We start from the raw sequence: 137,942 nt of genomic DNA, 5'->3' as shown, positions 1-137,942 counted from the left end.
GTGGCAGGTGTACAGCAGAGTGGTTCGATCATACTTTGCCAAGTGTTGTCCCGATGTTTCCAGTGCCCACCTCGTAGGACACATAATTATGACAATATTATTAACTATGTTTCCTGTGCTGTACTTCACATCCCCACAGCTACTTTATAACGACCCGTCTGTACGACTCAGTCTTTTCACCTTTTGGACTTAAAAAAAAAAGAAAGATTATCTTGGATTTTCCTGACGGGCCCAATCTAATCACACAGCTCTGAAAAGCAGAGGACTCTCTAGCTGCAGGCAGAAGGGAGGAGAAAAACGAGAAGCCCACCTTTGCTGGCAGTGATGATGATGATGATGAGGAGGATGATGATGGAGTGAGGGAGCATAGACCTCCCTCCTACCCTACAGCTGGATTCTCCCAGCAACCAGAATGAACCAACCTGCCGACAACTTTTTTTTAAAAGTATTTTTTATTGATTTCAGAGAGGAAGGGAGATGGAGAGAGAAATAGAAATATCCAGTGATGAGAATCATTGATCGGCTGCCCCCTGCACGCCCCCTACTGGGGATTGAGCCAGCAACCCAGGCATGTGCCGTTGGCCAGAATGGAACCCAGAACTCTTCAGTCTGCAGGCTGATGCTCTACCCACTGAGCCACACCGCTGGGGCCCAACCTGCTGACAACTTGATCTCACACACAGGGAAATGAAAACAAATCTGTTGTTTTAAGCCACCCAGTCTGTGGAACTGCTTTAAGCATAACGCAGTAGAAACTGAAACGGTGGGTTTCCTTTTACAGGTCCTCTGACTCAGTACATTTCTCTCGCCTCCTTAATCCCAAACTTCATCTTGTAACCACTGCATCTGGATCTCAGGTCAATAAAAGCACTTTCTGCTGAGATAATTGCAATCCCTATCAGCAAGCCCAGCCCGTCCAGAGTGGAAACAAATATTTGGGTTCTCCGTGCCATAATAACCAGCATGTTCTCCCTAGAGACACCCCTGCCAGCTCTGCAGGAACTGTTTAACTCCATTCAGAAAATCTCTCCCCTTAAGGGGCCAGTGTTCGGCTTCACTCCCACTGCAGCAAACGATGCTGTGTTCCCAGCTGAGCCTGCGCCTTCCTGTGTCACTGCTGCTTACGACACGGGCTCTGCCCTGGAGGGCCCACTGACCCTTTAAATTCTGTGGCCAGTACTGGTTTCCTCATAGCCAGACATGGGGGAGTCTGCACTATGGCAAACACTTCCTGCTCCACTGTAATTCTCCAGGTCAAGTAGAAGAGTCTGTGATCATTAAAAAAAAAAAAAAAAAAAAAAAAAGGAAAAGGCCATCTGGATCTCCAGTACAGACCCCCAGCTGGACTGGGGGCACGTTTTCATTGCCTGGATTTAGTTATCTAGGATCTTGGCTTTGGGACCTGTGAAGGGAAGCCTTCAAGACGGTCCCCAGTGCCAAAACCAGTTTGGCTCAGTGGATAGAGCGTCGGCCTGCGGACTGAAAGGTCCCAGGTTCGATTCCAGTCAAGGGCATGTGACTTGGTTGCGGGCACATCCCCAATTAGGGGGTGTGCAGGAGGCAGCTGATTGATGTTTCTCTCTCATCGATGTTTCTAACTCTCTATCCCTCTCTCTTCCTCTCTGTGAAAAATCAATAGAATATATTTTTTTAAAAAGAGGGTCCCCAGTGATACTCCACTTCCAAGTATTCACATCTTTGTGTCAATCCCCGCCTCTTGAACTTGGGCTAGACTTGTTCATTTGCTTTTATTTATTTATTTATTTATTTATTTATTTATTTATTTATTATTGATATTTTACAAAGAGAAGGAAGGGAGAGGGATAGAGAGCTAGAAACGTCGATGAGAGAGAAACATCGACCAGCTGCCTCTTGCACACCCCCTACCGGGGATGTGCCCGCAACCAAGGTACATGCCCTTGACCGGAATCGAACCTGGCAACCCTTCAGTCTGCAAACCGACGCTCTACCACTGAGCCAAACCGGTTTCGGCTGTTCCTTTGCTTTCAAGGAATGTCACACAACAGAAGTGATGAGACAGCGCTCCCAAGATTAGGTTTAGAAGACGGTGGTTTCCTACCTCCCAGCTTCCTGGCTTCCTCTGCGTGGGGGCGGCTATGTGTGCGGAGGCTGCGGGATGTCCAGGAAAGCTCTTTCCATCTTGATGAGGGGGTGATGCCCTGGTGTCCCCCTCTTTCTGCTGTGACAGCTGGAGGTTGCCACCACTTTTTCAATCAGAAGACAACGAGTCTGGGGCTAAAGAAAGCATGGAAATGGTGGAATTAAAAAGAAAAAAAAAATGGCATTACAGAGCAGGTGAAAGGATGCCTGCAGCTGCCCAGTTCTAGATGGATTGTTACGTAAGAAATGTATTTAAGCTTAGAAGAACGAAGAGGACCATGGCTATTGTCTTAGATCGCTGTCTTTCTGGGATCACTCAGGCTGATGGAAGCCAGCGGGTGTGTCATGAGGCATCCCTGCGGAGGGAGTGAATATAGAACTGGATACTTTAATCCCAGTCAAGCCTTGAGCTGGGCAAAACCTCAGCTGTGGTCTCATCAATCACATTAAGCCATGTGTAACCAGCTCAGCCATTCCCAGATTCCTGACACACGGAAATCATGAGACAAATGGTTTTTTTTGTTCGTTTGTTTGTTTTTAACTGCTAAGTTTTAGGGGTCATTTCTTATGCTACAGGATATAGCTAATATAGGGCCCATTACATAGACTAATAAAGAGTTTATTTCTGAAAGTTGGTATAGTGCAGTTGGCCACCAGAGCCTGTCCAAAGTCTGAAACCCTACTGTAGAGCCAATATCTAACATCTGAAGCCAAAAGAGAAGGAGGTGCCAGGTGGCCCAGACAGGGGCTGACTTTGCACCTTCCTGGAGACCCAAGAGCCAGCATACACTGGTGGACAGCATTAAATCATGCCAGATCACAACTGAACACATCCGTAAGTGACACATTCAGTGGGCAGACTCAGTGAGCACCAAAGTCCCACTGAAGCAAGTCCTGCTCCATAAGGGTGTCTCCTGCACAGCAGCTCTCCCACCGTAGTCACAGCTGGTCCTCACAGCCAATCGGCCTGGAGGTCAGTTCCTCCCAGTGACTCCAGCAGCAATGAAGTCTCAACTACAACAAGGCTGTGCACACAGCCCACAAAGGGGTGCACCTAGAGTGCCTAGCTCAGGTGACTGGAGAGACTAAGCCACAAGGCCCTAAAAGACACCTACTACACAAAGCAACTCTACCAACTCCAGGAGACATAGTAGCTCTACCCAATGCATAGAAACAAAGAGACCCCCCCGCCCCCCCCAAAAATGTCAGAAATGAAAGAAATGGAAGAAAGGAAACTACTGGATACAGAATTCAAAACCATAGTTACAAGGTTATTCAAGAATTTTCATGAGCCGAAATCGGTTTCGTTCAGTGGATAGAGTGTCAGCCTGCGGACGGAAGGGTCCCGGGTTCGATTCCAGTCAAGGGCATGTGCCTTGGTTGAGGGCACATCCCAGTGGGGGGTGTGCAAGGGGCAGCTGATCGATGTTTCTTTCTTTCTTTTTAAAAAATGTATTTTATTGATTTTTTACAGAGAGGAAGGGAGAGGGATAGAGAGTTAGAAAGATTAATGAGCGAGAAACACTGATCAGCTGCCTCCTGCACACCTCCTACTGGGGATGTACCCGCAACCAAGGTACATGCCCTTGACCGGAATCGAACCTCGGACCCTTGAGTCCGCAGGTTGACGCTCTATCTACTGAGCCACACCGATTTTGGCCAATTTAGTTTTGAGGAAAGTAAGTTTGGGGAGATTGAAAGTTACCCAGAATGGCCATTGGTTCTCTAAATTACTTTTGGTTAAGTCGATCTCTTTAGTAAGAAATGCACATGAAGAGATGCCGGGGACCAGGGATCGAACCTACAACTCAGGTCTGTGCCCTTTTCTGGAAATCCATCCCATGACCTTTTGGTGTGGTGGCGGACACGCTAACCATTTAGCCACACAGCTGGGTGAGGGGTGTGGTTTTAAACGTAAGTCCATTGGAGGTAAGTGAGAGTTCAAGGTGGTGGCGTTCCTCGTTGGCGAAGTGAGGAAGCCCCCCTTCCTCCCGGCGGAGTGGGAAGCAGTATCCACTCACAAGGGCAGTACCCCGTCTCTTCCTGGCGGGGCTCCTACCTGACAATTCTTCTTGTTTGGGTTTGCAATTGACATGGGTTGAGGGACTGAGGGCTCTCCCTTCTGGCCTCCCAACTCCATTACCATGAGGTTTCCCTTTATTAGTTCTCACACGTTTGAATCATGTTAAGTGCACAGCTCATTGGCAGTAAGTACCTTCACGTTACTGTGCAGCCATCCTCACCACCCATCCACAGACCTGTCCGTCTACAAGCTGAAGTTCTGTCCCCATTGAACACTCACTTCCCGGCCTCCTCCCCCACCCCTGGCACCCACAATTCTACTTTCTTTCTTTCTTTTTTTTGTTCTTTTCTTTTCTTTTTTTTTTTTTTTAATATATTTTATTGATTTTTTAAAATATATTTTATTGATTTTTCACAGAGAGGAAGAGAGAGGGATAGAGAGCCAGAAACATCGATGAGAGAGAATCATCGATCAGCTGCCTCTTGCACACCCCCCACTGGGGATGTGCCCACAACCAAGGTACATGCCCTTGACCAGAATTGAACCCGGGACCCTTCAGTCTGCAGGCTGACGCTCTATCCACTGAGCCAAACCGGTCCCGGCTTTTATTGATTTTTTACAGAGAGGAAGAGAGAGGGATAGAGAGTTAGTTGGAAACATTGATGAGAGAGAATCATCGATCAGCTGCCTCTTGCATACCCCCTACTGGGGATGTGCCCGCAACCAAGATACATGCCCTTGACCGGAATTGAACCCGGGACCTTTCAGTCCGCAGACCGATGCTCTATCCACTGAGCCAAACCAGTTTTGGCTCACAATTCTACTTTCTGTCCTGATGCATCTGACCCCTTTGGAGAGCTCGTGTAAGTGGAATCATACAGTATTTGCTCTTTCGTGACTGGTACATTATACTTATCATAAAGTTCTCAAGTTCCATCAAGGTGTCAGGATGTCTTTCCTTTGTAAGGCTGAATAATATCCCTCTATATGAATATACACATTTTTTTGTATATTTTATTGATTTTTTTACAGAGAGGAAGAGAGAGGGATAGAGAGTTAGAAACATCGATGAGAGAGAATCATCGATCAGCTGCCTCTTGCACAGCCCCTACTGGGGATGTGCCTGCAACCAAGGTACATGGCCTTGACCGGAATCGAACCCGGGACCTTTCAGTCCCCAGGCCGACGCTCTATCCATTGAGCCAAACCGGTTTCAGCTGAATATACACATTTTGTTTATCCATTCATCTGTCAGTGGACTCCTGGGTGGCTTTCCCCTCTTGGCTATTCTGAGTAATGCCATTATGAAGATAGGTGTGCAGAAATCTTTTCAATATTTGCTTTAAATTATTTTGGGTACAAGCCCAGCAATGTATTGCTGGAACACAAGACAGTCTGTGTCTAATTTTTTTAAAAAATATCTTTTTATTTTTTAAATTTGTTTTTATTGATTTGGTTTTATTATTTAAAAAGTTAGAGGCCAAAACCAGTTTGGCTCAGTGGATAGAGTGTTGGCCTTCAGACTGAAAGGTCTCCAGTTCAATTCCAGTCCAGGGCAAGTACCAGGGTTCATTCACGCTCTAGCATGCATCCGTGCGTCAATTCTCCCTCTGAAGGCCGGAGAGTCTGAGCCCATGGCTCACGCTCCGAGCAGGGCACGCTCTCCCGCTGCTGGGCTCCTGGCCCCAAGCCCCCGGCCCGGAGGGAAGCCCCCATTACAGCTGCGGGCAGCCCTGTGCATGCCCCTCCCCTCCTCTGCCCCCGCTGCCTCCTCTGACCCGGACCACAGGGCCTGGGGCCTCAGGATTTAGCTCGTCTTGAGAACAAATGTTTGAGTAAGGACGGAATTCAGCAAACACCCTCGCCTTGGTGCAGACGGCGGTGGGTGGCCCGGTGGCGGGGCTGGGATCAGATGGTAACGTGTGACCAGGCCCCTGAGGACACAGAACTGCTGTTTGCTTTCTAGGGTTGACCCTTCTCCCCAATTGACGCAATCTGAGGGCTCCCTGCAGGCCCCGCACACCTCAGCGTTTTCACTTTGCCCAGTAAGGGCCAATCTGGATGCCTCTTTCCCTACATCAAACATGGGCCTCCACCAGCACCCGGCGCCAGGGCCCTCAGAGCCGCAGTCACCTGGGATGCCTTCCATCAGGGGCAGTACTTTCACACCGCCCAGAACACACACCTTGCCTTTGTTTGTTCGTTAATCCTCACCCAAGGAGATTTTCTCCCATTGATTTATTTTCAGAGGGTAGAAGGGGGGAAGAGGAGAGAGAGAGGGAAAAACAGCGATGTGAGGGAGACACATCTCCAGCACGCACCCTGACCAGGACCAGGGATTGAACCTGCAACCCAGGTACATGCCCTTGATTGATAATTGAACCTGTGACCCTTTGGTGTACAGGCCAATGCTCTAACCACTGAGCCCCCCAGCCAGAGCCACATACCTATTTTCATGGACAGGTAAAAGTGAGGGAGCTAATGTAAAAGTGAGGGAGCTACCGAAACCGGTTTGGCTTAGTGGACAGAGCATCAGCCTGCGGACTGAAAGGTCCCAGGTTTGATTCCGGTCAAGGGCATGTACCTTGGTTGCAGGCACATCCCCAGTAGGGGGTGTGCAGGAGGCAGCTGATTGATGTTTCTGATTCTCTATCCTTCTCCCTTCCTCTCTGTAAAAAAAAAAAAAAAAAAAAAAAAAAAAAAAAAAAATCAATTAAAAAAAAAATATATATATATATATATATATTAAAGTGAGGGAGCTGCCCTCGCTAGTTTGGCTCAGTGCGTAGAACATAGGACTCTGAACTGAAGGGTCCCAGGTTCGATTCCGGTCTGGGGCACGTATCTCGGTCGTGTTTCTCTCACATCAATATTTCTGTCTTTCCCTCTCTCTTCCACTCTCTCTAAAAATCAATGGGAACATATCCTCAAGTGAGGATTTAAAAAAACAAAAGTGACGGAGCTGTTCAGATTTCGCTAGTGAACAACAAGGCCAGAATTCAAAGCCTGATCCACCGGGCTCTGAGTCCCGGCTCCTCCTCCTCTCCCTGGGTCTGGGGATGAGGAGGGGAGGGAAGAGAAGGTGCAGGGTATCAGCGCTGGCTTCATGCTGCCAGATTAATTCTGTTCTGGGAGCAATAGGGAGCTATGCAGGGTGTGTGAGGCCTGGCGGGGGGGTGGGGGGGGGTGAGGAAGGCTGATAGAGGCCAGAACACTGAAAGGGAGCAGAGAGGCTGATTCAGTCTGAATGAACAGGACCTAGGGGCCAACGGGTGCCCGGAGTGGACAAGAGGGAGGCTTGTCCAGGTGTTAGGCTGCATTCACACCTCCCCACTCATTCCTAACACCTTTGAGTCCACGACTCCACACCAGTGTACATATCTCTCCCATGATTGTGTTGATTTTTTTAAAATCCTCACCCGAGGATATGTTTCCATTGATTTTAGAGAGAGAGGGAGGGAGTGGGAGAAACATCAATGTTCAAGCCCCCTCCCCCATGTACCCCGAGGGGAGATCAAACCACAGCTGAGTCCGTGCCCTGATCAAACCCAGGGCAATACTCCAGCCAGCTGAGCACACCAGGGCCGTGTTGATGTTTTTCTTCATTTCATAATTCCTGGGAACTGTAGGGGGCTGCAGACTTTTGTAACAAGCCTTCCAGAACAATCTGGCTCTTCAAACTTCATATTGTGTGATTAAAAAGTAACAAGAAAAGCCACATTTAAAAAATTTAAAGATAAATAAGATTTATAATTACTAACCAGGAAACATTTCTTTGATTTACTCTTCCTCCCCCACTCATTAATTTATTAAAGATTAAAAAGATGATTAGTGCCGAAACCTGTTTGACTCAGTGGATAGAGCGTCGGTCTGCGGACTGAAAGGTCCCAGGTTCAATTCCGGTCAAGGGCATGTACCTTGGTTGCAGGCACATCCCCAGTAGGGCGTGTGCAGGAGGCAGCTGATCCATGTTTCTCTCTCATGGATGTTTCTAACTCTATCCCTCTCTCTTTCTCTCTGTAAAAAAGCATCAATAAAATATATTTTTTAAAAAAAGAGGATTAGTGTGGGCTTAGAGAAAGAGTGTATGAAATGGGAATATATTAAAGTTACAAGTATAAATCGGTTCACTCTTCCTGGAGGCAAATCTGGCATCAAACCTCACGAGTGGATACTCTCATTGTCCACGTTGGTGTTTCTCTCTTCCTCTCTCCCCCTCCCTTAGACACTCTCAAAAATTCGATGGAAAAATTGGGTGAGGATTAACAACAACAAAAATAAACGGAAAAAATATCCTCCAGTGAGGGTTAACAACAAAGAAGAAGGTAAGGAGGCTGCGCAGAGCCCAGGGTTGGCCAGCGTCTCCTGGAGGAGGAGCCGTCTGGGAGGGGGTCTGCCAGCTGCTGAGTTGAAGTCACCTGGCTGAGCTCAGGCAGAAGTTCTGACAGACCCTCCCCCATGCCCTGCGGAGTCAGCTCAGCTGCGGGGTGAGGACCTGCCAGGGAAGGGCCAGGAGCCTGGGCGCATGCAATGTGAGCTCAGCTCCGCTTTAAAGCACAACATACCAGCGGCCGGCAGGGCTTTATTCCAAGGAGGCCGGGAACGTTTAACATCAGAAAGCCTCCTCTACCCTAACCGGTTTGGCTCAGTGGGTAGAGCTTCGGCCTGCGGACTGAAGGGTCCCCAGTTCGATTCCGGTCTAGGGCATGTACCTTGGTTGCGGGCACATCCGCAGTGGGAGGTGTGTAGGAGGCAGCTGATAGATGTTTCTCTCTCATCAATGTTTCTAACTCTCTCTCCCCCTACCTTTCTCTCTGTAAAAAATCAATAATATATATATTGAAGACATGAAGACATAAAGGAGAAAAACGCCTAATGATGATCTCACTGTGCTAGAAAAACATCAAACAGCATTCAGCAACCATTCCTGATTTTTAAGTTCTTAGTAAAAGGGGAATAGGAAGAAATTAGTCTGATCAAAGATTGGGATTAAAAAGAAACCGTCTGCTTTTCCGCCCGCTCCCCCCTCCCCCGAGCGCCACTCCGACTGCACCGCGCTCGGCCGAGCTCGGTCCTCCTGCTCAAGGCAGCGCCGCCCCCTCCTCCCAGCCGCGATCGTGATCATCTACCGGGACCTCATCAGCCATGATGAGATGTTCTCCGACATCTACAAGATCCGGGAGATCGCAGACGGGCTGTGCCTGGAGGCAGAGGGGAAGATGGTCAGTAGGACGGAGGGTAACATGGATGACTCGCTTCTTGGTGGTAATGCCTCCGCTGAAGGCCCTGAGGGCGCAGGGACCGAAAGCACAGTCATCACTGGTGTTGACATTGTTATGAACCATCACTTGCAGGAAACCAGCTTCACAAAGGAAGCCTACAAGAAGTGCATCAAAGATTACATGAAATCAATCAAAGGGAAGCTCGAAGAACAGAGACCAGAAAGAGTAAAGCCTTTAATGACAGGGGCTGCAGAACAAACCAAGCACATCCTTGCCAATTCCAAAAACTCCCAGTTCTTTATTGGTGAACACGTGAATCCGGATGGCATGGTGGCTCTGCTGGACGACCGTGAGGAGGGGGGACCCCATATGTGACTTTCTTTAAGGATGGTTTAGAAATGGAGAAATGTTAACAAATTGGCCAGTTTGGCTCTATCACCTGTCACCGTAACTGGCTGCTGCTTTTCATCTACACCAAGCCTAGGACCGATGGGACTGATGCATCTTGAGCTCTTCGTTTATTTTGAATATATATTTTTTTATTGATTTTTTTTTACAGAGAGGAGGAGAGAGTGATAGAGAGCTAGAAACGTCGATGAGAGAGAAACATCGATCAGCTGCCTCTTGCACACCCCCCACCGGGGATGTGCCCGCAACCAATGTACATGCCCTTGACCGGAATCGAACCTGGGACCTTTCAGTCCGCAGACCGAGGCTCTACCACTGAGCCAAACCAGCTTCGGCTCTTCGTTTATTTTGACCTTGATTCATTTGGAGCGGAGGCATTGTTTTTAAGAAAGAAACATGTCATGTAGGTTGTCTAAAAATAAAATGCATTTAAATTCATTTGAGAGAATGCTTCTTAGTTTAATACATTTTAAAATCTATCCTGTGTAGTGTCCTGGAGAAGCTAGAGCCTGGTTGTAGGCCACGACTATAAAGCGTATAGACTGCTTCAGATAACTTCTACAGTGGAAACTGCTTCTGAGGCTGGAGGAAAAAAACCAAGAATCGAGAGTCTTAATTCTGAGTTACAGTAAAGGGAAAGACCATGCTCACAGCAGAGCCAACATTGAAGTGGATTTCTTAGACATTTCATCACCCACAAACAGAAGTAGTTCACTGGAAGAGATTACCTAAAGAATAAAGAGACCATTACAGCCGGAAGCAAAGAATTGTCTGAGCTTATTTATCATGTCAAGTTAGAACCAAGTTCTGTAGAAATCTAGGTTTCTGGAATTGTGTTGTAAGATTTCATGAAATGGGGTTGGCAAATTTTGTGTGACTTTAAGATGGCCATGTTTGTAAATGGGAAAAGTCAGTATAGCTTATAGGATACTAGAGGCCCATGCACCTCCTGGTGACAGGTCATTCTGGCCACTGGCTTTTTATTATATAGGTGAGGTCTAATTTGGTGTTCAGCTTTATCAGGACATTGCCATAATCACTTGTTTATAGATTTTCTCTGGGCATTGCAAGAGCAAAGATGGATGACAGACCTATGTGGCATAAAATAGACGTGTGAGCTGGGACCGGTTTGGCTCAGTGGATAGAGCGTCGACCTGCGGACTGAAAGGTCCGGGGTTCGATTCCAGTAGAGGGCATGTACCTTGGTTGCGGGCACATCCCCACTTGGGGTGTGCAAGAGGCAGCTGATCGATGATTCTCTCTCATTGATGTTTCTAACTCTCTATCCATCTCTCTTTCTCTCTGTGAAAAATCAATAAAATATATTAAAATAAATAAAATAAACGTGTGAATATTGGCAGGAAAAAAAAAAAGAAAAAGAAAAGAAAAAGAAACCGTCTGCCTTGTATTGGCTGTTGAAACAACAGATAACATATTCCAGAAAGGGGCAAGGGTGCCCACAATCACAGCTAATATTAAATATTAATATTCAAGTGTGGGCCGATGTAATAAGAAAAAGAATCGAGCCCTAGCTGGTTTGACTCAGTGGACAGTGTTGGACTGTGGACTGGAAGGTCCCGGGTTTGATTTCAGTGAAGGGCACGTGCTCGTGTTTCGGGCTCAATCCCCCTGGTAGGGGAATGATTCTCTCATCGTTGATGTTTCTCTCTCTCTTCCTGTCCCTTCCTCTCTGAAGTCAATTAAAAAAATATTTTTAAAAAATTAGAAAAACAAACCAAAAAGAATTGAGACCAGATGATACTATCATCAATAGAAAATCAAAAAGACAAAACAAACAAAATGGATAGAACTGGTTTAGAGGTGGAAGGCAAGACCAAAATAGGTGTCACAGGGAAATTTTTTTAAAAAATATATATTTTTATTGATTTTTTACAGAGAGGAAGAGAGAGGGATAGAGAGTTAGAAACATCGATGAGAGAGCATCATCGATCAGCTGCCTCTTGCACACCCCCTACAGGGGATGTGCCCGCAACCAAGGTACATGCCCTTGACCGGAATCGAACCTGGGACCTTTTAATCTGCAGGCCAACGCTCTATCCACTGAGCCAAACCGGTTTCGGCTACAGAGGATTTTAAAATATATATATATTTTATTGATTTTGTACAGAGAGGAAGGGAGAGAGATAGAAGTTAGAAACATCGATGAGAGAGAGTCATCGACCAGCTGCCTCTTACACACCCCCTACTGGGGATATGCCCACAACCAAGGTACATGCCCTTGACCGGAATCGAACCTGGGACTTTTCAGTCCCCAAACCAACGTTCTATCCATTGAGCCAAACTGGTTTCGGCCCTACAGAGGATTTTTAAGGCAGTGACACTATTCCGTATGATAGTATAATGGTGGACATTATGCATTTGTCAAAATTCACAGAATGTACAGCACAGTGAATTCCAATGTAAGCTGTGGACTTCAGTTAATAATAATGTATCTTTATTTATTCATCAATGGTGACACATGTATCACCCTAATGAAAGATGTTAGTAATAGGGGAAACTGGGAGGGGGGAGATAGGGATCTAGGGGAACTCTCTGAGCATTCTGCTCAATCTTTCTGTAACCCCAAAACTGCTCTAAAAGTGTATATTAATTATAAATAAACCCAAATGATTATGAAAAGTGCTTGCTACCGAGTCAATGCTCAATAAACATAGATGCCAAGTAAACCACTTGGCTCATAGTATATGATCAAGGAATGTCAACCATTTCTTAATATTCTTCGGATTATAAAAATGAATCACTGTATCCCTAGATGGTTTGGCTCAGTGGATAGAGTATCAGCCTGCGAACTGAGGGGTCCCAGGTTTGATTCCAGTCAAGGGCACATGCCCAGGTTGCGGGTTCAATCCCTGGTAGGGAGTATACAGGAGGCAGCTGGTGGACATTCTGCTCTCACATAGATCTCTCTCTCTCTCTCTCTCTCTCTCTCTCTCTCTCTCGCTCTCTCTCTCTCTTCCCCTCTTCTTTCTTCTCTCTCTAAAAATCAATAAAAATATTTTTTTAAACCTTATTGATTATTTACTTCTGGAATTTTTCATGTAATGTTTTCAGACCCCTGTTGACCTTAGAAAGTGAAGCTGTAGAGGAGCGGGGGCAATGTATAATATTAGTTTGCTGTCACTGCCATAGCTTAAAACCAATAAGAATGTATCTTCTCACAGTTCTGGAGGCAGACGTTCAAAATAAGGAGCTGGCAGTGCCAGGCTCCCTCTGAAGGCTCCAGGGGAGGGGTCTTCCTTGCCTCTTTCATTTCTAGGGGCCCTTCCTGGAGTTCTTCTTCTTCTTCTTTTTTAAAAAAATATATATTTTATTGATTTCTTTTTTTTTTGCAGAGAGGAAGAGAGAGGGATTGAGAACTAGAAACATCGGTGAGAGAGAAACATCGACCAGCTGCCTCCTGCACACCTCATACCGGGGATGTGCCCGCAACCAAGGTACATGCTCTTGACCGGAATCGAACCCGGGACCCTTCAGTCCGCAGGCTGACGCTCTATCCACTGAGCCAAACCGGTTTCGGTGGTCCTGGAGTTCTAAGGCTGTCAGGATCCCTCCAACCTCTGCCTCCACGTCCACATGACTTTCTCTCTTTGTGTCTAAGTCTCTGGGTCTCTCTTCTTCCCCTCCTTTTTTTTTTTTTTTTTTTTTAATCCTCACTTGAGGATATTTTCCCCATTGGTGTTTAGAATGAGTAGAAGGCAGAGGGCGAGAAAGAGAGAAACACCAATGTGAGAGGGACACATCAATTGATTGCTTCCTGCAAACCCTGGACCAGGGCTGGAGCCTGCAACGGAGGTACGTGCCCTTGACCAGAAACGAACCTGGGACCCTCAGTCCACAGGCCAATACTCTATCCACTGAGCCACACTGGCGAGGGCTCTCCTCCTCTTCTCATAAGGACACAGTCATTGTATTCAGGGCCCATTTGAATCCAGTATGCCCTCACCTTAAGTCAGTTTACACACACCTGCCAAGAACTTGTTTTAAAATAAACTCACTTCCTGAGGAAAAGCTGGTGTCCAATTCTCATCAGTGGGGCAGGGGCTCTATTGGGCCTGGCAGCCTCGAAGCCAGGTGAGCAGGGGCCATGGAGCCACGGCAGGTGTGTGGGCAGAGGCAAGTGCAGCCAGCTTTTTTTTTTTTTTTTTAATCAATCTTTATTGTTCTTATTATTACAAAGGTTCCTCATTTCTTCCCCCCTCCACCAGGTTCCCACCCCACCCTCTGCCCTTTCCCCACCCCCCATTGTCCTCATCCATAGGTGCACAGTTTATGTTCAGTCTCTTCCCGCATCCCCCTCTCCCCTTTTCTCCGAGAATTGTCAGTCCCCTCCCCTCCTGTATCTCTGATTCTATTATAATCAACAGTTAATATTGTTCATCAGGTTTTTTAATTTCCTTTTTTCAAAAAATTAATAAACTTTTATATTTTTAAGAATAAATTTTAAAATCTAATAATTTTAAACCTTGTTTTTTCTGCCCTGGGAACTGAGAAGCAAACTTGTTTACATGCAAACTTGCCCTTAGGCTATCAAAAGGCGCAGCCATGAACACATTGTTTAAAGATAGCTGCTGGTGCAGAAACCGGTTTGGCTCAGTGGTGGAGCTTCGGTCTGTGGACTAAAAGGTCCCAGGTTCAATTCCGGTCAGGGGCATGTACGTTGATTGTGGGCACATCCCCGGTAGGGGGTGTGCAAGAGGCAGCTGGTCGATGTTTCTTTCTCATCGACATTTCTAGCTTTCTATCTCTCCCTCCTCTGTAAAATATCAATAAAAAATAAAAAAATAAAAAAAAAAGATAGCTGCTGGCTGGAATTGGATCACCCGTTCTGGGGGATTTCTCCATTAAAATTAAGGTGTTAGCTTTAAAACCTCTTTTTGGCAAGAGACCTTAAACTTTCAGAACTTTAAATTTTTCAGGTATTAAATCCATTACTTAGCATTTTCTCAAATCAATAATATTTCCACATGCCCAAGGATACACTTCACACAAAAGACACTTCCAAATAGATCAACCAACCTCATCCAGACCCCACACAAGGCACTCACAGATCAACACCCCAGCGCTACAACAACTCAACACATCCAGATCTAAGCCTTCATCACTTGATTCAGCAGACCCTCAGGTTCCCCCAAAAGTTTCCAGCCATGTCCGAGAGGCAGCCCTGGGGTGTGGGCAGGCGAGGAGCGAGCTGTTCTGGCCCGGCTGCTCCGGGCTTGGCCTCTGTTGCTCCGGGCCGCTCCACAACCAGCTGCTCCCGGTCTGGCCGCTGCCGCTCCGGGCCTGGCTGCTGCCGCTCCGGGCCTGGCTGCTGCCGCTCCGGGCCTGGCTGCTCCCGCTCCGGGCCTGGCTGCTCCCGACCTTGCGTGCAGCCAGCTTTTATGATCAGAGACCCTAGGGGCTGGTGCAGAGACATTGAGGATGCAAACCAGGTGCAAAGGGCAGCAAGGAGGGAGTGCTCCCAGAAGGAGTCAGGAGGGGAGATGCTGGAAACCAAGACCAACAGTAATTGATAGAAATGTGAGGAGTCCACCAGAAGGCTGAGTTTGGACTCCTTTGATAGTCACAGGGTGAATTTAATTTCATTTTATTACCTACTGCTGACTCAATGGCTTAAAGCAGTGGTCCACAAACTGCGGCTCAAGAGCCACATGCGGCTCTTTGGCCCCTTGAGTGTGGCTCTTCCACAAAATGCCACGGCCTGGGCGAGTCTATTTTGAAGAAGTGGCATTAGAAGACGTTTAAGTTGAAAAAATTTGGCTCTCCAAAGAAATGTCAATCGTTGTGCTGTTGATATTTGGCTCTGGTGACTCATGAGTTTGCCAACCAGTGGCCTAAAGCAAACTCCCCACAGCCTGATAATCTTATTAAACATTGCCATTGATATGTCTGTTTGCATTCCTAAAAGGCAATTGTGTATTCTATTATAGTAAGTAAAAGCGGCTGGGAAAGGAGACTCTGTGGAACTTGACTGCTACCGTGAAGCTTTCCCCTGGCCTCCCCCCATCATTTCAAAATTAATTTTCTTATCTTGTGTCTCAATTTGCATGTCAGCTCTTTCTCCAAGCCTCTGATCCCGAAAGCCATGCTGGCCGTGGCTTCTCACAGGGAGACAAGCTGTGGGTCAGGGAGGGCAGTACATTGTGCCATGACGTGGAGTGGTCACCTCTCTCTGGTAGTTTAAAGATTCAGGCTTATTCACTTGCAGGCTTGGGCAAGAGACACAGAGATCCGAACTCAGACTTGGAGATCGGAGGCCAGAATAGTTTTTCAGAGACATCAAGCCTGAGTCCGTTCACTTGGTGTGTGTGGATGAAGTCTCCAGCCAAGGGCCAGGGATGGGTACTCGCCTGGTCGATCGGACCCTGTACACTCGTGATGTGTTCTGAATGGAGCCCCAGCATCATGCCGCACCCAGGCCTGACCCTGCCTGCCTGGACTTGCTAGGGGATCTCAGGCAAACTCACTGAGTTTCAGTTTCGTTCTCTGCAAAGTGGACTCACAGTTCTTAATGAATGAGACGAGGAAAGTGTCCAGACACAGGAGGAAAGCTGAAACATGATCCTCCCTCCTCCTCCCATCCTGCTCCCCAGATCAGAGGCCATGTACATCTGACCCTTCCAGGGAGGAAAACAAGGAAGAGGTGAAGGAGGAAAAGCTGGTGTCCACCTCTCAATGTATCTCTGGTTTGTCCTGTGGCCTTGGCCACATCCCTGCCCCTCTCCAGTTCTCAGATCCCCTGCCTGTGAAATGAGGTAAGGGGGGGGGAGGGGGGAAAGGGGGCGGCAAGAACCTCCAAAATCCTTGCTAAGGTTCAGACACCTCGCAGAAAGCTGGGGTCTTTCTTAGACCCTAAGGTTGGACCGGAAGTTTCCCATGTTCTCCAGAGGGGATTCCAACGTCTTTTTATTGTAGGTATGGAAAATTCCAGCCTCGCTTTGAGGGTGCTTGCAGGGGTACAGCGTCTAAGGCTAACTGCTGTCTGGAGGTGGGGCTTCCCCATGAGTTTCCATTCCAGGCGGCCAGCCCTGGGCTGGTTCAGAGGTCTGTCTCCCGCAGGTCACGGCCACCCTCACGCCCTCTGCCGGGGTTCCACGAGCCAGAGCTGGCTCCGTTCACCTCCTTCTGCCCCAGGAAGAGCAGCTGGTCCTCGGTCGTGGGCAGGAAGCCAGGAGGCCTCTTGGCCCTGGGAGGCAGTTCCTCGGCCCCCTGCGGAGAGGAGAAAAGAAAGATCCCTTCAGTGATTCCTTCTTCTGTGTTAGCTCATCTCCCAGGGACGCTGAGGGCCTGGGAGGATGGGTCCTGGGCCAGACATTGGGCAGGGCTGCACAGTGTCCTCTTGTCCAGCGCCTCAGCCACTTCCCTCGGTCTCCAAAGTCTCCATCCACTTCTCTTCCCCATGCCCATGGCATCTACAGTCCAGGCCATCAGTGCTTGCATGCATGCTTGCCTCCATTCTCTCTCTGACTCTCTGCCTGTTACCCTTCAAGAAAATAAATATTTCCCCACAGCAGCTGGAGGGAGCTTTAAAACATTTCAGCCAATAGATGCCTCCCCAATGCCCCTCTTCAAACCTATTCCAGCCTCAGGGCCTTCACACTTGCTGTTCCCTCCATGGAGACCGCCCTTCCTCCGCTGACTTCTTTTCTCCTCTTCCTGGGCTCTATCAATGTCCCCTCTGCAGGACTGACCTTCACCAAGCTGTCATCCTGGGTAGCCACTTCTTTCTTGGGAGCCACGGATGCTGTCTGCGATGTGAGGTCCCACCACAGCAAACCAGGATGCAGGGCACTGCGCTTGGTTGGGCCTGGGGGTCAGAGAGAACGGGGGTCATTAAGTGAGGGGTGGCCAAAACGAGACTGGGGAGGGAAGGGAGAGCTCAGATGGACTCCAATCCAAGATCTGGTAGTAACCCACGGGGCGACCCTGGCAAGCCTCTGCCCCCAGCCAGGCTTCAGTTTTCTCATGTACACATCAGTGGGTGGCCAGGAGGGGCCAGTGTGTGTGGTTCTGTACACAGCACAGAGACAGACTCAATAAACGCCTGGTAAATGTAAAGTCTACGCTCAGAAAGCTGGAACGGGGGATCTGGGGGAGATAATAGATCAACCGAAGGACTTGTATACATGCATATAAGTACAACCAATGGACACAAAACTCTGGGGAGGAAGGGTATGTATGGGAGGGGGGGGAGGTTAAAATATGTACTCAGATAATAATTTAATAAAAAAAAGAAAGAAAGCTGGAACGGGTGCTGTTGTGACTATTGATTTCTCTTTATCTCTTTTCACTTCTTTGTGGGGTTCAGAATTCCCTGTGGAATGCGTAGCGGCCAAAGTCCAGAGGAGAAGGTGTTTCAGCACCACGGACAGCACCTCGCTGCCTTACCCCACATTCTCCGGCAAGAACTTAACCTTTGGGGCTGTGCGGGCGTCTCCGTTTCTGCCTTTGCAAAATAGGACAAGCCCTGCAAGGTGCAGGGTGGTCCTGAGGATGACACAGCATAAAGGCGCAGATGTGTCCAGTATATAGTGACCGCTTGGCCAATGGGGGCTTCCCTCCTCTTCTTCCTGCCCAGTGGGTCCTGGAGGCAGAGGGATGGCCAGGGGGACCTCTGAGGAAGCCAGAAGCCCTGCTTACCGGTCAGGTAGCTGACGAGGGCTCCACACAGCACGGTGCTCAGTGTGCCCAGGGCACCATAATACAGATAGGAAATGGCGTAGAAGCTGTCAGCCAAGCTGGGTCGACCGGGGTCCATTCTGGGGGTGGGAGAGACGAGCCTGAGTCCAGAAGCCACTCTCAGTCCTTTCCCTTCCTTCCATCTTCACTGCCACAGCCCAGCCCAGCCCTCCATTACTGGTCACCCAGATGTGTGCAGTAGCCAAAGACTTCTCTCCCACTCTCCTGCCCTCACCTCAAGCCTTTTCCCTCACACAGCCAGAGGGGGTGTTACCAACATGGAACTCAGGTAACCTCTTGCCTCTGCTCATTGCCCTCTGTGGCTCCCTGCTGTCCTCAGAATAAAACCACACTAAACTCTTAGAAGAAAACATAGGCGTGAGTCTTTATGACTTTGGGTTTGGCAATCGTTACTTGGGTATAACACCAAAACCACAAGCAACTGAAGAAAACATAGATAAACTGGACTTGATAAAAATTAAAAATTCTTGTGCATCAAAGAACATTGTCAAGAGAAGAAAAGACAACCCACAGACTGGGGCTGAGTGCACGCTGCGGTGTGCAGATGATGTGTTATTGAGTTGTGCTCTTGAGACTTGTGTGGTTTTATTAACCAATGTCACCTCAATAAATTCAATTAAAAAACCTAACACACACACACACACAATCCACAGAATGGGAGAAGATATTTGCAAACCACAATTTAATAAGGATCTAGTATCCAGAATATATAAAGATATAGAGAATACTTAAATTACAACTCAACAATAAAAAAACCCAATTTGAAAATGAACAAAGAGTTTAAATAGACATTTCTCCGAAGAAGACATACTTATGGCCAACAAGCACATGAAAAGATGATCAGCATCATTTGTCATTAGAGAAATGCAAATCCAAGCCACAATGAGATACCACCTCACACCCACAGGATGGCTAGAATTTTTAAAAAGGAAAATGACGCCCTAACTGGTTTGGCTCAGTGGATAGAGCATTGGCCTGTGGACTGAAAGGTCCCAAGTTTGATTCCAGCCAATAGCATGTGCCTTGGTTGTGGGCACATCCCTAGTAGGGAATGTGCAGGAGACAGCTGATCAACGTTTCTGACTCTCTATCCCTCTCCCTTCCTCTCTGTAAAAAAATCAATAGATATATTAAATAAATTAATTAATTAAATTAAATTAAAAAAAGGAAAATGATGAGTGTTGGTGGAGAAATGGAAACTCATGCTTGTGGGGGTGTGAAATGGTGCAACTGCTGTAGAAGACAGTCTGGTGGCTCCTCAAAAAGCTAAACATAGACTCACCAGGTGACCCAGCAATCCCACACCCAGGTATAGACCAAGAGAAATGAAACATATGTCCACACCAAAACGTGTACATGAATGTTCACAGCAGCACTGGTCACATTCACCAAAAAGTAGAAACAACCAAAGTATCCATCAATGGATGCACGGACAAACAAAATTCGGTGGACCCACACAATAAGTGTGACTCAGCCACTAAGAGGGATGAAGCAATGGCAAGCGCTACCACATGGATGAACCTGGCACACATCATGCTAGGGAGAGAGGTCAAACGGAGGAGGCCACACACTGAATGAATCCCTTCATATGAAATGTCCAGAAGAGACAAATACATAGTGACAGAAAGTGCATTAGTAGTTGCCAGGGGCTGGGGAATAGGAAGTGACTGCTAATTGGCACATGGCTTCTTTTTGAAATGATGAAAAATTTCTTGAGTTAGTGGTGGTGGTTGTATAATTGTGCAAATATACTAAAACCCACTTTAAATGACTAATTTTTAAAATATATTTTTATTGATTTCAGAGAGGAAGGGGGAGGGAGAGAGAGAAACCTCAATGATGAGAGAGAATCATTGATTGGCTGCCTCCTGCACGCCCCTATTGGGGATGGAGCCTGCAACCTGGGCATGTGCCTGACTGGGAAGCCAAGAACCCAACTGTGACCTCCTGGCTGGTTCATAGGTTGACTCTCAACCACAGAGCCACACGGGCTGGGCTTACATGATTAATTTTATGGTCTGTAAATGATGTCACTACGAAAAAAATCAGACCACCAAAGCCCTAGCTGGTTTGGCTCAGAGAATAGAGCATCAGCCTGTGGACTGAAGGGTCTCAGGTTTAATTCCAGTCGAGGGCACATGCCCAGGTTGTGGGCAGTGTGGGGGCTGTGCAGGAGGCAGCCAACCAATGATTCTCTCTCATCGTTGATGTTTCTATCTCTCTCTCCCTCTATCTTCCTCTCTGAATTCAACAAAAATATATATACTAAAAAAATAAAAGAAAATATGGAAGACACTTGTTAATTTAAAAAAAAAAAAAATCCGCTGAAACCGGTTTGGCTTAGTGGTAGAGCATCGGTCTGCGGACTGAAAGGTCCCAGGTTCCGTTCCGGTCAAGGGCATGTACGTTGGTTGTGGGCATATCCCCCGTAGGGGGTGTGCAAGAGGCAGCTGGTTGATGTTTCTCTCTCATCAACATTTCTGGCTCTCTATCTCTCTTCCTTCCTCTCTGTAAAAAATCAATAAAATATATTTAAAAATAAATAAATAAATCGGACCAAAGTCCTCCGGCTGGACCTCGTGTCCTATTCTTTCTTCCCACTTTAAATCCACTGCAGCCTCACCTTAGCCAGTGCACTGATTTGAACCTGGGACCCCTCGGTCCCTCAGCTGGGAACGCCCTTTCCTCACCTCTGACCACGCCCGTCCTCCTCCTCATTGGGACTCAGGTTAGGGTCCCCTCCTGACCACAGGGTCTCACCTGGTGGCCCCCCCGGAGGCGTTGGCGATGAGGAGCGGGCCCAGGAGGCCAGAGGCGTTGGCGGAGGGGCCCGCACAGTCCGCCGCGGAGGACGGCAGCACCCCCATGCTCTTCGCTGTGGGCGGGTACAGCGTGGCGCCCACGGCCACCCACAGGGAGACGACCAGGCCGGCCAGCAGCCCGGAGAGGACGCCCTGGGGGCGGAGCGAGTCAGCCTGGGAGCGGCTGGCCCCGCCCCGGCCCCGCCCCAGCACCGGCCACGCCCCCGGCGGCAGCACTCACCGGCGTGTTGCTCGCTGGGAGGAAGATCCCCAGGGAGAAGGCTCCGAGGAGGGGGCCGCTGAGGACGCCCATGACAGTGAAGGAGCCCTGCGGAGCGGGGGGGGGGGGGGGGGGGGAGTGTGTGGCTGAGGGCAGAACCACACACCTCCCCAGTCTCAGTTTACCCGCTGGGAATCCCCCTGCGGGCCTGAGCTTCTGCTGTGCCTCAGTTTCCCCAGGGAGGGGAAGCCCGTTTCTGTCTCCCCTGGGTTGGAGGCAAAGATGCCCATTCTCTCCCCTAAGGGATGCGGATGCGATAGATCCCACATCCAGTCTCTGCCTGCCCCAGGCCACCTCTTCCCCTCCCCGCACCGCCTCCCCTTCCCCCACCGCCTCCCAGGTGGCTGGTGGCAGACGGAACCCAGAGAGAGAGGGACCGCCCTGACCTCCGGGGCGAGGGCTCACCTGGAGGACCCCGCCCCCCAGCAGCGAAGACAGAGCCGCCACGGAGATGCAGGCCGAGCCGTAAATGAGCGCTGCAGCGAGGGGGGCACCGTCAGCGAGGAGAGGCTCCCTGGCCCCCCACCCCGACCCCCCAACTCACAGAGCCCCTTGGAGACGAAGACGAGCTTGCGGGGGGCCAGGCCGGGCAGCCGCGGCTTGATGAGGTCCTCCACCGTGACCGCGGCCATGGCGTTGATGCTGGTGGATGCGGTGCTGGGGCCGGCGGGGAGGGAGAGGGTGCGGTCAGCCCATACCCAGAGGCTGGCCACACCATCTCACCTGCCAGGACCCCACCTAGCCGCGGCAGAGGCATGGGTGATAGACTCCCCAGAGTGGAGAAGATGCCTACCCCACCCCCACTCCACAGACTTGAGATCCCCCCGCCCCCTCCACCCACACACACACACACACACACACACACACACTCACACACACATGAGCAGGGATCCCCATAACCAGGGACACGGATGACACACGCTCTTGTTACAGAGGAGTAATGGGGTGCAGAGAACTGCCACCTGGGACTCTGGTCACCCTGTGGCCAGAAGTTATGGGAGAGGTAAGACCACCAGGATGTGAGTCCCCTGAGGGCAGGAGAGGGGACTGAGAGGTCGCGGCGGTGCCCCCAGGATGTAAAACAGCAGCTTTACAACAGAGTAGCTCTCCACAGACATTTGTCTGGGGAAGAAGGGCGGAGAGAAGGAAGAAAGGGGGGCCAGATGTGGCTGCCCGGGACTGAGGGGAAGACCCCACTCTGCCAGACCCACCTGGTCTGCCTGCTGGGAACCAAGCAGGAGCTGTAAATGGCAGACGGGGTCCAGAGCGTTCTATCCCGAAGGGGGGCGGCTGGCAGGGACAGGGCTCTGAGCGGCTCGGACATGGCGGGGCGAGCAAGCAGGGCCACTCACCTGAGGGTGCCGCTGTAGGCACAGGCCAGGAAGAGGCCGGGGACGCCAGGCATGTCCTTGAAGATGTCCAGCACGAGCAGGGGCATGTACTGGGGGGAGGTGGGGGTCAGCCTCCAGGACAGGAGGACCCAGAGGCTGGGGCTTCTGTCTGCCCTCACCCTGCATGGCCCCAGCGCCCAGTGCAGGCTGGGCTCACAGTGGGCACTCAGTGTGTGTTTGTTGATGGATGCACCTGTGATTGCCACTGAGCCCCGCCACGCACAGAGCCCTGGGATCTCGGGGAGGCAGGGCCCCGTGTCATCGCTTTATGGACGAGGACAGTGAGGCTGAAGGTTGCAGTCGGGCAGTCAGGATTCTGACCCCAGAGGATGGCAGATGCAATAGCCTTGCAGCCTCTGTCCACCCTGTACCCTGTGGCTTAGCTGCCCTTGACTTGCCTACGGACCTTAGACAGTTGCCTCTGCCCCCTCCAGCCTCAGTTTGCTCATCTGTAAAGTGGGCACCGTGACATCCTCGGCCTTGTCACATATGGAAGATGTGAGGGGACACTCACTGCTTGTGAAGGGAGGGAACAGCGTGAGGCACAGGGTCGGCGGGTGGGACACGGGAGCTGGTCATCATTGTTAACATCAACACCATCACTGCCTTGGACCACAGTCCCATCTTCTCCCTGATGCCCCTCAGGGAGGCTGACTCTGGATCTGGATGTGCCCCTCTCCTGCTCACATCCACCATGGCTCCTCATTGCCCCCCAGGTCCTCCTCTGAGCCAAGCTCTCTCCTGCTTCTGCACCTTTGCTCAGGCTGCTAGGAAAGCTCTCCCACCGTCACCCCCAGAGATTCATCCACATGGAGATTCAGAGTGGGGGCGGGGTCCGGAGTGGCCTGGGAGCCCGGACCACACTCACCTGGTCGGGGGCAGAAATACGCCCTGTGAGGAGGGGGTCGCAGTCCATGTAGAGTGTGAACATGACGATGCCACAAGCAGCAGCGCTGCACACAATCAGGAACAGGCCCACCTGGTTGATGAGCAGGGCCCTGGGGGGAGGGGTGCCTCAGGCTGGGGATGCGGGGATGGGGGGGCGGATGTGCATCCTAGAGATCCCCATCCCATCCCCCCTCCCCCAAACACTTACAGCTTGGCCTGCTTCTCTGTGCGGCAGCCCACATAGCGCTGCACCTGTGCTTGGTTCACGCCGTACATGGAGAGCCACACCAGCGTGCCGCCCACCGTAAGAGTCCAGAATGTGTACCGGCTCCGGGGGTCTGGGTCAAAGCTGGAGGAGGGCAGGGCAAGCCATCCATGTGGGGATACCACGTTGAATTCCCTTTTCCCAGGGCCCCAGATGGCTATTACCCTTCAGGGCCTTAAGGGGACATTTGGGATGGGTTTTGAAGTGTGAGTAGGAGTTTGCCTGATTGAAAATTCATGTATTTGTTTACTGAGTCATCTGTGCTTGTGTTCCAAAACCATTCTTCCTGTGCCCAGCTGGGACCTCAGAGAGCCTTCAGTTCCCAGTCTGTTTGGAGGTGGGGGTAGGGGAGTACAGAGAAGGGGTGCTGGGTGCTGTCTTTGGGGATCCTGGGGAGGGGATCAGGGTAGTCTTCCTGGAGCAGTAGGCACTGGCTGGCTTCTCCCAGGGGAGAGGGATGCCTGCTCCATCTATTTACATTAGCCCCCTCACATTTTCACTCACTCCAACAGGTTGATCCGGGAGTGGTTCTGGGCAAGCTTGAACACCTGCCTGGGCCCGCCCCCAAGCATGATCCCACGAACCAGGACAACCCAGAAGCCAGCCAGCATCACCACAACCTGGAACACATCAGTCCAGATCACAGCCTTCATGCCGCCCTGCAGGATGTGACAGAGAGGGAGAGAGGGGGTCAGACAGAGACCTGTCTGGGGCCTGCAAGACAGGACAGAGGGAGGCAAAGAGGGAGCAGATAGGAGACCTGGCTGGGGCCAGTCTGGCCTGGCCTCCAGCAGTAGCTAGGACCAATGCCCCTTTCTGCCTCAGTTTCCAATCTGTAAAGTAGGGTTAATAACAGTACTCTCCTGCCCTGGCTGGTGTGGCTCAGTAGGTTGGAGTGCCGTCCCACACAAGGAAAAGTGGCGAGTTTGATTCCCAATTGGGGCAGGGGTTGGATCTTCTGTCGGGGTGTGTTCGAGAGGCAACTGATGGATGTTTCTCTCTCTCTCTCCTCCCCTTTCCTCTCTCTAGAATCAATTAAAACAAATAACAGCACTCTCCTTATGGTGATGTAAGAATAAAATTAGTTAATATGAGAAAAATATTTGGAATGGCACACAGAAGTGGTCAGTGAGTGAGTGATGGCTGCTATTATTATTATTATTATTATTATTACCATTATTATTACTTGCCGTGATTACCCTCCCAGCTTCCATGCTTTTACATTCCCATGGCAGCCCCTGCATTTTCCTGTGGAGAAGCCCCTTTTCCCTCATAGCCTGGTCAGGTGAGGTCAAGCCTGCTCCCAGCTCCAAGAATAGCCAATTAGAATATCCAAACCCCAAAAGAGGAAGGAATTAAGCAAAAAAACAAAACAAAACAAACAAAAAAAACACCCAAAAACCTCATGGACACAGACAACAACATGGCGATGACGGAAGAGGAAGGAGTCGGGGAGGGGGAAGAGGGCATGGGGGGGGGTGAGTGGTGATGGAAGGAGACTTGGGCCGGTGAACACACAGTACGGCATACAGAGGATGCATTATAGACGTGTACACCTGAAACCTATACACTTTCATTAACCAATGTCACCTCAATAAATTCCATTTAAAAAAGGAAGATCCCAGCCCGCAAACCTCTGCTCATTCTGCGCACAAGACCAGAGTCAGCCAAACAGAGCCCTCCTGGCCTTTAGCCAGCCCATCCTGAGATAGGAACTCACTTCCTGCCAAAGGGAGGGATGCCCGGAGCTGATGGAACCCTAGAGGTGGCAGAGGTACACAGAGGACCCTGTTGTAGCCCCTGGATCCAGCCAGGCCTGAAGCTGCCTTATCCCTGCACCCTAACCAACAGGCCTTTCACATAGTCTTTCATTGTAGAGATGAGGAAGCAGGCCCAGCTGACACCGGGTTTTCTCAGGAGGAAGGAATAGAAGGGAGGATAGACAGCCAGCCCAGGGTCTCCCCTCTCCAGCGGGCCTGAAGCTCCCCAGTGGGGTCCGAGGGGGCGGGGGTCACTCACCACAGTGGTGTACAGTGTGCAGATAATTCCAGTGGACAGGAGTGACCCCCAGATGTCCAGCCCGGTCACTGTTCAAGGAAATCCCCCCATTAGGCCACCAAGTGGGGTGCCAATCTGGACTCCAGTGTCTTGGGCTCTCCTCTCTCCAGGAGTCTTCCCTCCCAAGTGGCCCTGGGACAGCCCCTGCCGCCGCCTCTGGTAGACCCTGTAAGCCTTGGCAGCACCCCAGACAGCCTCCCCTGACCTCCCAGGGCCAGACCTTGGTTCAGGATGAGTGCAGGGGCGTAGATCACGATGCCCGTGTATAGCACCTGCAGGGGGGAGCGGGAGGTAGGGTGGCGGTTGTGGTGCCTGGGGATGAATCCAGAGATGGGAGAAGGAGAGTGTTTGGGGCAGAGAGGAGGCAGGTGGGCGGGGCCATGCAAGTGGGGGCTGGGTCAGGTCCGGTCAGGTCTGGCAGAAGCGGGAGGCCAGTAGACCTGAGTGAAGTGGGCAGAGCGTGGGCAGAGCCTTGTGGGTGGAGGTTGGGGCCCACGGGGAGAGGTGGTGAAGGATGGAGGAGGGCTGTGGGCGGGGCGGACGCAGGCGGGACCCTGCGGGAGAGGGCGGGGCCCAGGCCGCTCACTGTGGCCATCAGGTACTGCAGGGTCCCACAGAGCCGCACAGCTCGGCTGAAACGAAGCTCCAGGTACTGCAAGAAGGAGCCAGTGCTCTGGTCACCTGCACAGGTCCTACCTCGGGGCGCGGGACCTCTGGGGTCCTGCCCCCGTCCCCGTGGCTCCTGCCCTCTCTCCAGAGGACAGCTTTGGTCTCGGCACTCTTGCCCGTGGGAACCTTGACCAAAGACACACATTCCCACCAGCCCTCACACACCTGTGCACACCCACCACCTCCATGCCTGTGCCCATGGCATGTGTGTACACGTCCCCTCACCACACACACACTCGTGGCCAACAGTTACTAGCCTCGATTTTAATCACTTCGCCCACCGCCTAAGGAAGGTCCTGCAATTAGCCGGGTTGGACACAGGGGAACTCTGAGCTCAGAGTGGGAGACAGAGGGGAAGACAGGTTTGGAATCTCCAGCCCGCCCTCCGACGGCACTCAGGCGTGTGCATGCTGGAACATGCCGGGGGCAGGTGTGTGCCTGTCCACAGGTGAGTGCAAACAGGGCCCCACCCCCTGCGGGCTTCCACCGAAGAAGAGACCAGAACACTGCTCTTCCTCCTTCCTGCCCCTGGCCCACTGCCTGGGGCCTCTTCCCGGAACCCTGCCCACCGGGGTGCCTACATGGCGGGGGCGGGCACAGAGCGCCCAGGAGCCCCTCTGTGTGCCTGCACAGCAGCCCAAAGCCCCAGGGCTCCCCCGCGGCACCCCCGCGCTCCCGGCCAGCGGCCGGCTCCGGCCTCTGCCCAGTCAGTACCTGGTAGGTGCTGGTGAGGCCCAGGCGGTAGAAGACCGGCAGGTAGAAGGCGGCCGTCAGCAGGGAGTTGAGCACCTGGCCCAGGCACATCCAGAGGAACTTGAGGCCGTAGCGGTAGGCCTCGGCGGGCACGCCCAGCACCTGCACGGCCGACATGAAGCTGGCGGCCAGCGAGAGGCCCACGGGGAGGGCGGTCAGGCGCCGGCCCCCGGTGAAGAAGTCCTCGGCGCTGCGCTGCCCGCCCCGCGCCAGCCCCACCCACAGCCCGATGCCCATGGACACGAGGAGCATGAGCGCGAACACCGCGTAGTCCCAGGCCCCGAACGTGGCCCGCGCCCCGGCCCCGACGGCGGCCATGGGGGTGTGCAGGTGCGGGACCGGGCGCCACCCCGCCCGCCCGGAGGTCGGCGGCGGCCGGGCAGGGACGGGTGGCGGCGGGAGGCTGCTCGGCCTCCTCCGCGGGGCGCACGCCGGTTCCCTTCGGGTCCTGGTGGTCCGCTGCCTCCCGGGCTCTCCTCCGTCTACGCGGGTGCCTCCGCCGTCTGCCTGCCTGCCTGTCTGTCTGTCTGCCTGCCTGTCTGCCCGTCCGTCTGTCCGTCCCCCCACCTGCCCGCCTGCCCGCCCGCCCGTCTGCCTGCCTGCCTGTCTGTCCTTCTGCCTGCCTGTCCGTTTGTCTGCCTGCCTGCCTGTCCTTCTGTCTGTCTGTCCTCCGTCCGCCCGCCCGCCCGCCTGCCTGCCTGCCTGCCTGCCGTCTGTCGGTCCACCTCGCCTCCCCCTCCGTCGGGTTGCGGCCAAGGCTCCGTCCTGCTCCCGCTCGGCGCGGACGGCAGGAGGTCCCGGCGAGGCTGGAAGGGGCGGCCCTGGGCCCGCGGGCTGCGGATTTATGGGGCTCCCGCCCAGGTCAGCCAAACTCCGCCCCCAGACCTGCCCGCACCCTTTCCTCCCTGGACGGGCCGGTCACATGAGTGTCTGCAGGGGAGCGGGCTGGCTGAAGGGGCTCTGAGCTCCCCGGAGCGCATTCTCCACGGGACTGGGGTTCACCTTCCAGGCTGGGGGTCCCCTAAGGAGAGCTGGACTCCCCTAAACCCCTTCTCCAACTGGACTCTCCTTTTAGAGCCCAGCAGGAGCGCATCGCTGAGCCCCACCCTGGGGCTGAGCCGCAGGGAACACTCTGGGTAAGGAGACTGGACGTCCCGATTTTTAAAAAAATATATTTTATTGATTTTTTCCAGAGTGGAAGAGAGAGGGATAGAGAGCTAGAAACATCGATGAGAGAGAAACATCGACCAGCTGCCTCCTGCACACCTCCTACCAGGGATGTGCCCGCAACCAAGGTACATGCCCTTGACAGGAATCGAACCTGGGACCTTTCAGCCCGCAGGCCGGCGCTCTATCCACTGAGCCAAACCGGTCTCGGCACGTTCCGATTTTGAACAATTTGTCCCGCAGCGTTTAAAAGAAGTCCCGATTTTTTTTTTTTTAATCGGGACTTTTTTTAAAAACGCCGCGCGGAACACGGGACAAATTGCTAAAAATCGGGACGTCTGCTCACCTTACCTTCGGGGCCAGGTCCTTGGTGCATATGCACCGGGGGAGGTGGCCTCTCGGGACCGCTTCCCCATCTGTACGGAGGGAGGAAGGAGGCCCTGCCTCGGGGAGCCCGCGTGACACCAACCTGGCGCAGACCAAGAGCCTTTTCATTCCTTTCTTAACCTATTCTCTGGCTCCTTGTCAAACACGCACAGAGCATCTGCCTGTGTCGGGCACACCGCACCATGGAGGTCGTGCGGGGGGCTGTCAGTGGCCGTGACCCCGAATGAGTGGTGACGTCAGGCGTGTGCCCATCACACAGCTGAGTGGTGACGTCAGGCGTGTGCCCACCACACAGCTGAGTGGTGACGTCAGGCGTGTGCCCACCACACAGCTGAGTGGTGACGTCAGGCGTGTGCCCACCACACAGCTGAGTGGTGACGTCAGGCGTGTGCCCACCACACAGCTGAGGACACGGAGACGGGAAGTCCCTTGCCTGGGGTCATGCCATCAGGTACCCAGACACTGTCATTTTGGGGCCCTTCGCTGGGGGACCCAGAAAGGACTTTGGGCTCTGGTGGCTCTGATTCGCCCTCGAAAAGCTGGGTACCTTCCTCCGTGAGGGGGCGGGACCTAAAAATCCGCAGGTGGAATGCTAGCACCCCCCAAACCCCCCCCCGCGCCCCCCCCCCCCCCCCCCCGCCACAACCGCACTCCTCACCGGCCTCTGTCGCCCCCTGGTGGCCCCCTCTGGCCTACATGCGCCGTCCCAGCTGAGTCCAGTGTGTGTGTGTGTGTGTGTGTGTGTGTGTGTGTGTGTGTGGTGGTAATTCACGAGTGTTCCCCAGGACTCGCTTCTCATTATATATGTGATGTGTAGGCCCCTCTCTTCTCATTATATATGTGATGTGTAGGCCCCTGCTCCGACACCGCAACTGTCAAGTGGCCATCTGTGGCTCGCTGGCTCGCCCCCTCCGCTCTAGGGGGAAGGATGTGGGGGACACCAGCTCCTCTCCTTCCACCTCCATTAGCTTTCCAGGCCCAGGTGTGACATCTTCCTGGAAAACCTGCTGGGGAAAGGGGGAATCCGGCAGGGATCTCTTCCCGAAAAGTCATGCAAACCAATTACAACATATGCAAACCTGTCTCCCCAGGGAGATTCCTGGAAGGGGTACCATTTGGTGTCAGCATGAGTCTTCCACTACCCTACCCTGGAGGGGGGGTGGGGACCCAACCACAGCCTGACACCTGGGCGAAGGCCTGTTCACACAGCACCTGCTGTGCACAAGGCCCTGCACCGAGCGCTGGGGACCAGGTGGGCCCACTGGGCACACAGGATCAGGACACTGACCCAGCCAGCAGGTGAATGCCCATCTCAGAAGCGATTGGGTGACAAGAATGATGGCCTGGGGCAGCCATTATGCGGGGCCTGTGGGTGGGGCACGTTCTGGGTGGAGAGTGGAGACTTATAGGCAGAGAATGAGCCGGGCTGGGGGAAGGGCCAGCGGGGGGAAGGAGCCGGGCAGGGAGGGCCACTCGGGGATCTTGAGTCTTGGTAGGGGATGTGGATTTTTATTTCATTTATCAGGGCACACATTGATTCCTGTGTGCCCTGACTGGGGATTGAACCGGAAGCCTTGGCTTATTGGGACGATGCTCTAACCAGCTGAGCTATGCAGCCAGAGCCCAGGGGCATCCAGCTGAAGTTCGGGATCTAGTCTTGAGAAACTTAGGATCCTGATTCTCAAGTCTCTGGGTCTCCTGGGGCCCCCACTCTTCCTGCCTTGGTACCTACCCGTGGCACCTAACTCAGGAGCTGGGTGCAGGGCGGGTCAGGGAGGAGGGGTCCTGTCTCTCTCCTCCAGGGCTCCCAGCCTTACCCAGGCATGACACCTGGCACCTGGCCATGCCCAGGAATGGGTCCGGGATGCCTCAGCACCTGGGGCAGTGGAAAGGGTGGACTGTCGGCCTCTGAGCGGACCAATGGTGTCAGCAATCCAAGGACCATCCTGCCTCACGGGCCCCATTTCCTCCCAATTCCGGCCTTTGCTCCGGGTGGTTCCGGCACAACACCCTTGGTTCAGTGGCCTTCACCTCCAGCCAGTTCCACAGCTGCTCTTCGCAGGGTTTGAGGGGAATTGGCAGGTGGGCGGTTACACGGCAGTAAGAGGATGAACAAATGGCAGGGTGGGTGGATGAGCAGGTTGAAGATAGGAGCTGGGCTTACCATCCTCAGCTCAAGGCCCCTCAATAATGGAATTGGCCCCACACCTTGGCTAGTGGGGGCAAAGCCCTCCCAACTGGTTCCCAGGCCATAACATGGATGATGCCTCGGTGGGATCCCAAGGTGATGAGGTGCCCAGTGGGCCTTTGTGGGATGCTGAACTTCCACATTCCTGGCAGTACATCCTCGATGCTCAACTTCTAGCTTATCTGAAGCCTCCCATCCCAGAACTGAGGGATCACCATTACATCACTTAACGGGACCGAGGGCTCAGAGTAGGCAGTGACTTGCTCCAGGCACTGGGCCCACCTCCAGGCCACATGAGGAGTGACCTAGCAGCCACAGAGCATCAGGAACCCAAGCTCTTCCCACCTTGTTGCTGGTGTGGCTTATGTCCAAGGATGGCTGTTGGAGTGGGCATTGTGGCAATATGCCAATTGTAAGGGTACTTCCTGTTAGTGACACATCACTGCTGCTATCACATGGCCACTCCTAACTGCAAGGGAGGCTGGGAAACTTTCTGGATGGCATCTAGATATGGAGAACCTGTTACTGAGGGGGTGGAGGAACATTTGGGGAAACTAGTTTTTGCTGGAAACCACAATAGGTGAATGAAACCCACAAGGCAAACGTGTTGGCAACATGGGAGCTTTTTCTTCCAAGGTTTTACAGATCTGTAACTAGCAGCCCAATGAGCCAAGATCATACAAATGAATTTGCGTGTGTGTGTGTGTGTGGGAGGTGGGGAGATATACCTGCTTTATAAAAAGCCAACCCTAAAATGATTGTTAGTCATCAGTTTACTAACCCACCAGTGCTGGCAAAGTTGGGAAAAATCAGGATTCCCTTTTTAAAATATGTATTTGAATTCAGAGATCAAAACACCAATGAATCAATTGGCTGCTTCCTGCATGTCCCCTACTGGGGCCCACAACCCTGCCCTCACCAGGAATTGAACAGTTCAACCACTGAGCAACACTGGCCAGGCCAAGATCCCTTAATGCCGTTGGATATAGATGCATTTATGGAGGGTATCTGGCAATGCCCAAATCAAGCACCTGGCCCAGCAATTTAAGTTATCCCATGTGCTGCAGACACACACAGGTAGAATATTCATTGGTCATCTGCCCTTTTCTAGATTCCCACAAACAGCTCTGCTGGGAGCAGTGACATGTGGTTCCAGCCCCAGTCTGGTGGGGGTTGGAAGCAAAGTCACTTGAATGGACATATGGCTCAGAAACAGTAGAGGCGGGCCTGGCGATGATCTGGAGAGCAGCCCAGGTAGAGGGCTCAACATTGTTGACTCGGCAGGTAAAGCACCTGAGGAACTCAGAAACCCGGACCCCTCAGGCCGGTCTTACCCAAGAAGGGGGGCTATGCACAGGCTGCGCCTGGGACCTGGCCTCTCCATAGGTGGGTTTAAACACTACCCCTCCTCTGTGGGACAGCAGCTGTTCCTGCCAGGACTGGCATTCTGCCTCTGTGCCCTTGAGCTCCCTCCTGACCCATGGGTCCTGCCCAGCCGGTGCCTTCGGTGCTTGCACCCTGCATTGCGGAGCAAACGTGGTAGGTGGCCTGGATACCAGTGCTCAGAGGAGACACATTAAGGACAGGCTCCCAAGGCCTGTGTCTAACTCCTCGAGTGCTCAGTCAGGGTGGGATTAGCTTCATGCCTGCATTTTTTCCAGGCTTAAGTGGTTTCCTGGAGACAAATGCCCTCAAACACCCTGGAAGAATCTTGGAATGAAGAACCAGGTTCTGGGCCAGGAGGGGAGGTCCCGGGTAGAACCAGCCTAATTATCCCGATCCCCCCACCTCACCGACAGAATGGGGGAAATGGGGGCCTGTGGTAGGTTTGGAGGCCAAGCCTGTGCTCTACAACGCACGCGCCTCAAAGCTCACAGCGAGGGCTGCCTGATGGGGCTGAAAACTCGGCCCTCACACCAGGACTCCACCCGTGACAGCTCCTCGCTGCACAAAGGCTCAAGGAACTGAGCGGGCAGGAGATTGGGGGCGAGACCCTCCCTATTCCTGGGACTCCCAGCACCCCTTCTGAGGGTCCTGTCTGGGCCCCACTTGCGCAAGAATGCCCCTCTCAGAGCAGAGAACTCATGGCTAGCTCTGCTGTGCATTTTGAGTTTTGCAGGGCGTGCAAAGAAAACCAAGTGAGAGTGAGCAGCCCGGCTTTCCCGTAGAGTTTATTTGGGCAGACCAAGGGGCGTGCATCTAAAAGAAGGTGTTGGGCCTCTTGGTGGTGAAGCGTGGCTTGTGCTGGCGGCGAAGGACCCGGTGCGGCAGCGGGAACTTGATCTTGGAGTCCTGTGAGAGAGAGAGAGGCAGGTGAGGGGGTGGGGCGGGAGCCTCTTAACCTCCGTCCTCTGAAAGGTCTACAGAGCGTGGACATGCCCCACTGGGCTCCTGCGTCAGACCCAAGGCTGGGGGTGCCCCCCAGTCCAGCAGGGGCCCCGCACACTCACGTGGAACTGCTTGACTGCCGGCCGGCGGCACTTGCTGGCTGCGATCTCCTCCACCTTCATGATCTGGATGGAGTGGGCGCGGGCGCGGTGCCGGGCGCCCATGTCTCGGTCTGCAGGGTGAACAGGCGCTAAGGTGTCTGGGTGTTCCCCAAAACCCCTAGGGTGCTTGCCCAGGAGACCCCTCTGGCCACCAGGAGTGTAGAACCTTCCAATTCACTTCGAGGGGCACAGCCACAGCCCCCAAAGGCGACAAGATCCACTTGCTGTCAGCACCTGTTTCAACGGCTGCTACAACAAGCAGCAGTTCTTGGGTTTAGGTGCTTGGGTTTCAGCCGACAGGTGGCCCAGCCTGGGAGCACCCTGGGCCACTACAGGTCCCGAGACAGGACAGGACAGGGGCTGGACCCGGGTATGGTGGGAGCTGCATCTATACCAGACACTGGCCCCAGAAGCCCACTTGCTGCGAGGTTCCAGGAAAAGGTGTTCCTGGGATACCCTCCCCATCTCTGCACCCTGAGCAAACTCCCGTCACCACCCAGGTCTCCCCACACCCTGCAAAGGCGCTTGCATTTGTCCTGCCTCAGTGTGTGTGTGTGGGGGGGGGGGGAAAGAAGGAGGAGGAGGAGGTATCAGACCGAGCTGCAGACGTCAGGGTGACTAAAGGACGGACGGGCGGTGGCAGAAGCTTACAGCACTGGGTGACGGCGCCTGCGGTGGTCAGGTCCCGGTACTCGCGGTACATGTTGTGGGTGCCACTGCGGGAGTCATAGCGCAGCCAGATGCCGAAGTTCTTTACGCGAAGGGGGGATTTTTCAAACACCTGCCAAAAAGGAGACTGGCTGAGGAGAGAGTGGTAAATGGGCCTCCACCCCACCCCTACCCTCACCGGGCAAATACTTCTTCTACCCTTGCTGTCCCAAGGATAGCCCCCGACCCTCCAGACATCTGAGGGCAGCCTGCCGTTCACAGAGCAGTCCAGGCCCCTTTCCTCACGGGGACCAGCGTAGATCCTAACTCCTCCCGAACCAGCTCTCCAGGAAGCAGCGGAAGACCAGCTGCCGCCATGTTGCCACACGATGAAGAGTCCGGTGCCCATCACGGCAATGTGCCCAGGCGACGGCACCTTTCCTCTTCACAGGTGAGGTCCAGGGAAGGTGGCGACCTCAGCTCAGATATCCCAGCACCACAGCCACCCCATCCCAGGCCTTGAGCTTTCTCGTTAAGAGAAGAGCACTGACGCACCCATCCTATTGGGACCTAGGGCCTGAACTACCCCTGTGAACAGGACCGGGGCTCTGAGGCCCACAGCCCTGGGAGGCCAGGCCTGCCTCCTGGGAGGTGCAGACCCACTCCAGACCCGCCCTGTCCTGGACACTCATACCTGCCCGCAGTAGACGATTTCCCCCGAAGACTTCTTCATCTTCTTCAGCTGAGACACAAAGTACCAGAAGCGGGACTTGGCAACAACATGGTTAGGTGCAAAGATGCGCATGCGGTAGAGGGGTGGCGTGTGGCACTTGGGGGTGGGCAGGCAGCGCCCCACCACTTTGTACTCTCGAAGCTGAAACAGAATTAGGGGTGAGGTAGGACCAGCAACCAGGCACCTGTGGAGATGCCTCGCTCTTTCCCAAGACCTGTGATGCCCCAGCCCTGGGCTTCCATGTGATTGTGCTCACCTCACTGTCCAGCCTTCCCCGTAAAGTAAGGGCAGGGTGCCCTCTGTCGTGGCGTGAGAAAGGTGGGCAGGATTATCAACCTCACTGTCTCTCCTTTGTCTTTATACTTGTGGCAAAATGGGAGGCCTAGACTTGCAGCCTCAGAATAACCCGGCTTCTCCATCCACAGCATCTCTGCAGCTCACAGACATCCTACCAAAGTGCTCTTTCACTCGGGGCTCAGAGACACTAACCGGCCTGGGATCTCACAGCCCCTCCAGGTAGCACCAAAACAAGAACCCAGTACCCTCTCCAGCTCTGGGCTCCCTGCACTGCTGCCAGCTGCTTGTAGCTGCCTGCATTTCCCCAGATGCCCAAGGAGATCTGGGTTCCCTGTCTACATGAATGCTAGGGTACGTTGTCTGCCAGATCGAAGCCTGCGATATGGTAGACAAGAGCCACCCACCTAAATGACTCGCCATCATCTTATTAAGATCAGTAAAAGACAGCCCCAAATACTGCCTACTCGGCTCCTACTTCCACTTCTGAATCTGCCACATTAACACGTTAAGCGCCCAGCCTGTTTTGTCTTCCGGACGGAAAATAATAGTGTCCGTCACCGGTGACTGACAGGGCGCTTAACGTGTTAACCTCGCGGATCACCCGTTCTTAAAGAACCGACGCAATCCCTCGTGGAAACGGAGGCTGGAGAGCTGTACATTCTCTCTCCCTCCCTCCCTCCCATGTATTTCCCCAGGACCCACTCTCCCATCCCTGCATCATAGCGCCCTGATTTTGCCCAGCACTTGCCACAGCGATAAGGCTCGCAATCTCCTCGTCCATTCGGGTTTATAGCTTTCTTCTGCTTCTCACAACCATACTGGGGAACATGGGAACACCACTGCCTCCCCCAGAACCAGGTTCACTATCCGAGACTCAGAGACTCAACGAGGTCTGGCGGCAAGAGCCTCCACAACGTGCAACGTGGGAAAAAAAAAAAAGTCGGCCTCCGATCTCCGACCCCGCGATCCCCGAACGGGCCCGGATCAAGAACCGGGCTCCCCACGCGGCGCCCAGAGTGGCCGCCATGTTGGCTGCAGCTCAGGGCTGCCGCACGGACTGCACGGGCCCCATCCGGGAGCGCGCACTACCGACTCGGCCCCACAACCCCTCCTGGGTCCCCCATTTCGATTCGCGACGCGCTCCCCGGCTCCCTCCCTTGTCGCGGCCGCCTTACCGTTCCCGAGGCCTTCATGGCGTGCTCCCCACGTTCGCCACCACCCACAAAAAGGAAGTGTCTCCTCTCGCACAGCCGCTCACCACGGCTTCGTTACAGGAAGTCCCGCCCTCTCGAAGCCGCGGGCCCATTGGCTTCTTGTCCCCGCGCTCAACCACATCTGTTTCTTCATTGGTTCTCTTTACAGCCCCGTCTTCCTTAGCGACTAGACTACAACTCCCAAGAGGCAACGCGGATAGCCCCTCCTGTTCCGCCGCGGCCGTAAGGTTGCATAGGCGCGCGCAGCTCGCCGGGAGTGGTAGGCACCGGGAGAGACGTCAGTGGCGAGTTACAGCATTTTCATTCCCCCTCTGTCCCCTCTCCCCCACCCCGCCACAGCTTAAGTATAAATATCTAGAGTGGGCGTGATTTTATGTTATGATGGCGACCCTTTCCAGGAGGTGTGTTACGGAGGTCTCAAGCCACAGATCTGAGAATTCTTATCTGTAAAATGGGAATAATACCACTGTTTTTCTCCTAGAAATGTGACAATAATTAGATGGGATAACCCATGTAAAACGCCAGACACAGAGCAAGTAACAAGTGGTAACGTTCAGTAAGCGCTAGAATGCTAGTTGTCACTATTATTATGGGGATCTGTTTGTGTTTCGTAGTAGCAGAGATTCAAACCCTGTCTCCTTGCCTCCACTACAGATCCTGGGCATCGTGGGGGGAGGAGGGAGGGAGTGGGGGCGCTAGAACTGGCCTAAGTGCAGCCCCAACTTTTGAGAGGCTCTGGCAAAAAGAGTCTCTCCTGGAGGAGAGACCAGAAGATGGAATAAAAAGAACCAAAAACACTTCACGATTTCAGGCTGTGAAGAAAAACAGAGGAAAGAGGATAAATTGGAGGGTTTGTTGGGCAGAGGTGGGGGAAGAGGCGGGGAGGCTGCTCTTGGAGAAGGTAACAACTGAGCCCAGTTAGCATTTTTCTATTTTTTTCCTAATTAAGTAATTAATAGCTTCATTGACACATAGTTCACATACCATACAATCCACTGGCATTAACTACCATTTATTCCCAGACACGTTCATATACTTAGTATATACACAGCTGTGCAGCCATCACCGTAAAATTTAGAACATTTCCAGCATCCACAAAAGAAGCCCCTCACAGGTAGCAGTCCCTCCATGTCTCCCCTCCCCCAGCCCTAGACAACTATGGCAGGAATCTGTTTTCTGCCTCTATGTCTTGCCTATTCCAGGTTTCTTACATTATTATAACCAGACAAAAGGAGGTCTTTTGTGATTGGTTTCTATCACTTAATGTCTTGAAGATTCATCCCTGGTGGAGCATGGCTTAATACTTCATTTCTAGTTACTGCTGAATAATATTCTATCGTATAAATATATCTTGTTCACCCATTTGTCAGTTTGTGGACTGAGGGGTCCCGGGTTCGATTCCGGTCAGGGGCATGTACCTTGGTTGGGGACACATCCCCTGTAGGGGGTGTGCAGGAGGCAGCTGATTGATGTTTCTCTCTCATGATGTTTCTAGCTCTCTATCCCTCTTCCTTCCTCTCTGTAAAAAGTCAATAAAAATATTTTAAAAAAATTATTGAGTTGTAAGAGTTCTTTATATATTCTATGGATACATAGTTCCTTATCAGATACACTTTTTTCATTCTGTGAGTTATCTTTTCACTTTTAAAAAATGTATTTTATTTATTTTTTACAGAGAGGGAGAGATTGAGAGTTAGAAACATCCATCAGCTGCCTCCTGCACACCCTCACTGGGGATGTGTCCACAACCAAGGCACATACCCTTGACTGGAATCAAATCCAGGACCCTTCAGTCCTCAGGCCAAAGCTCTATCCACTGAGCCAAACCAGTTTCAGCTTCACTTTCTTTCTTTAAATTTATCTTTATTGTTGAAAGTTTTACAGATGTCCCCCTTCCACCACTGCCCATTGACCCCCTTCCAGCCCACACCCACCCCATCACTTTTCATTTTCTTAAAACATTTTTTATATCTTTATTTTATTTTTGTTTGTTTGCTCATCCTCACCTAAGGATATTTTTCAATTGAGTTTTAGAGAGAGTGGAAGGGAGGAGGAGAGACACAGAGAAAAACACATAGATTGGTTGCCTCTCTCAAGGGCCTGACCAGGGCCGGGCAGGGATGGAGCCTGCAGCTGAGGTACGTGCCATTGACCAGAATCGAACCTGTAGGCCGATGCTTTGTCCATTGAGCTAAACCAGCTAGGACTTAAAAAAAATTTTTTTTTTTTCAAATTTCCTTCTTTTTTTTTTTTTTTAAAAAAGGGTCCCAGAATCGAACCCGGGACCCTTCAGTCCCCAAGCCAACGCTCTATCCATTGAGCCAAACCGGTCTTGGCTAAATTTCCTTCTTTCACTTTATTTTTTAATGAACAACTTTTTTAAAAAAACAAACCACCCACATATTTTTATTGATTTCAGAGAGGAAGGGAGAGAGATAGAGAGAAACATCAATGATGAGAGAGAATCATTGATCACCTGCCTCCTGCACACCCCTACCTCCTGAACACCTCTTACTGGGGATCGAGCCTGCAATCCAGGCATGGGTCCTTAGCTGGAATTGAACCTGGGACCCTTCAGTCTGCAGGCTGATGCTTTATCCACTGAGCCAAACCGGCTAGAGCAGTGGTTGGCAAACCGAGGCTCGAGAGCCACATTCGGCTCTTTGGCCCTTGAGTGTGGCTCAGCATTAGAACCACTTCTTCAAAATAGACTCGCCCAGGCTGAAAACTGACTTCTGCACATGGGCCACGAAGTTTCAATTGCGCTATATGTCTGTGCCCGCAGGTGGTATTTTGTGGAAGAGCCACACTCAAGGGGCCAAAGAGCCACATGTGGCTTACGAGCCGCTGTTTGCCGACCACTGAGCTAGAGCCCTCTTTCACTTTCTCAATTGGTTTCTTTGAGGCACAAACATTTTTAATTTTGATGAAGTCCAAATAATCTTTAATAAGTTGGACTTCATCAAATTAGATTTTAGAGAAAAGAAGGGAGAGGGATGGAGAGATAGAAACATTGGTGAGAGATAAACATCCATCCGCTGCCTTAACTGCCTCCTGCTCGCCCCCCCCCCCCCCCCCCGCCAAGCTGGGACCTGAGCTGCAACCCAGACAAGTGCACAGATAGGGAATTGAACTGTGACGTTCTGGTTCATAGGTTGATGCTCAACTACTGAGCCACACCAGCCAGGCTGTCTTTTTAAAAAATATATATATGTGCTCAGCTGTGGGTGGACCTGAGAGGGGGTGGTGAAGGTTGGAGAAGACAGAAAAGAATAAAGCTGGGGCTTGGTGGGACACTGCCCTCTGATGGAGAGACAGAGTCACAGCCTGCAAGCATTTATTTTATAGCCATATTCCACAAGGCAAAGTAAGGTCAAGATGTTTACAATGTTCTCTCAGATTTGGAATCTACTCAATTACGTGCACCTGATCAAGCTTTATTTACTTGCTGCACCTCCGGCAGCCTATATCACTTGTCAGTGTTTCCCAAACTTCTCTCATGATGAGAATCACCCGATGGAGTTGTTAAACTACAGATTCCTGAATCCCAACTAAGAAGTGCTGCCTCCTACACATCTCTTACTGGGGATCAAGTCCACAACCCAGGCATGTGCCCTTGGCTGGAATCAAACCTGGGACCCCTCAGTCCACAGGCTGACGCTCTATCCACTGAACCAAACTGGCCAGGGCTTGATCTTCTTTTTTTAAAATAAAAAAGAGGTTGGCCTGAATCCCTTGAGTTTTCATATGATTTTAGGATCAGCTTGTCAATTTCTGAAAAGAAGCCAGCTTGGATTTTGATAGGGACTGCACTGAATCTTCAGATCCATTTGGGGAGGATTGTCATTTTAACAACATGACACCCACCATTTTACTTTTGGTTTTCTACATCTGGTGTCTTTTTTGCTGTTTCTCTATTCTCCCTTTACTGCTTCCTATGCATGAAGTGACTGTTTTATAGTATAACATTTTAATTCCTTTAATGGTTTTTTCAATATATTTTTTGAGTTATTTCCACATTATAAAAAGAGGGATAGAGAGTTAGAAACATTGATGAGAGAGAAACATCAATCAGCTGCTTCCTGCACACCTCCCACTGGAGCTGAAACCGGTTTGTGCTCTCTTTTTATAATCACTAAGTTACTCTAGGGCTGAACATATACATCTTACCTTAGAATCTACTTCAGATTTATTCAGCCTTAATTTTAATGACATATAAAAGTGTGACTTCTATAAGCTCATTTCCCCTTCCCCTTTTGTACAATTATTGTTATTATTGCGCTATTAATGTTGTACACATTACCTCTACATGTTGTAAAACCCCACAATGCATTGTTATAATTACTACTCCATACAATTAAATTGTTTGTCTGTTAAGGAAGCAGACAACAGAAGGGGGCAAGTATATATTTATAGAGTTGTTTTGTTAACTTTCTCCTTTTGAGTTTCTGGTTCCCTTGATTAGTCTTTGTGGATTGATTACTACTTGGTGTCATCTCCTTATTCCAATACAACTTTGCTCCCTCCACCTCCTTTGTGCTGTTATGGTCAAATATATAAGCTATAAACCCAACAACACAATTAATATATATAGGATGTCACAAAAAGCATATACACACTTTGGATGATTATAAAGTCAGTGTTTATTAACATACAGTTCATCTTCAAAAGTTATTTTATTTTATTTTATTGATTTTCTACAGAGAAGAAGGGAGAGAGATAGAGAGCTAGAAACGTCAATGAGAGAGAAACATTGACCAGCTGCCTCTTGCACACCCCCTACTGGGGGTGTGCCCGCAACCAATGTACATGCCCTTGACCGGAATTGAACCTGGGACCCTTCAGTCCGTAGACCGACGCTCTATCTATTGAGCCAAACCAGTTCGGCTAATCTTTTTTTTTTTAAAATCAATCTTTATTGTTCATATTATTACAAAGGTTCCTCATTTCTTCCCCCCTCCACCAGGTTCCCACCCCACCCTCTGCCCTTTCCCCACCCCCCCACTGTCCTCATCCATAGGTACACAGTTTATGTTCAGTCTCTTCCCCCATCCACCACTCTCCTAATCTTTTTTTTTTTGATCCACACCTGTTTTCAAACTGATGCCTGCCCTGGTCCAGGCGCTGCTGATAATGGAAGCATTGGAATCACAAACATCTGGAGTCATTTCACTCGGTATTTGTGTGCCCTCAGTTTGTCCACTGTTGCCGGTTTTGTACTGAAAACTTTATCTTTCGTGTACCCCCATAAACTATTTTAGTGGATAAATTTTCTCTGTTCAAAGCTTAGTCTGACTTCACCCAGTATTTCAAGTCAGTTAAACCTGAAAAGGAGTGAAAATTAAGTGAGTATACATTTTTTGGGGGGCATACTGCCCTCCCCAAAAATGTATACTCACTTTGAATAATTATAAAGGCAGTATTTGTACGTCAACTGCGTTGGCAAATGTCCAGCAGCATTTAGGATGAATTTCCCTTGTTCAAAGCTTAGTCTGACTGAAAAGAAGCATCAATTGGGCTATAACCTGTTGTGTATGCATGTTGTATTTTTATTCATCTGATTTTTTGAATAATTTGAGAGAGAAAAGAAGAAGCAGTACAGGTGTGCTCTCTTTTTATAATCACAGAATTACTTTTATCTGTGGTCTTGCGCAGAAGACCAGGTTAGAGAGGACGCCATCCGGACGGCACTACCCCAAAGGTCCACTAGGGGGCAGCAAAGCCCGTTTCTCTCTGGCGGGCAGCTAGCCTGGACACTGGCTGGTGTGGGGCAAGTTAGAATCCCATTGATAGTTTCCCGGTGCAGCGACCCTCCGGCCCTCAGTCTTCCCACCCATTCCATGAGGCTAATAATAGGTCTCAGTTGGTAGGGTTGTGGTGAGATTTAAATGGCCTGTGATTGTTAGGACTGGGGAGGCAGGAGTCCTGCCCCTGCTGGTTGTGCCCCTCCCTGTGTGTGTGAACTCGGGGCTCTGAGCCTGTGTCCCCAGACTACGTGGAGTGAATGGTGGTGGAAAGAGGTCCTGATAAACCCGGGGCTGGGACTGGGGCACAAATGAAGTGTCCCAGGGGGAGCATGAGATGGGCCTACGGAGAGTATATAGTGAGGACGGAAATAAAAGGGAGCTGAAACCGGTTTGGCTCAGTGGGTAGAGCGTCGGCCTGCGGACTGAAGGGTCCCGGGTTCGATTCCGGTCAAGGGCATGTACCTTGGTTGCGGGCACATCCCCAGTGGGAGGTGTGCGGAAGCAGCTGATCGATGTTTCTCTCTCATCAATGTTTCTAACTCTCTATCCCTCTCTCTTCCTCTCTGTAAAAAAATCAATAAAATATGTTAAAAAAAAAAAGAAAAGAAAAAAGAAAAAAAAGGGAGTGGGGAGGAGGAGGAAGTGGGGACAGAGAGCCCCAGCCTTGAGGCCTCGCGCTTCTGTCTCCAAGGTCTCGGTCAGGGTGACCCACCCGGCAGCTGAAGCGGATGATCTGCCTAATGTTTGTTTTAAAGGCTTTTTTTTTTTTTTTTTTTTTTTAACATTGTGGCTCCCAACCACACCCCTGACACACAGTCTTGTCCCAGTGCATCCCTCCCTTCTGCTCCACCGGCCTCCACCGGTGCAGGAATCCGAGCTGGGTAAGCTGGTCCTGGACCTCGGACCACAAGCCAGGCCCTCTCATGCTTCACCCACTCTTCCGTCTTGGCTACTGGCACTCACCTGGGTGGAGTTCTTCAGTCCCTTTCAGGGCTCACCTGGCTGGAGTTCTTCAGTCCCTTTCTCCTCAAAATGCCCAAACCACCCACTCCCCTGGACCCTCGCTGCCAACCCATTCAAACTCTGGCCTCCTGTCCCCGATTGTCCCTGCTCCCAACCCTCCCAAATTCATTCATTCATTCATTCATTCATTCACTCATTCATTCACACCGAGGACACAGCCCTGATCGGGACCACCCAAACCTGCCGTCGTGGGGGGAGCTGACATGCAAACGGGGTGAATAAATGAGCAAAAACAAGATAAATAAGGAAAACATGCATCTGGGCAGAGTGATCTGTGTGAGGGAGAAAGATAGTGAAGAAGGGGTTCTGTGGGCTCTGCCCCTCCCCAGCTGGACCCCTTTCTCCTGGGCTCACCCTCACGAGGGGTGTCCCCGGGCCTTGTCAGAAGGGGGAGCAAGGCAAGCTGGAACCTCCTTCCTGCCACTTCCCATCCCGGCCTCAGTCTCCCCCCTCGTGAGTGGGACCACAGCGCACTCCTCTGGGTGGCTTCAGGGTTGAATGAATGGCTGCGCGGAAGAAGCAGTGGTGGCTGCCAGTGCCCTGCTGAGCCCTGAACGCCTGCTTGCTGTTGTCATGAACAACACGATTGTTTTTAGGGACTCAAAGAACTGGTGGCCCAGAAAGAAGCTCACTACAGACTGATTCACTTGCCTTTCAGCATAACGATTATTGCTTGTCTCATTTTTGATTCTTATAAGTATATTTCCAGTAGGACATGATCTCACTCATCTAGGGGAAATGGTGAACAACACAGACTGATGAACAAGAACGGACCCAGAGATAAGGAGCCATGGGTCAGACTGTTGGACCTCAGAGGGAGGGTGGCCACTTGAAGATGAACTGTATGTTAATAAACACCAATGCTTTTTTTGGTAAAAGGGAGAGATCAACCAAAGGACTTATGTGCACACATATGAGCCTAACCAGTGGTCAAGGACAATAGGGGGGTGGGGGCATGAGTGGAGGGGGGATTGGAATGGGGGGTTGAGGACAGATATGTGATACCTTAATCAATAAAAAAATTAAAATAAATAAAAACAAAACAAAACAAAAAACAAAAAACAATACGATTGTTTTGGTTCATGGTCAACCTCTGAATAAAAGCTCCAACCATTCCATTTCTCTCCTGTTCCCTGTGGTTGCATATACTTTATTTTTGTATGAAACACCTTTTAAACACTATTAACAGATACAAAATTCAACAAAAGGTAAAAGCTACAAACTAAGCCCCCCTTTTTTGCTGATCAAGGCTCCCCAGTACGCCTCCCCAGTGGCCACCAGAGGAACAAGTTATTCACGTTTTTGTTTTTAAATATATTTTATTGATTTTTTTACAGAGAGGAAGAGAGAGGGATAGAGAGTTAGAAACATCGATGAGAGAGAATCATCGATCAGCTGCCTCTCTTGCACACCCCCTACTGGGGATGTGCCCGCCACCCAGGTACATGCCCTTGACCGGAATCGAACCTGGAACCTTTCAGTCCGCAGGCCGAAGCTCTATCCACTGAGCCGAACCGGTTTCGGCCAGTTATTCACGTTTCGCTGCAGAGAGAGTCTACACAGAGGCAATCCACATCAGCTCTTCTCCTGGCACACTAACCCTTCCTGCCCGGGTGATGTGCACCCCGCTTCTCCCTCACAAAGCCTCCCCACGCTGTCAGCTTTGGCCGCCGTGTTCTCTTGCACAGTTTTGCCACCATTTCAGGCTGAGAATGGCCATGGTTTTCCAGCAAATCCTCGTTAGCAGGAAGTCAGGCACGTAGGTCGTTTCCGGCTGGTCGCTGGTACAAACGGTGCTGAGGTAAATAAATAACCCTGGAGAGATGTCATTCCCGGACGGCTCACTGGCTTACAGGAGACTCTGGATGCCCAGGGCCACTTCCTCAGCTCCCGGCCGAGCCACTGCCACCCCTCACAGCAGCAAATGAGGACTTGTTCCCACACACCAGTGAGGACACATTGAGTCACCTTTTATCTGTCAGCCTGATGAGTAGAAAAGGGCCGCTTGTTACTCCTTCCTCTTCTTCCTACCCATCTTTTCAACTTTATCCTATCTAAAAAAGGGTGATATGCAAATTAACCATCACACCATCACAAAGATGGAGGTGGCTCTCACATAGGTGTTTCTCTCTCGCTCTCTCCCTCTTCCTTCCCCTCTCTCTAAAGATCAATAAAAAATCTTAAACGTTCTTCTGGCTGAGCATCACAGCAGCTCCTGCCGGGGTGTTTCTCAGGTGGCAGAGAGGCAGATCGCCCTGTGCCCAGCCAAAGGCGCTTGAGGCCAGGAGCAGGTACACAGCCCCGTGAGCCCAGCTGTCTCCCCGTCTGACTGGGATGCTATTGGCCACTGGCACGCTCTTCACCGCCTGGTTCTTCGTTTACGAGTCACCTCCACCCAGTGCACTAGGGAGTCTAGAAAGAGCTCCTCAGCCCAGCCGGTGAGGCGCAGGGGTTGAGCATCAACCCAGGACCAAGAGGTCGCTGGTCTGATTCCCAGTCAGGGCACCTGCCCAGGCTGCAGGTTCGATTCCCAGTGTGGGGCCTGCAGGAGGCAGCCGATCAATGATTCTCTGTCATCATTGATGTTTCTCTCTCTCCTTCTCCCTTCCTCTCTGAAATCAATAAAAATATTTTTAAACAAACAAGCACATTAAAAAAAGAAGGAAAGTCTGTAAGGGCTCAGTGTTTCTCTGTCCGCCGTCTGAGATGGCTGTTTAGCCTGTCCCCGTGCCGTCACCTTAACCTTAAGCTTGGAGCTGCGTTTCCCTGAGGACCAATGCGGTTGAGCATCTTTTTGCAGGCGACAGGCTCCGCCTCCACTCCGCCTCAGGAGTCACCGCACTCTGTGCCCCGCCTGTCCCCTCCGCTGCTCCTCCATCTCACCCTGCTCCCCTCTCCTCCATCCTCACCCTGCTCCCCTCTCCTCCATCTCACCCTGCTCCCCTCTCCTCCATCCTCACCCTGCTCCCCTCTCCTCCATCCTCACCCTGCTCCCCTCTCCTCCATCCTCACCCTGCTCCCCTCTCCTCCATCCTCACCCTGCTCCCCTCTCCTCCATCCTCACCCTGCTCCCCTCTCCTCCATCCTCACCCTGCTCCCCTCTCCTCCATCTCACCCTGCTCCCCTCTCCTCCATCCTCACCCTGCTCCCCTCTCCTCCATCTCACCCTGCTCCCCTCTCCTCCATCCTCACCCTGCTCCCCTCTCCTCCATCCTCACCCTGCTCCCCTCTTCTCCATCCTCACCCTGCTCCCCTCTCCTCCATCCTCACCCTGCTCCCCTCTCCTCCATCCTCACCCTGCTCCCCTCTCCTCCATCCTCACCCTGCTCCCCTCTCCTCCATCCTCACCCTGCTCCCCTCTCCTCCATCTCACCCTGCTCCCCTCTCCTCCATCCTCACCCTGCTCCCCTCTCCTCCATCCTCACCCTGCTCCCCTCTCCTCCATCCTCACCCTGCTCTCCTCTCCTCCATCCTCACCCTGCTCCCCTCCACTGCCCCTCCTCCCTCCTCAGAGCTCTCTGCCTGGGATGCCCGGCAGGCCCTGAGCTCTCTGTATCTCACACCCAGGCTTTTGTGCATTCGGTGTCTTCTGCCTAGAACACCCCCTTCTCTCCCTCCCCTGACTCCTCCTCATCCTCACCGCCCACACCATCGCCTCCTCTCCGAGCCGTGTGGGTGCCTCTGGCCGCCCCGGCGCCCTGCGCTGTCCCCATCCCACACCATCACCTGTCACCTGGCCGGCCCGGCACGCTCTCGGCCGTGCACCCAGCTCCCGGGATGAGCTAATGGGTGGGATGGAGGCTGGGGAGGCAATGGCCCTGACCCAGTTGCAGAAGGGCGGACAGTGAGTGACCTTGGAACCCAGGGCTGGCTGGACATGGCAGTGGGGCTGGGTGTTGGTGGAGCCTGGAGTGGCGACTGAGGGGCACATGTACATGAGGGGCCCTGGATGTGTATCCCTAACGCTGCCACGGAGAGGCTCCGGGAGGCGGTGGGGGTGGGGGTGGAGCACGGGGTGTCTCTTGCTGTCTCGGCCATGCACACGCCATGAAGCAACACGAGATGCTGGCAGGACACGGCTCATCAGACTCGCTCAGGCCAAGCGCAGTTTTGGGCTTGGAGCCAAGAAGGTCGCCAGGGTCAGACTGCTCCCCCGGAGCCCGCGCCTCCTGCCCTCGGCTCCCGCGGACAGAGCAGGGAGGCCCGCCCGCTGGGGCGCTGGGCAGCCTGGTCAAGGAGGTGGGCTCTGGACACCAGAGGCCTGGAGACAGGCGCTGCCGGAGGGAGCGGGCGGCGCGGTGCCCGCAGCGGGTCTGGCGCTCCTGCTTGGCTTGTAACCCCCGCCACCTCCCCTGCCGGGTCCACGGGCGCTTCAGCACCTTCGTGCGGCCGGGACCAGCGCGCCCTGGGCCTGAGCACCTCGTGCCCCCGCTGAGCCACGTGGCCGCCCTTGGTGCTGCCCAGCGGGACAGCGCGCTCAGCCCGTCTTCTTGCTCAGAGGAGGATGTGAAGCGGTCCAGCTTCCTGCCCGGGCTCTGCAGCAAACTGTGGACCCCATGGGCTCAGCCCCCCAGGACTGAGGCCCCTGGCAGCGCCGGGTCAGGGGCAGCTCCTGCAGCGCCCACTCCAGGTCAGGGTGGCCCCGGAGCGCCTGCCCCTCCGGCACCGGGGCGGGCGGGATCTACCATGTTTCCCCGAAAATAAGACATCCTCCGAAAATAAGACCTACTTACAGGTTTCCTTCTGAGTGAAATATAAGGCATCCCCCGAAAATAAGGCCCCCCCTAGGCTAAACATGAGAGATTTGGTCCACTGATTCTGAAAGAAATGGAGTCACAAGAAATTCACCAGGAAATTCAGGAATTGGATTGTTACGATGATGTTCCAGAAGATGATGACATGATTGTCATTGAATAAATGAGTAAATTCTTGATACTGTAGGATTCACAGTTTGTCTGGTTTGTGTTGACAACTACCGTACTACCGTACCGTATACAGGAAATAAATTTCCTTTATTTTCATTTAACAATAAATGTGTACCGCATTCTTCTTCATGGAAAAATAAGACATCCCCAGAAAATAAGACCTAGCGCATCTTTGGGAGCAAAAATTAATATAAGACACTGTCTTATTTTCCGGGAAACAGGGTGGCTTGCTTCCCGCAGGAGCCGATGCCTCGGATGCCTTGGGCATCACCGCCTCCATCAACGCCTCAGCCACTGTCCCAGCCCTTTGGAGGGCCGCTGCCAGAGCAGGAGCATCCCGGCGGGGACAGCACAAGACGGACATCAGCTCCTGGCTCAGAGGCGTTGGACTTGGACTTCATAGACTCCATCAGGAATGCCGGAGGAGCCCTGGCTGGTTTGGCTCAGTGGATAGAGTGTCAGCCTGCGGACTGAAGGGTCCCGAGTTCGGACCTGGTCAAGGGCAGGTGCCCGGGTTGCGGGCTCAAAGTAGTGGGCATGCCAGGAGGCCTCTCTCCCTCTCCTTCCTCTCTGAAATCAAGAAAAGTAATTTTATTTTATCAATAAAAATTAAAAAAAATAATAATCAAACCATGACCTCCTGGTACATAGGTTGATGCTTAACCACTGAGCTACGCCGGCTGGCTATTATTTATTGATTATTGTATTTTTATATGAACAACTGTAAACCTACCTTGGCTCCACCCTGTATAAGAATATAAAGTGTATAAAAATGCAACTGAATTTTGTATATCAACCTTTTGAACTGTACACTTGCTAAATTCACTTATTAGCTCTAGTGGCTGTCATAGGTGTCCTTGGGTTCTTTATGTAAGCAACCGCATCATCTGCAGGCAGGCTCAGTGTTCCTTCCTCCTTTTCCATCCGGAATCCTTTTATTCGTGTTTCCTGCCTCGGGGCGGTGGGCGTCCAGGAAGAGGTGGTGAGAATGGTGCAGCTCAGCCTTTCACATGTACTGTGATATTACCGGTAGATCCTTATCAGTTTGAGGAAGTTCCCATTGATACCTAGTTGGCTACGAATTTTTATTTTTAAATATGTTTGTATTGGCTTCAGAGAGGAAAGGAGAGATGGAAACTTCAGTGCTGAGAGAGGATCACAGAGGGTCACTGTCAGAACTGGAGCATGTGCCCTGACCGGGAATGGAACAGGGACCTCCTGGTTCCTAGGATGATGCTCAACCGCTGAGTCATGCCAGCCGGGCCTATTTTTAAATCATGAACGGGTGTCGAATTTTGTCAAATTGTTCCTGCATCCACTGAGATGATCATATGGTCTCCTGATACTTTTCCTTTGCACTCAGAGAGGCTGAGCATCTTTTTCTGGGTTTGAGAGCCACTTGTACTTCATTTTCCGAGATTTCTAGGTTCGTAGCCTGCGTTCCTGGCATCTTTTTGATTTCAGGAGTTGCTTCTATAAGGAGGATGTTTCTATCCATGTTTAACTTCTTACCCGTCTCCTTTGTTCACTCCTTGACTTCTGATGGGCTTTTTCACCAGCAGAAAAACTGGGGTGTTTGTGCCACTGAAGTTTCCCATTTGCTCCCGGGCTTTGCCTCCTCAGAAGGGCCTCATGGAGCCCTCACGCCCCCTCTTTGGCGCTGAGTGCCACCTTCGTCTGCACCCTGCTCCCCTCCTGCTCAATCCCAAATGCCGCGGTGACCGTCACCCGGGAGCTGCTGGGGCCGGAGGCTCCCTGTCCTTCTCCTGCAGGCAGCAGCCTCTTGTCTCAGGGCACGGGATGGGAGTGTTGGTAGGTCGAGGCTGGGGGGAAGCCAGAGCCGATACAAGCATCTGCAAGGTGGATGCTGACAAAGATAGCTGGCTGGCTGGCGCCTTCCTAGACCCCTGGCCCGAGGCAGAAATTCCACACCTCTCACGCCCTCCACCTCCCCTCCCTGAACAGCTGTATAAAAGAAGCACCTATGCCGCCTTTTGGCGCGAACTTCCCTGGCCCACCCTCGGACCAGCGAGCTCCGCCCCGGAGCGCAGATTAAAACCTCCTCCCTTTTAACCGCCTGGATTCCGTGTCTTGCAAACCTCTCAGCTGGGACCTTACAAGTGTGTTTGTATTTCTCTCCACCGAAGCCACTCAGGAAGTGAAAGAAAAACACTAAGCCCCACAGAGCACTTCCTGCCACAAGCCCGCTGTGGCTCCCCTTTGCTAAGGGCAGAACCCAAACCCTTTCCTTCCACCCTCGAGGCCCCACTGATCCCTCCAAACAAGTACTAGCGCATTGTGCCTCTGCCACCCTGCCCTTCCCAGGAGCACCCTGCCCTTCCCAGGAGCATCCTGCCCTTCCCAGGAGCACCCTGCCCTTCCCAGGAGCACCCTGCCCTCCTCAGGAGCACCCTGCCCTTCCCAGGAGCACCCTGCCCTCCTCAGGAGCACCCTGCCCTTCCCAGGAGCACCCTGCCCTCCTCAGGAGCACCCTGCCCTTCCCAGGAGCACCCTGCCCTTCCCAGGAGCACCCTGCCCTCCTCAGGAGCACCCTGCCCTTCCCAGGAGCACCCTGCCCTCCTCAGGAGCACCCTGCCCTTCCCAGGAGCACCCTGACCTTATCCACCGCCCAGGCTTGCCTCCACACCTCCACATCACTCTCTGGCTAATCTTTATTTATATATTTATATATTTATTTATTTATTTATTTATTTATTTATTTATTTATTTATTTTTAATTGATTTTTTACAGAGAGGAAGGGAGAGAGATAGAGAGTTAGAAACATCAATGAGAGAGAAACATCGATCAGCTGTCTCCTGCACACCCTGAACTATGGATGTGCCCGCCACCAAGGCACATGCCCTTGACCAGTATGGAACCTGGGACCCTTCAGTCCACAGGTCATTGCTCTATCCACTGAGCCAAACCGGTTAGGACTCTCTGGCTAATCTCATCTGTCCTTGGAGTTTAGTATCAAAGTTGCTTCCTCCAGAAAGCCCTCCCAGACTCGGGGTCTCTCCCAGCAGCCTGGGCCCAAGGGCCACGGCAACAGCTCACAGGGAATGGATTTTCTCACTGCCGTCTCCCGGTCAGAGGGCGTGTCTGCGGTGTTCCACTCCGGGTCCTGCACCCTTCCCGCAGGAGTGCCCGAGGAGTATCTGGAAGATTGCATCAAAGTCAGCAAGTCATTTTTGGGCCAGGGCTTGTGATGGGATTACCAAGACAAAAGAGTCCGGAATCGAACCTGGGACCCTTCAGTCTGCAGGTCGACACTCTATTCACTGAGCCAAACCAGGCAGGGCGACACTCTTCTCTCTCTCTCTCTCTCTCCCTCTCTCTCTAAATTCTTCTTCTTTTTTTTTTTTTAAAAAAATAAATATTTTTTGTTCAGATTATTACAGGTGTTCCTCTTTTTCCCCCTCACAGCTCCCCTCCACCTGATTCCCCACCCCACCCCACCCCATGCCCCTAGCCCCTGCCACTGTCTTCATCCATAGGTGTAAAATTTTTGTCCAGTCTCTTCCTGCACCCCTCAGACCACCTTCCCCCTGAGAATTGTCAGTCCACTCCCTTTCTATGTCCCTGATTTTATTATATTCACCAGTCCATTCTGTTCTTCAAATTCTTTATTCACTTGATTTTTAGATTCACTTATTGGTAAGTATGTATTTGATTTTTGTTATTGTTCATAGTTTTTACCTTTACCTTTTTCTTCTTCTTCCTCTTCTTAAAGAATACCCTTCAGCCGAAGCCGGTTTGGCTCAGTGGTAGAGCGTCGGTCTGCGGACTGAAAGGTCCCGGGTTCGATTCCGGCCAAGGGCATGTACATTGGTTGCGGGCACATCCCCGGTAGGGGGTGTGCAGGAGGCGGCTGGTCGATTTTTCTCTCTCATCGGCGTTTCTAGCTCTCTATCTCTCTCCCTTCCTCTCTGTAAAAAATCAATAAAATATATTAAAAAAAAAAAAAAGAATACCCTTCAGCATTTCATGTAATTTTCTTTGCTGTTCATGATGATGAACTCTTTAGCTTTTTCTTGTCTGTGAAGCTGTATCTGACCTTCAATTCTGAATGATAGCTTTGCTGGGTAGAGTAATCTTGGTTGTAGGTTCTTGTTGTTCATCACTTTGAATATTTCTTGCCACTTCCTCTGGCCTGTATAGTTTCTGTTGAGAAGTCAGCTGATAATCGTATGGGTGCTCCCTTGTAGGCAACTAACTTCCTTTCTCTTGCTGCTTTCAAGATTCTCTCTTTGTCTTTTGCCCTTGGCATTTTAATTATGATGTGTCTTGGTGTGTTCCTCTTTGGATTCCTCTTGTTTGGGGTTCTGTGCACTTCCTGGACTTATAAGTTTATTTCTTTCACCACATAGGGAAAGTTTTCTGTCATTATTTCCTTCAATAGGACTTCAATATCCTGCTCTCTCTTTTCTTCTGGCACCCCAAAAATCCGGATGTCGGTACGCTTAAAGCCATCCCAGAGGCTCCTTATACTATCCTCACACTTTTGGGTTCTTCTTTCTTTCTGCCTCTCTGGTTGGGTGTTTTTTGTTTCCTCATATTCCAGATCTTTGGTTTGACTCTTAGGGTACGTTGATCTACAGTTGAGTTTTTGTATATTCTTTATTTCAGACAGTGTATGCTTTTTTCTAACTGGTCCTTTTCCATTTTTTTATTTTTATTTTTTTGGTATTCTCATTAAGGTCCTTGACGGTCTCTTCAAGTTTCTCAGCGGTTTTTAGAAGATTCTTGAGTAACCTTATAAATGTTATTCTGAACTCTGTGTCGTCCAATAGTTTGCTTTCCTCCATCTCTCCCATTCGTGATATGCTTCCGTGTCATGCTTCCGCATTTTGGTTGCTTTCCTGGACACAGGCTTTATTGAAAAGAAGAATACCACTGCTGGCTGCTTCCAGAGAGAGAGAGTGGAAGAGAGCGAGGGCCGGGGTACAAGCACCTTTAAGGGGAAGATAGGGGACCGGGCTTAAGGCACTCAGCACACGCTGATTGGTGGTTTCATGTAAGGCCTATGATTAGGGACCTAGGGACTTAGGAATCGGGGGCTTAGGGTGTTTGGCAGGTGCTGATTGGTGGTTCAGTGCTCAGGAATGTCTGGCTGCAGGTGGAGTTTCCGTCCGTCCGCCCATCAATTGGAGGAAGGGAGCATCTATCACCTAGCCTGTTAAGGACACTGGCCCAAGTCTCCCCTGGATGCTGCCCAGCCTCCTTCACTGAAAAGAGGACTTCAGGAGAGTTAAACGCACAAACAAACCTTCAATCAGACCCCTCCCTCTGTCCCTCCTCACTTCCTCCTGCCCCAGGGGCCTCCTCTGCTCTTTAAACTGCTTACATTTCCACGCTTTTGTCCTTGCGGGTGCCCTCTGCCAGGAGAGCTCTTTGTCCTGCCTCGGATCTCAGCTGGATGGATGCTGGCCTTTGCCCAGCCCCACGCAGCCCTGGCCTGTGAGCTAATTTTCTTTGCTGTCCATAAAGATTAATTGCTTCCCTTACAGACAGATGGTGAGGTGTGCCCTCGGGCAGATGCAGCTGGGGGCTGGGCACAGGGCACCGGTGCATGGGGGGGGGGAGGCTCTGCCCCCTCCAGGGTCTCCTGGGAGATACACCTGGAAGCAGAACTGGACCTTTGTCTGAGACAACTTCCTGGCCTCCTTTCTGGGAAGAGCCAGCCCCGTTCCCTTCCCTGGGCATAAAATTAGTTCCTCCGGCTGCCCAGTCCACACAGGCCACAGATGGGTAAACTGAGGCCTGGGGAGCTGGGGTGTTGCTAAGTCCCCACAGAGAGTGGGTCTGGAGCCTGCTTGTAACCGGTGTTAACATAAAGTACACACACACACACACACACACACACACAAACAAAACACAAAACAAAACATTGAAAGCTGTAAAGAATTTTTGTGAGTTTATTTGAGCCAAACTGTCGACGTATGCCGGGAAGCAGAACCTCAATGGACTGAGATAATGCTTCGAAGAATGGCGGGATACATTTCTATATATACATTGCAATCAAAGGAGGGACATAGGTGGGTTACCTGAAATTCATTGGTGACGGATTAAGGAGGCGGGAGAAAGCAAATCGGTGGGTAACCCCTGGGACTGGATAAAAAGTAAAATGATGGACACATACTTAGGTGGGTACAGGAACAATTAACATGATAATGAAGGAATCTGTGGTATCAGTCCTGGTGCCCACCACATCTGATTGTGCCCCAGGGGCTCCAGAAAAAGGGAAGTTACAAGTTACCCAGACATCTCACAGATACGTTATCTTAGAGGCAAAAAGGCAAATGGGTTCAGGAAAGATCTAAATTGATCTTTGTCAGAAAAATATCAGCCTAGGACATGACTACCCACTATAACCTGTTTGCAGTTAAATAATTAATTTTCAGCCGAAACCGGTTTGGCTCAATGGATAGAGCTTCAGTCTGCAGACTGAAAGGTCCCAGGTTCAATTCCGGTCAAGGGCATGTACATTGGTTGCAGGCACATCCCCAGTGGGGGGTGTGCAGGAGGCAGCTGATCGATGTTTCTCTCTCATCGATGTTTCTAGCTCTCTATCTCCCTTCCTCTCTGTAAAAAAAAAAAAAAAAAAAAAAAAATCAATAAAATATTTAAAAAAATTAATTTTCAGACCATCTTTTGAGGTTATTTTAGGTCTCTGAGTTGGCAAGACCGCCACACAGGCCTCCCCTGAGCTTGTCAGGTCAGCATGTGGCTCCTTCTGTCCTCACCGGACAACCAATGAGTCCCGGCTGCCTGTCACCGCCTGAGCAGACACAGGGTTACATCAGACATGCGTGTTTATTCTAATAACGCCGGCATATGGGGGGGCAGCGGGTCACCCATGAAAATCTGCTCCATCCCTCCCCATCAGCCCTGGGGAGGAGGTAAAGATTAGCCGGGAAAGGAAGAACTGCAGGCATGGGGGAGTGAGTAAGGGACGATGGTCAGATTACAGGCCGTGCGGGCTGAGGGGTGAGAGGGCGGTGCCCTGGGCGGCTGTGGGAGGGGGAGAGGGGGAGACTGGACGGGCCGTTCTCCGGAAAGGAGATGGACTGCCTTCCAACGTGAGTCCTCACGACCCAGGGCGGACAGCTCAGCCCGGTTAGAATGCGCTTTCTCCAACCAGCACAGAACCATCACCGTTAACAATCACGGTTAACCGAACACGATTCGTGTTTCTTACCATGAGCACTAGTCCCCGTTTCTCTAGTTCTGCCGTTAGCGGACCGAGACCCCTGCCTGGCCCGCTGCCGTTCGGGCTTCTGGAAATGTCTGCCCCTCCCCAGCTGGGCCCTCTCGCCTCCCCGCCCCCGGCCCCCGCAGGCGGTGACTTTCGGTAAGTGACAGCCGCTCAGGAAGCCGAGGGGCCCACACAGGAAGGGGCCCAGAGGGACTTTCCTCCCGCTGCCAGCTGCCACCGGCTCTGCCTCCCCTCGCAGGCCCAGGGTCCCGCCTGCCAGGTAAGATCTGGTGGTGCCACAGGCTCTGGCCGGGCCGGGGGGAGGGGTTGGGTGCATGGTTATGTCTGGGGATGTCAGGGCGCGTGGAGGGTCCTGTGACAGCAAGGGCAAGTTTGCCTCCAGGCCTGCGAGGGAGGCTGCGAGAGTGCTGTGAGCTTGGACGCCGGGAAGCCCTGGCTCTGGGGCCTCCGCTGTGTCGGGCATAAAACGGGCTCCACAGCCCAGCTCTGGGAGCCTGTGCCGATCACTGTACCTGCTTCGGGGACCAGTTCCTGTCCGGAGCCTGGGGTGACCCAGCAGGTGGGGATTTTGGTGTCAAAACAGGGGCATTTTTCTCCTCCTCCAAACCCTGGGTGTTCACCTCCGAGTTTTCCTTTTTTTCACTTTCGATATTTAAACAATCGTGTGGGTTTTTTTTGTTTTGTTTTGTTTTGTTTTTGTTTAAGATTTATTTTAAAGAGAAGACATGCTGTGTGATTTCGTTTTTATGAAAGTGCAAAGTCGGGTAAGACCAGGGTGGCTGTTAGAAGCAGGACCGTGGGCCCCTCGGTGGGGTGACGGGGACCCAGGCTCCGGGGCTGTGAATGTTCCCATCACTGGCCTGGGAGCTGGTGGCGCGGAGGGGTTTCTAGGGCAAAGTCCTGTCCCTACCACAGCCTCCCTCCGGACAGGAACCACTAAGCCACCTGCCAGGGGACTTTCCTGTCTGCTTTGGCTGGCCTTTGTCCGGTGCTTGCTCGCTGAGGTTTGAGTCCGTTACTGCAAATTAAATGGGCTGACACCCCTGGGTGGCTCAGGGGACCCCCTCAGGGAGGTGGGTGAGGTGTCAGCCCATTTCACAGCTGACAGAGAGACCCAGTGGTGGGAGCCCTGGAAGGGTCACATGGGGGGGCGGGGCTGGGATTTGAACCCAGAGCCTGGGGTCTTCATCTATCCCAGCCCCAGGATGTTATTCTGAGTGCGTGACAAACACATTACTGCTGCCCCCTCTTACCCCCATTCCCTACTGTTATTTTGTAACATTTTAAAAAAACTATTATTTTGTTTTCCCCAACGTTCTCTTTGTATCTTCTTAACCCAGGGCAGTTTAAGTGGGTCTTGACCACCTGCCTGATTTTCCTCACTTTCCCCCAGCCAGGTACCCCGAGCTCTGGGGATCCCCAGTGGTGACAGAGGGAGAGGGAGAGAGAGAGACTCCTGGGGCCTGAGATGCCCTGAGGGGCTCAGTGATAGAAGTGATAGAGACCTAGACGGTGGTGAGTCAGACACGGAGACTCCGTGGGCAGAGGCATCAGATGGGTCTCCCCCTGGGCATGAGTCACAGCAGATGCAGAAGCTTCCAGCCAGAAGTGCTTGAGCATCACTCCCTCCAACAGGGAGTGAGGGCATCCTTGCCCCTGTAAACCCATAAGTGCAAAGGCCAGCACCCACCTGCTTCCTGGTTGGCAAATCTGTACATCTGTGATCAATTGCTCCTGCCTTCGTGGGGCGGGGGGCTGGAGGAGGGGGCAAGAGAGGCTGCAGATGGACTGGAGATGTCTGCCTTGGGCACTACCAAGAGCGTTTGGTGTGAGTTCACACAAACCTGGGTGCAGAGTATCTTCCAGCCCCCAGCACAGACCTCGCCTGGGGGCTTGTGGCTCCTCACCCACCTTGCATACTCAGAACCCCACCCCCCCCTTTCCCCAGCTCTTCCTTGTTCTCTCTGTGTACTTCTGTCCCTCTCTTTCTCTTTTTCCTGCCGATTTCCTACCTCACCCAGCAGTATCTCTATTCCTCCCCCACTCCCACCCCTCACCCCCTTCCCAATCGAGGAGGTTTGTACAGTAAACCATTTGTGGAGCTTGATTGAACAGATTTGGGCTACAATGGACAAAATTTCTGGTCTGTATGTGAAGATTAATACCCTGTTAATTTTAAAATGCTTTTAACAAAGACTTGCTAATAATTAAATTAACAGGTGTGTTTTTTTGTTATTAATTCACTGTTATTTTATTATTTTTGCTTCATTCTCACCCCAACATATTTTTTCTATTGATTTTTAGAGAGAGTGGAAGGGATTGGAAGAGACAGAGAGTGAGAAACATCCATGTGAGAGAGACACACGAGCCCTGAGCCGGCAATCAAGGTACATGCCCTTGACCGAAATCAAACCCGGGACTTTAGTCCACAGGCCGATGCTCTATCCACTGAACCAAACCAGCTAGGTTTGGTTCATTGTTATTTTTAACAAATTTTAGCGAATAGACCATATGTTGGAAAAAAAAAACCACACTAATAATTTCGCTGACATAAATAAATGTTACATATCTACAGCTATAGTTTACATGTTTAAATCCAGGAGTCGCGGCTCCTAAACGGTGTTCAGGGACTGACCAGCACGTGGTCACACCACCTCACGTGTTGGCTCTGCTGTCTGTTGGTGTGACTTCCTCAGAGGCCAGGGTTCCATTGTGCCCCAAGCCACCCCGCCCTGGGCGTTAGCTTACTGTCTGTGCCTGGCGAACGCGTGCCTTTACTAGACCTACTCAGCATAAATGTAAAGTTACAGCAATAGATGTAGAAAACTTTTCTATAAAATTAAACTGTCCCTACCGACTTAATTAAAAAAAATTATTTTATTTTATTTTATTGATTTTTCACTGAAAGGAAGAGAGAGTTAGAAACATCGATGAGAGAGAATTGACAAGCTGCCTCTTGCACACCCGCTACTGGGGATGTGCCCGCAACCAGGCACATGCCCTTGACCGGAATCGAACCCGGACCCTTCAGTCCGCAAGCCAATGCTCTATCCACTGAGCCAAACCAGTTTCGGCCCTACTGACTTAATTTTAAAATATATATATTTGTATTGATTTCAGAGAGGAAGGAAGAGGGGGAGAGAGATAAAAACATCATGTGGAGAGAGAATCATTGACCGGCTGCCTCCTGCACGCATCCCTGCTGGGCTCCAGCCCACCACCCATGTGCCCTGACTGGAATCCAACCATGACCTCCTGGTTCATAGATCAGTGCTCAACCTCTGAGCCACCCTGGCCGGGGCCATACAGACTTAGTTGTAATTACACAAGTGTGTCTACATAAGCAGAAACAGGTAAACTATCTAATTTGTCAATTTTTAAAAACATATATTTTTATTGATTTTTTTACAGAGAGGAAGGGAGAGAGACAGAGAGCTAGAAACATTGATGAGAGAGAAACATTGATCAGCCGCCTCCTGCACACCCCCCACTGGGGATGTGCCTGAAACCAAGGTACATGCCCTTGACCGGAATCGAACTGGGACCTTTCAGTCCGCAGGCCGATGCTCTATCCGCTGAGCCAAGCCGGTTTTGGCTGTCAATTTTTTGACGTACACATTCAGAAAACCCACTTTATTACATAATGGACTTTTGGCTTTAACGGACGCCCCCCCCCCCCCCCACCCAAATTAGCCCGTTCTGTCAACGTTTTACTCTATGTGGTCCTGCCCCTCCGCCCAGAACTCAGGCCTGCCTCTCTCTGTCCAGGCGGCTGCGCTCATGGCGCCTCCCGGTGAAGAGACACCGCTGATCCCTGAGCGCTCTTACAGCCTCTCGTCCTCCGAGCCCGGCGCCCTGCACCTGCTGCTGCCCCCTCGGGGGCCCGGGCCTCCTCAGCGCCTGACCTTTTCCTTTGGGGAGCACTCAGCCGAAGAGCTGTGTGTTCGGGCCGCCAAGGCCAGCGGTGAGTGGGCCCTTAAAAATGCGGGGCCGGAGGGATTGGTGGGAGTGAGGGTCCTGGATTGGGAGCTAGAATAGCTGCCAGCCTGAGTCAGCATTGGGCCTGAGGCTTTGAGGGATGCGTAGGAGTTTGGTAAGGGAGGAGGAGGGAATGGCGTGTGATAGCACAGGAGGGAAAACGGCTGATCATTCTCTAGGTAGAGAGTACAGGGGAGAGACACTCTGGGGAGAGGGGGAGAGAGCCTGAGAAGATGGTGAGTGAGTGTGAGCTGGGGTGGCGCAGTGCCATAGCTGAAGGTGCCAGGGAGCCCTGTAGCCCTGCGTGGGGGCTGCAGGGGACAGATGGAGACCAGGAGGGCGCTGACGGGGGCCTCCCCTCAGGCATCCTGCCGGTGTACCACCCCCTCTTTGCCCTGGCGCTGGAGGACCTGTCCTGCTGGTTCCCCCCGAGCCACATCTTCTCCGTGGAGGACGAGGGCACCCAGGTCCTGGTCTACAGGCTCCGGTAGGAAGCACTTCTCCCCGCCCCCCCCCCGCCCCCCCTGCACTGCCTGCAGGATGCCTTTGGCGGAGGAGGGCTTAGGAAATGGGAGTTTGAAACAGTGATCCTACAACGAATCATTTCCCTGTACCTCACAGTGAGTGCTCCAGGGAGGGTGTGATCACTGTAGGGAACCTGAGGCCAGAGAGGGTGGATGGCTTGCCCAAGGTCACACAGCGATTCACTGGCACACCCTGGGCCCTGTGAGGTCTTGGCACAGTCCTCTATCTCCCCCCCCCCCCCCCCCCGCCCCTCTTCCTGGCCAATACCCCACACTCCAGGGTTCTCCCCTCCCCTCCACAGCTTTTACTTCCCCAACTGGTTTGGGCTAGAGACGTGTCATCGCTTCGGGCTTCGAAAGGACTTGGCCAGCGCCATCCTTGACCTGCCAGTCCTGGAATACCTGTTTGCTCAGGTAGGGGTCCGTGTGGGGCCTGGCCCAGGGCTGGGGGCCTGCAGAGCAACCTCAGGGGTGGCCTTGGCTGATCCTCCCTGTGGCAACCCAGGGGCGGGGGTCAGCCCAGGGGTGGGGGTCAGCCCAGGGGTGGGGGTCAGCCTAGGGACGGGGGTCAGCCCAGGAGCAGTGGTCAGCCCAGGGGTGGGGGTCAGCCCAGGGGCCAGGGTCAGCCCAGGGGTGGGGGTCAGCCCAGGGGCGGGGGTCAGCCCAGGGGTAGGGGTCAGCCCAGGGGCGGGGGTCAGCCCAGGGGCGGGGGTCAGCCCAGGGGTGGGGGTCCACAGGCTACCTCAGGTCTCACAGTTGGGCTGTGACTGGCTCCCAGCACCGCAATGACCTGGTGAGTGGCCGCCTGCCGGTGGGCCTCAGCCTGAAGGAGCAGGGCGAATGTCTCAGCCTGGCAGTGCTGGACCTGGCTCGGATGGCCTGTGAGCAGGCCCAGCGGCCGGAGGAGCTGCTGAAGACCGTCAGGTGAGGGCCTCCGGACTGTGGTGCCCAGCTGCCAGCTGGGAGTGCGCAAACATGGCTCCACCAGGGCATCCCAGAGCTCAGGAACCCCAGAGGGCTCCCTACCTACAAGCCTGCAGTGAGACTCAGGCCTCAACCCAGTCCCATGCCCCACTGAGGCTCCAGGGCCCTGCCTCCTGCCCCCAAAGGCCTGCCTGTGTCCCTGTCTGTCCCGTGGGCCCCAATGGCCTTCACCACGCTGAGGCCCTCCTCCCCTGCATGCCCCTGAGGGTGTCCCCATGCCTGCAGACAGGCCACACTACAGCCCCTCAACTAAAGCCTGGGTTGGGGGTGTGTCCCTGTCAGTCCCTGCCTCACGTGGCTGAGAGTCCCGTCCTGTCCTCCCCCTTCCCCCCTCCGCTCACAGCTACAAGACCTGCCTGCCCCCTGGCCTGCGCGACCTGATCCAGGGCCTGAGCTTCGTGACGCGGAGGCGCATCCGGAGGCGGGTGCGCCAGGCCCTGCACCGCGTGGCCACCTGCCAGGCTGACAGACACTCGCTTATGGCCAAATACATCATGGACCTGGAGAGACTGGACTTGGCGAGGGCCACGGAGACCTTCCTCGTGGGCCTCCCCGGGTCTGCTGGCGGTCCCGACGCGAAGGGGCTGCTCCGCGTGGCCGGGAGCAGCGGCATTGCCTGGAGCCCAGGGACACAGGAGGTGCCCGCAGGATCTGGGCGGGGCCGGCGGCGAGGGCGGGGCCTAGGAGGGCGGGGCCAGAAGTGGGCGGTGCTATTGGGGTGGGGCCCAAGCTGGGGGAGGGACTGGGAGGGCTCAGGCAGTGGCTAGCAGAGTGAGGGGCGGGGCTGAGTGAGGAGGCGGGAGTGAGAAAAATGGGCGGGGCTGAGAGGGAGGGCGCTGGTTGGGCGGAGCTAACCAATGGTACAGGGAGGAGGCGGGGCTAAGGGCGGGGCTTCCGACTGGACTGAGAGAGGCGGGAAAATAAAGTGGAGCTAAGCAAGGGGAGGAGTAGAGGGGGTTCAGGGAAGGTTCCCACTGAGAGATGGAGGAGGGTTTTGGCAGGGGCAAGGTGGGGGGAATTTGAGGATGAGCAGGGAAGGGGTCGAGAGGGGTGTGATTAACAGAAGAGGAGGGCTTGGCAGGAGCGAGGTGGGAGAGGAATGGACTTCATTGTGTGGGTCGGTTGGAGTTCAGGCTTCCAAGAGAAGTTTGGGGGCTTTGAGAAAGCGGACTCCCGCCCTCAGGCCTCCACCTCCTCCCTCCCAGGTCTTCCAGCCTTTCTGCGACTTTCCAGAGATCGTGGACATCAGCATCAAGCAGGCCCCGCGCGCTGGCCCCGCTGGGGAGCATCGCCTGGTCACCATCACCAGGACGGACAACCAGATCCTGGTGGGTGCGGGAAGTCTTCCCTCTCCCGACTTACCCGGGAGCGGGGACCACCGCAGGCGCTAACGCGGCCCTTGCCCGGCCCCTCGCAGGAGGCCGAGTTCCCCGGGCTGCCGGCCTCCCTGTCCTTCGTGGCGCTTGTGGACGGCTACTTCCGGCTGACCACGGACTCCCAGCACTACTTCTGCAAGGAGGTGGCGCCGCCGCGGCTGCTGGAGGAGGTGGCGCAGCAGTGCCACGGCCCCATCACGTAAGGACCGGCCTTCCATACACGCCGCCCTCGGCAGCCTGTTCAACCAGGTCCAAACCCTGGTCAATCCCCTTCCTGGTGCCTCAATGTCCTCGCCTTCCTCAGCCCTGGACAAGGGGTCAAGTGCTGGACAGCCACTGGTGCATAGTCAGCACTCAAAGAGACTGGGTCTCCTTTCTGCGCCCAGGCCACCAACCGTGTCCCTCCCTCTGACGTCTGGGACCCCAGGCCATTTCCTCCTGCTTAATCATTTGGTCCATTTTACATGGGGTGGGGGGGAGAGAGGGAATGTTACCTGGTGAGGATCCCAGAGACCAGAATTAGAGGCCAGGTTGACCATAGTGCTTGGTTCCTCTGCCTCCATCTCTTTGTCTTGCAAACGTGGCTCCCTCCCACCTTCCCCCAAGCCTGGATTTTGCCATCAACAAGCTCAAGACTGGAGGCTCCCTCCCTGGGTCCTACGTTCTCCGCCGCAGCCCCCAGGATTTCGACAGCTTCCTCCTCACTGTGTGTGTCCAGGTTGGTCCACCACCGGGAGCCAGGAGGTCAGGGAGGGCTTCCTGGAGGAGGAGAGATTTGAGTCTCGTCCTGAAAGGCGTGTGAGCATATGCTTCCTGAAGAAGGGAAGGGAAAAGACGTGCCCAGTGGAGGGAACCAGCATGTGCAAAGGCTTGGAGATCAAGATGAGCCCGTGGTTTGCCGAAACCGGTTTGGCTCAGTGGATAGAGCATCAGCCTGTGGACTGAAAGGTCCCGGGTTCGATTCTGGTGAAGGGCATGTACCTGGGTTGCGGGCACATCCCCAGTAGGGGGTGTGCAAGAGGCAGCTGATCGATGTATCTCTCTCATCGATGTTTCTAACTCTTTATCCCTCTCCTTTACTCTCTGTTAAAAAATCAATAAAATATATAAAAAAAAAAAAAAAAAAAAAGATGAGCCGTGGTGCTCAAGAAAGAGGGAGAGAGCGTGGCCCGGGCTGCCTGCTCCCACTCAGGGACCACTCCTCCTTGCAGACCCCGCTGGGCCCCAATTACAAGGGATGCCTCATCCGGTGCGACCCCACAGGAGCCTTCTCCCTGGCTGGCCTGGGCCGGCCCCACAGCAGTCTCCGGGAGCTCCTGGCGGCCTGCTGGGACGGTGGTCTGCACGTGGACGGGGTTGCCCTAAACCTCACCTTCTGCTGCCCCCCCAGACCCAAAGGTGAGCCCGCCCTCTCCCTTGAGCGGAGGAGTCGGTCTGGGGCCCTGCTCCTCCGTGTGTCGCAGCTCTTGGGCGGCCAGTGGCAGGAAATGCAACGTGGTTGAGGGAAGAAACGCTGATGTGTTGGCTTGTGGGGTGGATCACAGTCTCAGGCACAGCGGACTCCAGGCTCTGAGGGAGGGAGGTCACCAGCACTTCATCTCTCTCCATCGTTCGCCCTCCCCTCTGGGTGCGTTCTCTCTCAGACAAACCCCTGGGATGGGGTGGCTCTGTGGAGACCGGGGCAACACGGAGACAGGCTGACCATAGAGTAAGGTGACCAGATGTCCCGCTTTTGGCGGGACAGACCCGATTTTTAACAATTTGTCTCGCGCCGGGACCGGTTTGGCTCAGTGGATAGAGCGTCGGCCTGTGGACTGAAAAGTCCCGGCTTCGATTCCGGTCAAGGGCATGTACCTTGGTTGCGGGCACATCCCCAGTAGGGGGTGTGCAAGAGGCAGCTGATCGGTGATTCTCTCTCATCGATGTTTCTAACTCTCTATTTCTCTCTTCCTCTCTGTGAAAAATCAATAAAATATATTTTTAAAAAAACAAAAAAGCAATTTGTCTCGCGTCCTGCGGCGTTTTTAAAAAAGTCCCGATTAAAAATCGGGACTTTTTTAAAAACGCCGCAGGACGCGAGACAAATTGTTAAAAATCAGGACTGTCCCGCCCCAAATCGGGACATCTGGTCACCTTACAGTAGAGCTGGTTGCTCATTGGCACCCTGAGCCCCCAGGTCCTTGCCCTCTCTATTTTCTCACCTCGGGGGCTGCCAGGAGTCTCCTCTCCCGTGAACCATGTGCCCTGCCGTCCTCACCGCAGGGCCGGCTTCCTGGGGAGACTTCCAAACGAAGACAGGAAGTGAGCGAACCGTTGAGGGCCTTTTACCTCTGACCTCTGGTTTTTCTTTCTCCACCCCCTCCCCCACCCCCCCGCCTCGTAGAAAAGTCCAACCTGATTGTGGTCCGGAGAGGCTGCAGCCCACCCACCTCGTCCCCTGTCCAGCCCCACGCGGGGTGCCAGCTGAGTCAGATGACATTTCACAAGATCGCCGCGGACAGCCTGGAGTGGGTGAGGAGCCTCAGGGAACGGGGGTGGACGGGGACCCCTCCGCTGGAGTCAGAGACCTGGTCTGCATCCCTCTCTGCTGTGTGGCCTCAGGCATGTGATGTAACCTCTCTGTGCGTCTGCTTCAGCATCTGTAACATGGGGCCAGTGCCCGTGCCTTGCTCAGGCCAGAGGGGTGGGGGGGGGGGGGGATGGGGTCGGGATTCCCCTTACTGGCCTCTCCTGTTGTTCCCTCACCCTCCAGCGGGAGAACCTGGGTCACGGGTCCTTCACCAAGATCTACCGGGGCTGTCGCCACGAGACTGTGGATGGGGAGCCTCGGGAGACGGAGGTGCTGCTCAAAGTGCTGGACGCGAAACATAAGCACTGCATGGAGGTGAGCGGGTGGGGACCAGCCTTTGGGGCCAGGGCTGGCTGCAGAGAGGGTCACGGGATCAGAGGCGTTTTAGAACACAGAACTGTAGCCACAGCGTCTCTAAAGGATGAAGTACGGAAGAGGGCGGGAACGCCGATCCCAATGGGAAGAGTGCAGCTAACCAGTGCAAGGGTCCTGAGGCGGGACCGAGCAGGACCAGTGAGGAGGACCAGTGAGGACCAGTGAGGAGGCCAGTGGGCTAGAGAGGAGCGTGCAAAGGACAGGGAGTGGTGTGATGGAGGCATCAGAGGGGCTAGGCCTTGCTTAACCTCCAAACCTCCCGCTTACCTGTGAGAGATTGGAGGCAGACCACAGTGCGCACTTCCGGCCGCCATCAGAAAATTATACTATGGAGTGCAGTGTCCACTCACAGTGGGACCCAGGCCCAGAAAGAGTGGGGGCCAGGCCTCCTCCTAAGGCAGGTGTGTGAGCTGTAAGTGTGGGGTCGCTGGTCGGAACTGGAGTGAGAGGAACCCAGGCATCTTCTCTCCCTCCTGACCTCCCCAGTCATTCCTGGAAGCAGCGAGTCTGATGAGCCAAGTGTCGTACCAGCATCTCGTGTTGCTTCATGGCGTGTGCATGGCCGGAGACAGTAAGAGACACCCCGTGCCCTACCCCCACCCCCACCCCACCGCCTCCCGGAGCCTCTCCATGGCAGCGTTAGGGATACACATCCAGGGCCCCTCACGTACAAAGACCCCTCAATCGCCACTCCAGGCTCCACCAACACCCAGCCCCATTGCCATGTCCAGCCAGCCCTGGGTTCCAAGGTCACTCACTGTCCGCCCTTCTGCAACTGGGTCAGGGCCATTGCCTCCCCAAGCCTCCATCCCACCCATTAGCTCATCCCGGGAGCTGGTGCACGGCCGAGAGCGTGCCGGGCCGGCCAGATGACAGGTGATGGTGTGGGATGGGGACAGCGCAGGGCGCCAGGGCAGCCAGAGGCACCCACACGGCTCGGAGAGGAGGCGATGGTGTGGGCGGTGAGGATGAGGAGGAGTCAGGGGAGGGAGAGAAGGGGGTGTTCTAGGCAGAAGACACCGAATGCACCAAGGGCTGGGTGTGAGATACAGAGAGCTCAGGGCCTGCCGGGCATCCCAGGCAGAGAGCTCTGAGGAGGGAGGAGGGGCGGTGGGAGGGGAGCAGGGTGAGGATGGAGGACAGGGGAGGGGACAGGCGGAGCACAGAGTGTGGTGAATCCTGAGGGGGAGTGGAGGCGGAGCCTGTCGCCCACCGTGCAGCCCCGCCCTCCCCTGTGCGGCCACCAGGCGTCATGGTGCAGGAGTTCGTCCACCTGGGAGCCCTGGACACGTACCTCCGCAAGTGCGGCCACTTGGTGCCCGCCAGCTGGAAGCTCCAGGTGGTCAAGCAGCTGGCCTACGCTCTCAACTACCTGGTGAGTGCTCCTCTGCCTGCTCCGTCCTCCCTTCCCAGAGGGAGGGGGCGTGGAGGGCGGGCTCAGGGCTATGGGGAGCAGTGTGGCTAGAGGAGGCATCTTAGACGGAGGGCAAAGCCTATGCACAGGCTCAGAGATGCCAGAGCGGAGGAAGGGGCAGCGGGTTGTCTGGATATCGGGGAGCAGTGAGCCATGAGGCTGGGTAGGGGGGAAGCGGGGGCCTGGAAGGGGGAGTTGGAGTTCCTCGTGAGGAGAAAGCAAGGGGGGCGTGTCCGGCTGAGGAGCAGCCTGAGCCATGGCCGGGCACTGAAGAGGGTGTGTTTCACTTCTGGGGGCACCATTCTGTCCGCTTGGCAGGAGATTGTGTGTGTGTGTGTGTGTGTGTGTGTGTGTGTGTGTAGGTGTGAAAGAGAGAGAGAGAGCGAGAGAGCTCATGGGCAGAAGTCACAAGGGCTGGGCTTCAGAAGGCCTTGAACGCCAGGCTGAGGTCCTCTGACCTTATCCTGAGCCACTGGGGAGCCTCCGGGTGGGAGAGCAGCGTTTGAGAAGGGGAATGCCATTGTCCGGGAATAGGGGGTGGGCTAGAGGAAGCCAGTCAGGCTGCCAGTGTTCTGGGGAAGATTCCAGAGTGTGGCCTGAGCAGCCCAGCTGGGCTGTGCAGGGTGTGTAGCAGTCAGCAGCCAGCATAGTCACCCATCAAACCTTCCCTGGCATTCCCGCACGCCCGGCCCCCTTAGGAGGACAAAGGCCTCCCGCACGGCAATGTCTCCGCCCGGAAGGTGCTCCTGGCTCGGGAGGGGACTGACGGGAGCCCGCCCTTCATCAAGCTGAGCGACCCCGGGGTCAGTCCCACGGTGCTCAGCCTGGAGAGTAAGTGCAGAGGGCTGGGGGAGGGGGGAGGGCCTCGTGGGACAAGGAAGTGACCCCTGCTGCCATCTCCTCCCCCCTCCCCCCCAGTGCTCACTGACAGGATCCCCTGGGTGGCCCCTGAGTGCCTGCAGGAGGCCCGGACACTTGGCTTGGAAGCTGACAAGTGGGGCTTCGGGGCCACCGTCTGGGAGGTGTTCAGCGGTGTCACCATGCCCATCAGCACCCTGGAGCCCTCCAAGGTCAGCGTTTCCCCTTGGACAGCCTGGGGAGGGTGGGTGGGTCTGGGGCCTCCCAAGGGGGCACCGGGGTGACTGGCTCCTCCCTCCATCCTCAGAAGCTCCAGTTTTACGAGGAGCGGCAGCAGCTGCCTGCCCCGAAGTGGATGGAGCTGGCCCTGCTGATCCAACAGTGCATGGCCTACGAGCCGGGCCACAGGCCCTCCTTCCGCGCCGTCATCCGCGACCTGAACAACCTCATCACGTCAGGTGCTGCCCGGGCCGCGGGGTGGGCAGCGCCTGCCTGTGGTATGGGGCCCCGTGGGAGCAGAGCCCCATCGGTGTGCCTAGAAAGATGGGTGTGTGGGTCCTGTAACCGTCCGCTGTAACGGTCAGTTTGACGGCAGCTGTAACAAACAGGCACCTGAGCTCGAGGCTGAGCATGCTGGGAGTGTAGCTCTCATTCAGTGAGGGTGGTGTCCGGGCCCACAGGCACCTCTCTGTGGACCCACCCCCGGACCTCAGGCCTCTGTCGGGTCCTCTGTGGTTAAGAGCGTGGAGGGTCCCATTCTAGGTTTCCACGTGCCAGGCCTGGAGGGGTATAGAGTGCATCACCCTCATCCGTCTGAGCTCAGTCATGTGACCACAGCTCACGCCAGTGGAGTCTGGGAAGGCCCTTCAATGCCCATAGCCACGTGTGGTTGCACAGGGTGTGCCCTGCCTGAGGGCCCTGCCTGGGCCCAGCGGGCACTGCTTCAGCCCCACACAGTACCCTCTGGCTTGCGGCGGCCACGTGCACAGAAAGGGTGTGCATGCAGATTGAGGTCACATAACAGATCCCTGTCTGCGGCCCCCAGATTATGAGCTCCTGTCGGACCCCACACCTGGTGCCCTGGCGCCCCACGATGGGCTGTGGAATGGCGCCCAGCTCTACGCCTGCCAGGACCCCACCATCTTCGAGGAGAGACACCTCAAGTACATTGCACAGCTGGGGAAGGTGAGGTGGGCCGAGCCGGGCTGGGGTGGGCAGGGTGGCACCGGGCGCAGACACCAGCCCTGCTCTCCCTCAGGGCAACTTCGGCAGCGTGGAGCTGTGCCGCTACGACCCGCTGGGAGACAACACGGGCGCCCTGGTGGCGGTGAAGCAGCTGCAGCACAGCGGGCCGGACCAGCAGAGGGACTTCCAGCGGGAGATCCAGATCCTCAAGGCCCTGCACAGCGACTTCATTGTCAAGTACCGTGGGGTCAGCTACGGCCCAGGTGCACCCCGCCCCACGGGGTACTCTGAAGCCCACTTCCTCATCACCCCTTAGGGCCGCTCTGGGGGAGTCTGGGAGCCCCAGCGGGTGCCGTGGGCACTGTTATTTATTCCTCGCGATGGCTTCCAGCCCTGCCCCCGGGGCTGGCCTTGGACGGTGATTTTTCTGAGTTTCAATATTCCCACCTGAAAAATGGGTCATGATGGTGTCAGTGAGTCAGTATACATGGTAGGAAGTATTCAAGAGACTTCAGCAATAAGAGTGGTTGCCTTCCGATCTATCTATACTAATAAAAGGGTAATATGCTAATTAAACTGGGAGGCCTTCCAGGAGACCTTTCAGATGTCCTTTTGGACAAAGCCAAGGAATTGTGGTCAAGGCAGAGGTGGTTAGGGGTGATCAGGCCAGGAGGGGAGGGCAGTTGGAGGCTATCAGGTCAGTGGGGGGTCAGTTGGGGGCAAGAAGGCCAGCAAGGGGAGGACAGTTGGGAGTGAGCAGGCCAGCAGGCAGAGTAGTTAGGGGCAATCAGGCAGGTGAGCAGTTAGGAGCCAGTGGTACTGGATTGCGAGAGGGATGTCTGACTGCTGGTTGGGCCTAAACTTGAAGTCAGACATCCCCTGAGGGGTCCCAGATTGGAGAAGGTGCAGGCCGGGCCCCTCCCATGCTTCCCCTGCTCTGATCTGGCCCCTTCTCCCCTTTTCCTTACTGTCCTGGGCCCACCCTAGGCCTGCCCCACCCACAGCCCCTCCCTCAGGAGTTTTGTGCACCAGACCTCGAGTCTATAAAATGCTAATTAGACCGGATGTCCTTCCTGACTAAGCCAGGGCTGCGACAGCCGCCACATTTCAAGCATTGAGCTTCTAGCTTTGTAGAAAGCAATACTGAGTCCAGGAAGGTCCCACTCTGAACAGGGGGAAGAATGGGGAAGGGAGTAGAGAGAGCTGCGCCCGGGGTGACTCCTCCGCCTCCCCACCTCCTAGGCCGCCAGAGCCTGCGCCTGGTCATGGAGTACCTGCCCAGCGGCTGTCTGCGCGACTTCCTGCAGCGGCACCGGGCGCGCCTGGACGCTGGCCGCCTGCTGCTCTACGCCTCGCAGATCTGCAAGGTGCGGGAAGCCGGGGACCTGCGGGCCCAGCCGGCTGGCCTTGGGTGGGAGTCTGAGGAGCCTGGGAAAGCTGACTTGGGGTCCAGGTCTGGTTGGCGGGTGAGGTTGGGTTCGGGCTAAGGTCAGGACTGGAGCGTAGGATGGGGCAGAATGGGGTTAGGCTTGGGATCTGGGTTGGGACTGGGGCTGGATCCAGGTCAGGCTCGGGGACCCTTGCTGAGTCACACTCTGTTCCCCATGTCCGGCCGCAGGGCATGGAGTACCTGGGCTCCCGCCGCTGCGTGCACCGCGACCTGGCAGCGCGCAACATCCTAGTGGAGAGCGAGACGCACGTCAAGATCGCTGACTTCGGCCTCGCCAAGCTGCTGCCCCTGGACAAGGAATATTACGTTGTCCGGGAACCGGGCCAAAGCCCCATCTTCTGGTGGGAAACCCGCTTCAGCCCGGCCCTCTTCCCCACAGGCTCCTCCCTCCCTGGAGACCCCCTTCCTCCCAGGGCACTGGTCCCGCCCACAGCGGCAGCTGCACCCTGAGCCCGCCCTGGTCCCTGCTTCTCCTCTCCTCTATCCGGGCCCCTCCCATGCTTCCCCTGCTCTGATCTGGCCCCTTCTCCCCTTTTCCTTACTGTCCTGGGCCCACCCTAGGCCTGCCCCACCCACAGCCCCGGCCCCGCCCCTTCAGCCCCGGCCCCGCCCCCTCAGCACTGGCCCCTCCCCCTCAGCACTGGCCCCGCCCCCTCAGCACTGGCCCATCCCGTCCCCACAACACAGAGTTGACAGCACCCACCTCCCCCCAACACCCCCTCCCCGCCCCCAGGTCCCGGCCTGTGGCCACAGATTGAGCTCCATCCCACAGTCAGGGGACCTGAGCCTGGAGCTGGGGTCTGACCTTCCTATAGTGTAGCCCACCTGCTGCTCCTTTCCTGTCCTCGGCCCCTACTCTCACCCTAAGGCGCCCTGCCCCCTCCAGGTACGCCCCGGAGTCCCTCTCCGACAACATCTTCTCGCGCCAGTCAGACGTCTGGAGCTTCGGGGTTGTTCTGTACGAGCTGTTCACCTACAGCGACAAGAGCTGCAGCCCCTCCGCGGTGAGTGGCCTCCTGAGCCCTGGCACCCTCCGTCTCCCACCCGCTCACCAGGCCGGCCGCCTCCCCTCAGGCAGCCCTCCCGTCACAGAGGACCCTCCCCTACCCCCGCCAGAGTGAGCCCCTCCTCCCTGCAGGAGGGCTCACCCCCAGTCACCTGCTCCCCTCTTCCCCCCATCACCCGTTCCCTCTGGCCCAGGAGTTCCTGCGGATGATGGGATGCGAGCGGGATGTCCCGGCTCTCTGCCGCCTCCTGGACCTGCTGGCCGAGGGCCAGAGGCTGCCTGCGCCTCCAGCCTGCCCTGCTGAGGTGAGTGCTCGGAGGAACTGGCTCCGTTTCCCACACCGGTGTCTTGGGCCAGCCCGCTGGCCCCCCTGCGTCTCCCCGCCGCCTGGTCTCTCGGCGGAGAGCTCCGCGGGGGCGTGAGGCTGAGCGGATTCAGAGCCACAGTGGCCCACATCCAAAAGGGAGACGGCAGTGCCTCCCAGGGTGGGGAAGCCCAAATCGCGGGGCTCATGTTTATCACCACAGCTTTGTGGTTTTTGTTAGTCCTCACCAGAGCAAGTTTTTCCATTGATTTTTATGGATCTTTAAAAAAATATATATTTTATTGATTTTTTACAGAGAGGAAGAGAGAGAGATAGAAGTTAGAAATATCGATGAGAGAGAATCATCCATCAGCTGCCTCTTGCCCACCCCCTACTGGGGATGTGCCCGCAACCAAGGTACATGCCCTTGACCGGAATGGAACCCGGGACCTTTCAGTCCGCAGACCGACGCTCTATCCATTGAGCCAAACCGGTTTCGGCTTCCATTGATTCTTAGAGAGAGTGGGAGGAAGGGAGGGGGAGGGAGGGAGGGAGAGAGAGAGAGAGAAACATCAATGTGAAAGAGACACATCAATTGGTTACCTCCCATGCTGTACCCCAGCAGGGCAGGAATCAAACCTGCACTCCCGGTGCACTCCCTTGACCAGGAATTGAACCCACAACCCTTTGGTGCATGGCGCAACGCTCTAACTACTGAGCATACCAGCCAGGGCGATCATCACAACTTTTGTGCGAGTTTCTGCCAGGCACTTGGTCATTCATAAATTAATTTGTTTGGGCCACGGATGTGGAGCCACGACTGTGTTCTGAAGCTGGGGACTCAGCAGGGCCCTCCCAGTCACCAGCGGAAGCCAGCGGGAACATTCTGGAGGGGCCCTGCCCATGGTGGCTCCGTTGGCTGGGCATGATCCTGCGCACAGAAAGGTTGCTGCTTCAATTCCGGGCTCAGGGCACATGCCCAGGTTGCAGGCTTGATCCCTAGCAGGGAGCGTGCAGGAGGCAGCCGATGGATGTTTCTCCCTCTCCCTTCCTCTCAACCTTAAAATCAACACAAATATTTAAAAAGAAAAAGAAAGAGGTGGTGGGAAAGAGATGAACGGGGAAGTGGTCAGGGAGGGATGGCCAGGGAGGACCTCTCAGAGGAGGTGGTACAAGAGGAGGAGCCCGTCCGTGGAGGAATCAGCAGCTGTAAAGGCCCCAAGTGGGAAGGAGCTTGGTGCGTGTAAATAACGGTGTGGCTGCCTGAGAGAAGGGAGGAGTGATGGAGGGACGGAGGCAGAGGAACGTGAAATTCTGTTCTGAGACCCTTAGGGAGCCATGGGAGGCTTTGGAGCAGGGGAGGGAGGGAGTCTAAGTATATTTTAGAACAAGAGTCATGTCCTTCCCACCACTGCCTTGTGACCCTGATGTCTCCTTCTCCTCCTCCTCCTCCTCCTCCTCCTCCTCCTCCTCCTCCTCCTCCTCCTCCTCCTCCTCCTCCTCCTCCTCTCTCCCCCTCCAGGTTCATGAGCTCATGAAGCTGTGCTGGGCTCCTAGCCCACAAGACCGCCCATCCTTCAGCACCCTGGGCCCCCAGCTGGAGGCGCTGTGGAGTGCAAGTCGCGGGTAGCGTCCGGAAGCATGAGATGCACAGCTTCCCTGCGTGTCTGGAGGGAGACCCTCACTCACTGTGGTTCTTATATCTCCCGCACCTCTGGGTTCTTGTCGCCATGGACGGACCTCGCGAGTTTGGGCAGGATGCTGCCACCTGCTTCACGGAGACCCCCATGAGTCAAATGACACTGCGTTTGGGGGGCATCCCTGGCTGGTGGAGCCAGGGAGGCAGCTTCGAGGCTTTTGGAACTTGTAAATATTCAAGACAGACGGCCCAATGGGGCCGCTGAGCCCTGCTCCCAGAGGGGCGGGGCCACATTTAAGCTCCTCCCATTTCCCCATCCTCTCAGAGAATGCCTTCCCTGACTAGTTTCCAGTGGGGACGCTGTGTAGCTTTAAATATATATGAGCGCAGGCTTCTGTTCGCCCATCCTGCTCTCACTGGAGGAAGCCAAGGACAGGAGCCGCTGCTCTGGTTGGAAATTTACGTTTTGGAAGAGCAAGTGTGACTGGGACTGTGTGAAGGGCCAGGAGATGCTGGGGTCCCCGTCCACCCTAACTGTACCCCAGGGCTTGTTTCCCCGCCTGTATACTGGGGCCTTTCTCTCTTGATCAGAGGATTATACACTGATGACTCTGCCAGGAGCTTTTCAGCAGCTGAGGGAAGGAAAGGCATTCCTGGCAGAGGGAACATCACGGCGACAGTGAGGAAGCTCAGAGGACAGAGTTCGTTGGAGCCACTTATTTGCTGTGTGACAGTGGGCAGGTTGCTTCCCCTCTCTGGGCCCCAGTTCCAAATGCTGGCTCCTCGGCTGTGCAGAGCCCACTTGCGGTGGCTTGTGCAGGTTAAGCCCCACCAAACCTTCTCAGCTGCCTGCAAGGCTTTGCTGCCACTTAGCCTCCCTGGAAAACCTGCATTCACCTCTCAAACCCCAGCTGTCAGTCACCTCCCCGTAGCCTTCCTTCGTGTGCTCCCACTGCACCCGCAAAGCCTGTGCTTCCTGCTGACCATAGGGGCTGAGGTGCCGACCCACCAGCTGTCTCTTCTGTTCTGGAGGCTCCATGGGGGCTGGGCAGGGTGGGCACAGAGGGGACTCTGGGCTGTTTGTTGAATGAATAAAGGAGTTCAGTGGAAGGGATGGTTTGTTGCTGGACTTGGGTGATGGGGAACCTTGAGGAGGGTACTATCAGGGGAGAGATGTGGTTAGGGCTGGGGGGGGGGTAGAGACCCCTGAAGGGCACAGTGGGGGCCTTGGGAGAGGCTGCGGGAGGAGGGCAGCAGGGTAGGGCATTGGCTGGGGCCCTGGAGGACAGAAGCCCTCCCCCAGCCCCAGCTGCTGGCCTCGGCTCTGTCCCGGGGAGCCGATTACAGGGGCTGGAGGGAACAGGCTGTTCTGCGTGGGTCAGAGGGGAAGGCCCGGGTGGAAGAGCTGGGCTGTGGGGAGGGGTTCGTCATCAGGAGGGCTAGTCCCTGTGTGCTCCTCAGGGCTGCTGGGAAGGCATGGAGAATGACAGAGAGAGAGCGAGCAGGGGAGAGACAGACAGAGCCCTCTCGGCCAGGAAAAGCCACCTGCTTTGGTGGGAAGTGCGGGGTGAGTCGGGTTGCAGGCTGCTCTGAGCTCTCTGCCTTAGCTTCCGTTCTTGGTGAAACGGGGTCCCGAGGCCTCCTGGGCACCAGGTGCCACCCCATAGGTGCTGAGCAAATGCAGCCACATTAGTTCTGGGTCCTTCCGTCTCTGCCCAGGGGACCCTAATGTGAGAGAGGAAGAGCCAGCCAGCACCCGCATTCCAGGGCCCGCCTCCTGTGACCTTGGGCAAGTGCGGGGTCCGCTCTCTGAGCCAGTTTCCATATGTGTACCCTAATAGCAAGACTGTGGACAGCCCTGGTCTCAGCTGGCTGAGCGCCACCCTCACCCCATGAAGTTATTCTCAGTTTATCTGTTCCACTTCTTTCAAACAGTTAAAGATAGTCATAAAGACTCCTCAGCCAGCAGGCCACTGGAGGTGGGGACACCCTTGCCATTTTGTGTACCTCACAGCCTGTCAATAACCAGCGCTGTGGCTGGACCAGCCCCTGAGCTTATTGCGAGTACAAGACGCCATCAGTAACCATCCGGGAACTCTGAAAAAATAAAGGTTTATTATTTATTTAGAACCTGGGAATGGCACCACACACGTGGGGCCACACAGCCAAGTGGCAGGTAGAGAGAGAGCCTGGCCAGGTTGGGGTTCTGCTTCTATTGGCATTAAGGATTGGGGGGGGCTTTGCACTCTCATCCTTTATTGGTGACTTAAAAATATATATTCTTTATTGATTTTTTACGGAGAGGAGAGGAGAGAGATGGAGAGTTAGAAACATCGATGAGAAAGAAACATTGATCAGCTGCCTCCTGCACACCTCCTACCCGGGATGTGCCTGCAACCAAGGTACATGCCCTTGACCGGAATCGAACCTGGGACCCTTCAGTCTGCAGTCCGACGCTCTATCCACTGAGCCAAACCGGTTAGGGCCTTTATAGGTGAGAGTGGTCATTTAAAGAGAGTAGTCATTTAAAGCGTGAAAGAGAATGGGCAAGTGGCCCCAACGGTCAGTGATTAGAACCAAACGGGAGCCTGGGCGGGGAAGGGCGCCTGGCGCTCCATCTGGCTGCCCGGCAAGTGGGTGTTTCCGGAGATGGCCACATGGGGGGCGGTCACCTCCACAATCAAAGCTCCATGAAGTCAGGCACTAGCATGGCAGCAAAGAACACGGCGTCAGGGCTCCCGCGGCATTCACCCTGACCCCGACCCTGACCCTCTCCCTGGGCCCTCTCCCAGCCGCCTCCTTCCTCCAAGGCCCCCAGCTGGGGCAGCAGGGAGCCTATAAGGGGGGTGCCTGCCGGGCTCAGGCGCTTCCCGCCGCCATGGCCCCCCACCCGCTGCCCTGGGCGCTGGTGCTGCTGAGCTGGGCCCTGGTGGCGGCGCCGGGTGCGCCCACCCCGGAGGGGCCTGGGCCCGAGAAGCTGTGCGGCCACCACTTCGTCCGCGCGCTGGTGCGCGTGTGCGGGGGCCCGCGCTGGTCCCCGCAGACCGGGCGGCCAGGGGCTGGCGGAGACCGTGAGTGGGGCGGGCAGGGCTGTGCTCCCGGGTTTCTAAGCGGCACGGGGCGCCTGTGGGCTTCGGGGCGCGGGCGGGTGTGTGTGCGCGGCGGACCGGGATCCACCGGCCGGCTGCCGGGAGCGCAAATCAGCCGCGGATGCTCCCCCGCTGGGCGGGACCGGCGCGAGGCCTAGCGGAAGAGTCTTGCAAGTGCAGCCAGATCCTCTACCATTTCAGTAATTTGATCTTTTTTTAAAATATATTTCTTTATTGATTTCAGAGAGCAAGGGAGAAGGAGAGAGAGAGAGAGAAGAGAGAGATAGAAACATCAATGATGAGAGAGAATCATTGACCGGCTGCCTCCTGCACACCCCTCCTTGGGGATTGAGCCCACAACCCAGGCATGTCCCTGGGCTGGAACTGAACCCGGGTCCACTCAGCCCGAAGGCTGACGCTCTATCCACTGAGCCAAGCCTGCCAGGGCGATCTTCATTCATTTTATATATAATTATATATATAATTATATATATAATTATATATATATATATATATATAATTATATATATAATTATCTATCTCTCTCTATATATATATATATAATTTTTTTTACAGAGAGGAAGGGAAAGGGACAGAGAGTTAGAAATATCGATGAGAGAGAGAAACATCAATCAGCTGCCTCCTGCACACACCCCAACTGGGGATGTGCCCTTGACCGGAATCAAACCTGGGACCCTTGAGTCCACAGGCCGATGTTCTATCCATCGAGCCAAACCGGTTAGGGCCATGCATTTTCATATTAATTTTGCTTTTTAAAAAATACTGCATTAAAATTATTTTTATTGTTTTGGCACAACCAGTGCTCACTCTCCTCCCTTAGGCCTGGTGCAGAGGGCATAACACAGGTTTGTGTGCACGTATGTCACAGAAGTGTGTGCTGCGTGGGTGGTGTGTGTTACATGGGTGCAGAAAGGTGTGTAGAGGTGCACATGGCAGGTGGGGGCAAGTGGGGAGGGGTTTGAGGGCATGTTACTTGTGTGTGCGCTCATCCAGGGGTGTGCTCGTGTCCATGTGTACCCACTGTCAGCACACCCATGCACATAAGTGTGTCACATGTGTGTGTGTACTGCAAGGGGCTTGAGTGTGGATCAAGCATGCACACGCCTGGATGGTTGGTTAAATCTGTGCCCAGTATACAGTAGTTATTTAATAAGTGCTCACTGTTTGCATGCATGATGTGTTTGGTGGGGCACTTAGCAGAATGTGAGCGAGCAGGGGTGTGAACACAGAATGGGGTGTCTTCTGGGGCCCCCTATCTATGCTGAACTCTACCCTGTCCCCAGGTGAGCTGCTGCAATGGCTGGAAGGACGGCATCTCCTCCATGGCCTGGTGGCCGAGGACCAGATGCTGGTACTGGACCCCCAGCCCCTGCCCCAGGCCTCTCACCATCATCACCACCATCACCACCACCACCACCACCACCACCGCCGGGCAACTGCCACCAACCCTGCCCGCCACTGCTGCCTTAGCGGCTGCACCTGGCAGGACCTGCTGACCCTCTGTCCCCACTGAGCCCTCCTAGCCCTCGGGGGAGTCGGAGGCCCAGAGGTTCTGGTTTGGTGACCTCCTGAAGCCATACCGCACCATAAAGCCCCATATCTGAGGGGGGGGGGGGGCATTGTTGATTACATCCTGGGACAGGGACCTCACTGCCTGACCTAGGTCACCCATCTTCTATCTATGGGGGTCACTGGGGGGGGGGGGCACCCCACCACCCTGGCTTGGAGAATCCTTGATTTTACAGCGATGTCAGACACCAAGGGCCAACTGTCCTCCCTCCGAGGAGCCCCAGGCACCACCCTCTCTGCACTTGTGACACCCCATCTTGCTGTCTCCCCAACAATAAATAAAACTGCAGAATTCAAAGTGGCTTTTTTTTCTTTTCATTTTCTCAAGATAAAGGGACGAGTCTAGGTCGGCCCTCATGGCATGGGCTTGGCCCCTGGCAGCCATAGGCCCACCAACTTCTGGGAGTTTGATAACTTGAGAGTCATCACAATCTCCTTCTTCCTCTCACAATAAAAAATGGAAAAATTAAGGCCCTGGGAGATGACTGCTGGCCAAGATCAGACAAGGTGGCCAGGTGCAAAGCAGGATTCAAATCCTGGGAGGGCCTTAATGTCATTTAATGCCCATTAATGGTGCGCGCAAGTGTGCGAGCACACACACACACACACACACACACACACACCTGTTAGTCACAGGGGATTTTCATTGATCCAACTCTGACCATTCTTCTCACCTGCATCCTCCCTTCATCCTGAGATGGGGATCCAATGATGCGACCTCCTTGTTATAAGGTGGGTCTGTGTCTCTGGCCCTTCCCCTGGGCCCAGGAGTACAGGGGAAGGTGTGCAGCACACAGTAGGTGCGCGATAAACACTTAAAGGGAGAGGAGGCGGCAGGATGGAGGACAGCAGAGGGACAGTCCTCACGGGAGGAGAGAGGTCGGGTGGGATTGGGAAGGGGCCTTGCCAGAAGCAGGAGCCGGAGGTGGGCCCAGTGTCCCTTGCGGACAGGAGCAGACTCAAGCCTGCCTTTCTCTCCTGAGACTGCCACTGAGCCGGCAATGAGTCAGACGTGGGGCGTATAAGCTAGGGCTCCGGGAGCCAGGGTGGGTGTGTGAACAGGGATGAGGTAAAGGTCAAATCAGCATGACTGAGATTCCTGCAGGTGTATATTTCCTACTGGAAATGAGGTTTTTATAAATAAATGTAGATTGACCTGAGCTAAAACTTATAAACAACAACTACAACAACAACAACAACAAAAGACCCCAGGTCTTCACCAAACATTTTATTCCCTGAGGACCCACTCTCCAATCTGTGCTCTGCTGCCTGAGGTGCCCGCCACCAACCACCACCTGTGAGGCCCAAGACGCAGACATTTGTCAAGGCCAGCAGGATTGGGGTTCACCCGTTCGCTTAGACCTCCCTAATCAGACAGACACTCTGGGTTGGGGGGCCAGTCCTACGTCCCAAGAGCTCAGGGCCACTCCAGGATCTGAACCTCCTCCTTCTCAGGGCACTGGGGCGAGTGTCCGTGTGGCCTTGGGCCCAGGGAAGACCCCCCTGGTCCCAGTACTGTTTCCGGAGTTCTTGGGGATCCCAGGTGTGGGGCCTGGGGCCGGCCAGGTGGCCCAGACCGAGTTTTCATAGCCTGAGACAGACCGCAGCCTTCCTCCTCTGGCCAGTATTTCCACCACCAGAGCACCCGATTCCACAGGCAGGGAGGGGGCGGGCCCATTCGTGGCCGCCCTGACCCCTCCCACCATCTGAGGGTCCAAGGCCCTTCCTCCAGCTGGAAAATGCTTCTCCCTTCAGCTGCACGTGACCTTGGATATCAATTCCCAATTGGCAGTGAACCATGGCCCAACTCACCCACGATTAACCACTGCGGACTCACTACCAAGGAGAGGCTGGCACTCCATGACTGAGGTTGGGGCTGGGATGTGGGATTTTGACTCAAACGGGCTGGAAGCAGCAGCAGCAGCAGCAGGGACCCTGGCCAACGTGCCTCTGCCAGTAGCTGCCATGGAAAGAGACGGTCCCTCCAGTGAGAGTCTAGGAAGGACGATGAAGCTGGTCTAAGCAGTCCTGGGCGAGTTTTGAAGGACGTGTAGGAATTTGCCACAAACCTCTTCACCCATCAGCCCTGACCAGGGTGGCTCAGTGAGTTGAGCACTGTCCCATGTTCAGTTTGATTCCTGGTCAGGGCACACGCTGGGTTTCGGGCTCAATCCCTGGTGGGGGCACGCAGGAGCCAGCTAATCAATGTTTCTCTCTCTCTCCCTCCTTCTCCTTTTCTCTGTTTCTCCCCAAAATAAATAAAAATGTATATATATATATATATATATATATATATATATATATATATATATATATATAAGCAAACAAACAAAACTATTCACTGGTCAAACCCTTGCTGGTACTTCCCTATGGCCTGGGAGGACAAAGGTCTGCCTCTTCCCGGGAAGAGAATGGGACCCCCTCCTGGGGGGTGGGGCTGGGAGCCCGGGGCTGGGCCCTGACATCTCAGTAGACCCGCGTGCGCCGGCCGCAGGTGAGGTTGGGCTGGCTCAGCGCGTCCCACATGAGCCGCATCTCGTAGGGCAGGAAGCGGTGCACCAGCAGCAGCTCCCGGTAGAAGCAGGGGTCGAAGGAGGACAGGCGCTTGGAGGGCGCCCAGATGCCGGCCGTGCGGATGCCGCTGTGGGAGGCGGGCTGGAGGCCGGCGCGCTGCAGGCACATGCCCAGGAAGACGTCGTCGATGGGGAAGAGGTCCAGGGCGCGGGCGGCGCGGCGCAGGGCGGCGGCCGTGAAGCGGGACAGCAGGAAGCCGCCCCCGCCGCAGTATGGCGGGTAGCGCTCCTCCTGCGTCACCACCGTGGGCACGTAGTACTTGCTCCAGGAGACCCGGATGGGCCCCACGTTCCGGATCAGCTGCCCCACGAAGAGGTGGCGGTCGGGGTCGTGGCCCTGCAGGTAGGAGACCATGTTGTCCGTGTGTGCGAAGACGTCGTCGTCCCCGTTGAGGAGGAAGCTGGCGTTGGTGCACCGGGCCTCCTGCCACTGGAGGAAGAGCACCTGCAGGGGGCGGACGGGCGCGTGGGCCTCCGGGCTGGGACCGCCAGCCTCAGGTCCCGGATGTGTCCCCAGTCAACCCAGCCTGGGTTCAAGGTCCCCCCGCTCTCCATCCTGTGGGGTGACCTCAACAACCAACTGCTCTTCTCTGTGCCTCAGTTTCCTTTTCTTTTTAAAATATATTAATTTTTTTTGCCGAGACTGGTTTGGCTCAATGGATAGAGCGTCGGCTTGGGGACTGAAGGGACCCGGGTTCGATTCCAGTCAAGGGCATGTACCTTGGTTGCGGGCATATCCCCAGTGGGGGGTATGTAGGAGGCAGCTGATCGATGACTCTCTCTCATCGATGTTTCTAGCTCTCTATCTCTCTCCCTTCCTCTCTGTACAAAATCAATAAAATATATATTTTTTAAAAATAAAATAAAATATATTAATTTTTAAAAATATATATTTTATTGATTTTTTTACAGAGAGGAGGAGAGAGCGATAGAGAGCTAGAAACGTCAATGAGAGAGAAACATCGACCAGCTGTCTCTTGCACACCCCCTACTGGGGATGTGCCCACAACCAATGTACATGTCTTTGACCGGAATCGAACCTGGGGCCTTTCAGTCCGCAGACCGATGCTCTACCACTGAGCCAAACCGGTTTTGGCAATATATTAATTTTTTTACAGAGAGGAAGGGAGAGAGATAGAGCTAGTAACGTCGATGAGAGAGAAATATCGACCAGCTTCCTCCTGCACATCCCCCACTGGAGATGTTCCCGCAACCAATATACATGCCCTTACCAGAATCGAACCTGGGACCTTTCAGTCCGCAGACTGATGCTCTACCACTGAGCCAAACCAGTTTTGGCTGTGCCTCAGTTTCCAACTTTCCACTCAGGACCTGCCTGCAGGATGGCTAGGGATCCAGGGAGACGTTGTTTGCTAATAGCTCCAAGAAATGGTCCCATTTATGTTTATTGTTATTTCTTCCCACTCTGCCTGGTTGAGTGCAGCTGTTATATAACACCCATTGTGGGCTCCATGCCCCACAGGGGCCAGACTCATGTCTAAGCTCATGTTTACCATGCCCTTGGGTGTTCTGTGTTAAGAACGTGGCGTGTGGAGGGGTTCTGGGCCTGTTTGCTTTGGCTTCCGTTTCCTCCATCATGACCTTTGCAGCCTGCCAAGTGATGTCCTCAGGGCCTGTCCTGCTTTGAATGCCTAATGCAGCCACAAGAGGTAAATCTTCAATCCCATTCACAAATGAGGAAATGGAAGCTGTCCAGAGACAGCGCCTGGAGCAAGGTCACAGAACACAGAAGTAGCTCCTTGCAACCTTGGCCCAGACCTGTCTGTACCGACAGGAGCAGGAACCCCAGGGAGCAGAACCCCAGGGAGCAGGAACGCCAGGGAGCAGGAATGTCAGGGAGCAGGAACCCCAGGGAGCAGGAACCCCAGGGAGCAGGAACCCCAGGGAGCAGGAACCCCAGGGAGCAGGAATGTCAGGGAGCAGTAACGTCAGGGAGCAGGAACCCCAGGGAGCAGGAACCCCAGGGAGCAGGAACGCCAGGGAGCAGGGACCCGAGCTGGATCTCTGCTCAGCGTGCTGCCCCCCACCCCACCCTGGCTCAATCCTGCGAGCCTCCAACTCCTCCTCAGCACTGGGATTCTCTCCACCTGCCACGGGTTCTCGTCCATCAGAAATGTCCTTACTGCCCGGCCAGCGTGGCTCAGTTGGTTGGGCACTGCCCCATGCACCCAAAGGCTGCCAGTTCAGTTCCTGGTCAGGGCACATACTTGGGTTGTGGGTGTATCCCCGGTTGGGGAGTATACGAAAGGCAACCAATCAATTTTCTCTCTCCCTCCCTCCCTCTCTTCTCTCCAAGCATGTCCTCGGATGAGGATTTTTTTTTTTTTTTTTAAAGTCTTTATTGCCCTGACCGGTTTGGCTCAGTGGATAGAGCGTCAGCCTGTGGACTGAAAAGTCCTGAGTTCAGTTCCGGTCAAGGGCATGTACCTTGGTTGCGGGCACATCCCCAGTAGGGGGTGTGCAGGAGGCAGCTGGTCGATGTTCCTCTCTCATCGATGTTTCTAACTCTATCCCTCTCCCTTCCTCTCTGTAAAAAATAAAAATAAAATAATTTTTACAAAAAATCTTTATTGAGTACTCACTGCAGAGACTAGACCTCATGGGGAGACAGAACCAGATGGAATAAACAAGACGCGTTCTGTCCAGTACCCGCCGCCCCCCACACCAGCCCGGCACTGGCCAGGTGTCTAATCTCATCTCAGTAATCCTGACAGCAGCCCTCATGGGCGGGTGAGTCCAATTAATACCCCAACTTCCCGGATGAGGACACGGAGGCACAGAGAGGCGAACCATCATTAAGGACCACACAGAGCCTGGACTGAAGCCTGGGTCCTCAGGCCCCGATGGCCAGGCTAGTGACCCCTGGCCAGCCCAGCTTCCCCCTGCCTCCGGAGAGGAAATGGACCTCAGGGGCCAGGTAGACAGGAGAGGGGGGTAGGGTAGGGGGATGGGGACGGGCCTGCGGGTCCCCTCGGAGCCCTGGGAGGAGATGGTGGTGATCTGGGCAGGAGGGCCAGGGGACGCCCCGCCAGCCTACCTGCTTGAGCGTGAGGTTGAAGAAGGAGTCGTGGAAGTCCCACTGCAGGATGTCGCCGTGGACCCGGGCCTCCATGGCCAGCAGCTGGTTGACCTTGCGGGCCTCCCTGGGCTCGGCGGCGGTGCCCACCAGGAAGAGGCGGCGCAGCGGGGCGCCCCGCACCTCGCGCTCGCGGCCCCACGTGCGGCGCACCAGCTCGCGGCGCTCGTAGTTGCGGGGCGAGGACTTGATGACCAGCAGCAGGAAGGCGTGCGGCGCGCACTTGCCCGGCGGCGCGTCCTGCAGCAGCGGGAAGTCGCGGCAGTGCCGGTGCAGCAGGAAGTCCCGGATGTGCGGCGGCTGCCCGGGGAAGTCGGGCAGCTTGGCCATCGAGGCGTTGGCCCTGCAGGGCGCGGGCGGGGGCCGGCGCGGGGCGGGCGGAGGGCGCCAGGTCCCGGGCCCAGGGGTGCCCGGCGGCCCTGCCAGGCTCCCGCAGGGGCTGGGCGGCCCCGTGTGCCGACTGAGGAGGAGGAAGAGGAGCGAGAAGGTGCAGAGGACCACGGCCAGGACCGTCTCTGTCCGCAAGGACCGGAAACACCTCCTCATGGTCTCCAGGTTTGGGGTCGGTCCAGGGGGACCCACGGGGTGGCTCCTGGGGGAGAATACCATTCACAGAAGGTCCCGGATGGGCCAAGCGCCTTTCTTTCTTGAGACACCTGCGGGCCCCAGCACCTGGTGCAGGATACAGGTGCTCAGGTTAGGAAAATACTGAAATTCACCCCCATCGAGTCCCCCGCACCCCTTCTCCCCGAGCACCCCAACCCAGGTGGGCTCGGACAGTGGCCGGGGGTTCTATATTTACAAAGAAAACCGAGGCACCGGAATGCAAGGAGAGACCACCAGACTCAGCCTGCCCAGAACCCGCCCTCCGTGTCCTGCCTGGTCCTCCGCATGGCCCCGCCTCAGGGATGGCCCAGGAGCCACCCCATGGGGGGTGGGGCGGAGGGGGCCTGGGGGGCAGAGAACTCTATCAGCTGAGAGCTGTGGGGGTCCTTCTTGCTTCCCTTTCACCTGCCCCTCCAGAAAGCTCTGAGCCTGTTCTTCTTGATGAGAAGACCTCTGTATAACGGACCATTTCGGGCCAGCAGTGTCTGTTACAGCTGAAAGCCTATTATATACTAAAGTAGGTTTTCCCAAATGCATATGTTAAAAAGTTATTAGATCAGTTTATCTGTTTTTACTTATGTAGACACGTTTGTGTAATTAAGTATGTATGGCCCTGGCCGGTGGCTCAGTGGTTAGAGCACTGACCCGTGGACCTAAGGGATGCAGGTTGGATTCCTGGTCAAGGGTTTGTGCCTCAGTTGCTGGTTCCCACCTGGGGTAGGGGCTCATGCTGGAGGCAGCCAAGTGATGCATGTTGATGTTTCCCTCTCTCTTCTGCCTCCCTTCCTTCCATTCTCTCTAGAAACCAATGGAAAAAATGTCCTCGAGTGAGGATTTAAAAAAAAAAAATTAAGTAGTTATGAAAGTTTAATTTCACAGAAAGGTTTTTTTTATATGTACTGCTATAATTTTAATTTTTTAAAATTGATTTTTACAGAGAGGAAGGGAGAGGGAGAGTTAGAAACATCAATGAGAGAGAAACATCGATCAGCGGCCTCCTACACACCCTGAACTGGGGATGTGCTCGCATCCAAGGTACATGCCCTTGACCGGAATCGAACCTGGGACCCTTCAGTCTCCAGGCTGATGCTCTATCTACTGAGCCAAACCGGTTATGGCTGTAATTTTAAATTTATACTAAGAAGGTCCAGCAAATGCATGCACGCACCAGTCACGCAAGTAAACAGAAGTACACATGGCAGTTGAGCCAGTTGGCGTTAAAACTGCTGCAGAAAGTCATTTGCACATACAGGAACCAAATACCGCGCACTGCGGTGTGGCTCTGAACATGCTGGGGACCTTGTTTACGAGCGATGACTGTGCGATTTAAAAATGTAGACCGCCCTGGCCGGTTTGCTCTGTGGTTGGAACATCAATTGCAGACTGAAGGGTCTTCGGTTCAATTCCCGGTCAGGAGCATGTACCTTGGTTACAGGTTCCCCGGCCCTGGTGGGGGCACATACCGAAGGCAACGAATAGATGTGTCTCTCACATTGGTGTTTCTGTCTGTCTCTCTCCCCTCCTCCTCCCTCCCTTCCACTCTCTCTAGAAATCAGTGGAAACAATATTCTCGAGTGAGGATTAAAAGAATAATATGTGTATCTATCATAATAAAAGCATAATATGCTAATGAGACCAGACGTCCTTCTGGACATCCTTCCAGATGATTTTCCGGATTAAACCGGGGCTGCGAGGGAAGCCCGGGTCCCGGGAGCCAGAGGGAAACTGGTGCTGGCAGCTGAGGGAAGGAAGGCCTTCTCTTGCATGAATTTAGTGCACCGGGCCTCTAGTATATATGTAATATATATGTAATTATGGTTGTAGATCTGTAATAGTCATTTATGTTGGTGAAATTACTACAGTGTTCTTTCCCAACATATGGCCTATTTGCTAAAAATAACAATGAACTGCCCTGCTGGTGTGGCTCAGTGATTGAGCATCGACCTAGATCCAGGAGGTCAGGGTTCAATTTCTGGTCAGGTCACATGCCTGGGTTGTGGGCTCGATTCCCAGTTTGGGGGGAGCAGGGGCAGCCGATCAATGATTCTCTCTCATCACTGACATTTGTATCTCTCTCTCCCTATCCCTTCTTCTCTGAAATCAATAAAATAAAATTAAAAAAAGCACAGCCCTCGGTGGTTTGGGTCAGTGGGTAGAGAGCATTGGCCTGTGGACTTCCAGCCAAGGGCACAGCCCGGGTTGTGGGCTTGGTCCCCAGTAGGGGGCATGCAGGAGGCACCCAATCAGTGATTCTCTCATCATTGATGTTTCTATTTCTCTCTCCCTCTCCCTTCCTCTCTGAAATAAAAAATATATGTATATAAAGAAAACACACACAAAAAGTAACCTGCTAGTTATGAGTAAATGTTGGTTAAAATCATTTTTAAATTAAAAGTGTGTTAAGTTTCACATATAACATACAGACTGGACGTTTTTCCATTAAATTTGAAGTCCATTAAATCGAGGCCTGCAACATCGAGGGTTTACTGTCTTTTTAATGACCCTTTGACCCCTCAGTGTACAAATAAAGCTATCTTCTTTGGCAAACTCTCATTCCTCCTTTAAAATTCATCACAAACAGTTCATTTTCTCTGAAGCTCTCTCTGACCCCTCAGAAAGAATCCTGGTTCCCTGTTGGTACTTTAGCCCAGTCTCTTGCTCTGGCTCAGTCCTGATGCCATGGGGGTGTCTGTCTGGCTTTGTCTTCCCAACACCGGGGGGTCCTTGTATCACCCAGCAGGGGGCAGACACATGGGGGAAGCACGGAGTGTTTGAATGAATAAATTTATGAATGAAAGGAAATTCATTACATTTCTCTCTGGAAAACTCTTATTCAAACTTCAAAACCCCAGCTGTAATGTCTCCTCCCCCTGGTTGCTTTTCCTCCCCATATCACGCTGTAACAAGATGTCTGCGCCCACAGTGGCGGCAGGGATTCCATAACACAAGATGGCTGCTCCCATAGCAGAGGCTGAGTTCCATAAGGAGCAATCAGCAGGGACCTGAGGCTGTGCCTCCTGCCTGGTGGGGCTTGACAGGGGACCTCAGGTTGTACCCCCTCCCCGTAGGACTTGACGGGGGACCTCAGGCCACGTCCCCTGGCCCAGGCCAGGGGAACTGAGGTCGCACCCCCCACATGGCAGAGCCAATGGGGGTGGGGCTGGCCGGGGCTGGATCTAGCCCAATGGGGGTGGGGTCAGCAGGGTCTAGGTCTCACCCGATTTTGAGGTGCACGTGGGTGGGCGGGGACTTGACTCTGGTTCCCGTGGTGCACCCCAGACTCTGACAGGAGGAAGATTTTCATATACATTTTACTAATTTTCTTTAATCTCTGACACTTCTATTATAGAGAAAGGGCAAATTAGCAATATTAAAATATTTCCTCTAATTAGTTCCTTTTTAATGTGCCCTCAGGGACGCCTGGCAATGCCTGGAGACAGTTTTGGTTATCATGGCGTGGGTGGGGGGAGGGTGGGAGGCCAGGGATGCTGCTTCACATGATGCGGCCCCACTACCTACAAGCCCCGAATGTCAGCACTGCAGCATTGAGCAACCCTGGTCTAAGCCAACAGAAACCAGAATGGAGAACTCCAGATGAAGGATGGTCAGAAAAGGAGAATTAGGGAGTGAGCCAAGAATCTTAATATAGGTTTATGTAAACGCACCATAGGGAATGGAATATGTATGAGATTCACTACTGCTTATTTATGCATTCCTTATATATTTTTAAATTAAAAAAAAATCAGCCCTAGCCAGTTTGGCTCAGTGGATAAAGCATCGGCCTGTGGACTAAAGGGTCCTGGGTTCGATTCTGGCCAAGAGCACGTGCCCGGTTGCAGGCTCGATGATCCCCAGTAGGGAATGTGCAGGAGGCAACTGATCAATGATTCTCTCTCGTCATTGATGTTTCTCTCTCTCTTTCGCTCGTCCTTTGTCTCTGAAATCAATAAAGAAATATAGGTAATGAATAAATAAATAAATAAATGAATAAATAAATAAATCAAACCTAAATGGCCAGGGATCAGTTCACTGGGAATGCATTCTGTAAGTTCTAGAAGGGCGTCTTAACAAAGGAAGACATCTCTGCAAATACGAATAGTTACAACTTGGCCAAACCTGAGGGCTGGGGAGGGGAAAGGCCTGAGAGGAGGCAGAACAATTATGTAACGGCTCCTATGACTGGGGTCAGAGTCAGGGCAAAACAGAACCTCTCGGGGTGGCCACTGAGTTAATTAATTCCATTAATGCCTGTTCCTTTCCTTGCATTCTTTTTTCTTTCTTTGCCAGAACTCTTTGCATATGGAACACCCTTTGTTGGCTATCTGCAGTCTCAACTTTTTCTCACCTTGTCTACCTATTCTTTCCCTAAATGGAGGAATCCCAGGGCTATTTCGCCCTGCAGGCCCCAGGAGGATCCTGATGGAGTTAAGAACCTGTCAGAGGCTTGCTTCTCCTCCCCTTGCACTAGACTTCCATTAATGCATCCAAGATCTGCTTCCCTCTTCCATCCACCAAGGGCCTCTGCTAACTCATGGTCTCTCTTATTTTTTATTTTTTAAAATATATTTCATTGATTTTTTTTACAGAGAGCAAGGGAGAGGGGTAGAGTTAGAAACATCGATCAGCTGCCTCCTGCACATCCTACTGGGGATGTGCCTGCAACCAAGATACATGCCCTTGACTGGAATCGAACCTAGGACTCTTCAGTCCGCAGGCCGACGTCCTATCCACAGAGCCAAACCGGGCCAGGGCTAACTCATGGTCTCTTAAAACCTGTTAACTGAGCAGGACCTATAAATACGTCAAACGTAAACAATATCGGGAATGGGTAGGACGTATGAATACGTCCTTGAAATATATGTTGCGCCCCGAGAGGGACGGTATATATTTTTTATAATCTTTTTAAAAAATATTTTATTGATTTTTTACAGAGAGGAAGGAAAGGGGAGGGATAGAGAGTTAGAAATATCGATGAGATGAGAGAGAAACATCGATCAGCTGCCTCTTGCACACCCCCCATTGGGGATGTGCCGGAAACTAAGGTACATGCCCTTGACCGGAATCGAACCCGGGACCTTTAGGTCCGAAGGCCGACGCTCTATCCACTGAGCCAAACCGGTTTTGGCTATTTTTTGTAATCTTTATCATTGTTTGTAAAATTTATAATTTTTTAATTCGATGTGTCCATTTTTTTTGGTCTGTATTCTTTTCTATTTTTTTTGTAATTTTGTATTTTCCTTTGTGCTTTATATATATAAATAAACATATATATATATATATATATATATATATATATATATATATTTCATTTATTTTCATTAAGTATAAATTCAAAAAAATAATATGAAATTACATCCTCCGGGCGTGACGAACTGACACGTCCTAGTGAAAGAGTACACGCCCATTACGGGTTGCGTCATTAAAAAGGGAACTCCCCGGTTAACAGGCTAAAACATCAATCAAGAAATGTTGCCAACCTCACACTACGGCACGTCTAGGTTGGCTTGAGAAAGAACCCCGGGGGCTCCCCTTCAGGAGGCCTGAGGGCACTGAGGGTTCGCTGGCCCCGTGAACCTTGCCCGGTGCCTCTGTGGGCTGTGCCCCAGGTAGGCACCAACCTGTCCTCGAGGGTCTCCCTGTCTGAGGGGCTGGGACCCCACACCTGCCGTGGGAGACCTTGGGGTTCGAGGCTTGGCTTAACCAAGGAAGGGATGACGCTTGGCATTACTTCTTGCCACGAGAAGCTCCTCTCAGGCTTGGGTTCGAGTCCCTGACCCCCACCCGAGATCCCGCTGTCCACCCTCTCCAGGTCTCATTGTAAAACAGAACGACTAGCATTGCTGAGGCCCAAACAGCTGTTGAGTCTGAAGTTCACAGGGTCTGAAGGACTCTGGGGGAAGCCTGCACCCCCACTTTATAAATGGGGAAATGACTCTGGGGGTTGTCCCCCGTGCATGCTTCACATTACCACAGAAAGAACACATTTTGTCTCCTGGTACTTCAGCCCTAAGAGTCTCAGCAGCTCTTATCCCAAATCAACACATATGAAAATCACTCATTTACTTAACAAATAGGATCTGAGGGACCCAAGAAGCCTGAACCCTGAGCCTGGCCACTGGGAAACCCCTAATTTAGGGGAGATAAATCCAGACACCCGTGGGATCAGGGCTGGCCAGAAGAAGGCGCCAGGATATTGAAGCTGAGGCTTTGAAGGATGCAGAGGAGCTCACCAAGGGCGTGGGAAACAAGGCGTACATACCCGAGGAGCTGCAAACAGTGTATTTTGCTGAAGAGTAGAATTTGGAGAGGGGGTGATTTCTGTGGCCAGACCCTGTAAAGACCTTGAATGCCATGCCGAGATGCGGGACTGTCTCCTGGGGGCGAGGGGGACCCCGGAGGGTGTGTGCGCAGAAAAGCCAGGTAGACTCCTTGTTGTGTGGCGCCTCTCTGCGCGGGGTTGACCTTGGCGAGTTGCTCAGCCTCAGGCGCCTGTTTCCCCACGAGGACTTGGGCGGGCGTGGCTGGGACAGGCCATCCCTCTGGGCCATTTGTCCTCAATGCGCCCCTAGGATTTCACCATTACCCAGACCCACTTCCTCCAACAAAACGGCCATGTTTTCAATGGCCTAGAACAGCGTTTTTCAACCGATGTTGCCTGGTGTGCCGTAGGTGCAGACAAGACAAGAATTTTATAATTTTTATAATTTTATAATTTTTCACTATTTTGTTTACTTAATATTTCATAATAAAGTAATTATAAAATACTTTCTTTGTGTTTATTTGATTCCTATTCAAGAGAATTACTTTATATATAGTCAATATAGGCACAGAGTTAAATTTTTTAACATTTTCTAATGGTGGTGTGCCTCGTGATTTTTTTCATGAAACAAGTGTGCCTTTGCCCAAAAAAAGTTGAAAAACACTGGCCTAGAACCTCCTGGCTGTATCTGCCAAGGGTGGGTCCCCTCAGGACCCGCCTCTCCTGAGTCCCCCCCTCCCCCAGGAACTCCGCTGCCTCTCACTTGGTCCAGCCACACTAACCTACTAACCTACTCCCCGTTCCTTAACCCTCCAGGCCCAGCCCTTTGCCCTGCCATTCCCAGGAAGCCCTGCCCTGCTCTTCCCCACGATCTTCGGACTCAGCCCTACGTCACCTGCAGAGAGGCTGACACAGCAAAAACGCCGGCTCCGGCTCTGCTCCTCTCTGCAGCTCCCACCTCACCACTGCCGGACAAGTCTGCTCACTCCGCTCCTGGCCATCTCCCCCACCAGGCTGGACCCCAGAGGTGGGCCTGGGGTCTTATCGCAACAGCTGTACCCCCACCTGCTGCCCACTGGGGTTTGTTGCCAGAGGTAAAGATATGAATGACCCACAGGTTAGCCGTTTCCATGGGCCTCACTTCCACCTAGTTCCACCGAAGGGGGCAGCTGCCATGGGGGTGGGAGGGGGTGGCCTTGAAGAATGCGTTGGATTCAGGGGGGGCAGGACCAAGAGGCACTAAGTCTCCCGCACTCTAAACATCCCTGATGTGCTAATGAGCCCCACATCCACAACACTGAAGCGTTCAGGATGTTTTTAATGAGCAAGAAGTGCTGATTGGCACTAACTGGTTTGGCTCAGTGGATAGAGTGTCAGCCTGCGGGCTCAGGGGTCCCGGGTTCGATTCTGGTCAAGGGCATTTGCCTTGGTTGTGGGCACATCCCCAATGGGGTGTTGCAGGAGGCAGCTGATCGGTGTTTTTCTCTCATCAATGTTTCTAACTCTCTATCCCTCTCCCTCTCTGTAAAAGGTCGATAAAATATATTTAGAAAAAAAAGAAAAAAGAAGTGCTGATTGTTAGGGAAGTGCTGAACATGAATGAATCGCTAAATATGCAGGAGGCACCCAGGATGTACAATACACAACACAGTCGAAAAGCAACAATTAATAGTTGCAAGGCACATTCAGGATACACCAATTAATATTAATACTGTCACAATGCATTGGGACAAGCCACTAAACAGTCCTGAGGCACCAATACAGACAGCCACTAAATATTCATGACTCATTGCATTTACACCATACTAAATATTAATGACTTTATGAATATTAATCATGCACTAGGTACAGAGAAAGAACTGACATGAGAGTCCCTATTGGTGACAGTGCTCTGGCCACACATCTTCTGTCTACACCCTCAGAAAACAGCCTCAGCCTGGTACGGCTTCCAGCATGTGAGGCTCCCGGCAACTCTGTCCTCACCTTGTTATTTCTTTCTTTGGTCAATCCTCACCCCAGGGCACTTTCCCATTGATTTTTAAAGAGTGGAAGGGAGAGGGAGAGCCAGAGAGAAACATCAATGTGAGCGAGACACATCAACTGGTTGCCTCCTGCACATTCCCCGACCAGGTCCAGGATGGAGCCCTTGACTGGAATCGAACCTGGGACCCTTCAGTCCAAAGGCCCAAGCTCCATCCACTGAGCCAAACCAGCTAGGGCTCCTCACCTTGTCGTCATCGCTGATGTCTGGGGGAGGCCAGAAAGGCAGGGCAGCGAGGATGCGTGGGGTGTGTGTGAAAGACACCAGGCGGCAAGGACCCCAGCGCTCACACCTCGGGGCCTGGACCTGCTACTCAAGACCATGCGGCCTGCCTGACACTGACTTGGAGGCCTCAAGGTGACCTCCATGAGATGCTCCCACTTTCCAAAGGAGGAAGCCAAGGCTCGGAGGTGCCCATCAGACATGTGCCTATCCCCCGCCCCCCCAGCTCCAGCTCCAGGGACCCACAGGCCTGAGCGCCTCCAGCTTCCACCAGGAAAACAGCAGCTCCGCCCTCCTGTCCCGCCGCTGGGAAGCCGATAGGGCCGATGCCCTTGAAGCAGCCCCGGGGCCCCTGGGAAGGACGTCCTGGGACCCTGGGCTTTGGAGTCCTCGCCTGCAGTGGTGGATGGTGTCAGCTGCCAGCTCCTGACTGGCCCCCAGCAGGGGCTGTCAGCCTCCTGTGGGGTCATCGCTCCTGCACTGTCACCCACAGCCCCCTGGATGGGGGCGCGGGACATTCCTGGGCTGCTGAGAAGAGCGGTTAAGGGTGGGAGTGACAGAAGCATCTGGAAGAACCCTACTTGTGTGCATAATGACCTCTGTCCTGGGAAAGGCTGGAGGACCAAGCCGGGGCCTTTACCCCAAGTCATTCACCTATGAAATGGCAACAATGACAACATCATCGTCAGCCACCACGATCATGTGTACAGGCGTGACTGCTCTGAGCTGCCGGTCTGGTCTAGGTTCTGGGCACACAGACAACCCGACAGAGACGCGGTGAACAAGACAATGTTCTGGGGACTCAAGAATGAGCCATAACTGTTTGGCTCAGTGGATAGAGCATCGGCCTGCAGACTGAAGGGTCCCAGGTTCGATTCCGGTCAAGGGCATGTACCTTGGTTGTGGGCACATCCCCAGTAGGGGGTGTGCAAGAAGCAGCTGATCAATGTTTCTCTCTCATCGATGTTTCTAACTTCTATCTCTCTCCCTTCCTCTCTGTACAAAATCAATAAATATATATTAAAGAGAGAGAGAAGAGAGAGAGAGAGAGAGAGAGAGAGAGAGAGAGAGAGAGAGAGAGAGAGAGAGAATCGGGGCACTGGCAGAGGAGGGTGTAACCCCTGGCCTGTGGATGAGTCCCTGTGACCCGCCCTGAGCCATCTAGCGGCCCCTGGGTTCCAGTTTCCAGGTGAGTGAACCGGGCACAGAGAGGGCGCCCACCGACCAGAGGTCACACAGCCCACCGAGGCTGCGCGGGCGGGTAGGCTTTGGACTCTGGCCTGTGAATCTGAGGGTGACCCCTCACCGTTTTTTTATCGGCTTGGCCTCTAGTGGTGACAGGCTGGTCCCTATTTACAAGGAGCATGAGTGGCTTTTGTAAACAGAAAAGGAAAAAAAGAAAAAAGAAAAGAAAGAAGAAAAACCCCAGTAAAGACGATTCTTGAGGAAGGTGTGCTCCGCAGACTCCGATTTGGCAGAACCATGTGTGCAGGCGGATTCACGCAAACACACACTTCCACACGGAGGAGCACCTGGGACAGGAAGAGGGTGGCCCGCACCCTTTAGAGCACATGTGTCAAACACAAGGCCCGCGGGCCAAATCCAGCCTGCCAGGCCTTGCAATGTGGCCCACACCGCGCTGTCATCACTGCACTCCGCTGTCAGTTTATGACATTGTCAGTTTATGACTGTTCAGTAAACCATTCGGCCCGCGATTTAGGCTGGATTTTAGATTTTGGCCCCTTCTCTGATTGAGTTCGACACCCCTACTTTAGAGGGACCTTTGTATCCTCTGATTCTAGTCCCAGTGACTCACTGCCGCGCGGGTCCTCCCCTAGAGCAAACCCTCCTGGGAGGAGGCCAGAGGCCCGGGCCGGCGGAGGTGCGTGACAAAACGCAGCCCTGCCCGGGCGGGGCCTCACCGGGCTCCGGGCCCGTTTCCCAGCTGGGGACACTGGACCTCAGGGGCCCTTCCTGGGGAGCCTCCGGAAGGGCCCCCACACCTCCGTGTGGGTCAGGACCCTCCGCTCGGCCCTGTGCTTGGAGCCCTGCAGGCTTCCCACTATCTCGTCACCCAGAGATCCACGTCACGGACGAGGACACAGCAAGCAGCCCGGTCAGGACCGGAGGTAACACACCTGGCCTTGGTGCGGCCTCTCGCCATGTGCTCACATATGCTCACGCCTACTCGGAAAGGTAAGAACAGGGCAGAGGTCGGCAAACTCATCCGTCCACAGAGCCAAATACCAACAGGACGACGACTGAAGTTCCTTTGGAGAGCCAAACTTTTTAAACGTAAACTTCTTCTAACGCCACTTCTTCAACATAGACTCGCCCAGGCCGTGGTACTTTGTGAAAGAGCCGCATTCAAGGGGCCCAAGAGCCGCACGGGGCTCGCGAGCTGCCATTTGCCGACCACGAATTAGGGAAACTGGGGCCAGAGAGGTCAACCCTGCCTTATAACCACCACCTGATGGGACCTCCTTTCGTTTGCTGTGAGGTGGTGAGCTCCTCATCACGGGGAGCAATCAAGCTCAGCCAGACTCTCATCTGGGGATGACTACGGCATCCTTCCTGGTTCACGGGGCGGGGGTGGGGGGGGGCAGTATAAGGGGGGAAGAGTGGGGGCACGTTGCTCGCTGCTCCACTCTGGGCTTTAGATGCGATGCAGGAAGTCCCCCAGGGTGAGACGCACCCTAATCATAAAGCCTCTGCCTGCTGAACACCTGCACCGGGGAAGTCCCCACTGGGGTCCTCCGGTCTAAATGGGGCCCCGGGCCCGGGAGCAATGGGAGGCTGGGGCTGGGCGGCACTTTCTTCCAGGACCAGTAATAAACCCCACCTGGGCCCCAGATGCTCTCCGGGCCCAGCCCTCCCCATCAGTGCCCCCAACAATCCAAACAACGAGAACACAGGAACAGGAACGCCCTGAGCCTACAGAGCCCCCCACCCCGCTCAGGTTCGCCCTGTCCCGGAGCAGGGCCGGTGGGGGCCGGGGTCCAGGGCCACCTCCCTGTCCACGGGGCCGCGAGGGCCAGGGATGCGGAGCCCCAGGCGGCCTGGTCCCCGCTCCCCCTGCTGGGGAGACCTCCTGCCCAGCCAGGCCTGAGTGAGCCCTGGAAAAGCGGGGTCACATTGGGGATGAGTGAGGACTGGGGGGGACGGGGTGGGGGGCGGTGAGAGGGTAAGGGGTGAGCTCCAGGATCTTCGCACGGTCAGCGGCGCGGAGATCTGACCCACCACCTGCCCGAGTCCCTCCGGTGTCCCACGTCCTCCCTCCACCGCGGGGACCCCCAGTTCCCCGGGGACCCCAGCACTCACCCCAGACCGGGGCCAGCCTCCGAGCCCGGTCCTCTCCGCTCCTCTCCCTCCGCTCCTCTCCGCAGCGGACTGAGAGGAAGAGTTCCACCTGGGCGTGCGCTCCGGGCCTTGCTCCTCCCGCCGCACATCCCTTCCCGACCCCGGCCCCGCCCCCGCCCCTGGCCCCCGCCCCTGGCCCCCAGCTGGGCCGAGTTTCCTGGTGGCTCCAGTCGAGATTGCCCCGCCGCCCCGCCTTCTTCCCGCCCGGCCCCGCCCTTCCCTCCCGGCCTCCCCGCCCCCCAGTCCGGCCGGAGCCCCGCCCGCGGCAGGTGGTGAGCTCCGGCCGCCGCTGTGTGCAAGCCGTGCCTCCCGGGGGCGCCCGGCGCCGGTCCCGCAGGTGCTCCGGGAAGACAGGGCTGAAAAGGGGGCCGGAGGCGGCGGGAACCCAGGGTTCTCCAGGTCTCGGGAAGCGGTTGGAAAGTTGTGGCCCCTAAAAACGGAGATCCCCCCTCTCCCGCCCAAGACAGCATTCAGAAAGATAACGGAAGTTGCAAGCCCGATTGGAAGCTTCTTGGGGTTGGGGCACCCCCTCACCCCAACCGGGTGCTGTGTCTGCCTGAGTCTCTGCAGGTTTCTAATCTCCGCGCGTTGAGGTGGGGAGATCTGGGTCCACGATCTGATGCCGCGATCCGGGGGGAGGAAGTGGGTTCTGCACACAACCAGCCCTGCCGCCCCCGGAAACGGAGGCTGGCCTCGCGGGGAATGGAGGAAAGGAGACACCCCCCTGTCCCCCGTCCCAACCCCCCTAGCCCCCCCTTCCCTCCCTCCGATTGCTCCAAAGATCCGGGGCAGCGTCTGAGGCCGGAGGGCCCCGCTTCCAATCTAGACTGTCCTTATCGCACTGATTGTGTTATCGGCAGTTACAGCCCTGGGTAGCCACCCAAAATAGGTGTTCACCCAACCGTTGCACACGCCTGTTCACGGCTGCACTAGTCATGGTCACCAAAAGATGAAAACAGCCCCGTGTCCATCAGCTGCGAGGGGTGGACAAAACCCAGCGCGCACACACCTTGGCTGTGGCTCAGCCCTCAGGAGGACTGAAGCAGGGACCCCGGCTCCCGTGTGGACGAACCTCAAAAACCTGCTGAGGGAGGGAAGCCAGACACTGAAGGCCACATGCATGACTCACTCGTATGAAATGCCCAGGACGGGCAACGCCATGGAGACAGAAAGCCAGATGAGTGGGTGCCAGGGATGGGGGGATGGGGGGTCAATAGGGAGTGACTGCTCCTGGGCTTGGAGGCTGCTTCTTCTTCTTCTTCTTCTTCTTCTTCTTTTTAAAAAAATATATTTTATTGATTTTGTACAGAGAAGAAGGGAGAGAGATAGCTAGAAACATCTATGAGAAAGAGTCATCGAACAGCTGCCTCTTGCACACCCCCTACTGGGGATATGCCCGCAACCAAGGTACATGCCCTTGACCGGAATTGAACCCGGGTCCCTTTAGTCCCCAAGCTGATGCTCTATCCATTGAGCCAAACCGGTCTCGGCTTCTTCTTTTAAAAAAAAAAATATATATTCTATTGATTTTTTTTTTTTTTTTTTTTTTTTTTTACAGAGAGGAAGGGAGAGGGATAGTTAGAAACATCAGTGAGAGAGAAAGGTTGACCAGTAGCCTCCTGCACACCCCCAACTGGGGACGTGCCCGCAACCAAGGTACACACCCTTGACCAGAATCGAACCTGGGACCCTTCAGTCCGCAGGCCAACGCTCTATTCACTGAGCCAAACCAGCTAGGGTATCGGGGTCTTCTTTGAGGGTGATGGAATGTTCTGGAACTAGAGGTTGTCTACAGAAAAAAATAATATCGACCAGTTGTCTTGTCACCAAAGGATTCGTTCGGAAAAAAGGAAGGGCTGCCAAGTGCACACAGGTATGGCAGCCAGGATGGAGGAGCGCGGGTACGAGGGAAGGGAAGTTAAGAGAAGGGGGAGTTAGAACTGTAAAGTTTACCCTCTCTCTCTTCCTCGCCCTTCCTCTCTGACATCAATTTAAAAAAAAAAGTTCTAGTTAGTCTTTATCAAGGTGGTGGTTGCCAAACGTAGCGAATGTGCTAAATGCTACTGAATCGTTCACTGTAAATGATTAATTTTATTATGTGAATTTCATCTTAATTAAAAAAAAAAGCCCCAACTAGGCCACTCACTATCTGGGATGGCCTCTGGCAAGTGGCCTAGCCACTTGTTCCCCCCTAACCTTTCCCCCCCAGAGGCGTTGGGCTTCCCAGCAGGAGACACGGGGTATCATAAGCGCCAACCTACCGCCCTGGGCTGGCCAGTTAAACAGCCGTCCCACCCTCTTCCTGGCACGTGTCACACCAGCTCTGGGTGGCCAGGCAGTTGAAAGGCCACACTTGGGAAATGCCTTCTGATTTATTTATTTTATTTTTATTGATTTCAGAGAGGGAGGGAGAGAGGTAGAAACATCAATGATGAGAGAATCATTGATCAGCTGCCTCCTGCACACCCCACACAGGGGATCGAGTCCGCAGCCCAGGCACGTGCCCTGATCAGAATAGATCCATGACCTCCTGGTTCATAGGTCAACGCTCAACCACGGAGCCATGCCGACTGGGATAAATTTCTTTTTGTTGATGTTGTTGCTGATTCTCACCAGAGGACATTTCTTCCATTGAGATATATATCTAATTTATTTTTATTTTTTATTTTTTAGAGAGAATGGAAAGGAGGGGGAGAGACACACAGAGAGAAACATTGATGTCTCACAAGACTGGCTGCCTTCCTCACGCGCCTCAACAGAGCCTGCAACCCAGGTATGTGCCCTTGACCGGAATTGAACCTGTGACCCAAGAACAGGACTTTGGAGCCAGTGGAGGTGGCCTCTCCCCATTTCAAGGCCTGAGCCCCCATCAAGGAGCCAGAGTCATGCCCTAACTGGCTCAGTGGATAGAGTGTTAGCCTGCCGACTGAGGGGTCCCAGGTTCGATTCCAGTCAAGGGCACATGCCCAGGTTGTGGGCTCGATCCCCAGTAGGGGGTATGCAGGAGGCATCCAATCAATGATTCTCTCTCATCATTGGTGTTTCTCTTTCTTGCCCTCTCCCTTCCTCTCTAAAATCAATAAAATATCCTCCTATCTAATAAAGAGAGACTATGCTAATTGACCATCACTCCGTCCCAAAGATGGCTGCACCCCCCGAGGAAGCCAAGTTCCCATAAGGAGCCTTATCGAGCAATCAGCAGGGTCCTGAGGCTACACCCTCCCCTGCCCCCGTGGGGGAACCTCAGGCTGCACACCCCTCCCCCCTGCCCTGGCATCCGCTGGGGGACCCGAAGCCATGCCTCCTGCCTGGTGGGCTTGACGGGGGACATCAAGGTGAGCTTCCCGTCCTGGTGCTGGGCTAGGGGACCTCAGGCCGCTCCCCCCACCTCAGACTGCACCCCCTGCCCAGCGGGGCTTGACGGGGGACCTCAAGGTGCACCTCCAGTGCTGGGTCGGGGGAACTCAGGCCATGCCCCCACCCCAGCACCACTGGAGAATCTCAGACTGCACCCCCACCCGGCGGGGCTTGATGGGGGACCTCAAGGCACACACCCCCATCCGGGTCTGGGCTGGGGGACCACAGGCCCTGCCCTGTTCCCCCCGCCCCCCAATCCTGGTGCCAGGCCAGGGGACCTGAGGCTACGTCCCCTGCCCCATAGGGCTTGACAAGGGTGGGACTGGCCAGGTCTGGATTTAGCCCAATGGGGGCGGGGTCAGCTGGGTCTGGGTCTCACACGATTTTGAGGTGCATGTGGTGGGCGGGGACTTGACTTTGGATCCCATGGTGCATCCCAGACTCTGACAGGAGGAAGGCTTTCATATACATTTTACTAATTTTCTTTCATCTCTGACACTTCTATTATAGAGAAAGAGCAAATAGCAATATTAAATTATTTCCTCTAATTAATCCCCTTTTAATGTGCACACATTTCATGCACTGGGCCACGAGTATTTTTTATATATTAAAGAACAAGAAGCCAGAGTCAAACATCTGATCCTATGGGTGTTTCCCCTCCATCCCAAGTATTTGCACACACGTTTGTGCACATGTGTGTGTATGTGCAAAGACTGCAGGCCAACGCTGTAACCACTGAGCCAAAACACAGGGCTGCCTTATGTTTCCAAAGGGACCTAACCTCACTTGTGACCCAAAGGAAGTAATTGCAGCCACCAGGGGGCGATGATGAACAGGGTCCCCTCACGCAGGGGGCTGCGGCCTGGAGATGACACTCCAGCCCCTCAGCCATAGAGCACCAGCAGAGACACCCTTTTGTAGGGACGGAGGCAACGAGAGCACACACATTGCTCCCTACTGGAGGCTTTCCCCCCACTTCCCAGATGAGGAAGCTGAGGCACAGCCAACCCTCCTCTCTTTGGAAGACGGGGTGGGAAGAGCAGAGACCACAGGCCCAAACCCCACTTCCTGCTTCCTGAGCTCCCCTGGCCTGGCTTGGTCCCTGGGATCTGCACAGCCTCAAGGTCAGGCACTCAGGATCCTCCCCTGTCCATCCGGACCCAGGACTTGGCACTGAGCTCAGATCTGCTCCCCACCAAAGTGTGTTGGTGACCGTGCCTGGCCTGGCCCCATCAGGCTGCTCCTTGCCCACCTGCTGGCACTGCCGGGTGCTCCCGCTGCGCCAGGGTCTTGAAACAGTGTGCGACCTCCCCTCAGCCACCCAGATGAGGACACTGAGGCCCAGGCAGGTCGCTCTAAACCTAGGCTCACAGCTGCATGAGCTGGGGGACAGGAGCTTTCTCCTGCACACTGACTGTTGGCTCCTTACTGCCTGACACACAATAGATACTCAGTTAATATCCATAGACTGGCTAATTGCTTCCTCATGGAACTCACAAGTCTGTGTCTCTCTGCTGGGATGTCCATCCCCATCTTGCAAACTCCTACTCATACCTCAAAGCCCTATTTAGAATATCCCCCTCCTTAGGAAGTCTTCCTGACACACACAGCCGTGTCAGGAAGACTTCCTAAGGAGGGGGATATTCTAGTCTGTGTTCCTCTTGTCCTCATTCCTTCCACCAGCCCAGCTCTGAGCCCGTGGAACTGGAGGTGTCCATGGGGCTGGGGTATCCATGGTTGGCTTTTTCTGCCCTAGGATCTCTCAACACAGGGGGAGCAAGCGGGTGGGTGGGTGATGGGGAGCGTTAGGGGTGTTAGACCTCCCCCCACGCATCCGTCTTCTCTCCCTCTCCTCTCTGGCGATGGAAAGGAAACTCCCAGGAGCGGGTCAATTATTTCATTAGAAAATAAAGTGTTTATTCAAAAGAACACTAAAAGTCCGAGGACCTGTGTGGGAGCTGGTATGAGCGGACGTGACTCTCGGGCTCCGCCAGGCTGGGCGTGGGGCTCCTCTCCCCGGAGTCCGGGCCTCGGAGGAGGCCGGGTCGGGACCCCAGGATCCGGCAGGCAGGCAGGGAGCAGTTACCAAGCACCAGGACTCCGCAGAGCTGGGGCCCGTGGGCCGCTCAGCCTCCCGGGCTCAGCCGCTCACCAGGTACATCCCTGTGGGGGTGGGACCGTGAATGGTAGGAGGGTCACTTGTCCCTACCCAGGGATCCCCCAATCCTTCTCAAAATACCCCTTAACTCACTGCCCCACGGACCCCAGCAGCCCCCAGTGGGGGCAGGAGAACAGGGCGAGGGTGCTGGTGCAGTGGTGTTTCTGGCTGCGAGCCTTGGATCCTTGCAAGACCCCCCCACCCCCCTCCAGGGGAAGGCCCACACACATTCATCTTCCTTCTTGACCCCTCCCACTGGGCCCTGGCCACCTGCCCTGTCTGTGACCTCCCCACACTGGGTCTCCAGACCTGACACCCACCCGTCCTTCCCAAATAACCCACAATGCCCCCCCACCCCTGCATCCCGGCCACAGCGAGGCCTGGCTCCCAGGAAGGCGGGGGCGGTGGGGGTGGTGGGGGCGGTACGTACCTGTGGCGAACCTTCTCTTCACCAGCGACATGCGGTAGCCACTGCCCACCAGCTCCAGGTCCACGCCGGACAGAGTGGCCCCTTCGCTGGTGAACTGAGCGGCCACCGGGCTGGGCGTGCTGGGCCCCGAGCAGGGCTCCCAGCTGGCAGACAGGCGGCCAGAGCCTGGGGAGGCCCGAGGTCAGCTGGGTCCCAGCCCTGGCCCCCGGCCCCCCGTGACCCAGACTCTGCCTTCGCCCTGCTTTGATTTGTGGCCTCTACCCTCCGACCTCCTCTTGGGCCCCTGCACCCACTTAAAAAAATAAATGTATTTTATTGATATTTTTTACAGAGAGGAAGGGAGAGGGAGAGTTAGAAACATCAATGAGGTTAGCTGCCTCCTGCACACTCCCTACTGGGGATGTGCCCGCAATCAAGGTACATGCCCTTGACCAGAATGGAACCTGGGACTCTTTAGTCTGCAGGCCAATGCTCTACCCACTGAGCAAAACCGGTTAGGGCTGCACCCACTTTCTCTGGCTCTACAAGACTGTGTGTTGTTTGTAAAGCGGTCCTGCCTCAGGGCCTTTGCACCTGCTGTGCCCACTCCCAGGATGCCTCTCCTTCAGCTCTGTCAAAGCCCTCCCAGCCTGGCACATCCCTGATTCTCCCCCAGTTTAAATAAGTCCTCCCACCTGAGACCCCCGAGTCCTGATGCACAACCACTACTCACCCCCTGCCTCGGACACATCTGGAAGCTTCCATAGGAACCGCTTCTCCTCCAAGTTCCTGGCGTCAAGAGAAGCTCGGTCAGGTCAGCCCCAGAGAGAACACGTAGAACCCAGGGTCCCAGCTCAGCTTCCTCTCAGTGATGTGACCGGAGTGAGCCAGGTCCCCGCCCCTGCCTCCACTTCCCCATCTGTGAGGCAGGGGTGGGGTGCGGAGCAGCTGGTCCTGAGGGCCCCACAGCCTTGCAGCATTTTTAGAGGATGCATTTGGTCCCGTAAGTCTGGCTTCTTTGTGACAGGTTCTATACTTTATACAACACCAAGGCAGCATGGGAGCTGGATTCAAATCCTGGTGTGATCTTAGCTAAGCAGTTTAGCCTCCCTTTGCCTCAGGTTCCCCATCCATAAATAGAGATGACGGCAGGCCACACCCGGAGGGATTGCTAAGAGCCTTAAGCCAATCGGTGCGTGCTGCGGCCACGGAACACGCCTGACACGGAGGAAGCTCTCCTGTCAGGTATCATCCCTGTTTGATAACAGCACCCCCGCTGTAGGTGGTTCGAGCTCACAACTCTGGAACTCACATGGAACTCACAACCCTGTGTCTCTCTGCCTGGGGTGTCCATCTCCATCTTGCAAACTCCTACTCGTACCTCAAAGCCCTATTTAGAATACCCCCTCCTTAGGAAGACTTCCTGACACCCCCCACTCTAGTCTGTGTTCCTCTCATCCTCATTCCTTCCACCAGCCCAGCTCTGAACCTGACTGGCCAGCGTACAGCCAGGTCCAGGGTGGGTCCTTTAGTTGCTTCCTCAAGAGGAAAGTTGGGGGGTTCAGGGGCACTGCTGAGCCTCCCTCGGCCTTCCACACGCCCTCACCATGTGGCCGCCGGCTGCAGGCAGACGTTGGTCACAGGCTCCCCCACAGGCAGCAGGATCTGGACGTTGGTGAGCGGCGTGGGCACAGCCGTGGCGCCGGGCCGGTAGCTGTACTCCACCGAGACCTGAGTGAGGGTCGCCTCACACCGCCAGTGGGCGCTCAGCTGCAGAGGCACCGACTGGGGGCCCGGGCGGGAGAACTAGGAAGAGAGAGGACGGAGCGTGGGCCATCCTGTCCCACCACCCTGGGCACTACCACCAGCTCCGGTCCAGATTGCATAGGCCACCCCCAGAGAGACCCTTTTCTGGAGACTTCGCAGATAGGAGTCTGCATTACACCACACGTCCAGCAGAGGGCGCGAGAGGGCCTCATTCTAATAAAGTCTGGAGCAGGGGCCTGGGGAGGACACTTCTAATTCCCAGAATGATACCGAATGCGCTGTGGGGGCCTGGCTCCCTACAGTGCCCATCTGGCCACCATGTACCCTCTGCCCTCCCTATGCTCCCATCATCCCTCCCCTGCTCCCTCGGCCCTCCCCATCTTCTCCATACCCCCGTCCCCGCCCTCCCCTCTGCCCACCGCGCCCTGTCCACCCAGCCCACCTGGTACCGCAGCAGCACCAGGTTGTAGTAGGAGGCGGCTGGGTTCTGCTCCGCCTGGCGCTGCAGGGCCTCGGTCAGGGCCGTCATGTTGAGCCAGAAGTCTTTGGTCTCAGGGTCGCTCTGGGAGGGGTCACTGCAGAGACCGGGGACAATCACCCCCACCCTCGGAGGAAGCCTTCTCAGGGTTCCCAGCTCCCCACCACCCCAGGGGCTTCCTAAGGGTGCTGATTTCCCAGGTCACCTTGGCCCAGCAAAGTGGGGTGTGGGGGTGGGGGTGGGGGTGGGGAGGAGGCAGGAAAATGAGGTCCAGAGGGGGGGGGGGGACTTGCCCAGGGACACACAGCAGATCCTGGGGGCAGAGGAGAGGTTTGCGGCTGGGGCGCTCCTGGCCCCCACCAGCCTCCGGGGCCCCTGTTCCTGCCCCCCCCCCCCAGCCGCACCTGAAGAGCAGCTCGGCGTTGGGCTGGAAGTGCTCGATGGGGGCGGTGTGCACCAGGCGGAAGCTGAGGACGGGCGGGGGCGGGGTCCCGCTGAACACGCGCACAATGCCAGCCGGGAAGGTCATGGTCAGCTCCCCGGTCACTCGCGCCAGGCAGCTGGGTGATAGGTGAAGGGACCGGGCGTTGGCTCCGGCTCTGCCGGCCCCTCCTCCTCCCCTCTCTCCGGGGCTGGCTTCCTGGGTCTGCAGAGGCAGCCAGGCCCCGAGCACACCCAGCATCCTTACCCGACCTCCTCCCATGTGACCCTGTCTGCACAGCAGCAACCCAGGCTCCAGGAAGCAGGCACATGGGGCTGAGGAGGCGGGAACACCTCTCCCTCATTCCCTTTTCCCCCAGGCCACCAGGAAGCTCACAGCAGAAACCCCGTTTATAATTGTCTGCATGTGGGTTTTGGGTCTAATGCTGTCTTCCTCTCTGGTTCTTTTCTTCTGGACACCCCCCCCCCCCACCCCCGCTTTCCGACGATCCCTGGTCCCTCAATTCACCCTTTACCCACCTCCTCCACAGGCCTGGCCTCCCTCAGGCTGGGGCCCACAGCAGCTCAGAGGAGGTCCCCTGCACAGCGGCAGCAATACTGCCTCGCCCTGATCCAGCCCCCTCCGCCGCTCCACTGCCCTTAAGGAGGGGCCTGGCGGCTCAGCTGCGTGGGTAAGGCCCCTCCGTGGTAAGGCGGATCCCGAAACACACCAGGGGCTCTATCCACTGAGCCACACGGGCTAGAACCCAGACACGCGGCCCCCGGAGCCCCATCTGCCCCTCACTGTCCACGCGCTCCCCGGCTCGGCATACCTGGGGCTGTGGCCGCGGAAGTAGGCATGGACATACTCGGTGAAGACGGTGGCCACGGGCAGGGCATCCTGGGAGCCCAGGACCACAGGGCTGGGGCCCCGGGAGATTCCTGGGGGGGAATGAAGGGCAGACAGAGAGCGTGAGGACAGGTTCAGGCTCCAGAACCTGCCCTCTGCCAACAGGGTCTCTGCGGGATCACAGCCCCTGCCCCTCCTCCAGGCCGAGCAGGGGAAGCCCAAGCCCACAGCACCTACCGTGTCCCGTCTGGGTCTGGGCGGAGACGCTGGAGCGCTCTGGGGCGGCGCCGGGGACGGAGGCGCCGGGGACGGAGGAGCCCAGCGGGGAGGAGCTCAGAGGATGGGACTGGAAGGGAAGGAGACAGGCTGGGCTGTGGGCGCGCCTGGAGCGTGTCCGATGCTGACCCGGGCGGGCGGCGCCCCGGCCCGGCGCTGGCCACGCCCCCTCGGCCTACCAGGTCCCCGTTGCTGCTCCCGAGGGCGCAGGACACCTTCCGGGAGCGGGGCCGCCGGGGCGGGGCCGCCGGGCCCTCCGTGGCCGCGAGGTCCGCAGGTCCGGCCACTGGGTCTGGGGAGCGAGTGTGAGAAGGACGTGGCTGAGAGGCTGCCCCGGGCCTCCCGGGCCGCCCCAGGGGAGGGGCTCGGTCAAACACGGGGAGCCAGACGGATGGCGGGGAGCCCCCTGCATGGCCGGAAGCCCTGGGGCTTCGGAGAAGGTGCCGGATAGGACTGCAGACGCCGTGCACAGCCCTGACCCCCAATGGTGGCCGAATGAGAGAGGCGCTCCCTGCCACGGGCCGGGCGCTTGGGAGGCAGGTCCGCTCCCGGGGGGGGGGGGGGGGGGGGGGGCGGGATTTGGAAGAGTGTTTTCCTCTAACTTCCAGCAATTCCATGGCTGCAACCCGCTGAGAGGACAGCAGGGGCCTCCTCCCTAGCCCGCGTCTGAGCCTCACCTGCTAAGGGAACTAGTCATGGTGTCCCACCCAGGGTCCCCTTGCTCTCCTGCCTCCCAGCAGCCCCTGCTCGGCTCCAGCTGCAAACGCTTGCCCACCCCCCCGCCCCGGCCTGTGCCTCTCCCTCCAGGCTCCTCAGCAGCTCGCGGACACCACGGGCGGTTTCTGAGGTCGGGCATCCTCTGTGCAGCAGGTGCTGGACAGCGCCCCTGTCCCCGTCCCCCAGCGGGACAGTCGCCAGCGGTGGTGAGGTGCTGAGTGCCCTGGGCCGCACAGCTGGCCGAGAATCCCTGTCCCACAGTGAGCTCTGACAACTCAGCCCGTCTGCACTCACTCCCCAGGCCCTCCCGTGACGCGGCTGCCATCAGGGTCTTTCTCTGACCGTGGCCTCTGCCTGGCACCCCGTTACCACTGCTGGGGACCTCACGTGGTCACAGCCGTTTCTCTAAACGCCAAGGGGACCCCACTCTCCGCGTGTGACCAGCCAGCACCCACTCCTGCCTGCTCTTGTCCTCCCGCCCCCGGCCCCGCCTCCGCTCAGCCTCGGACCCTCCCCGTTCCTCTCCTGCCCGGGCGCCTCCCCGTGCCTGGGCCCATCTCCTTGCTGACATCTTCCCTCTCCCCGCCTCCCTGCCATCACTCTGTTCTGGCCACACCAGCGTCCCCACTGGTCAAGGGGCCTAGCCTGCTACCACCCCTATAACCCTCTGCTGGGAACCCCTTCCCCTCATCCCTATGGCTTCACCTCGCCTCCATCATGTCACAGCTCAGCTGTCCCTCCTCAGAGAGGCCCCTGCCCCTGGGAGCCCTCACCGGCCACCTCCCACCTTGTTAACCCATCTCGTTGCTGCCCTGGCCAGGGTGAGGTCTCCGCCAGCCGCCCCCTCAGCTCTGCCCCCAGCACCGATGGCCGGTGCTCCCTCCTCCCACAGCTTCCATCACGGCTCCCGCTGCGGGACTCACCGCCTCCAGCCACGGCCTCCAGCCCCCAGGGGCCCGGGGACGCCGCCAGGGGCAGCGGCGAGTCGGAGGGCAGCAGGGACAGTGCTCCCCTGGCCTCGGGGGGCTGCGGCCGGCAGGTGGGCGGGCTCTGCGGGGTGCCCGGGCGGAGGACCCAGGAATCGGGGAAGGGGCCGGGTGCTGCGTGGGACGGCGAGTCCAGGCCGGAGTCTTCCACGTTCTCCGGGGACGAGGAGGAGAACGGCGAGGGGCTGGAGGTGAAGCCGAGACTGCTGGAGCCTGGGGAGACACGGGGCGACCAGCTCCAGGCCCTGCCCACGCCCAGGGGCCCCCACCCCACCCAGGCCATGCCGAGGGTCACTTCCCTCTCCACTGACGCCTCCCCCCCTCCCGCCGTCACCCATCTCCCCCAAGAGGCTTCCCTTCTCTCTGCTCTCCCTGCCATGCTGTGGGCCCGCCCCTCACATCGGCCCCGCCCCCAGAACTTCCCCTTGGCCCACAAAGGACCCCAGCACCCGCCCTCCTGCCCAGCGAGCCACCGTGCTTGCAATGACTCCAGCCAGCCACCGCTGGCCCATCCACGCTCCCGGGAGGGAGCCTCACCCCCGTTACCTGTAAAATCTTCGTGGTCAAAGGCTGACTCCAGGGGCGGCCCGAAGAGGTTCTTGGGACCCGGCTCCTCGGACTGCAGCTTCTCTGTGCAGCTGGGGACCGAGCGGGCAAGAGGGGCTGCTCTGCTGTTCCCGCGCCTCCGCTCACCCCAGGGCCTTTGCACGTGCTGCTCAGTGTGGCCTCCGTCCTCCCGGGCCTCCCCGGGGCCACTCCTGCTTCTCCTCAGGGCTCCGCTCAAGGCCGTCCTCCCTGCAACCCCAGAGGCCCTCCCCTGCCAGCCCGGCTGAAGCTGCCACTTCTCTCGTCCGTCGCACCGCTGGCTTTGGTTTCGTCAGAACACGCGGAAGTGGTGACTGCGCCCTAACTTGTTCGTTATTCCTGAAACCGGGGCCGCTAGGGTGTGACGCTGAGAAGGAGGGCCTGTCTTGCTCCGATATCCTCAGAACCCAGACTGGCATGAGTACACAGTAGGCGCTCAACACATGTTTACCCAATGAGTCACCGAGTGGTCTCTCAAAAAACAGCACAGCCTCAACGCCCTGCCCGGGTGAGAGAAGGGGCCACAGAGACACAGGGAGGAAGCCGGGGGGGGGGGGCGGATGGAGAGACACGATGGGGGTGGCCCCCACCCGCCCACCGTGCTAACGCGACGCCCCACCCCGTGGAACGCACCTGCTGGCCCTCGGGGCCGATCGGGGCCTCTGCGGCTTCCCAGCAGCATCCCCTGCAAGAGAGGGGCCTCTCCCTCTGAGCCTGCCTGCCCCCTGCCTGCAGCGCCCTCCTCCGCAGGCTCAGGCTGCCCAGCCAGGCATCGGGCAGAGAGGGGCATGGACCTGAGCCATGCTCTCTCAGGTTCTGGCTTCTTTCCCAGAAACCCCTTTTGGGTCTCAGTTAATCCTCATAATGACCCCATTTGACAGAAGGGGAGACTGAGTGCCAGAATGGGTAAGCAGCCTGCCCCGAGTGACCGGGCAGAGCCGGGATGCGAACCCACCCAACACTTCAGGCCTAGTCTGTGCTCGGGTTCTCCCCCTGTCTCTCCCCCCACCCCCCCGCCCCAACCCAAACCAAAGGCCCCTGAACACCGGCCGGTGTGGCTCAGAGGTCATTGGTTTGATTCCTGGTCAGGGCACATGCCCGGCTTACGGGCTCCATCCCCGGTACGGGGCATGCAGGAGGCAGCCGATCAATGATTCCCTGTCATCGCTGATGCTTCTCTCTCCCCCCTCTCTAAACAATCACTGAAAAAACAAACTTAAAGAAGAACAGAAACTGGTTTGGCTCAGTGGATACAGCGTCGGTCTGCAGACTGAAAGGTCCCAGGTTCGATTCCGGTCAAGGGCATGTACCTTGGTTGCGGGCACATCCCCGGTATGAGGTGTGCAGGAGGCAGCTGGTCGATGTTTCTCTCTCATCAATGTTTCTAGCTCTCTATCCCTCTCTCCTCCTCTCTGTAATAAATCAATACAATATATTTTTAAAAAGAGAGAGCAGGCGACTCACGTGAGGAATGGCGTTTCATGGTGCCCTGTGGACAGAGGGGTGGTGTCAGGCCGGAAGCCCCAGCCGGCCCCCAGGCCCCGCCCCGAGCACCGCTCCCACCAGGAGCACCGCTCCCACCTGGAGCACCACTCCCACCCAGAGAACTTCTCCCGGGAGCACCTCTCCCACCCGGAGTGCCTTCCAACCCGGAGCACCTCTCCCGGGAGCACCACTCCCACTCGGAGCACCTCCCCTGCCCGGAGCACCTCCCCTGCCCGGAGCACCTCCCCTGCCCGGAGCACCTCTTCCAGGAGCACCTCTCCCCGGAGCACCTCTTCCGCCCGGAGCACCTCTCCCGCCCGGAGCACCTTCCCCGCCCGGAGCACCTCTCCCGGGAGCACCTCTCCTGGGAGCACCGCTCCCGTCCAGAGCACCTCTCCCCGGAGCACCTCTCCCGCCCGGAGCACCTCTCCCGCCCGGAGCACCTTCCCCGCCCGGAGCACCTCTCCCGGGAGCACCTCCCCCACCCAGAGCACCTCCCCTGCCTGGAGCACCTCTCCCGCCTGGAGCACCTCTCCCAGGAGCACCTCCCCTGCCCGGAGCACCTCTCCCAGGAGCACCTATCCCACCCCGAGCACCTCTCCCACCCCGAGCACCGCTCCCACCAGGAGCACCTCTCCCACCCGGAGCACCTCTCCCGGGAGCACCGCTCCCACTCGGAGCACCTCCCCTGCCCGGAGCACCTCCCCTGCCCGGAGCACCTCTCCCGCCCGGAGCACCTCTCCCAGGAGCACCTCTCCCACCCGGAGCACCTCCCCTGCCCAGAGCACCTCCCCTGCCCGGAGCACCTCTCCCAGGAGCACCTCTCCCACCCGGAGTGCCTTCCCACCCGGAGCACCTCTCCCACCGGAGCACCTCCCCCGCCCAGAGCACCTCCCCCGCCCGGAGCACCTCTCCCGGGAGCACCTCTCCTGGGAGCACCGCTCCCGTCCAGAGCACCTCTCCCCGGAGCACCTCTCCCGCCCGGAGCACCTCTCCCACCCGGAGCACCTTCCCCGCCCGGAGCACCTCTCCCGCCCGGAGCACCTCTCCTGGGAGCACCGCTCCCGCCCAGAGCACCTCTCCCGGGAGCACCTCCCCTGCCCGGAGCACCTCTCCCAGGAGCACCTCCTCTGCCCAGAGCACCTCTCCCAGGAGCACCTCTCCCACCCCGAGCACCTCTCCCACCCGGAGCACCTTCCCCGCCCGGAGCACCTCTCCCGCCCGGAGCACCTCTCCTGGGAGCACCGCTCCCGCCCGGAGCACCTCTCCCAGGAGCACCTCCCCTGCCCGGAGCACCTCTCCCAGGAGCACCTCCTCTGCCCAGAGCACCTCTCCCAGGAGCACCTCTCCCACCCCGAGCACCTCTCCCACCCCGAGCACCGCTCCCACCAGGAGCACCGCTCCCACCGAAGCACCGCTCCCAGGAGCATCTCTCCCGCCTCCTCTCCCACCCGGAGCACCGCTCCCACCAGGAGCACCTCTCCCACCCGGAGCACCTCTCCCGGGAGCACCGCTCCCACTCAGAGCACCTCCCCTGCCCGGAGCACCTCCCCTGCCCGGAGCACCTCTCCCACCCGGAGCACCTCTCCCGGGAGCACCGCTCCCACTCAGAGCACCTCCCCCACCCAGAGCACCTCCCCCGCCCAGAGCACCTCCCCCGCCCGGAGCACCTCTCCCAGGAGCACCTCTCCCGCCCGGAGCACCTCTCCCGGGAGCACCTCTCCCGCCCGGAGCACCTCTCCCAGGAGCACCTCTCCCACCCCGAGCACCGCTCCCACCAGGAGCACCGCTCCCACCGGAGCACCACTCCCGCCCAGAACACCTCTCCCGCCCGGAGCACCTCTCCCACCCGGAGCACCGCTCCCGGGAGCATCTCTCCCGCCTCCTCTCCCACCCGGAGCACCTCTCCCGCCCGGAGCGCCTCCCCCGCCCGGAGCGCCTCCCCCGCCCGGAGCACCTCCCCCGCCCGGAGCACCTCCCCCGCCCTAAGCGCCTCTCCCGGGCCTCACCCCCGGGCCGGGCGGGAGGATGAGGCTGCCGGCCGTGGCCCTGAGCTGCGCGGCGGCGGCCTCGGGGCTGCAGGCCGGGGCCCGGGCCGCGGCGGGCTTGATGTGCACGTAGAACTTGCGGGGCTCCTCGTCGTCGAAGTCGGAGTCGCTGGAGGAGAAGCGGGCGGGCTCCGCTGTGCGTGGCCTCAGTCAAGGGGCCAAGCAGATCCAGGGCAGGGCGTCCACCCGCTCAGCCCTCAACTGACCACAGCCCTTCCCGCTCCCGCCCTGCAGCACCCCCTCACCCTCCACACTGGGCCCTGACACCACCCTCCACCTCCTGCTCTGACCCCATCCCAGCCTTGGCACAGCGTGACCTGCCCTAACTAGTGAAATCCTAGTCTATTCAACTGTTAAGCCCAACACTGGCACCCCCTCTTCCAGGAAGCCCTCTCGGATTCTCCTCTATTGTCACCCAGCCCCTCCTGTCTCCCTCTTGACCACCCCCGAGCCCACAGGGCAGGTGTCTTTGCTGGGTCCTCCCTAGAGGATCCCCCCGCAGGGCGTGCACCAAGAAGGCTGCTCATGGCAGCGAAGTCACTGTGGGCAGAGCTTTCCCATTGCTATGCCCACAGCTGCCCCCAGAGGGCGCCAGGAGGATATTGTTCTGGGTCACATCAGGCCGGACAGTGAAACCTTCTTCATCCACTTCTGCACATGCCTGGAAGACAAGCGGTGAGTCAGACTCTTCCCTTCTAAGCCTCGACTTTCTCCCTGCCTCCCTTCGCGCCCCCCCCCCCCCCCCCAGACCTAAAAACACCCCTGCTGGCACTCACCCGAGGGTCAGGCTCCGGAGAATCTCTGCGGGTAAGAAAAGAGACATTGGTATCAGCCCCCCCCCCCCATCCCCCATCTGCCCTGCCCTTGCCCCCAGCACTGGAAAAGGCAGCCGAGGGGGTGGGCCCAGATTGCTATAACGTCCTGAGCTGGTCCTGCAGGTGTGGGGATCCCGGGGCCTGCCTGGGACGAGGGACAGTGAATCTGGGGGTGGCAAAGCGAGGGGAGTCCTCCAACAGCTGGAAGGGAGGAACCCTGGAGCTAGGGCTTGCTGGGAACATGGAGCGCAGGGGCTGGTCTGGGAAAAGAAAGGATCCTGGCCAGCTGGGCAGGGCAGACAGGGCTCGTCAGGGGAGCCACGGCCCAGAGAGGGAGGGGTGGGTGCCCGTGTGGGCAGGCGACTCCCAGCTCGCCTTGGCAGAGTGGGAACGGCTGGGAGAGGCCAGGTGAGGAAACAGCAGGACCAACCTAGACGGAGGGGGGAATCCTGGGCCGCCCTGGGCAGGGCTCATCCTGGGAGCGTCAGGGCAGGCAGCCCTGGCCCAGCCTTGGCAGAAGGAAGCCTTCTGGACCGGGCAGGCCAGGTGGCACTGAGCCAGCCTGGCCAGAGGCACTCGGTGCCTAGCCTGGGGTCAGAACGCTCCTGGGCTGCCCTGAGCAGGGGCTTCTGGGACAGCCTGGCGGGAGGAGGTGTCCGGGCCGGAGGTGGGGGTGGGGTGGGGGGGTTGGGGGGGGTGCTTCCTCACACAGCGGCAGGCGGCTCCCGCTCCCTCCGGCTCAGTCCCGGGAGCCGAAAGGCCTTGGCTCCCCGCAGGCGTTTCATGGCTGAGGACGGAGAGGGGTGCCGCTGAGCCCCGGGGGTGCCCCCTCCCCGTTCAGCTCTGCCCCCCTTTTCCCCGCGGTCCAGCCTGGGCGTCCAGGCCCAGACGTACTTGCCTTCCTGCAGGGCGGCTGCGCTGTATGCCTCGAAGTCCAGAGGCCCTGAGACAGAGGGAGGGAGCCCTCAGCAGGGAGGGAGCCCGGGCCTGGGGAGGGGAGCCGGACACCCCCGGCCACACTCGAACCCGCCCCGGAGCCGGTCCTGGGTGGGGCGGGCCGAGGGCTCTGCTCCCACTGTGGGACGGGCTGGCGGGGGGGAGGGTGTGTGTGTGTGTGTGTGTGTGTGTGTGTGTGTGGTGTGACGCCCGAGTCGTTTCTGCTCTCAGCTTTTCTGGGTGGGACGTAGGAGGGTCAGGGATGGACCGCAAGTCCATGCAATGGGCTGGGCGGCCAGTGCCAGGCAGAGGAGCTGGGGCACCCCTAAGGGAGACGGGGAGCCAGGGAGGGTGTGTGAGCAGGAGCAGCCAGTGAAGGGCCAGAGTGAGGGCCTCCACCAGGAGGGGGTGCTGAGCTGGGGAGCTCGGAGGGAGAAAGGACGGTCCCCAGTGCTTGGCTAGACTCAGGGACAGACTGTGCACCAGCCTGATCGAATTCCTCCCCTGTGCCTGGCTTATCCCTCCCCTGCCACCTGCATCCAACCACTGAGCATCCCCACACCATCGGCCGGGGACCAGTATCACCCTCACTTTACAGATGAGGAAACTGAGGCTCAGAGACTCCAAGGCCCATATCCAGGTTCTCACAGCCAGCAGGAAAGAAAAGACTCGAACCCAGGCCCGACCCCACACTCGTGCTCTCCACATTCCCCCGGCCCTGCCTCCGGGCGGGTTCAGATTGGACTTTTGCTCACAAAGGCTCCTTTGGGGTCAAGTTTGAACGTCGGAGTCTGGCCTTCGTGGCCCCTCGGGTACCTGGCTGTGTTAGATCGACACGTGAGATCAGGCCCCCAAGCCTCGTCCTCTGAGGGCTGCGGAGTGAGACCTGTCACCAGCCCGTGTTTCTGACGAGGAAACGGAGAGCCAGAGAAGCCTCCTGCCGCCTGAACCCCGTTCTTTCCCTGCAGCCGGCCCCCCGGCCCCGACTCACCGGGCTTCTCCCGGCCTGTGCCCTTGCTCTCCGCGAACTTCCTCAGCAGCATCTCCACGCTGATGTTCTCGATGTTTTGCTTAAACTCCTCGTGCACCTGGGCAGAGCGGGCGGGGTGTGTGACGGGGCAAGGCCAGGGACCTCTCGTTGGGCACCCCCCCCTCCTTCCTGCCCCCGTGGCCCCGCTCACCTGCCCGATCTGCACGTGTGTGTCCTCCACCGAGTGGGCGTAGGCGCCCAGCAGGGCCTTCATGTGCCGCAGGTGGGTCTCCTCCAGGGTTTGGAAGTGCTGAGGGCAGGGCGGGGACAGAGGGGCGGGCAGCAGGATTGCCCTGAGGCTCAGCCTGGTCAGTCAGGTGTTTCAACCCCCCGGGCTCAGGGACTGGTTTGGGGCAGAGCCAGGGAGCGCCTGCCCTAGGTCTTTGGCTGGAACTACAGGAAAAGGGCATTTTCACATCCTGAGTCAATGAATTGGTGCGATGCACGTAAAAGCTGCTGGTGGCCCCTTTGTTGGACACACACACACACACACACGCACACCACACATACAGTACACACACAACACACACACAAACACACACATATCCACACACAACACACACACATCCACACACATCCACACCAACACACACATATCCACACACAACACACACACACACACACACACATACACACACATCTACACACCACACACATACACACACACACACATCACACACACAACACACACACATACACACACACACACAAAACCTTATCCTATATAATAAAAGGGTAATATGCAAATTGACCCTAACTGAGGAATGACCGGGTGCTATGCAGCGCACTGACCACCAGAGGGCAGACCCTCAATGCAGGAGCAGCTCCTGGTGGTCGGTGCGCTCCCACAGGGGAGCTCCGCTCAGCCACAGGCCAGGCTGGCGTGAGGGCAGCGGTGGTGGAGGGAGCCCTCCCGCCCCTCGGCAGCGCTAAGGATGTCCCACTGCAGCTTAGGCCCGCCGTTCACTCCCCTCTGCCCTCTGCCGGCTGCACGCACTCTATTCCTGAGATTACCATTTGCCTCCAATCTGTGAGGACAATGGACCAACCCGGACATCTGGTCGACCTCGCTTTGTGTGAGGGTTAAAAACGCGGCCTCCAGGCAGGTGGCACCTGGCTAGTGAGCCGGACGGGGACAGGTGGTGGGGACGCAGGGCCAGGCCTAAGCCGTCAGGTGGACATCCCCCAGGGGGTCCCGGCTGCGAGAGGGCACAGGCCAGGTTGAGGGACCCCTCCAGGGTGTGAATGTTCATGCACCGGGCCTCTAGTCAACAATAATATAAACAAAAATGACACCTCATAGAGTGGTTTCTATGCACCTGGTACTGGTGTGGAAACTGCACATATAGTGACTTATTTAATCTTCACAGCAGCTCTATGAGGCAGGTACTATTCCTGTTCCTGTTTTACAGGCAGGGAAACCAAGGCACAAAAATGATTTGGGCCCAAGCCGGTTTGGCTCAGTGGATAGACCATCAGCCCTTGGACTGAAGGGTCCCGGGTTCTTGTCAAGGGCACGTGCTTCAGTTGCAGACTCGATCCCCAGCCCTTGTCAGGGCATGCATGGGGGGCAACCATCGACGTGTAGCTTTCATATCTATGCCTCTCTCTCTCTCTCTGCCCCTCCCTTCCACTCTCCCTAAAAATCGATGAAAAATATCCTCGGGTGAGGATTCACAAATAAAATAAAAAGTGTTTGACTTTTGAAATGATACTAACGTCAGCAACGATAATAACAGCTAACTGGCTGCAGAATTTGATGGCCACTCCCTGTACCGGGGCTCCTGGGAGCTGAGGGTCGCGGAGGTTCTGGTCCAAGGCCCAGGGCAGGGGGTGCGGGTCTCTGAGGCACAGACCTCCGGTTCTTACCAGAGCCGAGTCCAGCATCTTCTGCTCGAAGTCCGCGCGGGCCGAGTTGTACTTCTCCACGGAGCGCCGCAGGCTCTCGGCCGCCTTCTTGGTCTTGGTCTCCGCCTGGGAGGCACAGAGCGGGGACGGGGCTGGGCGGGGCCCCTCAGGGAGCCCGCCCCCCGCTCCCCCCGCAGGTAGACTTCTCGGGGTGCCCGGGGTCTGGTGAGCACCCTCGGGTTCAGTAACTACAGCTCTGTGACGTGTTCTCGCTCCCCCGTCAGGCGGCCCCCGGCCTGGGCAGACGCCCGGGCCCGCCGACGGGCGTGGGCCGGGGTGGCTCACCTTGTCCATCTCCTTCTGGCTGGTGCTCTCCCGCCGCAGCCGCTCCTGGTCCATGCACCGGCTCAGGTAGTGCTCCCGGGCCTTGGGCAGGAGCTGGCTGACGCCTGCGAGGACCTGCACCGCGTCCAGGGTGCCCCCTGCTTCCTCTTTCAGCTGCGAGGGAGGGGAAGGGGAGCATGGGTGCCACCCGAGACCCGTGGGGGCAGGACCCAGCAGACCTCAGGTGCAGCCCGTGACGCTCCCAGCTTCCCAAACAGCGCGGGGTTCTCTGAGTATTATTTTAATATAAAAAATTTTTACGTTTAAAATAGGTAATATTTACACATCATTCTAAAAGTTTTAAGGGATGAGCTCCCTAAAACCTCCCATATCCCCCTGCCCTGGCTGAATAGCTCAGTTGGTGAGAGCATCATCCTGATACGGCGAGGCTGTGTGTTTGACCCCACAATATATAAATCAGTGGAAAACAAAACGATCTCGATCTCTCTCTTTCTCTCTCTCTCTCTCTCTCTCTCTCTCTCTCTCTCTCTCTCTCTCTCTTTCTTCTTCTTCTTCTCCTTCTCCTTCTTCTTCTTCTTCTTCTTCTTCTTCTCCCTCTCTCCTTTCTACTCTGTCTCTAAAAAATCAATAATATCCTGCCTCGTGTGGCTCAGTGGTTGAGCATTGACCTATGAACCAGGAGGTCAGGGTTCAATTCCAGGTCAGGGCACACGCCTGGGTTACAGGCTCCATCCCCAATGTGGGGCCTCGGGAGAGATCTATAATTCTCTTTCATCACTGATGCTCCTGTCTCAAACTCCCTCTTCCTTCCTCTCTGAAATCAATACAAATAAAATATATATTTTAAAAAAATAAAAATCAACGATAAAACAAAAGACCTTCCATTTCCTGATGGCCAGCCTCCCAGGTCTCTGCCAGGGCTCCCCATTATTGCAGCCATAGGTCTCCAGAATTCATCAGCACGTGGACAGGTAAGTATGCTTGTTTCCACCCATCTTTAAATATATATATTTTATTGATTTTTTACAGAGTGAAAGGGAGAGGGATAGAGAGCTAGAAACATCAATGAGAGAGAATCATCAATCAGCTGCCTCCTGCACAACCCTTACTGGGGATGTGCCCACAACCAAAGTATATGCCCTTGACCGGAATCGAACCCGGGATTTTTCAGTCCACAGACCTATCCACTGAGCCAAACCAGTTTCGGCTCCACCCATTTTTTAATGACAGATTGCAGCAGTCTGTGCTGTGTATCCCACTGATGGATCCACATCATAGTCCATTCCCAAATGTCCCCCATCAGCCCATAGGGAACTTCCTTGTCCCCATTTGTAAGAAATTGTGGTAAAATACACATAACGTAAAATTTACTGTATTAACCATTTATAAGTACACAGCATTGAGTACCACTGCCACCTCCCCTTTTAACAGAGTTAAAAACGCAGATGTGGGCCGGTCAATGCCGAGCACCTAGGGATTATCAGATGCTACTATTTTGGGATCCTGAGAGTCTAAGGCTTGACGCTTCCAAGATTCTAGGTTTGAAAGCGTCTAGACACGTCGGATAATAACCTCTGTGGGTTCTGGCCGCCTGGATGAGAGGTTAGCAATCTCTCTGAGTGAAGGGACAGGCAGTCCAGGGGTTTGCCTGTCATGGACTCTCAACTCAAAAAAAGTCACAGACTGTTGTACACACGTGGGCCTGGGTGTGTTCTGGCACTGACACTCAGTGTCATTTCATGTTCACGTTTCAAAGTATTCTTCCTCTCCGGCTCCCACCACCACCATTTAAAGATGTGATAGCGGTTCTGAGCTTGTGGGCGGGACAGAACCGGGGGCGGCTGGACCGGGCCCCCAGGCTGTAGAGCGCAGACTCTGCTCGAGGATTTTGAGTCTGAAATGTCTGACAGTTCCCTGGCCTGCAGGGTTCTGGGTTCGAAATTTCAGAGTTACCAGAATCCTCCGAGGCACACTTGGAGGCTGGAGGCTTGTAGACCTCAGAAGGCCTGGGCTCCTTTCAGCCGTGCCCCTCCCTGCCCAGCCCACCCCCCGGCCAGTGCCCCCGGGCACACACCTTCTTGTGCATCTTGAGCTGCTCCTCGCTGTAGCGGAGCACGTCCTTGATGAGGTCCTGCAGCTTCCGGGTCAGCTCCAGGTGGCAGAGCGCCAGCTTGTCCGAGGAGACGCGGAACACTTCCCAGAGGGGGGCGAAGGTCCTGGGGGGCAGGACAGTCACACCAGGGGATGGCAGGACCGGTCACACCAGGGCCCGGCCGGCCCAGCACCCCTGGGCCCCTCAGGCCTCCTGTGTGCCAGGCCTGCTAAGCATCAACACATACTGACTCATTTAATCCCCACTGCAACCCCATAAGGCAGGCTCGTGACAGATGGGGAAACTGAGGCATGGGAGGCTCCGTGACTCAGACAAGCCCCACAGCGAATGACCTTCAGAGCTGGAATTGAAATTCAGGTCCTGAGGCCCAGAGTCCTCACTCGAGGCCCCGCCCGATATCCAAAGGCAGCTAAGACCCAACCGGCCCCAACCAAGTTCACGGGGCCTCCTACCTCACAGAACCCCGCCCCCACCCCCCCAACCCAGCTCCCCCTGCCTTCCCTCCCTCCGCCTCCATGTCTGCCCCTGGCAGAACTTTTGCCCCACAGCAGCCACAGGGAACTTTGCAAACCACCTCGCATCCTTGTTTAAAAGCCACCTGTGTGTCTAACCCGCCATCTCCTCCCCCGGCTCCCCCAGGCCCTGCAGCACACCGCCTCCTTGCTCCTCAGACAGACAGAGCGTGGCTGCGTCAGCGCCTCCACCCTGGTCGAGCTGCCGGCCGGGGTCTCTGTCCCGCCGGCCCTCCCAGGGCTGACTCCTCCCAGTGACTAAGGTCTCAGCTCATGGAACCGGAGGCCACCCCGGAGGAGGTGCTCAACCTCTCCCACGCGGATGTCACTGCTCCCCAGCCCTCTCAGCGCCGGGGAAGCACCTGCTGGTGTCTGTAGCTAACATGCGACTCATCACACGTCCTGGATGTACCTGGCGTGAATTTAGCCTGAAGGTAATTGAGGATTTTTTTCCATCTCGGTGGCCGCTGGGTGACTAGAGCCTGAGCAGCGGCTGGCACACAGTAGGTGCACAGCAAGTATGTGTTAAATGAGTGAATGAGATACTGAATGAGTGGCTGGCACTCCTTCCTCTGTCTGAGGAGCCTATCGGTGGGGAGGACTCCCGGTCCCACACAGCACACCTGTGAGAAGATGTGCACCCACGGGGAGGCTCCGGACGACCCCAGGGCCCCGCACCCTTGGAGACCCCTCCCCCACCACGGCCCACTCACCCCACGGGGGTCCCGTTGCTGGCCAGCTTGGAAAGTTTTGCCATGGCTTTCGAGTAGGTCTCCTCGATCGTGGCCCTGGATGGGAGGACAGGAAAAAGCTGGGGGAGGTTCTGGGCACCCCCGGGAGACACCCCACCCCCCTGGGACTCCGCGTTCCCACCCCAAACATCTGAGCGGGGGCTCTTAGTGAGGACAGAACCAGGAAATTCATGGGAGAGGTTTTTTCCCTTAAATAATACATTTTACAACAATAGCAGTAGTAGCAGTAGCAACAGTAGCAGCAGCAGGTCAAAAAATCTCTGAGCACATACTGCAAATACTTTATAATATAAATGAGAAAAGCCATGTAAAGTTTAGATTGCTTTTCTCATTTAACTGCAGCAGGCAAACTCATATCTCTTCCTTTCCTTCGGACAGACACCTCATCTCCACGCTCATTTTCATCTGGACGAACAGAGCCTTCACTTTGTTTGGGGCAGCAACGAGCCCAGTTAAAACCAATTGCCTGCTGAAACCGGTTTGGCTCAGTGGATAGAGCGTCGGCCTGCGGACTGAAAGGTCCCAGGTTCGATTCCGGTCAAGGGCATGTTGCGGGCACATCCCCAGTGGGTGGTGTGCAGGAGGCAGCTGATCGATGATTCTCTCTCATCGACGTTTCTAACTCTCTATTCCTCTCTCTTCCTCTCTGTAAAAAATGAATAAAATATATATTTAAAAAACAAAACAAAACAGAGAACAATTGCCCACGGGGGCATCTTCTGGTAGAGGCACCCGGGGAGCACCACGGTGGGAAGACCCACAAAAGAAGGAGTAGCCTCTTCCTGCATGGCAAGTGCCACTTGCCAGCCATAAAGAGAAATACTCAGTTCTCATCCTTTGAACTCTCTCCCGGACGTCACAGGCCCTCACTACTGAGGGACCAGGGAGCTGCTTTGCAATCTGATTTTACTGTGTTTTCCGGGATAGTAACAGCTGAACACTTATAGGCTGAAGTGTGGACTATTTTATCACACGCGTTTTCTTTTATCATGCTTAGGGCACAAGATTGGGTTTTCAAATTCCCCTTGAGGTAGGTCAGTGGTCGGCAAACTCATTAGTCAACAGAGCCAAATATCAACAGTACAACGATTGACATTTCTTCTGAGAGCCGAAAACCGACTTCTGGGAAGTTTCAATCGCGCTGAACGTGCACGCCTACACGTGGTGTTCTGTGGAGGAGCCACACTCAAGGGGCCAACGTGCATGTGGCTCGAGAGCCACAGTTTGCTGACCACTGAGGTAGGTCATATGTCTTCAGGAGGCATGAGAAACCTGTGGAAGGGTGTTTACAGGAGATCGTGGGGCTGAGGGCGTTGAGAAGACTAGTCTCGAGGGTCTTCCAGCACGTGTGGCCCCTGGAGCCCACGGGGTCTGGACCTGAGGGGGCGGGGAGAGGCGGGCATGGGCGGCTGTGAGACCGGATGGGCGGCCACGAGGTAGGCGAGGCTGGGCTGATGTGGGGCGCCACCGTGTGGCACTGCCGTGTAGCAGGGGGGGCGTGGGAAGCTCACCTCTCCCGGATGAATTCCGCCAGCTCCTTGGTGGAGATGGGCCCCTGCTTCATGCTGTGGTACAGAACCTCGAAGCCGTGGTTCTTCTCGCCCTGCAAGAGAACGGAAGTGGAGACTGAGGAAAGGATGCAGAAAAAAGTCAGTGCTGTCCAGCCACTGGGGCTTCAACAGAGAACCCAACCCGCAGAAGACCATCCCCTTGGCTCCAGGGATTGGTTCATCCCCTGTAACGCCCCCCGCCTGCCCTCCCCCCCCCCCCCCCCACGCATTGGTGCATGGGCCTTACATTGGCCTAACCAGAGAGAAGCTGGGGACTTGTGTCCTGTAGTTGAAAAAGATACACTCACTAGTTGCCTCTCTCTATTTCTACTGGAGGCCTGGTGCACAGAATCCATGCACTGGAGGGGGGCGTCCCTCAGTTCGGCCTGCGCCCTCTTAAGGTCCATGAACTCTCCTGGGATGTCTGCCTGCCAGGGTAGGCCTTCCCCACCCCCAGGGAGCAGGCCTAACCCGGCAGGGCACTGGGGTTTGTTAAATAAGTGAACAAACGAGGAACATGAAAGCAAACGGCAGCCAATGCCTCGAATTAGCAGAACCCAGAACTACTCCTCAGTCACCGGGTGCTGGTGGGAACAGAGCTGGCCCCCCCTCCCCCCCCCCCCCCCCCCCGGTGCCTGCGGGTGCATTGAACAAAACCCCTTTCGCCCAAGTCCTGGGGTCACCACTGTGGGGACATCCCTCTTGCAGTCTGGGACCTCTCGCTCCTTATCTACCCCCCCTCCCCACCTGCTCGATGCTCCTTACTGCTTGGCTTGCTGCTCCTTAGCACTGCTGCTCGGCTTTTGGCTGAGCAACACTCCTACATTGAGCCTCTGTCCCCTGGTGGTCAGTGCATGTCATAGCGCCTGGTCGTTCTGCTCTTCAGTTGATTTGCATATTCGGCTTTTATTATGTAGGATCTTTCTGTGGTTGTTTCTCCCTCTCTCTCCTTTTCTCTCTGAGTCTCTCTGCCCCCACCAGTCTCTTCTTCCCCTGCTTTTCTGTCTGCATTTTTTGGTAAATGAGGAATTATGTGGGCATGGGAAACACTGGAAGCCAAGTGGAAACTTTGGGGAAAAGCTGAGAGAATCCCATAACGAGCGTATTGAGTCGAGTTGCAGGACCAAACCAGCTCTGAAGGCCTCCCTGCCCCACAGCGTTTCATTTTGCGAAGCAATGTGACCCTGTCCTGTAAGTCACCGTAGCCAGTTTTCTTCCTCTTTATCCTTGTCTGAGCCCCCAGGGAGGTCTGGGTCTGACAGCTCTCTCAGCTCCCAGCCGAGTCCAGTGAAGGATGGGACACAGAAAGGGCACTGGGGTTTGTTAAATAAGTGAACAAATGAGGAACATGAAAGCAAACATCAGCCAATGCCCCGAATTAGCAGAGCCTAGAGGTACTCCTCAGTCATCGGATGCTGGTGGGAACAGAGCTGCCCCCCTGGTGCCTGCAGGTGAGTCGAACAAAACCCCTTTCGCCCAAGTCCTGGGGTCACCACGGCGGGGACGGCCAGGGCTGGGCTGGGTGGCCCGGAAAATCGCTGTCCCTCCGCAGGGGACCCTCAGTAAGATGGGGGCAGGGAGTCATCACCTCTCATTGAGGACGATAAACACCAAGACGACAGGGTCCCCAGCACCCAAGCAGCCCCAGGTTTTGCTAATTGGAGGCATTTGTTCATGCTTAATTTAATTTTGCTCATGTTTCTTCTTTTAAAAAAAATATATTTTATTGATTTTTTACAGAGAGAAAGAGAGAGGGATAGAGAGTTAGAAACATCGATGAGAGAGAATCATCCATCACCTGCCCTTGCACACCCCCTACTGGGGATGTGCCTGCAACCAAGGTACATGCCCTTGACTGGAATCGAACCCAGGACCTTTCAGTCCGCAGGCTGATGCTCTGTCCACTGAGCCAAACCGGTTCCAGCTTGCTCATGTCCCCCCCCCCCCCCCAACACATTTTTATTTAAAAGGGCAACTTCTACCACTATTCTTAATTTTTTAAAAATAAAATATATTTTATTTATTTTTTTTTACAGAGAGGAAGGGAGTGGGATAGAGAGCTAGAAACATCGATGAGAGAGAAACATCGACCATCTGCCTCTTGCACACCCCCTTACCGGGGATGTGCCCGCAACCAAGGTACATGCCCTTGAGCGGAATCGAACCCGGGACCTTTCAGTCCGCAGACGGACGCTATATTCACTGAGCCAAACCGGTTTCAGCATTTTGCCACTATTCTAAGTGGACAACCAGGACCCCATGCCATCAGGAAGGGAACGGGGGAGAGAATAAGGCAGCAGCTATGTTTTTATGCACATGTAGGTGCATCGTGTCTGAACATGGAGCCGTTCGCAAACATGGGAGGTCAGCGGGTCCCAGGGAACTGGAGACACGTGAGCACCACATGGGCCTTTTTACCCCGACGGAGAGAAGAGGCTCCTGGAGGGAGCCGGCGTGATTCCGCTGCCAACGCCGATCCCCAAGCAACCCCTTCGGCGGCATTTGCCCCTCCCTCCTCCTCCAGTTTGTGGGGTTCACCTTCCTCGTTACCTGGACCCGTGAAGGCCAGAAGCCACCATCCGAGGATCCCTCTTGGGCACAAATGGAGACACTAAAGCCAAGCCTGGGGCAGACCCAGGACAGGCTCGAGCCCAAATCTCAGTCGCTGCTCATTCTAGACTCAGTGGGGCCCCCTGTGACCCCTCAGCTGCTGTGTCCAAAGCCCATGGCCTGGACCTGCCTTTCAAGACTCACCTCTCAGCTCCCTCTGGGCCTCGCCCTCAGCTCCACCGTCCGCGACCAGCCTACATATCTCCCCCCCACCCAATACTACCCCCTCTCCAGGGTCCCTGCCAGACCTCCCTCCTTCCAGAATCTTCTCAGACCCCCCTCAAACTCTCGCTTCCCTGGGGTTCACGGTGGGTCCCTCCAGCTCCCCAGGAATCCGTTTCCTCTCCTTCCACATCTATGGTTATCCTTTCAAGGTTCAAGAGTCCAATCCTCCTTTTAGGCCCTGAACCACGTTGGGCCAGTGACTTCCCCTCCCTGGGCCTCAGTTTCCTCATCTGACAAATGGGGGCAATGACAGCACCTACCTGCAGAGAGCTTCAGTGACCTGAGGCTGGTCTGGAGCTGGACACAGGGCTCCCTGCAGGGGACGGGTGCTCAGCAAACAGCCCAGACAGCTCCCCCAGCACCGGCCAGGGGATCCCCGGGTGAGGCTGCACCAGGCACCGCTGGCCAGGCCAGCATCTGGGGCTGACGCGGAGCCAACTGCTGGCCCCTTTCCCAGGCCTGGCAAAGCCCCCAGCAGTGTTCGCCTCCCTCGGGCTGGACTGGCAGCCGAGGGTCCGAGGAGGGGCTGTCTCAGGGTATTCCTAACACAGCTTACTCGTGTCCCTCTCCTGCTCACACTCCCTCCATGGCTCCCGAGTGCCCTCTCGGCCTCCAGCCCTGCTCTGGCCCAGTGGGGCTAGAGCATCCCTGTCTGGATCCATCTCCCCCTTGACTGGCGCCTCCTTCAGGCCAGCCAGGGCCCCAGTGTCATCCAGCAAAGAGCCACCAACACAAACAATTAAATTAAACAAAACAGACATCTCAGAAGCATGTCCTGGGCCCCAGGGAAGGGGGGGATTTTATCCCGCTTCCTAAATTTGGGAAACTGAAGCTTCAAGAGGCCAAGTCACCTCTCCAAGAGCTCCCAGCCGAGCCCAGGTCCGATCACAGACCCGAAGTCTCATTCCCCGTGCACTGGACTGTCTTCTGGGGGTGGGGGAGGGGACGGAGGTGGCTTCTATTTTCTCTTTGCTGATCTGGATGCTCTCCAGTGAGCCTGTGCGCCTCGTGCAATTAAAAATAAATTTTAAATAAATGTGGGTGCCGCTGTCAGGATTCCAATGCGTGGGCAGCATGACTGATCCTCAACCGGGCAATACCCTGACACAGAGTCACCCACAGGGTCTCGGAGAGAGAGGCAGCCTCTGGGGGGGTCACGCAGCTATTCTATTCAGAGGCAAATCTGGAGCCTGACCTTTGGGAAGGGGCATAGGTCAGGTCCCCACAGGTGGTCAGGGGGTGTGGCCCCTTTAAGAAAGCAAGGCCAGTAAGAAGAGCCCCAACCCGGGAGGGAGAAAGGAAGGGAGCAGGGCCAGTTGCTAGGGGCAACCAGTTGCCTAGCAACAGACTTCCTCTCTGCTAGCTCAGGGCCAGCAACTGGGGAAGGGGCTTCAGGCCCTGGTCCTTCCTAGACTCTCCTGTTCACGCATCCTCTGTGGCTCCCCACTAGCCTGGCCCTGCAGGAGGGCCCCCGTGCCCTCTCCTCACCAGCCAGTGTCACACCTCCGGGCTCCTGTCCAGGCTGTTCCCGTGCCTGGAGTGCCTGGACAATCTCAGCCCTCACACAGCAACCATGGCTCTGTGTCCTGGTCCTCCTCTGGCTGCCTCCGAGGTACGATAGGGCTGGGAGAGGCAGGCCCGCTCCCTGCCCTCCAGGCTGGGGGCTCCGTGGGGTCAGAGCGGGGGTGGAGTCTCTTGGGGGGAAGCATGGCCCCGAATTGGCAGGGTGTGCAGTGCTGGTGGCTGGGATGGAGAGTGTGAACGAGTGAACCAACGAAAACAAGCCCATCTCACGTGGCCCCCTTGGGGCACAGTCCCCGGCTTGGAGGGCAAACGAGTGAGGCGGCCCCTAGGGGTCAAGCCATGAACTGCCCTCCCCGCCACCTCCCAATTCTCCAGGATGGGAAAGACAGGGAAATCCTCCGGCTGGAATAATGCTGGATCCTGGGGGTTCTGGCTGGCCCTGGGTTTGAGCCCTGACCCTGCACTTTCTCACTGGGCACCCTCAGGTGAAAGAGCCCTACTCTGAGCCCCAGTTTGTTGTTCACGCTGCGCCGGTCCAAGGTCACAAGGCCCATCTGGTCTGGGGTGTAGACGGAAGCCCAGCCTGCCTGTCCCTTTAACTTCCATTCCTTACAGACCCTCCACTTGCCCACATTCTGCCCACAAGCAGCCAGGTCCCCCACCCTCACCCCCATAAAAGCCCTTTTAGGAGCACCCACCAAACCAAGAGTGGGTCTTACTTACCCAGAAATGCTCCCCAAAATACGACATCCTGGTGCCTTCTGTGGAGACCCCTGCAGACTCCTGCCTAGTGCCTGTCTGAGGAGAGAGGCAAGTGTGAGGTGCAACGTCATGGCTGTCTTGGGCCCAAGGAGGGGACTGATTGCCCTCTCTGCGTACGAGAGAGAGAGAGAGAGAGAGAGAGAGAGAGAGAGAGAGAGAGGACAGCGGAGGCACCAAAAGCTGGGAGCGTGCAGGGCTCCTGAGATGACTCAGTCCTGGGCCAAGGAGCCCCAGTGTAGGAGGACAAAGCTGGATACAGATGCCCCGTGCACGTTCTGTGGGGTTAGATAGAGGGCTAGGGGATAGGAGAGCCTAGACTAAAGGAAGGGGCAAGGGAACTGGGGTTTTTAGGCTGGGAGCGGCCAGGCCCGGAGCAGCCGGGTCTGGTGCGGCCAGGCCCGGAGCAGCGGCTGCCAGGCTGGGAGCGGCCAGGCCCGGAGCAGCAGCTGCCAGGCTGGGAGCAGCCAGGCCCGGAGCAGCGGCTGTCAGGCTGGGAGCGGCCAGGCCCGGAGCAGCCGGGTCTGGTGCGGCCAGGCCCGGAGCAGCGGCTGCCAGGCTGGGAGCGGCCAGGCCAGGAGCAATGGCTGCCAGGCTGGGAGCAGCCAGGCCCGGAGCAGCGGCTGTCAGGCTGGGAGCGGCCAGGCCCGAAGCGGCCGGGACCGGAGCAACTGGTCCCAGAGCAGCCGGGTCGGGTGCGGCCAGGCCTGTAGCAGCAACAGCCAAGTCCAGAGCAACTAGGTCGGGAGCGGCAGTGACCAGACCCGGAGCAGCTGGTTGTGGAACGAACCAGAGCAACAGAGGCCAGGCCCGGAGCAGCCAGGCCCGAAACAGCTCGCTCCTCGCCTGTACCTGCCCACGGCTGCCTCTCAGACATGGCTGGAAACTTTTGCGGGAACTTGAGGGTCTGCTGAATCAAGTGATGAAGGCTTAGATCTGGATGTGTTGAGTTAGTATAGCGCTGGGGTGTTGATCTGTGAGTGCCTTGGGTGGGGCCTGGATGAGGCTGGTTGACCTATTTGGAAATGTCTTTTGTGTGAAGTATCATTGGGCATGTGGAGGTATTATTGATATGAGAAAATGCTAAGTAACAGATTTACTATCTGAAAAGGGATTTACTATCGGGGAGAGGGAGGGAGGAAGAGACTGAACATAAACTGTGCACCTATGGATGAGGACAATGGGGGATGGGGAGGGGGCAGAGGGTGGGGTGGGAACCTGGTGGAGGGGGGAAGAAATGAGGAACCTTTGTAATAATATGAACAATAAAGATTGATTTAAAAAAATAAAAAATAAAAATAAAAAAAATAAATAAATAAATAAATAAAAAAAAAAAAAAAAGGGAACTGGGGTTTTTGAGCACAAATAGGAGTTCACTGCTGAGAAGGTTATTGGATGAGCCCTAGACTGGGGAGAAAAGTTCTTGGCCATTTTATTTTTTATTTTTATTTATGTATTATTTTTTAAAATATATTTTATTGATTTTTTTTTTTTTTTACAGAAAGGAAGGGAGAGTGATAGAGAGCTAGAAACATCGATGAGAGAGAACCATCAACCAGCTGCCTCCTGCACACCCTCCACCGGGGATGTGCCTGCAACCAATATACATGGCCTTGACCGGAATTGAACCTGGGAACTTTCAGACCGCAGACCAATGCTCTCTCCACTGAGCCAAACCGGTTTCGGCTTATTTTTTATTTTTAAATAGATTTTTAGAGAAAGAGGAAGGGAGGAGAGAGAAAGAGAAACATCGATCAGAGGAACACCATTGATCAGCTGCCTCCTGCATGCATCCCTACCGGGGATGGAGTCTACAACCTGGACATGTGGCCTGACTTGGAATTGAACCAGTGGACTCTTGGTTCCTGAGTCTATGCTCCTAGGGCTGCACTGGCTGGGCTTTTGGTCACTGTATAGATGGGAAAGCAGGGCCCCATCCCTGAGGGGAAACCACTTGCCCAAGTCGCACACTCAGGAATGGATTATAGATTTGCACTCTGAGCCAGCTGAGTCCGGTCCTGAGCACTCCGCTCCACCCCGGGCGGCTCCTATGGGAAAAGGGTTTGGTGAGAAAGGGACACAGGGGCTGCGACTAGCCACATGGGTATGTGGGTCCCTTGGGGGCCTCCTGTACCCCTCCACAACAGTCCCCCCGTCATGCACGCTCCTGGATCGGGGAGCTCGCCCCTCACCCCTCACCCAGGTGCTTCTGGTGCCTCCGTGGGTCCTCACCCTGCCCCCGGGAGCTGCTGTTCACCTGGTATCTGAGTCACTGTCCGGCTCTGTGCCTCAGTTTCCCCATCTGCAAAACAAGAGAGAATGCCTAGATGGGGGTCCTGCTGGGCTGGGGGGGGGGGCACAACTCCCCAAAGAGGGAGTGGTGGGTCAGGCCACCTGGCGACGGAGGGACACTGGGTGTCCTTGGCATGTTCTCGAGGCCGGGCTTGTCACTGGAGCCGCGGGCCCCATTCATCATTCATGACTCCGAAGGCAGCTCGGCGGCAGCTGGAGGCCAGGACGCACCGTGGCGGCGGGCAGGGCTGGCGGCCGCAGGACTGGCAAGCCCCCGGGCCTCACCAGGAAGGGCCCGAGGGAGGACCTCGGGCAGGGCTGCCCATGGCTGACCCCCCGTTTACCTAATCTGGAAAGTGAGTCTAACTTGACCCATTCTAATCCAGCCCCAGTCCCTGCCTTCACCCAGCGCCCACCGTGTGCCCACAGGGCCAGGACGACACCAGGATCGGCGAGGTGATTCAGCCCTGGGCCTGCGCCCTGAGGAGCCCCCGGGGCTAGGGGACCAGAACTGGATACGGACACCCTGGTCCTGCAGGGCCAGGGCTGGGCCGAAGGGCGGAACCAGAACTGGGAAAGCCTGCACTGAATGAGGGAGGCATGGGTGTCGGGTTTTCTAAAACATATGTATTTTTATTTATTTCAGAGAGGAAGGGAGAGGGAGAGAGAGAGAGAGACAATGATGAGCGAGCATCATTCGTTGACTGCCTCCTGCGCGCCCCTTCCTGGGGACCAAGCCCGCCACCAGGGCAGAGGCCCTTGACCAGAATCCAGCTATGACCTCCTGATTTATAGGTCAATGCTCAACCACTGAGTCACATCAGCCGGGCAGGTGCTGGGGTTTTAAAGCATGAATAGGAGTCTGGGCACACACACACACACACACACACACAGCTGATTCAACAAATATTCCCAGCATTCACCCTGGTGGAGCTGGGGCTTGTGAGAAGCTTCTGTGGCCAGTGCAGCCCCTGAGGAGCCCAGCCTGTCACACGGGGCTGACACCCCCAAAAGGAAAAGCCCTGTCTCATTTCTAGTCCATGAGCTAGACTCTGAGCATCTCTGAATCCCTTAGAGCTAGGCTGACCGGCATAGGAACCACTAGCTTCGTGCGGCAGCTTTTTATTTTTTGTTTTTAATCCTTACCAGAGGGTGTGTTTTTCATTGATTCTAGAGAGAGAGAGAGGAATGGAGAGGGAGAGAGAGCGAAACACCGATGTGAGAGAGAAACATTGATCCATTGCCTCCCGTGCATTATGTGCCCTGACCAGGAATCAAACCTACGACCCTTTGGTGTACAGGACAATGCTCTAACCCTGTGGTCGGCAAACTGCGGCTCGAGAGCCCCATGTGGCTCTCTGGCCCCTTGAGTGTGGCTCTTCCACAAAAGACCACAGCCTGGGCGAGTCTATTTTGAAGAAGTGGCATTAGAAGAAGTTTAAGTTTCAAAAATTTGGCTCTCAAAAGAAATTTTAATCGTTGTGCTCTTGATATTTGGCTCTGTTGACTAATGAGTTTGCTGACCTCTGCCTTAACCAACTGAGCCATACCTGCCAGGGCTGTAGCCACTTACTTTTACTTTTGTTGTTGTTGTTGTTAATCCTTACCCAAGGAATTGGTTGCCTCTAGCAGGTGCCCCAACGGGGGCTGGGACAGAACCTACAACCCAGGTCTATGCTCCTGACCAGGATCAAACCCAAGGCCCTTGGGTGTGCAGGCCACCGCTCTAACCACTGAGCACACCGGCCAGGGCTAGCCACTTAACTTTTCACTAAGCAACATTTAGATGAACCCCCTCATCTGTGCCAGCCTTGCTTCCAGGGCTCAGCTGGCAGCTGCCACGCAGGACGGCACGGACAGAGACTGGTGAGTGCTGTGCCAGAGGATCCCGGGAGCCACCAGGCCCACGTCCCACCGAAACCAAACATCGCGATCCTGTCTCCACAGCCCCGACCGGATTCCTCCCCCGCTGCCCCCGAGGCAGCGATGCCCGTGTGCGTGGGGCGCTGAGCTCAGCTCCTCACAGGGCCCCGGTCACTGAACCTTCACAGCCACACCAGGGAGCAGACCCAACGCGACATCCGAGGACACGGAGGCCCAGAGCGGTCACCGTCCCCGGCCCGCGGCCTGGCTGCCCACGGACCCGCTCAGAGCCGCCCTGGTGGCTCCGGGCCTCCACGGCCGCTCCACGGCCTGGCGACCCGCCACACCGCTCACGACGGCAATAGGAGGCAGCCCGCGCGGGCTGGGCCAGGCCCAGGAAGTGACACCTGCTGTTTCTGGAACCCAGGGGCAGGGGTGCGCTTCCTGTTCCCGAGGGGGGCAGAGCGGGGCCAGGGGGCCCCCCCAGCAGGGCCCCAACTCACCCAACGGCGCAGCAAGCGGGGCTGGGCTCCCGTCGGCGGGGCAGGCACAGAGACACGCAGCCCCTGCCACTTCCGCCAGCCGAGGCCGCGGTGTGGGCGACAGGAAGCACACCCGCCCCGCCACCGCCCAACGGCCGCCTCACCCTCCCCTCCCAGCGCGGCACCCTGGGACCTCTGTGCTGGAGCAGGCCACAGCCGGGCACACTGAGGCCCCTGGACCCGCAGCCCTACCACCCACCAAATCGTTGTCGCGACAATCGTGAAATAATGGAACCCACAAACCGAGCACCCACCCTGGGCTCAGCTCTCCACAGCTCGCCATCCCGAGGGGGCCCAAGGATGCCAGCTCGTAGGCGGAGAAACTGAGGCTCAGAGCGGGGAGGCCATGTCCAAACGTGCACAGCTAATGGATGGCTGTGCTGAGTGAGACTCCACCCAGGGTCTCATCAGGACGTTCACAGGCTTGAGGCTATTTTGCCTTCCTGGGCCCCATGCTCCATTCAGAAAACAACTCAGCCCAGTCAGCGTGGCTCCGTGGGTGAGCATCCATCTAAGAGCCAGGCGATCGTGGTTCGATTCCCGGTCAGGGAACATGCCCAGGTTGTGGGCTCAACCCATAGGGGTCACGCAGGAGGCGGCCGATCAATGATGATCACTCATCATTGATGTTTCTATCTCTCTCTCCCTTTCCCTTCCTCTCTGAAATTAAAAAAAAAAAAAAAAAAAAAAAAATTAAAGCAAGAAAATAATGTATACTATAGTTTACAGCTACATTGGCATAAAGACAAATATATTAATATCATGTATTTCAATGTTTTCTTTGATTCCTCAGCTCATTTTTTCCCCTTCTGATTTTTAAAAAATATATATATTTTATTGATTTTTTACAGAGAGGAAGGGAGAGAGATAGAGAGCCAGAAACATCGATGAGGGAGAATGATCGACCTTCTGCCTCCTGCACACCCCCCCTCCCCACTAGGGATGTGCCCACCAATGTATATGCCCTTGACCGGAATCGAACCCGGGACCCTTCAGTCCGCAGGCCGACACTCTATCCACTGAGCCAAACCGGTCTTGGCTCCCTTCTGATTTTAAGAGAAGTTAAAACATCTTCAGGGACCCCTAAAAGAATTACACCAGAGACACGGCGGTCACTGCACCGGATGGTGTAGCCGGTCCTGCTGCGACCCCGGTCTCCTGGCCTCTGTAAGGCCCGTGCGGGGCCCAGAGACAGACAGGGACTCACCCGAGGTCAGACAGCGGGCTGTCAGCTGACCAGGATGCCCCCCCTCTCCTGGCTGCCAGAAGCCGGGAGCAGCGTCCTTCCTGGGGACGTCTGACAGGAGCCGGGCACCTCCTGGAGCTGAACCTGCCTCCCCAGCACCAGCTCCCCCAAACCCGGGGCTCTGCGCCCGCCAGGGTGAGCCCAGCCCCGGCCAGGAGCTCGGTCAGCACAGAAGGTCAGACGCCGGCTCCTGGCCCCCGGCGGGGCGACCTTGGGACGCCCCTGGCCGCTCTGGGTTTCCCGGGCTTTGTGACACAGGATGTGGCATTTCGCTCTCCTCCATTCGTCTGCGCACAGGAGGGCGGGCCAGGCGAGGGGCTTTCTCTCCCTTTCGGCGTCCAGCCTCCCGGCCACTCCGTGTCGGTGGCCAGCTGTCCCGGGCTCCCCCCCTGCAGGCTCAGCACCAGAGTGGCCATGAACACGCTCCGGCTTGATGCCCACAATCGCACTCAGAGACAGTGTCTCACCTGGGCCATCACCCCAAGTGGGGAAACTGAGGCACGGGCCCCACGTTACACAGCGATTGGGCCATTGAGCACCTGAGCACACACAGGACTTTTTCAGTCCTCCCCAGGGATGCCCTCCCCCCCATCAATCACCTTTTGGGGCAAACACTACTGAGCACCCAGCTCTACGGGAGTCCAGGCTGGAGACACAGCAGCCGACACCCTTCTCTTCTCCCCACGCCCGGTCCCCCGTGACCCCATTTCCGAGCAGCGATATTGCAATTAGCATTATAATGACGGTGTCTATATTTACAGCACTCCCATCCTCCCACAGGCTCCTTTGATCTCCCGAGAGGGATTCGGCCCATTTCACAGAAACACACACCGAGGTGCAGGGGGCCAACGCCACGTACGGAAGAACCGGATGTGAACCTGGGGCCATCAGACTCCCGGCCCAGTGCTCACCCCTACGTCCGCTCCCGAGACAGAGCTTCCAGGGAAAGGGGACGGGCAGGCCCGGCACCGCCTCCCGCCCAGGATCCTGCCCGGGCACTGCCTTGCCCCTGGTGTGGGTGACGGTATGTGGGTCAGGGTGTGCCCTGGGCGGTCCTGCCGGTGAAACCTGGGTGGTGGAGCCCCGGTGCCGGCGATCGCGGCCTGGTGATATGATGGACTGTGTGGCAGAGAGGCCCTTCCAGCAATGCCACAGTGTGGCCATCAACCCATTTTGCAGTGCGGTAAACTGAGGCTCAGAGGCCAGCAAGGCATGCCAGGGGCGGGGCTATGTGTGTCTTCAAACCCATTGCTCTCTCACTCCCAAACCACAGCTTAAGGGAAAGGGTGGGATCAAGATCTGGCCAGAGATGGGGGGCGGGTGCTTCAGAATTTGCAGAATACAGGCTCCGAAGCCCCCAGTCCCTCCCCAAAGGAGAAAACTGGGGCTCAGGGAAGGGCTGCCACTTGGCCAAGGTCACCAGAGACAGGTCCATCCACAGCCGCCTCCTGGTCCCCACGGCGTGCGACTCGGGCAGACGACTCCTGAGATCCGAGGCAGATGGAGGGGCCACCCCCCCCTCCTCCACACCCCACTCACAGCCAGCCTCCAGCAAGATCCCAATTTACCCCGATTTATTTTAACACCAGGAACAGATGCTCGCTGCCCAGCCCCCACCGAGGCAGGGACCACTCCCACGTCTACTCCCGGCCCTTCCCGGCCTGGCCTGGCCGCCCAGGCCAGGGCCCCCACACGAACCCCGCCCCAGAATTCCGACCTTGGGGTCCATGGAGAGGATGCCAATGAAAGGTCCCCACCCCGCCCTTGTGATAGGGGGCTGCTCCAGCACAGGAGGGGCCCAGAGGACCCCCAGTTCCTCTACTGGGACTGGATCGGGGATTCCCAGAGGAGAAAAAGGGAAGGAGGTTCCTTATCTCGGTCCCCAGAGGGTCTGCAGGTCCGAGCTGGGGAGAGGGAAATTGGGGGTGGCTTCCACTTCATCTACCCTGGGTCCCAGGCTGGAGGGGGGGCGGGGGGCGGCGCCCCCATCTTTGCAGCCCCAGGACCTAGACCCAGACGCAGGCTTAGAATAAAGGGATTGAGGAGGGGTCTCGCATCATAGCTGCTCCCCTGTGCGCCCCGGTTCTCAGCCAGGAGACGGGGCATTAGGACAGGGGTCTATGCCTCCCTCCGCGGGCCCCTGATTACCCCCTGGGGGAGGCAGGGGCGCCCCCCCGCTGCAGCCCCCACCCTCCCATCCCTGTTCGCCATCCCTCCACGTCCCGCTGCACCTTTGCCCCCACCCCGCTCCCTCGTGGCCGCCAGCACTGCGGGGCGCGATGCGTGCGCTCCGGGGCCGCACGGGCCGGGGCATCGGTGGGAATCCACTCACCTACCCTCGGAGCTCGGGTCGAGCCTCGCGCCCGCCGCCACCTGCGGCTCCGTCTCTGACACCCGAGCCGCCCCGCCCCGCCCTCCGCGCCGCAGCAGCCGGGCCGCGGGTGGCTCCGCCCCCGGGGCGTGGCCAGGAGAGCACCCCGAGGCCGCGGCAGCGCCCCGAGGCAGGGCGGGCTCTCATTGGGCCATGTGGGCACCCAGCCCCGCCAGCCCGCGCGCTGATTGGGTGAGTCCGGCTCCTCTTACTCCCACCCACCTCCCTCCACCTGCAGGTCATCTGCATAATTTAAAGCCACAGGCGTCGTCGTCGCTGCATCCGAGACCCGGTGGGAGGGGGAAGGGACGACCCATTTGCTTGAGCGCCCACTGTGTGCCAGGCACTGAGCAGGGCTCATGTAACGCCCCCCACCAGCCTGTGAGGGGGGCATTATTGATCCTCATGAGGAGGGATGGCCCTGGATGGGCCCCAGGGGTGGGGAAAACTATCCCCAAGAATGCTGTCATCATGTCACAGATCTGAAAGGCTCCTGCCCTCCGAAAATGAGACTGAGAGCCTCCCTGTACCCACTCAGCCCTCCACACCAATACCCTGCTGGTCTGGGTAGGACGCTCATGGATGGGCATCCGCCACGCCCCGCCGCCTCACCACAACCTGGTACCAATCCAGCCTGGTCCTCCACCAGCCCCAGGGACCTGGGAGTTCCTGAGAGTCTTCTCCCTTCGTCATCCATATTGGTCCCGCCGGCCTGTGTCTCTGAAACACTGGATTTGCCCCTTTTCCTGTACCCCGAAGTGGTCCCGGTCCAGGCTCAGTATTTTCCAGGCTGGATGCTGGATGCCTCTGTTTCTTTCTTTCTTTCTTTCTTTCTTTCTTTCTTTCTTTCTTTCTTTCTTTCTTTCTTTCTTTCTTTCTTTCTTTCTTTCTTTCTTTCTTCTTTCTTTCTTTCTTTCTTTTCTTTTTTTAAAATATATTTTATTGATTTTTTACAGAGAGGAAGGGAGAAGGAGAGAGAGTTAAAAACATCGATGAGAGAGAAACATCCATCAGCTGCCTCCTGCACACTCCCTACTGGGGATGTGCCCCCAACCAAGGTACATGCCCTTGACCGGAATCGAACCTGGGACTTTTCAGTCCATAGACCATCTCTATCCACTGAGCCAAACCGGTTAGGGCGACCGTTTCTACTTGGGCCTCTTGTTGCCTCCACCCCTGCCTCAGACAACCTCTGTTCCCCATAGCAACTATCTTAAAAAAAAAAAAAAAATTACATGTTTAGTTTTTGAGCAGTTTTCAATTTACGGTATTATTGTGAAGATGGTATTGAAAGTTCCTGTGTATCCCACTCCTGGTCCCCCTACCATTAGCATCTGACATTAATATAGTACATTTGCCACGGTCACTGAGCCAATGCTGAGACGTTAACCGAAGCCCATGGCTCATCCCGATCCCCTGTTCTCACTGATGTCCTTTCGCGCCCCAGGATCCTACGTGACGTTTAGTTGCCACGTCTCCTGAGGCTCCTCTGGGCTGAGACAGTGTCTCAGACTTTCTTGGCTTTGATGATCTTTACAGTTTTGAGAACTGGCCAGGAGTTTTGATTTAAAAACATATATAGTGGGTCCTGGCTGGTGTTCTCCGTGGTTAGCGCATAGGTCCAAAAATTGAAGGGTCACAGGCTTGATTCCTGGCCAAGGGCATGTGTCTGGGTTTCATGTTTAGTACCTGGACTGCAAGTTTAATCCCAGGAAACATAAGAGGGCGTGTGCGGGAGGCAACCAAATTAATGTCTCTCACATTGATGTTTCTCTCCCTCTCTCTCTCTCTCTCTCTCTCTCTCTCTCTCTCTCTCTCTCTCTCTCTCCCCATCTGCCTTCTTCCTTCCCACTCTCTAAAAATTAATGGGGGGGAGGAAGAAAAAATATATAAAAAATATATATTTAGAGGCCTGGTGCATGAAATTTGGGCACTGGGGGGAAGGGTCCCTCAGCCTGGCCTGCACCCTCTCACAGCCTGGGACCCCTTGGGGGATGTCTGACTGCTGGCTTAGGCCCGATCCCCCTCTCACAGTCAGGGACCCCTCGCTCCTTACACTCACCTGCTTGCTGCTCCTTAGCGCTGCTGCTGAGGTGGGTGAGGCTCCCACCACCACCACTGCACTCACAGCTGTGAGCCCGGCTTCTGGCTGAGCGATACTCCCCCTGTGGGAGTGCACTGACCACCAGGGGGCAGCTCCTGCATTGAGGGTTTGTCCCCTGGAGGTCAGTGTGCATCATATTGGCTGGTCATTCTGCTGTTTGGTCGATTTGCACATCAGGATTTTATTATATAGGATTGGCCCTGGGTGGTGTGGCTCAGTTGGTTGAGCATCATCCCATGTACCAGTTGCTGGTTCAATTCCCAGTTAGGGCACATGTCCAGGCTGTGGGTTTGATCTCTGGTCAGGGAGCATACAAGAGGTAATTGATGGATGTTGCTCTTACACTGATGTTTCTCTCCCCCCCCTCTCCTTTCCTCCCTCTCTAAAATCAATAAAAACATATTAAAATATATGTTGATATATACTTGACATATAATAGTGTGCAAATTTAAGGTGTACATGTGTATTTGATATTTATATATATGTATTACTATATGAGTGCCACCATTGGGATTTGTGGTTTTTCATGGCTGGACTGGGGTGATGGGTGTGGGGAGGAGAGTGGGTGTGAAGAGAGGAAGTGCTTGTCTCATCACATGGAGACCAGGGCACATGCCATCAACGTGACTTCACTGTGATGCTGACCTTAACCACCTCGTGGAGGCGGGGCCTGGGAGGTGTCCTCTGCAAAGCTTCTCTCTCCTGCCTGGTAGGCCTGCATGCTCTGGGAGGAAGCAATTATTGCAGCCCACACCGAAGGGTGGGGAGGCCTGCTGCCCCTGGAGGGCAGGGCATCCGCATACATCGTTTGGGGTTCCTCTGCTTGGGAAACGTC

General features: G+C 55.6%; 7 protein-coding genes across 15 annotated transcripts; 3 read left to right on the top strand and 4 right to left on the bottom strand.

Annotated features, from left to right (window-relative positions):
* The first annotated feature begins 9,197 nt into the window (after nt 1–9,197).
* LOC311623683 (translationally-controlled tumor protein-like) lies at nt 9,198–9,861 on the top strand. The gene has a single exon (XM_084886060.1). It carries the CDS (start codon nt 9,298–9,300, stop codon nt 9,739–9,741), a length of 444 nt encoding a protein of 147 aa, XP_084742186.1. The 5' UTR covers nt 9,198–9,297; the 3' UTR covers nt 9,742–9,861.
* Nucleotides 9,862–16,666: 6,805 nt separating this feature from the next.
* On the bottom strand, nt 16,667–27,915 carry SLC5A5 (solute carrier family 5 member 5; the record flags this gene model as incomplete). Its single annotated transcript, XM_084885915.1, has 15 exons — nt 16,667–17,001; nt 17,484–17,599; nt 18,433–18,551; nt 21,253–21,446; nt 21,535–21,621; nt 21,979–22,049; nt 22,118–22,230; nt 22,926–23,014; nt 23,833–23,962; nt 24,061–24,201; nt 24,622–24,776; nt 26,137–26,204; nt 26,396–26,447; nt 26,762–26,827; nt 27,559–27,915. 15 exons carry the CDS (start codon nt 27,913–27,915, stop codon nt 16,831–16,833), a joined length of 1,929 nt encoding a protein of 642 aa, XP_084742041.1. The 3' UTR covers nt 16,667–16,830.
* Nucleotides 27,916–33,483: 5,568 nt separating this feature from the next.
* On the bottom strand, nt 33,484–36,865 carry RPL18A (ribosomal protein L18a). The gene is made up of 5 exons (XM_084886051.1): nt 36,682–36,865; nt 35,171–35,350; nt 34,480–34,609; nt 33,790–33,899; nt 33,484–33,631 (listed from the first exon to the last, which is right to left on the bottom strand). The coding sequence occupies exons 1-5, from the start codon at nt 36,697–36,699 to the stop codon at nt 33,539–33,541; spliced, it is 531 nt and encodes a 176-aa protein (XP_084742177.1). The 5' UTR covers nt 36,700–36,865; the 3' UTR covers nt 33,484–33,538.
* An 18,926-nt stretch (nt 36,866–55,791) lies between these two features.
* JAK3 (Janus kinase 3) lies at nt 55,792–74,407 on the top strand. Of its 3 annotated transcripts, none has more exons than XM_084885843.1 (25): nt 55,792–55,894; nt 57,940–58,022; nt 59,404–59,599; nt 59,977–60,100; nt 60,440–60,551; nt 60,916–61,061; nt 61,465–61,759; nt 62,327–62,449; nt 62,539–62,696; nt 63,104–63,215; nt 63,709–63,895; nt 64,881–65,008; nt 65,250–65,381; nt 65,928–66,012; nt 66,689–66,816; nt 67,554–67,686; nt 67,774–67,925; nt 68,021–68,171; nt 68,759–68,898; nt 68,972–69,161; nt 70,141–70,265; nt 70,517–70,689; nt 71,235–71,352; nt 71,549–71,659; nt 73,181–74,407. In XM_084885843.1, exons 3-25 carry the CDS (start codon nt 59,416–59,418, stop codon nt 73,286–73,288), a joined length of 3,315 nt encoding a protein of 1,104 aa, XP_084741969.1. In that variant the 5' UTR covers nt 55,792–55,894; nt 57,940–58,022; nt 59,404–59,415; the 3' UTR covers nt 73,289–74,407. The 3 variants fall into 3 exon arrangements, with proteins under 3 accessions (XP_084741969.1, XP_084741971.1, XP_084741970.1); XM_084885844.1 differs by lacking the exon at nt 55,792–55,894 and adding an exon at nt 55,987–56,194; XM_084885845.1 differs by lacking the exon at nt 57,940–58,022 and having other exon boundaries at nt 55,871–55,894.
* Nucleotides 74,408–74,486: 79 nt separating this feature from the next.
* On the top strand, nt 74,487–78,260 carry INSL3 (insulin like 3). The gene is made up of 2 exons (XM_084886076.1): nt 74,487–76,368; nt 77,691–78,260. The coding sequence occupies exons 1-2, from the start codon at nt 76,176–76,178 to the stop codon at nt 77,918–77,920; spliced, it is 423 nt and encodes a 140-aa protein (XP_084742202.1). The 5' UTR covers nt 74,487–76,175; the 3' UTR covers nt 77,921–78,260.
* A 930-nt stretch (nt 78,261–79,190) lies between these two features.
* Nucleotides 79,191–96,196, bottom strand: B3GNT3 (UDP-GlcNAc:betaGal beta-1,3-N-acetylglucosaminyltransferase 3). 2 transcript variants are annotated; one of them, XM_084886509.1, is made up of 3 exons: nt 96,092–96,196; nt 83,608–84,235; nt 79,191–80,994 (listed from the first exon to the last, which is right to left on the bottom strand). In XM_084886509.1, the coding sequence occupies exons 2-3, from the start codon at nt 84,190–84,192 to the stop codon at nt 80,443–80,445; spliced, it is 1,137 nt and encodes a 378-aa protein (XP_084742635.1). In that variant the 5' UTR covers nt 84,193–84,235; nt 96,092–96,196; the 3' UTR covers nt 79,191–80,442. The 2 variants fall into 2 exon arrangements, with proteins under 2 accessions (XP_084742635.1, XP_084742634.1); XM_084886508.1 differs by lacking the exon at nt 96,092–96,196 and having other exon boundaries at nt 83,608–84,313.
* Nucleotides 96,197–101,382: 5,186 nt separating this feature from the next.
* On the bottom strand, nt 101,383–131,448 carry FCHO1 (FCH and mu domain containing endocytic adaptor 1). Of its 6 annotated transcripts, none has more exons than XM_084885872.1 (29): nt 131,348–131,448; nt 128,947–128,991; nt 128,641–128,737; nt 126,654–126,717; nt 121,533–121,624; nt 119,983–120,057; nt 118,719–118,860; nt 116,645–116,797; nt 116,321–116,425; nt 114,603–114,701; nt 114,413–114,509; nt 113,384–113,428; nt 113,194–113,272; nt 112,447–112,471; nt 112,274–112,331; nt 111,632–111,810; nt 109,602–109,626; nt 108,771–108,822; nt 108,099–108,190; nt 107,490–107,765; nt 106,029–106,141; nt 105,811–105,919; nt 105,557–105,665; nt 104,708–104,863; nt 104,268–104,400; nt 103,665–103,864; nt 102,792–102,847; nt 102,080–102,244; nt 101,383–101,654 (listed from the first exon to the last, which is right to left on the bottom strand). In XM_084885872.1, the coding sequence occupies exons 4-29, from the start codon at nt 126,678–126,680 to the stop codon at nt 101,632–101,634; spliced, it is 2,685 nt and encodes an 894-aa protein (XP_084741998.1). In that variant the 5' UTR covers nt 126,681–126,717; nt 128,641–128,737; nt 128,947–128,991; nt 131,348–131,448; the 3' UTR covers nt 101,383–101,631. The 6 variants fall into 6 exon arrangements, with proteins under 6 accessions (XP_084741998.1, XP_084741994.1, XP_084741999.1 ...); XM_084885868.1 differs by having other exon boundaries at nt 126,654–126,724; nt 128,644–128,737; XM_084885873.1 differs by lacking the exon at nt 113,384–113,428 and having other exon boundaries at nt 126,654–126,724; nt 128,644–128,737.
* Between the last annotated feature and the right edge of the window lie 6,494 nt (nt 131,449–137,942).

This window comes from Pipistrellus hanaki (assembly GCF_964339955.1).
Source record: "Pipistrellus hanaki genome assembly, chromosome: 5".
NCBI lineage: Eukaryota > Metazoa > Chordata > Mammalia > Chiroptera > Vespertilionidae > Pipistrellus > Pipistrellus hanaki.
The sequence above is the reverse complement of the archived record's forward strand: the minus strand, read 5'-3'. Positions and strand labels throughout refer to the sequence as shown.

Excerpts from the sequence above, each read along its gene's own strand:
- LOC311623683 (XM_084886060.1), top strand. The coding sequence starts at position 9,298 with ATGTTCTCCGACATCTACAAGATCCGGGAGATCGCAGACGGGCTGTGC.
- FCHO1 (XM_084885872.1), bottom strand. The coding sequence starts at position 126,680 with ATGTCGTATTTTGGGGAGCATTTCTGG. Across the intron at positions 116,798-118,718 it reads AGCTCAAGATGCACAAGAAG|CTGAAAGAGGAAGCAGGGGG; the intron begins GTGTGTGCCCGG and ends CCTCCCTCGCAG. Across the intron at positions 108,823-109,601 it reads CATGAAACGCCATTCCTCAC|GGGATGCTGCTGGGAAGCCG; the intron begins GTGAGTCGCCTG and ends CCTCTCTTGCAG.
- JAK3 (XM_084885843.1), top strand. The coding sequence starts at position 59,416 with ATGGCGCCTCCCGGTGAAGAGACACCGCTGATCCCTGAGCGCTCTTAC. Across the intron at positions 59,600-59,976 it reads TCGGGCCGCCAAGGCCAGCG|GCATCCTGCCGGTGTACCAC; the intron begins GTGAGTGGGCCC and ends GCCTCCCCTCAG. Across the intron at positions 71,353-71,548 it reads AGAGCTGCAGCCCCTCCGCG|GAGTTCCTGCGGATGATGGG; the intron begins GTGAGTGGCCTC and ends CCTCTGGCCCAG.
- INSL3 (XM_084886076.1), top strand. The coding sequence starts at position 76,176 with ATGGCCCCCCACCCGCTGCCCTGGGCGCTGGTGCTGCTGAGCTGGGCC. Across the intron at positions 76,369-77,690 it reads GCCAGGGGCTGGCGGAGACC|GTGAGCTGCTGCAATGGCTG; the intron begins GTGAGTGGGGCG and ends CCCTGTCCCCAG.
- RPL18A (XM_084886051.1), bottom strand. Across the intron at positions 34,610-35,170 it reads AAATCGTCTACTGCGGGCAG|GTGTTTGAAAAATCCCCCCT; the intron begins GTATGAGTGTCC and ends CCTTTTTGGCAG. Across the intron at positions 33,900-34,479 it reads AGGCGCCGTCACCCAGTGCT|ACCGAGACATGGGCGCCCGG; the intron begins GTAAGCTTCTGC and ends TTCACCCTGCAG.
- B3GNT3 (XM_084886508.1), bottom strand. The coding sequence starts at position 84,255 with ATGGTATTCTCCCCCAGGAGCCACCCCGTGGGTCCCCCTGGACCGACC. Across the intron at positions 80,995-83,607 it reads TCAACCTCACGCTCAAGCAG|GTGCTCTTCCTCCAGTGGCA; the intron begins GTAGGCTGGCGG and ends CGCCCCCTGCAG.